The following is a 111,942-nucleotide window of genomic DNA, read 5'->3' as shown; positions in this document are numbered from 1 at the left end:
ATACCCATGATAGGCAGGACATAGATACCACATTGTGTAGTTTTGTATCTAACTCCAAACACACAAACAAAACCTTTATGAGTTGAAGATGACGTCACTATCGTGTTATCAGGAAGCCCTTAATTGTTTATTTTTTACTAAACGTATCCAGACGTTGCATTTACTTTTATGCTGTTGAAATTTATAGGCCTAAGTTTATACTTGAGGATCAAACTGGAATACCTTGTCATTTGTATCACAGCTAATTTAAAAATAAACTTACTTATATGCTATCACTGATCGAGATAGTTTGGAAATCTAAGCTGATTGTTTCAACTGCTGGCTATATTAGCTGAAACAGAACGCTGACTCAATGCTTCACTGATTCTTAAATTTATAGTCTACTCTCGACACTCGATATTCCCACGATTTACTAAAGTTCCGTGACGTCAATTGTAAAACCTTTCTAGGCCTGTTCTCACAAATGTATTTTATCTTAATATCATGCATATTCTGGTAACATCTAAGCTAAACATTAGAAATATAGCTTGTAACATTGCCTCTTGAATAGAACATAATAATAAAGAAAAACTAAATTGTCCATTTACCAAGTCTTATTTTATATATTTTATTCTTTTTCCCAGGCCATGGTCAAAAGAATTATTGGCCTCTTGTCCTTTGTCATCACTAGCTGTCCTATTGTTGAGGGAGTTCTTCCTTAGTAGGTGATCAAGTAACTACACAGGTGCTTCCATCCTTCGAGATCTTCTGGAAGTGGTCTCTACAGGATCCCCGTGCTTCTCAGTATATTAATTTTCTACTTACAAATTCTTCTCTGGAGTTACGCAGTTGGCTATTCTGTCACAAATATACTTCAAAATATTATCATGGCAATGACTGCCCCTCTGAATTCAGTAATTCAGTTGCCTACTATTGCGATAAAAACAGTTCAGCCAAATCAAGCCATCCTGATCAAGTCTTATCAGCATTAACATCACAATAACTTTTCATTTTGTCACAAGCTGATTTGAGCTTTTTTTCTGGTAAAATAGTGTATTTCATCGAGTTTTTTTATAGTCTATATAACTGATATATTTGCATTTGCTTAGAACTTTTGCCATAAATTTTTTGGTCAGATGCTACAGATACCATATCATCAAAAAGACTTTTGTCTGAGGAGTTCAGATTGCATACCGAGTTTTCATTAAGAATCATCTCAGCTGTTTTTTTTTTTTTTTTGCTTCGTCACTTTTCAATGTAAATGAGTACAACAGATTCAATCTTAATGTTACCACTAGTATATGCTACTTTCACTTTGCTTACCATGCCAGTAAACATCACAGAACACAGGTGGATAATAACATAACAAAACCAGGACTTCATCTCAAACTAATACTGTCTGCTTTTTGAACAGGAAACAGTATTTTATTTGCAGGATCTATAATTACATGGCACGAGATCATGAAACAATTTATGTACATTAGGTATCGTGGCTTTCTCTTCCACACACATTTGTGTAGTTCATGATATACACTACATCGCTAAAAGTATGTGGATACCAGACCATCACACCAATACGTGCTTGTTGAACATCTCATTCCAAAACCATGAACATTAATATGTAGTTGGTCACCCCCTTCGCTGCTACAACAGCCTCCACTTGTCTGGGAAGGCTTTTCATTAGATTTTGGAACATGGCTTCTGGGAGTTGCTCCTATTCAGCCACAAGAGCATTAGTGATGCCAGGCAAAAAGTACTGGCTCACAGTCATCGTTCCAATTCATCCCAAAGATGTTTGATGGGGTTGAGGTCAGGGCTCTATGCACGCCAGTCAAGTTCTTCCACACTAACCTCGGCAAAACACGTCTTTATGGACCTCGCTTTGTGCACAGGGACATTGTCATGCTGAAACAAAAAGGGCCTTCCTCAAACTGTTGCCACAAAGTTGGAAGCACACACTTCCCTAGAATGTCATTATATGTTGTAGCATTACAATCTCCCTTCACTGGAACTAAAAAGCCTAGCCCAAACTATGAAAAACAGCCCCATACATTATTTCTCCTCCAGAAATCTTTATAGTTGGCACTATTCATTCAGGCAAGTAACGTCCTTCGGCCATCCGCCAAATCAAGATTTGTCTATCAGACTATCTGATAGTGAATCATAATTCATCACTCCGGAGGACGCATTTTCCACTGCTCCAGAGTCAAATGGTGGTGTGCTTTACACCACTCCAGCTGACATTTGGCTTTGTGCATGGTGATCTTAGGCTTGTGTGCAGCTGTTCGGCCATGAACACCCATTTGATGAAGCTCCAGACGAACAGTTCTTGTGTTGTTTGTTTGTGAATTTCGCGCAAAGCTACACGAGGGCTATCTGCGCTAGCCATCCCTATTTTTGCAGTGTAAGACTAGAGGGAAAGCAGCTCGTCATCACCACCAACCGCCAACTCTTGGGCAACTCTTACCAACGAAAAGTGGGGCTGACCGTCACATTATAATGCCCCCACGGCTAAAAGGCCGAGCATGTTTGGTGCGACAGGTATTCAAACCCGCGACCCTCGGATTACGAGCCGAACCCCTTAACCCATCCTAGCTTCAAGAGGCAGTTTGGAACTCGACAGTAAGTTTCGCAACTGTGAACAGACGATTTTTGCGCACTTCAACACTTGGTGGCCCCATTTTGTGAGCTTGTGTGGCCTACCACTTCGTGGCTGAGCTGTTGTTGCTTCTAGACGTTTCCACTTTACAATAACAGCACTTACAGTTGACTGGGGCAGCTCTAACAGGGAAGAACTTTGACGAACTGACTTATTGGAAAGGTGGCATCCTCTGAGAGTCCCACGTTGAAAGTCACTGAGCTCTTGAGTACGACCCATTCTACTGCCAGTGTTTGTCTATGGAGGTTCCATGGCTGTATGCTTAATTTTATGTGCCTGTTAGCTGTTGTTGTTTTGAATTACGCACAAAGCTACACAATGGGCTATCTGTGCTCTGCCCACCACGGGTATCAAAATCCGGTTTTTAGAGTTGTAAGTCCACAGACATACCCCTGAGCCACTGGTGGGCGTACCTGTTAGCAATGGGTGTGGCTGAAATAGCCGAACCCACTAATTAGAAGGGGTGCCACATATTTTTGGATAACTAATGCAGAGCGTCAAGCCAACAGTTGTAAGTACAGTCAAATCTGACTCTACACATGTCCATCACAAACCTCGATTCTAACAATAGAATCCTTGCATGATATATCATGAAACCTACAAGTGTTCTAGTTGTTCTTGTGAGATAAAGGACCTCTTTCTCCCACCATTGTTTTTAACAAGCACATTCCAATATCTATTCCACTCTCAGAGAGCTGAAACAGTCATAATGTTATTGGTGCAAGATTTCAGAAACATCTCCGTAAGTTGGTCGCCAGACATTTTTGAGCTCCTTTACTTTACTAGCAGTATTCACCACCTGCTGATGGTCCACTTACACCGATTGCATTATCAGTCAAAAGATAATAGCATTATCTATCTTTATGCTTAGCAAGGTATGGGTACTTGACTTGAAAGTTATTCAAACTTAATAGGTTGTGGCGTAAGCGTTATAAAAGCTAGGATAAATCTGCCCATTAACTCCAGATAATCGTATGGTTGTAGTGTAGTTCTAGAGTGAGTGATTAAGTCTGTAGCTAGACTTGAACCTGCAGGACGTGGGTCTCTGACCTGTTACCATTTCAACATCATTATAGAAAATACTTAACTACGATTAAAAGATTTATTTTATCCAGATGGTGCTACATCATTTAGTTGAGTAGCTTACTATGCCACAAAATTATCAATGAATTTACTATTCGTTGGTAAAAGAGTTTATAGTGGGTGGTGTTCTCATAAACCTATCACTGCTAATTTAAGGATAGCTATCGCGGATAGCTCTCATATAGCTTTGCGCGAAATTCAAAACCAAATAAAAACAGTCATTTGATTTACAGTAACGACTTTAATGGCCAGGCGTGAGCTAGTGATTAGCCAACCCCTCGGTTATGTAGAAAGAAATATTCTATTCATGTTATATATCACGTTACGTAAGTTATGGAACAAAAAAAAACAAAATCAAGGAGATTTTTACCTGTTCGCACAAAAACAATTATGTAAGTCTTATTTATTTTTTAGTTATTAGTTGATGGTATTGACTCTTGTGAAGTTTATTTAAACTTCCTGAATGTGTTTATAACAATATGCCGATGTAGAGGTGAAATTGTGCTGACATAAAAATAAGCTTGTTCAAAATCATAAATGTGTGACATATGGTAATATCCAAGCATTCCTCTAAAGATTTTGAAATGTCTGTTAAATTTTTACTTATTCCTACTTTTTCATGGCTTTGATTTTGCGTTTTGCACGAAGTGGCAAAACGAAGAACCCTGTTGATGACGTCATTAATAAAAAATACGCGTTGACATACATTTAATTTAAGGCAAGCACTAATTGGTTCGGCTTAGTGTTTCTAGGCGATAAGTTAAATGTGTATGAAATAAAAGGATATTTGACTATCTCAGGTCTGAACTACAACCAGTTATAAGTTAGTCTTTGTTCTTTTTTAATTACATAGTAGCGTTTACTAATTTAAGATGGAGAGAGAGGGTGATACAAGCTCGAGTTCTGATAGTGAGACTGGTTATGATAATCAAGATAGTAACAGTAGTGCAAGTAATATAGCAGATAATGTAAATTACTGTTATTCTCGACCGAGAAATTTAAATATGTTTGCGAACGATGGAAGCTTTCTTGAAATGTTTAAAAAAATGCAAGAAGAATCACAAAATCAAAAACTTGAAAAAGGAGCTGAGGACCTAGGCCTAACTGGGAGCGAAGGGGAAAGTTCTCAAGATGGCGAAAAGAAAAAAACCAAAGAAAAGAAAGCAGGCCCTACATTTGTAAGAGATGTAAATACAAGCGTGAATACATTATCGGGAACGTATTTTATTTCTAGATATAAGTACTCTTAGGTCGTACTCGCTTAGATTGGTATATAAATTATAGTTTATAAGTACAGATTTCATGGGGTTTAAGAAAAGTACAGTGCTATTTATGTGTTAAAATTCCCAATTTTATATTATTAAATGTATCATTTTAATGATAAATACTTAAAAGTTAAACGACGTTTGTACGTAGTTCAAGTTTTTAGAGAATGAATTATCATCACACACGATTAATTTGGATACCAAGCAATAGATCTGTGCAATGTCGACATAAACATTTACTACTTGCAATTAAAAGTTATTTCAAGGGAACATAAAATTATGTAGTTCTCTTTATTTTTGATAGTAATTTGACCTTTAAAATTAATATTATTTGAGCAGTCTGTTTTCCAATACTATGAATATTAGAATACAAGAATATGGTATTACTATATAACAAAATAATTCTCGTTTTATAATACCCGATGAAGTGAGTTTGTCCGAGTTTTCTTGAAGATAAAAATATGTTCACAATGCTGTAAATGCTATGTTTTTTATTCTTTCCATTTTCCACCACAAATGTCTTAAACCTTATGCACTGTATTTCTTCAAAAAAAAAAGTAGTAGTTTAAACACACTTAGTGAAAAAGAGGTTTATCAGATCTCTACGTAATAAAGTTACTGACTAATCATGACATAATAAACTTAATTACTACACAAGTTTTTTGTAATACTAATTTAAAGAACGAAACTTGTATAATTGTTTTCAGCTGCTTATCTAAGTCATCATGTAATATTTTTTAATTGTTTTATATAGACTTTTAAGAAGTTTGCATGTTGTCAGCACAGCAATAATTAATGATAAACTAGTAGTTTATTTTATAATCAAAGCATACTCAAAATTTAGTTCATGATGATGAGGAACCCACTTGAAGTAGAGTGTCTTGGAGAATTATAGTTCTCAGCCACAGAAGAAGATTGAATTTGTAGTGGCAATTTTGAATACATAAATCTCGCATATAATAAAATACTAATTAGTTACATTAAACCACAAAAGGAAAATTTCTACAGCACTAATACATGCCAAATTAGCATGATTTATTTCAAGGCAAATGAACTCCCACTAGTTATAAATCAACATTAAAAATATTGTGAAGGTTGCTAAAACCATCTTCTGACATTTGTCAGTGATTAGCAAATGGATGTTGCAACCCAAACCAGGGTGTCGGTTTGGATTGGCTGAACCTATAAGAACGAGTGATGCATCAGATGATGGCTTTCTTCGTGCTCTACTTTGGTTTGGCTGGTTTCATTGAATCCAGAAGTATTTCCTATTCAAAAACACAGAAATAAGACTTAAAACCATTTAAAATTATTTTTCATTATTGCAGTGATAGAAACAGAGGTACACAGTAAACTTGGTGTTGCAAACTACATAATATAATGCATACACTAATGCATAGATATTCTTACACAAATCAAACTGACAGCAAAAATTTATAAATGGGGATTGTAAATTGCCTATATGTTACTTTATGTCGTATTATTGGTTATAAGTAGATTATGTCCTGTCAACAGTTTGCTATATTTTGTACTGTTGGAAGTTGCTACGAAGGATATATCAGTTACATCATGACATAATGTAGAATGGGTAGAGAAACACTGCAGTACGGGCTTCAATGATTTTTAAAGAAATATACACAACATTAGATCCACAATCTCAAATTAGTAAATTTAAACTGCAAGTATTATGTAGTTCATAATTAATGAAAAACAGTAAAAATCATTCTTGTCAATTGACCTTTCATTAGACACTCACCTTCTTATTGGAACAATGTCAATAAAATACCAAGTGATTTGTTGCCTTGTCTAGTAATTTGATACTGTGTGATACCCATTTTGAGACAATATAAAATGTCTCATTAACGTCTATCTATTTCTAGCTCATATATGTGTGTTTATATTATATGGATAAATGAAATTAAAATTGTCAGTAACCAACTGTTAATAACAAAGTATGAGTGTGTTTCTCTATACCTTTACACTTGAGATACCATGATTGACAAGTACCTATCAGTGTACATTCAACCCATTTTATGTTTCATGATGAAATTGATACATTGTTCTTATCCACACCCAACTATATGTTGTATATCAAACAGTTGTCATGATGATAGTCTGTTTATACCAGATAATAAGACATAAATCAGCCCAGTACCCAAGGTATGGGCTGTTTACAGTCCTCCATCATTTCTTGATTTGTTGGTTTGAATTGGGCAAATGTATCTGTGTATTGGTGTATGCATTATGTAGCCTGCAAAACAAAGTTTATAGTATGCCTGGTTTCTGAAACTTAAATGATTAATAAGAATTTTAAATGGGTTTAAAGTTTTGTGTTTTCAAAAAGTAAATGTCTCTGGATCAGTGAAATCATTCAGACCAGCATATGGCATGAAGAGCTATAATTTGATGTATTACTGACCCTTATTGGTTCAGTCAGTTTGAACTAACTCACTGGTTTCAATTTTAATGTGCTTGCTGCTCATTGAGAAACAGCAGGTTATGGATTTCACAATTAAAGCAGATTTATAACTAAAAGGAGCTTGGTTACCTTGAAATAAATCAAGGTGATTCAGTGTGTATTATTACTGTAAAACATTTTCATTGTTTGTTGGTATATAAGAATTAGTATTTATTTATGTGAGAGTTATATATCAGCGACTATAATTTCTCATAACTAATGAATCAACTTAAAAGTCATCACATTTGTGGACTTGCATTCAAAATTTTAATGAACTGCTGTTTTATAAATTGATATCGGTAAGTTTGGTATCAAACTGTAGGTTATAATTCAAACTTTAATATTATGTATAAGTTAATTTTTAATCTAAAAGTGAATATCAAAAGAACACAATATTGATTTTTGTGAGTTGCATGCTTTGTTGAATGCAGCACTGGATAAAATGAGATGTTTGTGATTATCAAAGTACTAAGTTCATAGTTTTGCACGAATAATTAGGAACTCAAATTATCAATATTGACAAGCTAGAATATAAAATAAGAACTTCATTGTTTTTTTTTTTATTTTGCTGAGATAGGTTATATACTGACTGAGTCAAACCCAGTGGCCATGTTCACCTCTTTCCATTTTTGGTAAGTTTCCATTATACAGGGTCTTTGGAAAGTCACTGTGCAGTTTTGTAATCATATTTTATTCAGTCTGTTTCAAGCCAGCAACTGATAGCAGTGTTTAGAAACAAAATAAGAAGGATCCAGGTCTGTATTGATGCCAATGGGGTCACTTTCAACATTGTTGAAAATTGTTATTCATATTTACCTCCTGTATTCTATATTGAAACATGACTGTTAATAAATATATAAGTGCACAGTGACTTTCCAAACACTCTGTAGATGCTTATTTCAATAAATGATATGTAAATAACCAATCACCAGCTTAGAATATCTTCTGGTGGTTTTCTCAGCCATTTTAATCTGTTAAAATGCTATACAACCTTTTGAACTAAGATTTCAAGGAGGTAGGTTGTATCTTTAGTCTACTGAAAGTGTCATTGTTTTTTAGACCTAAATATATCTTTACTTACTTGATAAATTACAGTGGAATTCTGTGGTACTGTTTAGTAATTTATGATTTTTTGGTATTCAACTGTATATATCAAACCTCAAAAAATATTTTATTTGGTGTCCTCCACATGTGATATTTTAAAAGGCATATGTCCAGTAGCAACAAAATTTAAAAGTCAAAGCTAGAATAGATAATTATTTGCTTCTTTATTTATTTTTCTGTATTTTAAGAAAAGTTTAGTAATTTGTTTCTAAATAGTATTAATCTATATACTGTATTTCTTCAAATTTAAGTTACCCTCAAATTTAAGAACCACCCAGTTTTAAAAAGGGATTTTCAGGAAAAAAATTGGATGATAATTAGAAAGGCATACATATGTGTTAAAGGTTTATTAATAAACCAAAAATGTGTGTGTGTGTGTATATATATGAAATTTTGAAGTTTTCATAACAATTTTTCTTCCTACTTTATTTACTTAATCAGAAAATCTACTCCATTGTATCTTCTGACTCACTGTTATATTCTGACGTTGAACCATTTTTATTGCTTGATGCACTATTGTCCAAAAGAATGTCATCATGTACTCCATCTTCAAAACCTGATGCCAATTTTTTACCAATTGTTGCCCTTCACTGTAATGATAAACCTTCTCTCTCCATAAATTTCTCGCACCAGCTGCAACGAGCTGTGAAATTTCTTGCATATTCTTTTGCTATTCACATTAAAACTTCTCTTGTTACAGAGTCTTTTATTTTAAAACTCTTTCAAATGCATTAAAATGGCAGCATCAGTTTCAGGATGTTTTCCTTTTCTTGGGCCAGAAAATGACTGTACTTTTCTTGCAAAAAAGCAGCTTGGTTTTCACATCATTCCAATGACATACATTTGCCTTACTCACTGTATACCTTTTACTGGCTGTTCATTTCCAAATCTGTTATGTGCACAAATTTTTTCTTTTAAGTTCTCCATCATACATAAAATGCTTTTCCATGGATAAAAAACACAATAAAATAGCATTTGAACAACAGGAAAGTCAGACAAAGACCGAGGACAATAATATCTATCTAGAGGCACTGACATTGGCAAATTTGATATTTTGTTGTTTTTTAGTCTTTCTTAGCAAAGTTCTTTTAAAAATATAGTCCAATCTGTTTTTATTGCATATTTTTTTCAAAAATCTTTGTTGTTTGAGGAAAATGATGTTTTCAAAACTTTCAAACAGTGTAGAGTAGTAAACTATCATCTCACATTTAAGATGCACCTTACTTTTCAATTTGGAAAAATGTGCAAACAAAATCAAGATAGTATGGTATATGTGTAGTGATTTGTCTGCACGAGCGTGCGTGCGCGCACACACACACACACACACACACACACACACACACACAGAGAGAGAGAGAGAGAGAGACAAGGTCACTTTGTAAAGTCTCTTAAGGTCAGTTCTGTATATAGGATAAGGTAATATGGGTGCACGTGTGCCACATCAATACATGGTATAATGTTAGCCAGACATGACTGGAAGGTCAGTATAACGAAAAATAAAATATAATTGTTGGTTTAATTGGTTGAGTTTATCATTGTGGTTGTCAGGTGAATATAATTTAGTGATTTTATTTATTTGGAGTTTTTATAGTGTTGAGTTTCTGTTGTATTTTATTGCCAAATTGTAGGGAGGGTACAGGCCAGTAGGAGTGATTTGTTTCTGTTTTTTGTTTTTGTATCTGTTCTTGAGATACTGAGATTCAGAAATGTTAGTTATTTTTTTTTGTATTAACTCTATATGCCAAAATATGTTAATCAGTAAATAGAAAATAACTAATATTTTTTAACCTCAATATTATAAGAGGGGATATACAGTTTATAACAAAAAACACTTGTACAGGAACGTACATTTCATGGGACTATGCACATTAAACAAACAAAATTCAACCTACTAAAAATGTAATACAATAGTCACAAAACTTTGTTCACTTGACAACCTGAGTGAGAAATTCAACCAAATAAAACATTTAATGAACATAAAAGCTGTGAAAAGAATTATACATTGAAACCAAAATCAATGACACAATCGACAGCCAAACATTTCAAATTCTATGGAACAACTAACAACAAAATGCTACACTATTACATACCTTATATCCAAGATATCAGTAACATCAAAGTAACTAACATTTTGAAAAAAAAAATTGTAACTAAACATAAAATTCTAGTAAACACTAAATTCATTCAAAAATCAGGTATTAAACTAAAATATATTCTATATAACAGCTACTGATAAATATAATACTAACATTGGTTAAAAATACAGTGCAAAATCTACCATGATTTCTGTATCGGAAAAACAAGCCAAAGAGAGGAAATTAGATTTGATGAGCAAAAAGAAAAACGTTTGTGAACACTGCAAATAAAACCTATATATCCTTAAACCCACATTGAAGCATCACCGGCAAACACTTCTATACTCAAATTTCTCAGCATGGGCTCAGTCCATGGACCAACCTTGTAACCATTTTGTGCTTGTTACAGTTTTTGTGATAGAACTGTTAAATTAGTGAGTGTATATTCATGAGATTTTGCAAATTATCAGTAACCATTTTAAGACTCTATGCAAGATATCAGATTTTTCTTTTAGTTTTAAGATTTTTTAAGTAATATTTTTCTCGTACCTTTTCTTTCTTGCCCTAAATCAAAGGTAATTTTGATTTTAAGATTAAAAATATTTTTATGCATCAGAAAAATTTCAGATTTCACAATCAAAATTTTTGTAACCATCAGATAATTATCAAACATTTTTTTTTAAAATGAGATACTGTTTTGTCTATTAATTTCATTATTGAATCACTACTGGGTCAGTTGATTTGACTGACTTAGTAACCACCATAGAAACTTAGAAAATAAATGTAAAGTGCTTTTTTAGTTCTAAGATGACTACATATTTTAACACAGATGTTTAGAGTAAATAGCTTAATTTAATAATAAAATTACACATTATATTTAGTATTTCTATTATACTAACCTATCAGCTGAGTTTGACTGACGTTATAGAAGTTGTAATGACAAGGACCATGTGCACTTACATTACCATATCTGATAATACACAACTAATGGACAAGTATTGTGTAAAGTAGTCAGATTTTGATTATAATAGATATGTATACATTACTACTACCTACAAATAAGTTCTTAAATTTTAGTTGTTTTTCTTGAAGCATAGAACACTAAATAAAGAAATATAGCAAACAATTATCTCTTCCAGTTATGAACTCTGTACTCATTTGCCTATTGCTGTAGGTTGTTCAGCCTTAAAAAACTTTACACATGGAAGGTGTGAAATGAAATGTATTTTTTTAGGTTTTATATATACATTTTGAAATAACCAAAAATTTTAAATTACTGTATCAGTACCACATAATTGAACTATAACTTGTCAAACTTGGTAACTATGCTGTATTTGAGTCTAAAAATATGAAATTTTGATCTCAGTGATTGATTTGAGCTCTTATCTTACCACTTGGATTCTAGCATGGAAAGAACAACTTTGTTCCTTAAATACTTATAAAAGGTGAGAAAGCCACTATGGGGATATTCTGAACATTTGGTTGGTGACGTGTGTGTATACAAGAATTTTCCAAAATTGAAGAGGTGAGCTGCACCATCTCGGGTGATTGAATAAATACATTAATATCTCAGAAAATAGAAAAGATAGGAGATTCGTATATTCCAGATTGTCAGTATTGGTAAGTTGAGTACAAACACCTACCATGAATCAATGCTGCATTTATTATACCATGCAACACACAAAAATTGATATTTATGTGATTTTACACATACTATGTTAAAATTATAATTTACAATTTGATACCAAACTTATTGACATACATTAAAGAAATAGTAGTTCAGTAAACTTTTGAATGTGAGTCAACTGACTAGTTGACGTGGCCTGTGACTTGTGTTAATAGGGTTATTTATTTCGTTTAATGGGTTTACAAATGGTATTAAACTGTTAACTATAATATATGATGTACAGCAATCCATACAATCTTATACATGTTATAACTGTTGCCAGCATGTGATCAATCAGTCACTTTTTCAAAAATAATTCTTATCCTGGTGGTGATTAAAATGTTTCTTGTTAAAACAAACAAACCAAAATAAAGAGGAAAATTACATGCCCACTTTCAAAACCCAGTCAACTGTTGATTTTATTTAGTAATTTAGACCAAAACATCCCCAACTGGAGCACAGGGGTACCTCATGTGACAGTTATTTGTTATCTTGGCATGGACATTAATGACTTTATATATATATACATTTCTTTACCACATAATAGTTAATGTTTTACCCAGATTTCAATCTTAATTTTATTTAGACACTGCAGGTTGTGATAAATCATTGCAGTTTAGGAATCTTATTTGTTATGTTCATTTGTGAGTTGTATCATTTTCTCATAACATTATACATCCAATATATGTTTTATTTTGTTGATCTTTCAGTCACATCTAACATTACAGAAGTTCAAAGATGCAACACGTGTACTCAATTTATTGTATCCAGTAGTATAAAACTGGCCTTTACAAGTATTTTGTAAAATAGTCACATTTCAATTAGACTACATGTGTGTATATATTACTACTATTTATAAATAAGTTAATAAATTTTAGTAATTTTTCTTAAAACATAGAACAGTAAATAAAGAAATATAAAAAACAATTCTCTCTGTTACTTATGATTGTAGAGAAGTTTGTACCTGCTTGCTACACATGGCATGCTAAGACTTGAAAAATTTCACATCTGTAGGATGTAACACAAAGTAACTTTTTAGGTTTGTGTTGGACATAAACAAATTCTACCAGTATCACAAATTTAACTTGTAATTTATAGTTTAGCTGCTAATATCAGTAATTTGAGTTTCTAATTAACAAGAAATTGTAGACTATTTGGATATCAGAAACATCGAATTTGAACCAAAGCTGCAATTAATGTCCCATAGTCCAGGGCAACAGAGCAGTGGCTTGCTGTTGATTCTGTGTTACCACAGGCTCATATTCTTGGTCACCATTGCAGTATACCACCTGGCTAAGAAATGCTTGCCAGTGTCCTATGATATACAGTTTTTACCATTCATACCCTTCTGTCTCACTCCCAGCAAGATAACTCCTATTGGTAGATGTCATCCATCAATGGCACTGCTGGTCTCTTTTCATCATTTCTGGATGGCTTTAACCAGAGCTGGGGTTAGGTTACTCTGGCTGTTGAAGTTCCAGAAGTTGTTTATAAACAGCCTTTTTTGGTCTTTGACTGCTATCAGTAACCCTCAAATTGTCCATGCCTTCTTTGCACAGAAATTGATTATCAAGAGAAGAGCATGAACAGCAAATTTTGGGACACAAGACAGTGGCTGCAAGGAGGTGGAAACTGTGGACCTTTACGGTATTAAGAAAATTTAAATGTTGAAGGAACTTCCCTACACATAACTTTCTCCCTCCATTTACTATAAGTTGAGTTGTAGAAAATGTATTTTCCTTTATAATAAAAACTGGTTGCAACTTAAACAATACTGAGGGTAAAGGACAATACAAACATCAGCAGTAAAACTGTCTACCAACTGTCATATTTTCAGGTAATGCTGATTTTGCTTTAAGTGATGGGATAGGTCCAGTGAATAACAAGACATTGATCAAATTGTTTTTAATATAATAGTTTGGAATTTGTTTATGAATAACTTAGTCTAAGAGAATGAAAATAAAGTAGGTCAATCTGTTACATACACAAATGGTGTGTGTACTTGCTTGTTTGAAAACCATCATCTTTACTCAATTAGAGATATGCCATCATCCATTAGACTGGTTAAACCTTTCATTTAGTAATTCAAAGTTAATATATTTACCCATAGTGACTTGTGCTACATATGTGACTATTCTCATTCAAAGTTTTAGCCAAAAGGCATGGAGGACATTGCTGCCAATATCTTTCCAAAATGTGCAGTGGTACTTAAAATCAGATCTTCCATGGTCAGCTGTTATATAAAAACTACACATATCTAGAATAACTAACACAAAACAAAATATATACAAGGTAGAAAACTTGTATACCCACATATACTTTCCACAGATTTATAACTGTTCAGGTCACACTAAAGAAATATTCCATACAATATTGGACTTTCCCAACTGTCATAAATTTAGATATTTTTAAATAGTTCTTTAACGAGCATTCAGAAAAAAACAAGACTATCACCTCCAACTGATGGCATTCTTCCAAAGACTAGAGTTATCATTTATGAACATTATGCCATTTCTACTCCTTTATAATAAAACTAGATTCAAGAAGATAGAAAATGTATCAGTGTGTATTGAGCAGGTTTATTTTGAGATGTAGGAAAATATTTCATAATTTAATAGCAAAACATTGTGGGTCACTTCATAGTTGGCTGTGGGGGTGATATAATGTGATGGTCATTCCCACTATTTGTTGGTAAAAGAGTAGCCCAAGAGTTGGTGATGTCTAGCTGCCTTCCCTCTAGTCTTACACTGCAAATTAGGGACGGCTAGTGCAGATAGCCCTCGAGCAATTTTGCGCCAAATTAAAAAAACAAACACTTCATATTTAAATGAGGATGCAACTGTGTACAGTACACTTTTAAAAACTTGTCTATAATTTGTACATCAAACTTACCCCAACCCCTAAAATAAACTAACAAATAAATAATGGATGAAGAGCAATTTCAGTACATTTTTTGTAAGTCTTCACTAAAAGAGCTAAACAGTGCTAGCATTCCAAAATCAGTTTTAGCAAATGGAAACTTTTTACTGAAATAAAAACATGGTATTCTTAATTTATTTTGATCTTAGTGTAAACCCGTTTAGGAAGAAACAACAGATTTTTAGTTCCACAAGTCTATGTATTATTATGTGAAGGTACTTTTATCTTAGGAGAAGAGTTTGACATGGAAGCTCTACATGTAGATAACTACAGCACCCTGCCCTTGGTGTGCACCACGTCTACTGATTAATATGGTTGATGTGTAATGGTGTAAGTACTTGTTTCTCTCCAGGTGAGTAAAAGACGGGGTGGAAAAGTCCTTAAGACTGGCATGGTCAAGAAACTGAAAGTTGAACCTGAGAAAGAGGTAAGGTTTTAAAAAGTACACTAAATTATGTTTTTGAAAATGACACTATTCAAATGAAGTATGTAGTTGATTAGCTGCTTTATGTAATGTTGTGAAGGTAAGAGTTTTGTGATTACAATAGTCTTTTAACAACTCTAATGTACACGTTCAACTTTTCTTGCATTTGTTTGTTTATTAAAGTATCTCATTTTATTATCCTATGAGCCTTTATTGCATCAACAAGATTGATGCAAGTACAAATGACACTGACTATTATAACTAGTTGTTAAGATGCTTGTGAAAGTAGTAGGAAACCTGTAGTGTTTAGTTCATGTGGTTTTGATATAGTTTCTTGATGTCAAAAATACACTAACACTCAAAATATGCAACTTGTTATTTATCATTTTTGCATATGTTATGGTGAAAATATGTATGGGTTTCTAAATCTATCATGTTTTAATGAACTTTGTAAACATTTAGGATCTATAGTCAGTTTTTATTTTAGATGCAACAACCTTTCTAAATATGAGACACAGAATCCAGTTAAAAGGAAAAATTGTCACACTGGAATTGACGTAGTAATTGCAGTGGGATAAGGGTCAGAATGTTAAGAGAAGAGTTAGGATCTATTTTTTTCGTGATTAAACAAATTGCATTTTGTGATAAACACATTGGTTAATTTGATCACAGCTAATAAAGAGAACAATAGTGTAAACCATAAGACCAATAATGTTCTGGTTAGTCTCACGTATTGGAGCAGGATCTAGTCTCTCATCCTTTAGCTAATTTTTATTTCAGGAGGAAAAGCCCACAGATGCATGGTCTCGTTACTTGGCAGAAGTGAAAAAATACAAGCAACATGCCTGTGAAGATGACAGCAAAACGAGGCCTTTAGTAAAATAGCGAAAAACAGTTGTAGTATGTAGAATATGGATTAACCATTCTAAATTATTAGTGACTCATTTCTTTCACAGCACATGTTGGTGAAGACTCCAATTTGTATCTGCTACTTTCATTTTAAGTATCTATCCAAATTTGAAGTTCTAGACATCTTAACATTCCCATCTTATCTCTTAACCATGAAGAGATAACATTAGTTTTTTGTAATTACACTAACCAATACAAAAATTATATAAAATATCTTTAAACATCAGATTTTAAGGTGTTTCAAGATAATGTAAATGTGAAATCTGTCAACTGTTTTTTTTTTTTTTACCAGAATATCTTTTTGTTGGGGATGTACATATTTTTACACCATTGTCTTTAGCCATCATGTATTAGATTTGTAATTTAAAATAAAACATTTTGATACACAAGGCTGTTTTATTTCAGATATTTACATTTTATAAACAAGAATAATTACTCTAAGATATATATATCTACTAATTCTCTCAATTTTGTTTTCCACCTGCAATGTCAAGCCCAACTTATATAATGTAATCAATGGACCACTTTTAAACAATTCAAAGATAACTTACTGCTGGTGGAAGTAAAGCATTAACTAATTACATAAAGAAATCTGTAAAATGAGCATGTTTCAGCCAGGACAAGTAGTGATGTGAGAGACTTATGGTTGTTATTTGACAGCATTAAAGGATTAGAGCTTTATACTACAATGATTTTTCTGTTTTATATATAATACCCAATTACAATCCATACTAGTTTCATAATCTTATGAAAGTGGTAACTGAAATTATAATTTTCAATTAGTAAAGACACTCAAAATGTTGGAATGTAACTGCTGGAAAAAATAACCTTTTAAAGAATTTTACACTAGCAACAACTGATGCAAAACACATTTTACACACACTTTGTAATAATAAGTGAAGCATAACTTGTATTAGTAACTATGAATCATTTTTGTACGTACTCTTTTCAAGACATTAGAAAGTGGTTTAAATGACACTTATCTCACGTGCTCAATAAACATTCTTATTTAATAAAACAATTGACTACTTGAGTGATAAATTATAGAAACACGATACTGTTAATTATTTTAAAGCGAGGGAAGGGTTCCAGTATTTCAGTCTAATAATCTTGTTTTGCTGAGGCAACAATTGAAAAGCACACTTAAACCAGATGTCTTCAATTCTGGTGGCTTTTGTTGTCTTAGTACAAGTTTTGTTACATAAAAAAAACCTTAGCTTCCTTCATTCACATGGAGAAACATTCTCAGGGGGATTAAGCAATATTTTCACTTCATCTAAGATGCTGGAGAGAAGTTGATTGTTGGTGCTCTTGGCATCTATTGTTAACTTAGAATTCTGAAAAATACACAAACAATAATAAAGCATTTTGGCTGTTGGGACTTCACTTTTATAAATTTTAGTTAAAAATAGCAACTTTAATCTTCAAAACTGGTCTGTGAAGGCATTTACGAGTGATATAGCTAATTCGCCAATTTATTTGTGTTTCAAATCTGTATTATGATAAACCAGGGTAAAGTATTTGACATTCACAGATTGTACATATAACAAAAACTACTCCAAAGAAATCAGGTGTTAATGATAATTTTGTTTGTTTGTTTAGAATTAAGCACAAAGCTACTCAATGGGCTATCTCTGCTCTGCCCACCACGGGTATCGAAACCCAGTTTTTAGTGTGTAAGTCCACAGACATACCTCTGTGCCACTGGGGGGCGTTAATGATAATAGCAACACAAACGTTGAACTGGAACAAAATTACTGAATTATAATCTAATTCACATTACATGTTTTATAAATGGTTAAAATAATAATATCAGCAATATTGTCAAATTTTCTTTCCATCTTTCTACACTTAAAGAAAAAAGAATAATTTGAAAATGTCAGAGTCAACATAAAAACTAGAAAGTTTTCTAACTCGCTAGTCTTTTTAACGTTTTAATATACTCTTTCAAGAAAATGCATAATTATACCATGTTTTAACATATAATTGGTTTTTGGCATTTTGTTTATCATGCATTAATAAACTTCCTGAGGAGTAATACTTTTAATCTCAATTAGGGTATGGTATCTGAATTTTAGTTTACACAAAATTGTAAAAGCTTTTTCATACAATTTTTCCAAAAACTCCTTTTACTTACCACTTGCTTGGCTAATAAGCAAATATGATCTCCTTGAATTGATCGACTGTATAAAGAGGCACTCATTCCAACCTGTTCTACAACTGCATACAAAATTTGGTATAAAGTTATTTAGAAAAACAACGTTCTATATAAATGACAAACTTTAGAATACTGTGTTTATGGAAAAACTACTAAGGCCATTAGCTGTTGACCCTAATTTTAAACTACTAATTAGAGGTAAAGCAGAAGGTATTAGCTTTTTACCAGCCACACTAGAGTGTAAAGATTAAATACACTGGATCTTCCATGATAGTTAAACTACTTCCTTCATTATCGTTTACAATGGTCATAGTAAAAAGCTTCCAAGTATTACTAGCCAATCATAAACAACAAATATTAAACTATGTAAAATCCTTTTACTGTATGGTGATGTTGATTTCCTGTATCATATTTAAATGTACAAGACATACAAGTTCACTGGAGCTGCACCAGGAAACTTCAGAGGTATTCAGTCAAACGAGATTTTTAGTATTCCAGACTCTTAATGCAAATCTATTGTTTGAAAACCACAACTGATTTCAGAAGATGCAACTTGAAGCCTGTGGATCTCTGTCAATTTTATCATCTTGCTAACAGTAACAGAAAATATATCCAGTTTCATCACAATGTAGTTTTGGGTTGGAGTGTTTTTTTTTTTGTTTTTTTTTTGTTTGTGTGTGTAGAATAACATATTGCTACAGATTAACTTGGAGCATTTTCCATTTCCCAAAAGATTAAAGTTTCCATATTTAGTAACCTTAAATACACCACAAATGTAAATTAACCCATTTTTCTTTCTAGAATGAGTATGGTGCAGATGGTAACAAAATTACAGTTTTCCTATACAGACTTGGAACAGTTTACATCTGTTTAAATTTTAGTGGGTTTTGAACTTTGTATAAATATGAAACATTTATACCTACATTTACAGAAAACATTGCACTGAACTACACAAATAACTCATTGTATAACTTAATTTACAACTGTTTTTCATTTAATTTTTTTTATTCTAACCTAATAAGTAAAAATATACATGAAAAAAGAAATTAATAATCTAGCATCTGTTTTTGCTCTCAGCCAACAACAAAACTTAAATCAGTGATATTTGTAAAAGTGGGACAGAGATGGAGAAAATTGAAAACCTGTATAACATCAAAACTTGATTTACAAACTGTTTTGATGCCAACTTTATTGATATATAAAGTCAATTAAATTTTGAAAGTAGCTGTGAAAGATTACAACCTATATTTTGATCCCTTTCTTGTCCACCTAGAGTTAAAAGTATGATTAATGTTTTGTATTTGATAACATGAGATAAAAATATTCATCAAGAACTAATAATATAATGATAAACTGTGAAATTATTGGATTCAAACTGGGAAGAAGTAAAATAAGTAGTAATAAAGAAGCCAAAATTACCTGTAAAATGACAATGGAAGCAGATTTTGGAGAGCATGTGGGAAAACTCATAATCTACTCTTTCCAGAATTAAAGTATTTTTTGCTGAAAGATCACCACTACCTAGTAATTCAGTGAAGGTATCCCTGAAATTGCAACAACAAAAAATTACATAGGTTATTAAAAACAATATGTATCTAAAAGAATAGTGAAAGTTACACCCTTATACATTCATAAGTTCTGAAACAGTTTAGTTATGTATCTTTTAAGGAAAAGCAACATCTTAGAAAAAAAAAAGTTTCCTCGTGGCTGTGTTACTTAAGAAAATATACTTTTAGGTATTAGTGAACAAAATAGAATTTTTTTCTCATAGAGGCAAGGTTTCATAGAATAGCTTTTTGAATTATTTTTTAATGAGCCAAATTTATTACTACTACAGCAGTTGCTGGGAATCCTATGTCCAGCAAGATGGATTTCCTGACTTAACACATTCAAAGGATTACACACACATACATAGTAATAGATTTTGTTAGTAGTTAATCATAGACACAATCAATGGGGTATCTGTGCTCTGCCCACTATGGTTACTGAAACCCAGTTTCTATCATTATAAATCCACAGACATACCATGTTAGAAGAGCCTGTAATTTGTCAACAGATAAGCCACATTGTTATATTTAGCCTCTGTATCATTCATGGGTTCTTTCTTTTCTTCACTAAAATTTCACAGTGAAAAAGAGCTATTTTCATAATTACTTTATGTATAAATAGTGACAATTTTTACACCAATATTCACACATGTATATACCTAGTGAATAAAATTACAACAAAATCTATATACTTTTACATGTGGTCTATCTGAAGTCCAGTTACCACAGAGTATATTTTGTAACTTATTTTGTAAAGCACTTGATTTAACATTTATCAACCATGTGCATGTGTGTGCACACATATATAGTATAGTTCAAAACACTACACTGTTTTAAAAATTATTTAAACGTGGTCAATTTCAGGTACTTGCTTTTAATTTCTGTTTCCTAAAGCTGACAAAATTTTAACTTTAGTTACATATCATGATACTTGTGTATAAATATCAAACTCAACATGATACATTGAATAATGTGGCTGTGATAAGTTACCACTATATACTGAATAAGTAACTTGCTAGTTTAAGGCTAACTAAAGAGATGCTAAGGTTAAGGACAATATGACATTAACCTTCTGTTCAAATTTTTAATTTATATATTCATCTTTTACTATCACGTAAAACACACAAGCCAACAAAGACACTTTTGTTCTGGAACAGAAAAAATAATGTAGGGATGTGTCATTTTGTTAGATCCAGTTTTGTTTTCAAGTGCCCTCACCTTTTATACATAGACCCAATAAAATAAGCTGAAACTGGAAGATGCAGCTTAAAGTCAAGTTTTTCATGGGTCGATCCCCCGTCAGTCTAAAAATAATAAAAAAAACAAACCATATGAAAGATTAGAAATTTCTAAAAGTGACTTATTAGTAGTTTCATTAAAATTGATTATTCCAACTTAAAAAAATCTACTCATACATATAATTTTTTAAAAATGAAAGACACCAAGGGTTTAATACAATATAAAAAAAAACTACACCATACTTCTTTCAACAGTTTAATTCATATTTTGTAAACCATTAGTTTAAAAGTCACCTGGAATATATTTTTTTTTGTCATGCATATTGTGAATTTGGAAAGTTGCCTAACTAACTTCAGAAAAAAATTAACAAGTGATAATTCAGTACTTTACTCACCACAATCATGTAGGTTAAGGTACCTCTTAACCTCTGTGGCATAACCACTTTATCAACATCAAAAGCAAACTGTCCTTCATTTGTAGTTCCTGGTGGCAGTTGAAATGGCACTTTGACACTGTTCTGGTTGTTTACATCAGTCTGAATAAAAAATTAACACATTGATTTTTAAGGTAATGTAAAAGCAATTACATAAGAAAAAAGAACATACTACAGATGAGTGACTTAATTTTTATGGTAATTTAACAGTAATTACATTCAAGAAAATAAGTTTTATAGATGAGCTTGATTTCTACTTAGCTAATCAAATCAATACCAACCAACTTTGAAAAGTCAGAGTAAAGATACCTACTGGTTAGAAGTTCACTTTGCTTTAACACTTTAAAACAGGTCTAAGCATATATGAGCCCAAATAAACAAGAATATCAGTTATTGTACCTAAAGATTTAAAACACTGAAAACTACTGATATACATTTTCTATTTTTCAAGTAAGCACTTAACAAAGAAATAGTGTGCTCCTTACAAGTGTTTGCCAATTTAAAAAAAAATTAAAACTTAATCCTCTTGGATATTCATGGGAGGAGTATACACAAAAATGGTTTTATTTTTGATAATTAGAATCCAGAGTACTCAGAATGCTTTAACTTTCATAAAACCTTTGGTTATATGTTTTTAATACTGGTGAACAGCTGATACAATTGAAACTGAAACACTCAACTCATTACTAAAACAGATTTGCTATCCAATAACTTATGTTTCTTACTGTGTGTAGGTGTGTGTGTTTTCTTAGAGAAAAGCCACTTTGGCTATCTGCTGTGCCCACTGAGAGGAATGAAGCCACTGATTTAAGTGTTGTAAATCTGTAGACTTATTGTTGTTCCAGTAGGGGACTTTTCTTATTGCAAAACCAATATTAAATATCAAATAACAAACGACTAGCATGTAAAACAAGTGTTAGTCCATAACTGTGTGAAGGTGAATGACACTAGAAAATATAATTTTAACATGGATGTAGCGCATATTATATTATTTGCAAAATTCAGATAACTAACAGACCTTTTACAAATAACAAAATATTTACAGAAAGATATGCAAGTTTTTTAACAGCTAGTAACTGCTGTATAATTTATATTGTAGGACAGGCATAAAACTCTTACAGGGTATTTTCATCTTTTCACTTTACTGTTCTATTCAGTAGTAATTGTGGTAATATTTCTTAAAATATTTAACTCAGAATAATAAACCCAAACAAATTGCACATCAAGCCTTTATTGTCTTTTTTACCACACACACAAGCAAACAGAACATAACTAAGTTTTGGAAATGTTAAATGCTCTGTTAATGCAATTTTAGAACTTTCTGGTAGCTATTTGTTCTCTGAATTATCCAAGAATAGTATGTTATCATACAGTGAGAAAAAACTGTATTAAATAACACTATCACCACAAATTAAATTCAGAACAGCAATACACGTTTAAGTTTCATCATGTTAGAACTTTACTCAAACTTAAGATTTATAAGAAATAACATTTGTCAAAATGGATAGAAGCTAGAAGCTGGCAAAAGGCCATAGAGTTCTAGCATTTAGCCAATTACCATCGAAAGGTATTAGCAATTTTTTTGTCAGCTGATAATTTCGACATGATTATGAACAATCAAACCAGTTGTAAAAAATAAAGAGTATAGCAAAAACAGAATTTCTTATGGCTTTTCATTTTCTTGGCAGAATTAACTTTTGCTATTTTACTTTTTTTCAGGTGAAGCAACAGTTATTCAAACCTTATTTCAAGCTTTTAAACAGAAAAATATTTTAGGCTTAATACTTTGCCATTTTTTTTTTTACATATATTTAATGTAATTCATGAAGTAAACAAATGTATTTGACAATTCTAAAACTGATAAGAAAATACCACTCTGACAATATACTTTTCATATATTTTCAAGCACTTCCCTTGTCTTTTTTGGCTTAATTTTGTACACGTGTTGGTTACCATCCTTTTGTTATAATGTTAAATAGTATTATCACTTTCAAATGAAACACAGATTTGGAAACAGTTGTAAAGAAAGTTTAAAAATAATTGGATAGAGCAAGAATTAGGCTTATGTAATAGTAGAATCAATACGGTGTATCAAGTACTAGTGTCAGGGGAATATTGTTAAGTGTGGAACACCTGTAACACTGAAGGTAAAGGCATTCACTGGGAAGTTCTGAAGACTTAGTTTTTTTGACAGCATCGAATAACTTCTAAATAATCAGTTTCCAGATATTCTCATTTTATAATGACTCTTTTTGTGCACTGTAGTTCATTAACCAAGTAGTTCATTGTGGTTTGCAATGAATGATAAAGGTCAGATTTGGTGGTAATATTAAATTGTTTGTTTAGTTAATTATTTGTTAGAAAAATAAGCAAATACTAGTGATGTGTGACAAAAATTGTTTGAGATATTATCATCATGTACTTGCTAAAATCACTTTACTTCATCAGTAATTTAACACATTGGTGGGAAGATAAAAAGGATTAGGTCACATATCTGACCATATTTAAAATGGCCAATTATAAAGTTTTTATTTGAAGGAGGAAGGAAAAAAAAACCCATAATATTCCAAGTCTACCCCATAAATAAATCATTTATAACACTAAATGACATTTTAGCTGCAATTAATAACTTTTACTAAATCAGAAAATTCCATGAAGGTAGTAACTACTGGGTGACTATGTGTTAATGCTTTACACCAGTTCTGTTTTGCTTCAAACATTCCATAAAATGAAAAGAAAAAAATCACAATAAATGTCAGTTTAGGTTATAAAATTAAGAACAACTAACAACAAAATGACTCAGCCTGATTACAACATTTCTCTTCATTTTTTTTTATGTAATAATAACAATTATTGTACACACCAATATATCATCCTCTGTTGATAAGAACAGAAATTTCTTGCTCTTTTTAGTGGCTATTTAGTTTTATAATACATAAAGTAACTTTTTATAAGTAGGTAAGGTCCAATGGGATCTATCAGTATTTTAAGTTTAAAAGGTACTTCACACTTATTGAATTACACCCAATAATAATAACTTAATATTTAAACATATTGGAATAAAAACAACTTCCAATGAGAACTGTTATTATTCTCATCACTGCAAAACTTTCTGAACATAAAGGTCATGGGCCTTGTACGTAAAAGGATTTTCTAGCCTAAAACAGCAGAGAGAAAATTCTACTTAAAAAAAAAACAAGCTACATTTTGTGATATAAAAAAAAAGAAGAGAAAATAGAACTCTTTAATATCTTTACTCACTCCTCTTGCAAGCCTGGTGTTCAATGTGTCAAGTATGTTAAACTCTAGTTCTTTGACATGAAAACCACACTGGTTGGTGAAAATTATGGACACAACAATCTGATTACTTGAGTTTGGAAGCACCCTAGTTTCATAGACCTGAAAATGGAAGTTTGATTCTGTTAAAAGAAATGGATCACTACACATTAAAGTAGCAGAACTTTTGAACTTTTAAAATAGTGAAATGAATGTGCAGTTTTCTAGTCTTTACTATTGACAACTGGTTAAAGTTTTTGGGAAAAACAATATCAACTGACAGAAAACATTTTTATTACTTCCACACAAGTTTATTCAACTTTATTTAATGGAAAAAAACCATAAATCTAAGATGACATGGAATGTACACACAGTACTTCCAAAACACATTAAACTAATGATTAGTTTAATAACAAAAAATATGAATATATTCAGTTTTAATAAATTTGATTTATGTGCATTTCAAATTCATTATCTACAGGTTACTGCAAGCTACAGAATACTCTAATAAACTGTCACATTTCACATAATTTTAATTTACGAGGATATTTGTTTTGAAAGTGAATAGTGACTTAACAATTCTGGTAAAGCTCTAAACAAACAACAAAAGTTATACCTTACTTTAATAATCAGTTGAACATACTTTTTGCTTCCAAAAATAGCAAATTTTTAACTGATTATACTTGTCCTTAAATGGTTAAAGTAGGACCCATGCCAAGTGTCACACCATAGAGCAAAATGAAAAGAGTCACACACAGTTTATTCCTGAAATGTCATATCTTACATGTAGAAATGATGAATTTCACTGGTGGACTACATAAACTCAGCCACCCAAATATAAATATTCTTGGCTTAGAAAATTACAGAACCCTAAACTTGTTGCAGTTAAGGTTGTTAAAAGAAAATTTAATTCTGGTATTTTTTTTCCCAAGTTAAAATATTTTACATTTTTCCTCAAAATTTTTTAGTACCTTAATGTGAATTTTGGGTTTAATGCTCTCACATCATGTACACATCATTTACAATTATTTGTATCTTGTACACAAATTTCATTCTGGGAAGCCTAATAAAAGATGACTGACTGATACATCACAGGAATAAAATGAAATTAGTCACATGTTAGTTCTGCCAGCATGTGATGTGTAATGATCAACCTTTGAATTTTTCAGCATATAGATTCAAAGTTGCTATCTTCAAGGTTCAACCAGATTAGCTAAGGCAATTATTCCAATGCAATCACAGCTTTGTAAACTGTCATGATCAATTTAAAACTTGCTAATTACATTTACTGCATTTTGCACAAAGTTACTGAGAGGTCATATGTGCTAAGGACACTTACACTTGAATTGACACACTACAGGTGAGGCAGTCAACATCACCCACCACCAACTGAACAATGAGATTTTGACTGTCACTCTTATAATACAACCAAAGCTCCAAAGTACAGAACACAATTTTGTTTTGGTTGTGATTGTGCAAGTACCACAGAATTTCAGATACACACTCCACTAAACTGTACTTGTCCCAACATGTAACTAGTTTGTTCTTAAAAAAGGGATTTTGTTATGACCTGCTAAACTTGTATATAAAAGTGCACATATCAAAATAGTATAATTTTTTAGATTTAAATTTTGACTTGGCTTTATAAAACACATACATTTGTACCTAAGTGCTGTAAGATATCTGTAAACTACAGTACAGTGCACAAGTGTTTGGAAAAAGTAAAAATTAATTTCAAGTAACATAAAATTTCATTAATCTCCATATTTAATACAACAGAAACTCAAAGTACTTGAGTTCAGCAAACTGTTAATATTTTGTGTGTCCCTTTTGCTTCAATAACTGCATACAGTCTTTGTGACATTGTTGCAACATATTTGATCAGTGTCCTTTGGGATTTTACTTCAATGTTTCCAATAAGCTTCCATAAACTTTTGATTTGTCAAGTTTTTGATCTATTAAATCCCAGATTTGCTCAATTTGGTTGAGACTGGGACTCTTGCGAGGGCTCATTACATCATCTGAATGACTCCAGCAGCTTCTTTCTTAGTTAACCCTTAAATGGTAGTCATCATCGACTGATGTTGCAACTTAAATCAATTCCTGCTGTTTAAGAGTTAAGTAATTTTAGACATAGGTGGGATGAGTTTTTGGGGTCATTATCTTCTTGGTAGTAGAATTCTTCACCAACAATACACAACCCACTGGGTATACCATGAGATATCAGTATCTCATGGTACTTGCACTGCTCCATTATTCTATCTATTCTTCAAATATTTTCTGTTGATTCAACAAAAAATCACACTACTCCCCCCATGTTTCATGGTAGGCACTATGCATTGAGGTGAGTATCTTTGACCTTTCATCCATCACATGAACACACTAAATATTTCAAAACTTGAATTGACCATGATATAATGGCATAGAGAAACGTAGCCCCATAAAATGGAAACAATGACAAAACATTCTCTTGTCCTAACACTCTTACAGAGTACTTTATATTTCACATGGACACATTCTTTATAGCATATATAATAAAGCTACGTAAAGTTATGTCACATGACTAACATATATACACAGTTAAAATGAAGTACATATTACACCCATAAGTATGCTTACAAGACTGGAACACCACCAGAAATAAAATTAGTTGTTTTTTTTACTGAAATCAAGAAAAATTTTACTGAAACTGTAAAAATGAGATATCAGTTGTTTTAACTGAAAACTACATACAGACAGAACATGGAAAAATTGCATAGGAGAACTGTTAATTATCTGGATAGTGTATTGAACAATTGTGAATAAACATAAGTGGTTTTTAAACACAGATACTCCATAATATGTACATAAAAGAGCAAGAGCAAGTTTTACTTTTCGAATAATGGTATGTGGGTTCCAGTTGTTGCTTACCAAGAGTTTCTAAGTCATTTCTTTTGAAATAATCAATTTATAGATTAATAATTTTCACGTAAATGGAACTATTTTGACACTAAAGGACAAAGTGTGTAGACAACATAATAGCAAAATACAAATAATGTTCCCTTAAAATCTCTGATGTAAATTATTTATAAGTACTTTTTTGAAACTTGCTATCTTAGCAAAATAATGGTCAAGTTTAATATTACATCATTTTATGCATGAGCAGGTCCTTAAAACATCATTTTATCAAAAAAGGATAATTTCTAGTGTTAATGATTAACAGCAGTCAGAACTGTTACCAGTGATCTGCTGCTTATCTTGTTATCTTGTAAACAAGAAAAAAATGTAATTGTTCTGAGTTTAGTTTATAGGTTTTCTTAAACCTTGTACTTTTTTGTTGCTGTTGTTGTAAGGAAGTATAGATTGTACCATAGTTATACAAGTAAAGTAAAAAGTATAACAAAAACAAATTTCCAATGAGTGACCTAAATGTCACAAGAAAATATTTCTTTCTGATTATTAAAGTTGGTAACTTACCAGTTTCATATTCTTATCTTCAGCTAACAGTTTGTATTTAGAAGCTGGCTGTAATATAATAAATATAACTATTTACAGAAATTTAAAAGTTTGCAAACACAGTTTAAAGAATCTTTGTGTACTTAAAATATTTTTTAATTTAAAGATGTTTAATACTTGCAATTACACTGACTTAGTATAACATTTTAATTACTAAAAGCATTTCAAAACTAGCTTATTGATATCATCGTGCTTCTTGTTTAATATCTAAAACTTGAAAAACGAAAATTATAATTAACATCAATATATGAACAATGAGTTGTCATCAATCATAAAGTTTTATTAATTTCAATTTTTATAAATAACTGTTAAATTTTGCTAAAAAAAGTATAGAACCATAAGTATATGTTTTAATTACTCTTAAGCCATAAGAAAAACACAAGACATTAGTAATAATTCATTAGCCCTCTGATGTGGCTAGGCTTAAGTGCATTTCATGACTTTTTAAGAGTTACTTTCAAAAGTTATTTAAACTACTTTATTAACAATGTATATCAACATATTTGGCATCAAAATTTTGTTATGAAATCAAATTGCAATACAAGCTTTGATTCTGTTTCTAAAGGGAATATTTAAATAAATTCCCAATTTTCATTGTTCTGTATCATGAAACACTTTGTTCACTTCAAACTGCACAATTTAAATAATCTTTTCACCCCTATTTTAGCTTCTGAGTTAAGGCAGATTACAGACATATATACTGCTAAGACAATCTAATTTTATAGTATTCACTGATTTATGTAGAGCACTAGCTCTTTTTCACAACAACCTTTGAATTTTTCTGCACAAAGATTCAAAGTTGCTATCTTCAACGTTCAACTAGACCAGCTAAGGTAATTATTCTAATGCACTCATAGCTAAGTAAACTGTCACGAGCCTGAGGCTGTGAAGGACAAATAGTAATTTATATTTCATATCTTTCATAATCTTCACAAGGCCAGTCAAATCAGGTTGAGCCTATATAGTGACAATGGTAGAAAAATATCACATCAGATAAACTTTAGTGAAATAAACTTGTGATAACATTTATTTAGGAGATTCTAGAAGTTATGTAATGAAATCTGAAAACTATAATATGCAAAAGGTATTTTCACTCTCAACATGAAAATCACCTTGCACTAAGACTAGTCAGAGTCACACCACCTCCACAAATTAAGAGGTAAATATTTAGTGAAAATACTATATATATATATATATATATATATATTTTAATGTACAATAAACATGTAAAGTTCACTACAAGCTTAGCAATTTTTTTGAAGGAACACATTCTACATTAGATATTACACTGCATTATTTTGTGGTGGCTGTAAGATTAAACAAAATGATGAAGTTTAAACTTAATTTTATTGTAGATATTCAAATGGCAAAATTAATTTTACTGGAAAAACAATTCATGACAATAACCTAAGTCTAAACTTGGTCCTACATTACAAAACCTAGTCACTATCAAAATAATACTACCAAGTACTGTATTGTATTGTGAGCAATAGTTTCAAAAGTCATTGCACAGAAATACTGGTATTAGCATTTCAGGTAAAAAATTACCAAGTCAAACATTTTGCAGAAAACTAATCTAAATAGATATCTTTGAGATAATTCATACAAACTCTTAGAAATAAATTATAAACTACATACAGGCATAGTGGGAGTCATTGGTGTTTGTGCCAGACTAGAACCTGGCTCTTTTGACGGAGTTGCAATACCCGGAGCTTCTTCGTATTCTGCCTTGTCTTTTGGACTATCTTCCTGGAGCAGAGAATCATGACGTTCTCGTGTTTTCTTTTTTTCCTTTTTGCCTTTCCTTTCCTTTTCTTTCTTCTTTTTCTTGCTTTTCTGAGGTCATAAAGAACAAAAAACTTACAAATCTCAATCAGATAATGGATACAAATTAGTTATATATTTAAAAATATGCACAATAGAAGACCTAGACCACCATACCAAAATGTATTTCATTAACCCTTTTACTACAGGTCATAGGTCAAAGGCCATGTTATCAAGTTTGTCGACTTGCATTCAAAATTTTACTGAACCATTATTTTATGAATTTATGTCAATAAATCTGGAATCAAATTTTACATAATTGAAATTAATATTATATATGAATTAATTTAAAAGTAAATATTAAGAGAACACACCCAAATATAGATTTTAGTGAATCAGAGTTGTTTTCTCAGCCATTTTAATCTTTGAAAAGATTACCATATTATTTCGATCCAAGATTTCAATGAGGTGGTTGTCTTTTGTCTACCGAAAGTTTCATATTTTTTAAAATCTAAATGCATCTCAGTTACTAAGCTTAATAAATTATAATGAATTCTATAGCATCAGTGCAGTTATTTATGATTTTTTGGTTATTCAACTGTATATATAAAAAATTCTGTTTGATATCCTCCATACACAAAATTGTAAAAGACTTAGCAATCTATGTCCAGCAGCAACTGAGTACAAAGCCTACAGAAAGAAAATATAATTCTTTATTTCCATTTTTTTATATATTTTAATAAAAATAAGTTTAATAATTTATTTCTAAATAAATAAATATATATATAATGCATAATAATTGAAATGTGACTATATTGCAAAATACTACTCCAATATAACACAGTAAAGACAGGGAAAACTAAAGGTCAGTTTTATATTACTGGATACACAAGAAGTGCATGTGCACCACATGAATGCAAGTTATTTTATGTCAGTTAGGCACGATTGTAAGGCCAACATAATAAATAATAATAATAAAAAATCAATTTATATGTAAATATATAGTGTTATGAGACCTAAGTTACTCAGACTAAACATTTATATTTTCATGTTATAATATGTAGTCATTCTAGCATGGAAAAAGCATAATCTATATTCCCTACCTTTTTTTAATGATCTTTATAAGGTTGATCAAATGACACACCCCACATAGAGTAATAAGAAACAAAATATAAAGTCTGACATATATTTAGGAGGTTTTTGGAATTATGTAAATAATATGAGATTTTTGGGATGAAACTTTTTAATCATGACATGAAATCACTTTGCACTCAGTCCAGTAACAAAACACTATCTTCACAAACAATCTTTAGTAAAAATATTTCACTGAAAAAACATGATTTTTTGGAGTTTCACGCCATAATTCTAGCCAATCCTGTTTATGTGTCTGGTTAGCTCTGTGATGTTTTTTCAGTCTAGTTGGTGCCAAAAACATGTTCACTCCTCTACATAAAAATTTTCTCAACCCAAACAAGCCATTTTTACTTGTATATTTTTCTCTACAAGTGGGTTTTCTCATCATCAATTAAGGGTCAGAATTTAGCTGGCCAATTGAAGAATTAATTGTGCATTTGAAAAATCAATGGGCTATGATAGACATGTACCATGAGAAACAAATCACTCTCAGAATGAATGGATGTAATAGTAAACAAGCTATTTCTCTTGCTGCCAATTTAAAAAGAACAACCTTAGCTACATTAAGAAACCTTCCAGCCAAAAGCCCATGAAAGCAATCAAACATTTGTAGCTGCTTCATCCAACAGGCTTGGGGTAGCATACTAGAAAGATATGTTTAGAGCACAAATCAAAGATCTAGAACAGAATACAGAGTGAAAAAGAAACGTTAGCTGGTCATAAAGAAGATTTGGAAAGGTTTGCCTGATTATCCTATCCAGATGGTCTAAACAAACATATATTTATTGACATATGACCAATTTATAGATGCTGTAAATGATGATATAAAAATCAGGATAAAGCAAAGTAGGTGTACACCTATGAAAGCTCTACACCTTACAAGGGAAGTTGAATGCATTAAAGTCATAGATAAGCAGCTGAAGACACCATATAGAAGTTACGGTATTGTCGCATCAAGTAGTATTGAAACATTAATTCTCCATAACAAGAGTCTAGAACTGAAAATATTAGTTTCACAACTAATCACTATGAATGGAGGAAATAAGCCATGAGATAGTAGATATTTAATGCATACTCTTCAAAAAAAGAAATGCAAAAGGGATATTTTTGTTATTTTAAAGAGAAATATATGTAATACCGTTACAAGCTCAGAGTATGTGATGTTACACGTGTTAAGGCACTGATTGTCAGACCAAAATGACAATAAAAGTTGTGCACTTTGAAAACGGAGGAAAACATAGGATTTTTCGCCAAAACGCATGCGTGTCCAATAAATTTGTTTGAGAGATCTGCATGTTCTGCAAGTGCAACATGTGCAAAATACCTATAAAAGTGACGGGTTCTTGGTTTCCATAGCTCAGTGTTAAGCCACCGACATGCAATACAGTCACGCCAAGACTGACTGAAGCACAACGCAACAACGCCATTGGTCGCTTGGAAGCAGGCGAATCTTGATCAGATGTTGCCAAAGCTGTGAATGTCCACCTAAGCACCATCACAAGGCTATGGAATCGTCACCAACAACATGGATCAACTCGTGACCGTCCACGATCTGGCAGACCTCGTGTGACCACGCCCGCACAAGATCGCTACATCCAGTTACGTCACCTTCGAGATAGAATCACCACTGCAACATCTACTGCCTCAACCATACCAGGGCTGCGTAGGATTTCTGATCAGACAGTATGCAACCGTCGACGAGATTCTTAGGCCCCATGTGCAACCCATCATGGGGAACGTCAACGATGTTTTTCAACATGACAACGCCCGTCCTCACCACTGTCTTCTTGAGACACCACAACATCAACGTTCTTCCCTGGCCCTCCAGATCACCAGATTTAAACCCCATCGAACATCTTGGACAAGTTGGACTGACGTCTGCGACGGCAACAACCTCAACCGCAGACTCTACCTCAGCTTGCAGTAGCTTTGCAGGCTGAGTGGACAGCCATTCCACAGGATGCGATTCGTCATCTCATCGCTTCCATGGGCAGGAGATGCTAAGCAGTTATTGATGCTCATGGGGGGCATACTCGTTATTGATGTTGAGTGACGTTAAACTTCACCTAGTGAGCGTGGACTTCGCCTTTGCAGACTTTGGATGTTCAGCAGTGAATGTGCAAATTTTCACACGTCATACAAAACTACCCGGAATAAACTTGTTAACAATTTGTCTCATATTTTGCCTTTCTTTTTTTGAAGACTATATAATTTCAAAGGATATACTGGCAGTAACTGCTGATAAAAAGCCTTTATGGAACAACAACCTCTCAAAAAGGTTGTCAATAAAAGGGAACTGCATGTTATAATTGTATGAAACTACAACTGGGAGGAATCAACAACTGTTAACATACCATTTCTTAACCTCAAAATTACAAGAACTGATACACAATTTAAAACAGAAACCCACTGAAAAACCACCCATACTGGACTATACATTCCTTGGAACTCAGCACATGAAACAAAACAAAAACTCAACAAATATTTTCTCAACCCAAACGAGCCATTTTTTGCATATAAAGGAACACCTTCATACCTATATTACAAATATATATTCAAACATCTAAGCATGCCCTCTACATTCTACACTCAGTTACACAACCCCCCTTCAAACAAGTGGTCAGCTATCGGTCAGTTACCTCTTTCTTTCTTTGTGAACCTGACAATGACTGAAGAAGGGTAAAACGTTGTTTGCTCCTCTAATTTGGTAGTGTTATGACTGCAGCAGTTCAGAAAGATCCTGCTGTCACAAACAACACAGTAGTAATAGGTGTAAACCAAATAGGTTCTTCTATCCCATACTTAATAGGATATTTTAGGTTGGACTGAAATTTTTGGGAAGATACAGAAACAGGTGTGGTATTGACCACACTTTTTCAATCTTGTTGTTGTAATTAACTTTGTAATAATTTGTCTTCAATCAGATTTATTCTAACTCTTAATTTTTCTTTAAATAGTGTTTTTCTTTGATCCTTTTTCTCTTATATTACTGCCATTTATCACTTGATCTTTTGTTTTTACATCTATTTACTTTTCTATAAATTTTATCTTTTAATTTATATTTTTGATTTTGGTTCATCGTCAGGTTCTAATCTTAAAATTTAGTCAAAGTTGTAGTTTATTTTCACAAAAATAATCCAACTTCTGATACAGTGGTGTTGTGACACGCTGTTTCATCTCGTTAGTTCTTTTGTATTATTTGGTACAAATAAAGGCAAATACTGCCTGGGTAACAAAGTAACTTATTTCTTCAATGATATTTGCTACAAACTACATTTACTTTGACACAAGTAAAGGCCTATATATGCAGAAAACATCTGAATATAAACTGCAAGATGTATGATTAACCTATAAAATGTACTCATAAAGCTAATCAATTGACAAACACTAACTCATTGAGTATCTTAACAGCAGAAAAGATGTGTGATAACTCATTTCTGTCACTAAACAGAATCACTCACTGAATACTTTGCTCTTATTGTACAATAGTTACTCATTCATTATTTTAAAATTGCACTCACTAGAAGAATTTGCTAGAATATGACATAATACATCTTCTAGCAAGCACTTAAACTATAAATAAAGCTTATAATAATTTGAAAAAAATTCCACTTTTAGAAAGTATATGTTTAACATAAGGTAAAATTTAGTTTAAAATTCCTTAATTTGATTTGACTTGCTTCTTGGAGCAACAAATTGTAATTTACTACAATTTCTGTAGAATAAATGTAAGAACAGGATGATTAATACCTCTGGTTTTGAGCTTGTTTTTTCTTCCTTTTCCTGTTTTACTCTTACTGAATCAAGATTTAAGTTTGAAGGAGGTACAGGAGAGCCAGAAATTTCACTACCTAATTCATTGTTTAGTTTCTGTGATGAGTCATTTGGAGAGAGCCAGAACTCTATATCATCCAGCTGTAAAGTAGTAAAAAAATACATATTTGTTACTAAATGGAAACTTCTCTTTACAGAGACTTCAATCAAGAGTAAAATTTCTTGAATTATTTACGAAGTTAAATTTCTCTTTCATACAACAGCAAATTTATATACCTGTCCTTTGGTGTTTTCAGCATTTTTCTGCTTCTCTGTCTGTTCATTTTTATCAGCAGATTCGGGTGATAACCCATTAGCAGCAGGCTCTTCTTTGGTTTTATCTTCAATGATTTGGGAAGAAACCACAGTAGTGTCTACTTCTTTTTGCTTCTTTTTTTTGTGTTTCTCCCTTGATTTATCCTTCATGAAAACAAAATTATATTACTTGGCATAAATTTTAAAGTTATTTCAATTATTTACATGTACATTTTGTATACGTTATTGATGGAAAAACAACAACAAAAGAAACTTGAAAACAAACTAACATGGAGCCATTAATATGTCTACAAATATATTCTCAAAAATAACAAAAGATTTCAGTGCTAAGTTAGGCATTACAGAAGTATTGGTAATAATACTTAAGTGTCCTAAAGCAAATGAAACCTGCAAAACATCAGAATACTGTAGAACAGCAAATAAAGTACCATCAGAAAGTAGAGAAATATCTTAAAACTCCAATATAATGATCCCTGGGTTATCTATATACCTTTTGAATTTCATGAATATTACACAGCTGTGATCCAGTAACGAACTTTACTACATTTGACCAATAAATTCAATAGGTTCAAACCTGTAGATGTTTATTTACACGCTTGGGATCTGTATTGTATTTTTATGTATAACTAAGCTAGTAAGGCTATCTCTCACCATCTATAATTCTGAAGTAGTGACCATCCATACTGAGGGATTGACTTTCACTCTTATAATACCCAAAGAACTTAAAGCATGGGGCATACTTTGTGGTATTGTCCTAACTTAAACCCAACTTTCCCATCCAAAAATGTAGAGCACTTCTATGGGACCAGCCCATAGTCAAACCTTGGAACATAAAAATGCACATGATAATACCAAATGACAAATCTATGACTTTTAACAAAGCAAGTAACACAAATAGCCTCAATACAAGATAAAAAAAACAACAGTATCTCTATCTTAATTCTTGAACCATTTGAAATGTTTATATCACCTTCTTCTCTCTTGCCTTTTCTTTATGCTCTTTTTCACTTCCACGTTTCTTCTTCTTTTCATCTTTCAAGTTTATTTTTCCAGATGCATTAGTACTTAATGGGGAAACTGGATGGCTTTGGACATTATCTTCATTACATAATGGTCTGAACAGAAAACAGTAGTATTTTTTTAAATATTGGTATAAATCTTTTATTTACAATTTCACATTTTTTAAAATTAAAACTTCTTTAATAAATAATTAAAACATGAGTTCTATTTGAAAGTAAAATACCTACATTTAATTTAAATCAATGTCTGTATTATAATTACTAAACAGCCCCTTATGAACCACATGGGTTAAACAGCTAGCTCAGTGCTCCTAAGGTTCAAGTCCAGCAAACCAAAATTTAGGAGTATGACAAAAGGGGATAACCAGTCAGTAAAACTTGATGTGTGCATGGCTATTCTTATGTTTTAAAAAAATTGTCTGATCTCTCTGTCAAATAACTTACAAAATAAAACGAACTTCAATGTTCAGATTTAGAATTTTTGTTTCAATATAGCATTTTTAATATCTGTCTTGGAAAAAAGTATTGATGAAAATATAAACTGCTCTTTATTATCTTTATCTTCCTCCTTCTCAAGTTCTAGTTTTCGTTTGACAAGTATAAATATTTAAACTTTCCATTTACGCCCGTAAAACTTGTCAATGTATGAAACAACTGGAAATGTATAGTCTTTGTGCATTTTCATTTCTGATTTCTAGCTCATATTGTTAGAAAACAAAGAATTTGTAAAACTGGTGCCAAAAACTGTAAAATTCTACCAACTTTTTATTTTGGAACTTCCAAATTGCTAAAATTCACAAAATCATAAATATATTGGGTATTCCCCTCTAAAAAAAAAAATTTTAATTTGGAGTTAAAAAGTACAAAATCTGGTGGTAACCTAATAATGAAATCATTTATCAAAAGACTAACGATAAAGTTTATGCACCCATAATTCCTTTTTACACATTCATCATAGGCTCACATTTACCAATGACAGCACGCATTTGGACTGCTAAACTATTCATCACTTCAAGAAACTTTTGTATTGAGATGTTCTAAGTATTATGGTGTGCTTTATCCTTAAACACATTAATAGCCTAAGGTTTGAGATAAACGTTAAATGTTTTAACTCCATGAAAAGAAATCTGAAGGTGACAATCAGGTGAATATGTAGGCCATTCTATGTCCTCAAAGAGAAATCAATTGGCCTGGAAAATTTTCACCAAGGTAAAACCTTGTTTTCCTGACTATATTAGTGCTCCATCACATCTGAATCACTGTGTTCTCATGTGAAAACCCACATTTATTTGCTGAGACTGTTTGTATAGTTCAGGAACCTAAGATTCCTCAATAATTTGACAACAGTTAACAATGACTGATTTCTCCCATTTACTTTGTTGAAAGCCATTTTGCAATAAATATTCTATTCACTATTTAAACTAATATAAAAGATGGTATTTATTTATTAATGTTACCTCTCTACTCTTTTTACAAACAATATACAGCTGGTTCATCCCCCACTAATCTCTAATCTCTTGCCGTTGCACCATCCACCATAAGCCTTTAAGTTTCAAATTACCAATGTGTTTTTGTAAAGTTAAGAGCATTATGCCAAAGTAACTACTTTCAATAAAATACTAGCAAGTAAACCACTAACCATAAATCATTGTCACTACATGGTACACAAGAAATATAGAACCATGGCAAAGCTGTATTATTTAACCCTTTTGTGATGGTCTTGGTATAATATACGAGTTTGTATGTACATTAAGTACTTAAAATAACTTTTGATGCAGCAGTTATATCATCACAAATTCAGTACATTTTAGTAAAATTGCAAGTTTTTGTTCACAAAAAAATTAATTTTTTTTAATGAAGTATGTTTACTAAAGATTTGTTTGTAAAAATAAAGACTGTTTTGTTACTAGTAAGAGAGCAATGTCAGATTATGATTAAAACACTATATTCATACCACAAAGCTCAACTATTATTTATGTAATCTCTAAATCCTCCTAAATACATTTTAAATGTATGTTTTCAGTAAGACTTTATATTTATCTGTTATTTTCTCTACTCTATGTGGGATCTGTCAAGTTGATAGAACTCAACCACCATAAAATATAATATTAGAAAATATAAATTATGCTTTTTTACATTCTAAAATGACTACAGATTATAACATGAAAATATAAATGTTTAGTTTAAATTGCTTAAATCTCATAATGTTGTATATTTATTATATTGGCCTTACAGTCATGACTGGCTAACATTACAAAACTTCTACTGATGTGGCACACATCCACTCATGTTATTGTATCCAATAATGCAATGTAGCAAATGTTTCTTTTTCTTGTTCCTGGGTAGAAGGTGTTATTTCCCAATTGCTAATGTCTAAAGTAAATGGATAAAACCTATTTTCAAACTTACCCATTTTCCAGGACATTCCAAGTAAATTCAGTGCTGAGTAGCTGATAGAGAATTTTCTCAAACTTACTAGAATTTACAAGAACTTTCTAGAATGTTGTAGAAAAGAAGGTAGATGTTGAAGATCCAGATTACAATTTCAGAGGTGCAACTGGTGAGATGAAACCATACCACTCCAACCATAGAGACCTCAATGACTTGATCATAGATCTTGGTCTAACAAAGTCAAATGCCAAGCTTTTGATATCTAGGCTCAAGGAGTGGAATTTGTTAGATGAAAGTGTGCAAGTTGCAAGTCAGAAGAAGAGTCACCAATATTTTTCAAGCTTCTTCACTTGATGGGCTCTGCTTCTGACACAACGTATCTGGTCTGTGTGAGGCAAATGAAATTGCCTGTAACCTGAATGAGTGACGCCTCTTCATTGATAGCTTATACAGGAGCCTCAAAGCTGTGCTGCTCCATAACGGGAATAAGTATCTGTCTCTTCCCCTAGCTCATTTGGTGCACCTCAAAGAGGAATACAACAGTATCAAGACCTTGCTAGAAGCCTTGAAGTATGATGAGTATGGCTGGAATGTTATTGGAGACTCCAAAATGGTGGCATTCCTGATGGGTCTCCAAGGAGGCTTTACTAAGCTTCCCTGTTATCTTTGCTTTTGGGATAGCAGGGACACTGCACTACAACAGGAAGCACTGACCATAATGGACCGAGTTCTCTGTGGGGAGGCACAATGTCAAGTGTAAGTCACTAGTGGACCTCCAGAAGGTGTTGTTACCACCATTGCACATAAAATTTGGTCTTATAAAACAATTTGTCACAGCTCTTGACAAGGAGTCTGCAACCTTCAAGTACCTTCGAGACTTCTTCCCTAAGCTGTCTAAGGCAAAGGTCAAAGCTGGTGTCTTTGTTGAACCACAAATAAAGAACATCCTGGAGTACACAGAATTCCCCAAGAAGCTCAGTAGGAAGGAAAAAAGCTTGGGGCAGCATTGTTACAGTGGTTTTGGAGCTTCATGGCCAATCACAAGGCTGAAAAATATGTGGAACTGATTGAGGCTCTGATGAAGAACTACAACAAAATGGGCTGCAGGATGTCCCTGAAAGTTCATGTCCTTGACACTCATCTTGATAAATTCAAGAACATGGGAGCATACTCAGAGGAGCAAGGTGAACACCTTCACTATGATATAGTGGACTTTGAACACTGCTACCAAGGAGTATATAACGAAAACATGACGAAAGACTATATTTGGGGGCTGATACCTGAAAGTGATTTACATTACAGTTGTAAATTTCAAAAAACTACTCACTTCTAAACATTTTTGTTCATTTAATTAAAGTAACTTTAATGTAAGTGCATGTAAATCTTGATTCATATGTTGTTTTATTCAGACCTTATGTGAATGAAAATGTGCAAATTTGCTCATTTTTACACAAAAATAAGTTAATTTCTAAATTTCATTATCCAAGTCACAAAAGCAAAGTTTGAAGGGAATAATTGCAATGTACTGTACTGTAACAACATAAGCAATTAAGAAATAACACATACTATCCAGGAACAATTTCTGTTACATAGAGTAATATAAAACTGACCTCGTGTCTTTACGAAAAGACCCTGTCATGGATGTGTTTTAGCAGATTAATATTTTGTAACATATAGTCACATTTCACTTATTATACATTATATACATATGTAGATTATTACTATTTAGAAATAAATTAAAGTTCTTCTTCTTAAAATATAGAACAGTAAATAAAGAAGTAAAGGAAATGGTTATCTGATAGTTAAAACCTTTAATCTTGGTTCCTTCTTTATGTAGGTTGCTAAGCCTTTTAAAATTTCTTGCATTGAAGATATCAATTTTTTATAGGTTTTATATACACAGCTGAATAACAGAAAATACCAAATTACTATACTGATACTATAGAATTCCATTATAATTTATCAAGTTTAGTAATCATGCTATATATAGATCTTAAAAAAATGAAATTTGGAGCAGACTAAAGACAACTCTCCTCCTTGAACTCTTAGTGTGAAAAAACAAAATGGCTGAGAAATCCATTAAAGGGACATTTTTAACAGTTGATTGGTTATTCACATCATATATATTGAAGTATGTATAAGCGAACATTTTCAAAAATGGAAAGAGGTAAAGAGAGCCACGGTGTTTGATTCAATACATAAGCCATATTTCAGCAAATTAAAAACTATGAGCTTTTTAAATTTTATATTCGACCTCATAATTTAAGTTCCTAATTTGTACAAAACTACAGAGTACTTTGACAGTACAAACATCTAATTTCAACTAGTGTTGTATTCAACATACCATGTGACTCACAACAATCTACAATTCAATACCAAACTTACTGACATAAATTCATAAAATACTAGTTCAAAAAAATTTTGAATGCAAGTCAACAAATGTGATGACATGGCCTGTTAAACCTGTTAAGAGTTATAAAAAGATGATGAAATTTAGAAATTTGAAATTCATGCTGAAAAGACTATGGCAAATAAATTGTGACAAATAAAATAATTCTAGCTTTTAGACTTTAGATAAAAATCATAATTAGAGGCAACATATTTCCAGCAAGCAATCCTGAGATTGTCAATTTTGACACCATGAATATTGTATCAAATCCCATGCAACTTAGATGATACACATGAATAGTTCACAAAAAAATTCCAAATTGTGCTTTACTCAAAAAAAGACAACAGGCAAATACCAAAACTGTCTAGATCTCTGTTTGTAGCCTATAAAAAAATTATTTTACCAGATCCAATGTAAACTGGTTGAAACATGGCAAAATACTTGTCAAAAAACTCTGCTTTTTGTGGCATCTTGACCCCTTATAATTACTAAAAATTGGCAAGTCCACCACTCTTGTTTGTCAATTTGAATATCTGAAAAAAAGTATCATTGTACCAAAGTCTAAATAAACTGCTTGAGATAAGGCTAAAGTAACAGATGGAATCCCTTAAAATTATGGTTTATTTTCAAAAGACCTGTAAAAAGTACCTTTGTACCAACTCCCTTATAAACAGTCTGATATATGGTGGAGTAACTGTGAAAAATACTAAAACTAGGCAAACCTACTATTTTGCTTTGTCGATGTCTAGGACCTGTAGGACAATATCTTATATCAAGTCAAATTGTAATTGATTAATTGACCAAAAAACTCCAATTACACTTTTAAAAGTGATTGCCGTAAATATGTCCACATAGATTGTTTTACCTACAAATCCTTCAACAGACCAAAACCCAAAGCCTGAAATTAGTGTTTGGGTAAATTGGACAAGTATGACCCTATCAAGTTTGAAGTCAGTCAGCCAAAAAGTGAAGAAACTGTGTTTAATTGAAATGTGTGAGGATGAAGAAGAAACAGAAAAGATCATGTCTCTCGGCAGATACATAATTACAAGAAGGCCCAAAATAACAAATATTCAGTGAAATATTTAAGAAATGTTAATGTGTATTTTGTATACTGTTTTTAACCACTAAACACAAAGTTAACCACACTAGAAATATTTTGTATTTCTGTCTTAACAGCTAAAAATAAAAAAGGCAAGGCTAGACTTGAACTGGCCAACTTACAATTTGAAAGCATGCAAAAACCCTGGATATCTTGTGATATGGGAACTTTGGCAACAAAAATTAATTTCTGTGTGACAATGTCCCCAAAATATGTAAAGTACTGTCTAGAATTGTAATGGCACAAAAATATTGAGAAAATCTGAGGGGTGTGGGGGGATACAACAACAACAAAAGAACTGATAATTGAGGCACCAGTGTGGCCCATTTACCTGCAGTGAAATTAGGCACAACTGAATCCTAGGTCTGAAAATATTTGTTGAGGCCTGACCAACAGTGTTTATAAAATCAATAAAAAATACTCTTGTAACGAAAACTATAAAGATGAAAGTTTAATGAATAGCATTAAACTAAGGTTTCATAGCACACACAGAACATCTGATGGGGAACTATCCAACAAATTCTAGAAACAGTTTGACTGTGCTTAGTACAGTTCCTGTCTTTAATCTTCATTTGCTCTTGCACAAATACCCAACTTAAACAAGTGTTATTATATATTAAGAAAAAAAATCACTACAAAAATACTGTGATTCAAGCTTAAAAATAGCTATAATATTGATTAGTGATACGATGAAATTGTCAGCATCCAATCATTGCATAAGTATAGAGAATATGTTCAGAGGGGAACGAGATGAAAAGAGACAGCTCTGATCATTCAGAGACCTCCAACAGTTAATCTAGGAAGCAAAAAATAATGTGGTTTTCATATGTTTCAACTTTTAAACACATGATTCACAGCTTCCACTTCAAATATAAGAGTTAAAACATCATTGAAAATATAAAATAAGTCCACCACAAATGATCAGGTCATCCCATAAATAATGTCTGAAAATTTAATACAGAAAGTGCATCATCATTTCTGTCTTTGTAGAAGGCTTTAATGACTAACATGTGTAGTAGGACGTGTATAAAAATGTTCAGACAAATAAAAGAAACTACCCCAACTCCACTTTTTTAGATCATTAATCAAATAAACCTTGTAAAGATGGATGCATCTGAGGAGCACACTTGGCATATAATGCTTTATGAGTATAAAAAAGGCAATAGTGCAGCAGAAACTACACGAAACATTCAAGGTGTTTACGGTGTAGAGTCTCTAGTTGAAAGAAAATGTCAAAGATGGTTTCAGAAGTTCAGATCAGGTGACTACACCTTAAGTAACGCACCATGTTCAGGTCATTCTGTTGAGTTTAATGACGACTTGCTGCTGGCTGCACTTGATAAAGATTGTGTTGTAACAGTTGAAGTAGCATAGAAGCTTAATTCAACCCATTCAACAGTTCACCAACAGCTGCAAGAGATTGAAAATGTGTCAAAACTTGGAAAATAGTTCCCCATGATTTGACACAAGCCAACAGTTAGAGTTCTTGAATGTTGCACTGAAAGAAAAAAGGCCTACTTTGATCAATCGTAAAGGTGTTGTGTTACACCAGGATAATGCACGGCCTCATACAGTAAGGATCACATCTGCAAAGATTGAAGAGCTAGACTGGGAAAAACTTCATCCTCCTTATTCTCCTAGACCTTGCTCCATCTGATTATCATCTATTCTGAAATTTGCAGAACTATCTTGTTGGAAAATAGCTTGAAACACATGAAGATGTTAAAGTGGCATTCAAAAGCTTGTGAATCATTGGCAGAAAGTAATTAATAATAACGGAACATACATTGTTGATTAAACAACATTAAAAGCACTTGAAATCCTTTCTTTTTCTGAACCTAAAATTATACATTACTTAAGGGATGACCTGATACTATTTAGCTGGTTATGTGCCACAATAAGAAATCATGCAGACAGTGAATCTAACCAAAATTAAGTTTATCATTTACTAAAACTAACCACTTTTTATACATTCTTACTTAACAATTTAACCACAGCTCAAACATTTAAAACATCCCTTTTTATTTTTCTACTGTTTATTTGTAGCTCACAATTTTTATTCTTCTGCTTCAGAGAATTGAAATCTATGGATTTTTTCTAGTCCAGGAAGGTAAAATTATATAATCTCATATTCATTTATCCATGGTTTGTGGTATTTAATTGAAGTCTCAATAATTAACACATGAACATTTGCTGACTGCTCTCTCCAGGCACAAGATATAATTTAATAATATATCTAACTCAGTCAGTAATTACAGTTTTGTTGTTAAAATGCAAGTTTAATTCTGTATATCAATTTGTAAGAATCCTAAATTTTAGTTCTACTTACAACTCTTCTAAATCAATATTCAATGCTTTGTGGGGATCATTTGAGTTTCTTTCATCATCATCATCATCGGAACTTTTTGCTCCCTCAGGCATTTCTCCCTCGGTTATGGCGACAACATGGACTGGTTGGACACTTTCTTCCTCACTTTCAGACTCCACAGCTTTGCCTTTCTTGCTCCTTTTTCGTTTTTTCTTTGTTTTTCGAGACTTTGAAGCATTGCCTGTCACTTGGAGGTACTTGTCGGAAGATATGAGACCTGAAATGATTTTAGAAGTATTTAACATTTCATGTTAGTCTCCAAGAAGATAAAACACTGGAAATCAAAAGCAACCAAATAACAAATGTTCTAATGTTCACTAAAAAATATGTTAAATAATTTAATTCAAAAGATGTCTAATTATATTAAAACTACCCAACAAGTCTAAATGTAATTTATTTAACTTAAATAACCTCACTTGTTGTGTTTTAAGAATATGAAAAATAGAGCTATACTGACTTACACAAACTAATTTGTATTAAAACTTCCCACTCCAAAGTTGTTTTTTGTTCTAGTTACAGCTTGCTTTGCATAGTAACATAGGACAAACTATGGTTTGATAATTTCTAGTACAAAGATTCACCTATGAAGTTATTATTAGTTGAAAGAAAACACACACACACACACACAGAAAGAAAATCTTAGGGCCTATGCTTATAAAGTTCAAATAACCTTTAAATTTTTGTGTTACTTGACATATTTCTAATATTTTTTTCCAAGTAGTCAATTTTAATCTAAAGTCTTTCAGACTTTGGAGTAATGTTAGGCATAACATTGACACATTAGTTACTTTAGCAAAAATATCAGTAGAAATGCCAAAAGCCAAGTCTTACAATGTTGCCAGGTCACAGTCACTGATGAATTAGCTACATACCTACTGCATAAGTATTCTCTTAAAGTAAATTAAACGTTTTAATCCATACATTAATAATTTGTTCATATAATCTTCACCACCAGTGAAGTCCACATATTGAGTTATAAGAATTGAACATTTCTGTTTTGCTCCAACACCATAAAAATTGACCAACTAAATGTTTGTAACATTATGAAGTCTTTTGTAAAATATATATAGACCCCTATTAAGTAATTTTGTGGTTAACGTTGAGCTAGTGTATAATGGTTTTGTAAATATTTTCGTAAATCTCATGAAGTTGAAGCATTCAGCTGATTTGCTATATAGTAGAAACAAGTGCAGTTAATAATCTTACCAGGTATGTGAAGGGGAACTGACAAATCAATTTCAGCAACTGGTATATCTTCCACTTTGTTGTTATCCTGTTGTATCTAATTGAAAATAAATATATTACAAAACTTACAAGGAAAATGCTAAATTACCACTGACTGATAAAAACATAATCCCAATACATAATAATGTATTAAACTTAAATAGGTAGTTGACCACACTGTCTTGTAGACAATGTGATCAACTACCTATGTAAGTTTAATATCAGAAAAAAGTAAAAGTGTTAAGTTATAGTAACCACAAAAAAAAGAAAGAAAAATGCTAAAAACCTGTTCTTAAGATGTATGATAGAACAGTCTAATAGAAATAACATACAATTTCAATTAAATATGGCAAAATCTATATGAGCACAATTTTCATATTTCTAGGTGTTACATGGTTCCTTAACAAAGAACTAAAAATTAAAGCTGTGACAGGTAAAGAGTTAGGAATGTAAATGAAAATAAAATTTCCTGACTTTGATGATTAGAAAGGACATTTAGTATCTTGAAAAATACCTATTATTTTTATTAATTATAAATACATTAAAATTGCCAGCATCTAAACATTGCATAAAAGTATACAGTATATGTTCAGATGGGAACAAACTCTGATAAGAGATCTCTAATGGTTTATCTAGGAAGCAAATGTGACGTAATGTAGGTATCGAGAACTAAAACTAATTAACTATTGCTGTCAGCCTCATAATTAAAATCCTTCAATGCCTCTGTCCTTTGCAAATGGATTTGAAAAGCCAGTTTTGATACAACAGCCATTATTCAAATACTTATGAACTCCAAGTAAAATTAAAATAAGTTCTGTCTACTGTAATTTCACTAAAAGCTTTATATATGTTAAATCACTTAGCTTTCTAGATGATTTTGTTTGAAGTTTTATCCAAAAATACTGATTCTAAAACTAAGACATGTAATAACCACAGAGTAATTGTATATTTATTTTAATATCTGTGTTCGTTTCAGTCATATGTATTCAGAAATGCATATAACTTGTATTGTTAAATGTGTATTGTGAAATTCTCCCCTATTCTCTAAATTTCTGGAATATTCGAGTGTAAGAATCAACAATGTGCTATGTCTGTACGTAAATTACAAGTGACTGCCAGTATTATTGCCAAACAAACTTATAAGAACCTCACTAAAGTTTATAAATCAAAAAGTACCAAAAGACGTATATTGTTGGATTACTACCATTAGTATACTATAAATCTTAGAAGCTATAACTGAGATTAATGCTTATTAACTAGAAAACTACAGATACTTGACCACAGTTTGACCACACTTGAAAGTTTTTAGATTTTAAACATTACAAACCATTTAACTTCTGTGAATTAACTTTGTATGTTAGTAATTCTCAAAGAAGATTAGATACTTTCATTGGAGAAAAGTCATTGTGTAAATGGCACGAAACCAGCAAAGAATAGAGAGCTAGTTAGCCATTAAGTGAACTGTACTAGTATCAATTTCAAACTAATTCTCTCATCATAAACCGGCAATAAAACATTCAGTTCCAGACCAGACAAAGGATTCAATATTATTTGTAAGTATGTAACACTTTTGTTTATAAATCCTTAGTATAAATTGTATTGTTTTTATATTAATATATACGTGTTAGAGAAAACTGTGTGTATCAACCTCATCAGCATGTTCCACAAGAATGTGAAAAGTATAAAACTAAAAAGTGTCTTACCTTTCTTGAAGTAGTAGTTTTCAGATAATGTGGATTATTAGCTTGTTCTTGTTTACGAGCTTTTCTTCTCTGAAAACATTAAATATTAAAATACAAGATTGACATAGTTTGAAATGAATTACAAACAGTTACTATTTCTGGCCCAGATATACATATCAATCATTACACAATATAAAGAAATATCAAAACTCCAATTATCACACAAAGATGCAACAAAAGATCTAACATTAATTCACTTTTGACATCATTAGTTATTTTAATAACTAATAATTACTTACAAATTCACATATTTACTGATGTGTGTGTGTCAAATGTTATAAGAACTTCTGATACAAAAGGTAACCCAGTCAGAATCACAAAACTGTATATAAGAGCTAATTTTTAACATGAAAACCAAATTTTGAAAATTAAGTCATTACAACAGCTAAAAACAAAGCACATATTCAAATTATGCTCTTATAAGAAGTACTAGGTTTTCCTTTTTAACACAATTTTTAAAAGCTATGGTTTAAAAACTGAAAGCCAATGCGCTGGTTGGAGACCAACATACCTATCTGAAAAATTGTTAGAAAATTCAAATTATCTGTAACTGTTTTATTTTTCAGATCTCATAATTTATTCTTTTTAATTCAAAAGCAAAGGTTCGGAAAAATAGTTCCAGAATGATCTTTTGTCTCCCAAAAGTCAGTGCCCAGAATGTTTTTCACTGGAAACAAGCACTCATCAATTGGACTGGAGATAATGATACAAAAGACTATATGAAATGCTATTTATATAAGCAGTATAATACTTAAAAAGTTAGTTCAAATGTTAAAGCTGGTGAGCTATTGGACACCAGCAGACTGGCTACGTTTTGGTACTGAATGAAAAGTTTCTTCATGTGTTGTGATAACATTAGAGATCCTTGATTCTGAATAATGAAAAACCCACTTGAAATAAAAATGCATCTCAGAACAGCTGGTATGGGTATTAACACTTATTAATAAAGCAGAGAACAAACGTTTCAAGTTTGTTTTTGAACTTTTTTAGTCTGAATACATCATGTGCAGTTTTGAATATTTGTATAAACAATTTACTGAAGATGACCTAGGAAAGTCAAAACATTGTTTTCTGCTTTATTAGTAAAAGTGTTAATACCCATACAAGCCATTCTGAGATACAAGGTTAAAGGGCTTTAAATATATAATATTTTAAAGCATAAAATATGGTTAATATTTTTTAAGTAATAAGAACTAATGTATTTTATACTGAAGATTATTAAACACTTAAAATATATAAAAATTATTCAAAATACCTTTTCTAGTTCTTCCTCTGTCAGTTCAGGCATTTTATGTGTATAATTCTGTTGAATCATTCTAGACATGAAATATAAAAAAATTATTCTTATAATACTAACAGTTTCCAATTCTGTTGCTTACATAATAAAACAATGCAAGTGTGTAAAATAACAAATCTACAATTTATGGAAAAATGTACGTACATAGCAATAACTTAGTAACGAAATATTTTGAAATTCAACTCTCTTGCTACAAGATCATTCAGTTTGACCGACTTTATAAGCATTCCTTATAGTTTTCATACTATAATTTTTAATACAGTATGTATCTTCACAAAGTTTGACAGCCTTTAGTAAACACTGCTAGTTCTTTGTACAGAAAAAAATTCAGATTTTTTTAATAAAGTATTTTTGCTAAAGATTTGGCCAGGAATATGTAGTCTTTTTTTATTATTCTGAGTGAAAAGTGATTTTCATGTTAAAATTAAAAATCATTTTTTCATCTTACAAAATCTATTAAATTTTGTACATTTTTTCAGTGAATTTTTATACTTATTTACTATTTTCTCTACCATAACTTTACACAAGGTTGGTCAGTTTAAATTACCTTATAATCACCAAAAAATCTAAATTATCTTTTGTAATTTCTAGATTGATTTCAAATTGTAATATAAAACTACATTTGCTTTTCCTAAATAATTTTAAACTTTTAACAGTATACATCTGTTTATATTAAATTTTGTTTCACTGCTCTTTAAGCCATGTAACCACTATTTGAACCATTATAAGTTGTTAATCACTTAGCAGACATGCAGACTACATTACATTTTTCATGAGCAGTTTGTGAACATACCTCAGGAAATTTGTTTAGTACATTATAAATTTTACATAAACTACTCTTAATTGATCTAAAAGTTGCCAATTTTTACGTCACTTTTATAAATAGTAAAGATTACACATGGAAAACAAAAAATAAAGTACCTTGGTCTTTTTTTGTTCTTGTTAATTGTCAATGAACTTAAAGCTCACTAACTTTTGAAACATGGCTATGTTTTTATGCTATATTTATCTGTATAACATGAAAAGAGTATTTTAATTAAATATTGAATGCGACTTGAAAAAACCTCATAAAATACACAGAAAAAGATGACCTTGGAGAGAGGGTTAAGTCCAGGTACTCTTTTTATACTGTTGTATATATAGCTATATCAAAATCTAACAAATGTTGGCTTTCACCTGTGATCACTTTTAACAAAGATGTCTCCCTTCACTTCTTCTTCTGAGGATGATTCTGAAGGAGGTTCATTGATCCATTGGTCTAAATCAAGGCTAAAAAAATGTTTTGTGAAACTTCACACCTCGGACCAAACAATAAAATACATAGTAAAAATATAATGTGATACACACCAGTGTTGAAAATGTTTTGAAGATATGATCAAATACACATGGCTGGTGGCAAACTATATTTTCAGCTGCCTTTGAATTTCATACACAGAACTAAAAATAATTGAATCAATACAAGAGAACAGAGAAATAAAATAATATTTCATTATTACATACATTGAAGAAGTAAAAAAAAAAAAAAAAAAATCTTAAACAGAGGATAACTAAACCATCTACACATAGATATCACCAACACCACTTATTTAGTAAAACACTAACCCTTCAGGAACAGGCACTTTCTTTTGGGCTTTGGGGGCTACAGGATTTAATTCTCCTGAAAAAAGGGCTTGCAACTCCTCTCCTATTGCTTCTCCTTTACTTTGAAGCTTAATGAGTTGCTTGATAAGTTGAAGAGCACCACAAGCCTAAATGTATTAACAATAATATAATCAAAAATATGCATTCAGAGAATGGTAGAAAACATGGGAAGTTAAATTGTACTAAATAACTATAATTACCTTGAACTAAAGATGGCATTTACTTAATACGTACAAAAAGTAACCAATAATGATATTAAAACATATTTCTTAATTTATATCCATGAGAATTATTACAGAAAAAAGTATTCAGGCATCTACAGTGAAAATTAGCTGAAACATAATAAAAGATAAAGAAGATTGGCAGTAAAATATATAGTGTGAGAATACATTTCTTTTTTGATCAAGTGTTAATTTCATTTTAGATTTATGTAACACTGTACGGTAATATAAACCCATACTGAAACTTATGTGGACAATAAAAATTTGATAAACTGTACGATTTTGCTGTCTTATGCCTTCAAGGTCAGAAGCAGGTTATGTGAAAATGATGTAACTAAAGATATTAAACAGTGGATTAGAAGCTGTTATTCTAAAAAACAATAACAACAAAAATACTCTACTCTAAGAGCTTTTCAAACTCAAGTTACCCTATCCTGAACTTCCAAGTTTGCATTCTGCACAAACATTGGCAGCTTTTCCACTAGAAGTTCACCCAGAGTTTCAGCTTCTTCCTTATTATCCTCAGCCTCAAGCTGTGCAACAACTCTAGAGTACAATTTTACTATGTTTTGTACATAAACACCTTGGATATGTGGAGGTAAAACTGTCACTTTTGGCTTTAACATGGCTTCGAGAGTTGCTCTTGGATCACTGAGCATCCTGAAACATGTATAATATATATACAGTTTGTGTACACATTGATGACACAAAGGTATTAGAAGAATCAGTATAACATTAAAATTATTACGTATACTTATAAATAAAGATAATATGAAACAAGATGAAGTAATCATATTTAAAGTAAACCAAATTTTATATAAAACTTTACATTTAAAATATGAAGCATTAAAATGTCAATGAACAAGGTACAAACTACATAAATTACAAGTATGGTTATGTGAAGGTTTAGTCATGTACAAAAAGCTACACAAATTCAGCCCTCCATAAAAGTTACATGTGGTCATACTGCTAAATATTTGATTTAAAGATAAAAACCAATGTTACTTTATTCCCACTTGTAAGCAAGTGCATCGAAAGGAAATCCATTGATGTTTTGGAGTATACATCCCACATTCACATAAAACACACACACAAAACAATTGATCCCCAGTTAGCAGTTAACCTTTTTATAAAATTTTATAGAAATCCAACAAATAACTAGTGTAAATGACAATAATTACAGTAATGATCATAATCTATATTACTCAATCCATCATACATCAAGCTTTTTTTTATTAACACCCACAAGTCTTGGTTTAGTTCTTTACAATAACTAATAAACAATTACTTCTCAGACTGATTTTTACCACACACCATAGATACATTACTTTCAAAATTAAGTATTAGTATACATAGACCATTTTGGGCAAATACCCTGTTTTAGTAATATAAGAATTTATGAAACACAACCTAGAATATAATGATAAGCCAGTGTGTACACAACAGTTAAAACATATTTCTTGTTATAACTGTTCTCAAGGTTTTACACAAAACAAGAACACTGTACACTCACTCTGCAAATTCTCCACAAATCCAAGCTGCTGCATAAAGGACCTCATAGATACTATTTCTTTGCGTGTTTCCCACTAACAAATGTGCATTATCCAACAGGACTGCCTGTGGTTAGCAAAGAAAATTTTTGTTGTTACTATAACAATGATTGAATATTACATCAGTTTACGATATCTTTGTCATCAATGAATGACTAAGTAAATTTTTTGAAATATATAGTTCCACTTCCTTTCTTCAGTAAACATGAAAGTACACATTACACAGAGGATCACATGAAAATTATAGTATTTTAATAATTATTACTTGCAATAATAAATAATTTTTCCATGTATAATGCTATTTTTCTTAGTTTAAAAATGGAAAAGATTATACCATTTGAGAGACAGCAAAGGATCGAATAGCTGGGACTCTGATAGCCACATCTAGCATTTGTGAGGCAATTAGAGCTCCATGTTTTGTTCCTTCTATCCTTGTGATTTCCACCAAAATGCTTACATACCTAGAGGATAAAGGAAATTCATATATACATTTAAAATAATTATAATTTTTACCATATACTTAATACAATTATACAAATCATGGTATACTGAAATGCCAAGAAATAAGGTTTACAAATGAAATAATAAAATAACCAACAAGGTAGGAGCAACCTTCAAATGTTTTTTTTTTTGCATTAATTAGAACTTTAAAAATAAATTGACTAATCTTCATACAAAGCCAAAAGTAGTAATATAAGAATATAATCAACACAATATTCCATTCACCAAAAACTTTGAAGATCTCATTTTCCAATTACAACAGAGCCCTTTTACAGTTTTAGTCCTTTTATGTTTGCCAGAAACAAGACAATCTGGTGAACAAGGCCTCTTTTTTCCATCTTGTGAATGATCGCATTGGTGTTTCTATGCCACTTAGAAAACGAGAAATACCCATCTACGTGAGCGCTGATTGGCTGACAAGCACTGATGACGTAACAATGGATTTCCCCACGTACCCAGTATGGAGAAGCACTGCACTCAAATTATTGGTAGATGTCGGAGATACAAATATTTTTTATTATTTGAAGCATAAATATGAATATTGCAAGTAGCCATTTGAACTGTCTTTTATTTAGTATGAAAATTTATTTGTATCACTAGAAATTTTCTTTTCACCCCTTTCAAGCCCTGGGGGAACAATTTATTTTATTTAACAGGCCTATATCATATATAATAATTTGGAAGTTGCAACAAATCGTAAAATTTGTCTGTATGAACGTATAGTCATAATGTATACACCAAAATTGTAATGATTGGCATCTCTGTTACAATACAGCTTTGTTTACACAATTTCACCAACAATCAAGTTCTGAGCGTTTGCTTTGAATTTCACGCAAAGCTACATGAGGTCTATCTGCACTAGCCGTCCCTAATTTAGCAGTGTAAGACTAGAGGGAAGGCAGCTAGTCATCACCACTTACTGCCAACTCTTGAGTTACTCTTTTACCAATGAATAGTGGGATAGACAGTCACATTATAACACCCCCACAGCTGAGAGGGTGGACATGTTTAGTGCAACCCTCAAATTACGAATAGAGTGCCTTAACCATCTGACCATGCCAGGCCAGTTCTGAGAAAGTGTATGTCAAAGGATACACTGTGTCTTATTATTTCTACACATCTGAACTGCTCATTTACATTAGTTAACTCTGATTTTAAATTGAGATCAAAGCTCTGAAATCACTAAAGAGACACATCCAAGTCTAATTTGGTAAACACATGGGTACACATACATAGATACAAAATAATGTTTCATTATAATATTTTGACAAAACATGTTTATTAAACAAGGTTTGTACAGACCTTACCATTATTAGATTACAAATTTAAGGTTATTATAACAATAGGTATTTTTTACATTTTTTTAACACTCAATATTCATATTTCTTGCTTAACAAAAGGTAAGGTACAAGCAGATTACTTTGATTTCATAAGATATGCTCTTGAATACTACAATATAAAATTAAAGGGTACAGACAGTAATTTCTAATTTCAATGCCTGTTAATAAACCTTACCACTCAAAGTTGGTGATGTACTGATAGTTGTTCTGAGAGCAAATATCAATGATCTTTGAGAGTAGTTCATCACGATAATTTGTACCTTCTGCTTTATCCATGTGCAACATCAATTTCTTTACAATTTCCATTAGATTTTTTTTAGACACCTGCAAAAGTATAAATAAATAAAAGCAATGTATCATTAGCCCAAAATAACCACTCTCAAAGACAAATACCATATTTTCTGCCTAAGCCGAATTTCTGGCCCTAAATTTTGGACCTGATTTTTGGGGGTCGGCTTATTGGCCGATCACTCCTTTCGGAAATTTCTTCTTAGGAAATGTTTTTTTTTATTAAATTACCATAGGCGGTAATTTTGTCCCATCAGCAAAGCACGTTAAGACTACAGTGAAACGTTGTTTCTGGAATTTCATTGGTTACCTAATTACAATGAGTGGAGCCAATAACGAATGACATATTGATTCCATCTCTGTCTCAATACGACACGTTCTGCTTTACTACAGAACGCCAATGATCACACACAACATGCATGCTGACGCTGAAACGAGATTAAGAAATCATTTTGAAGAAACTTTCCACTTCTTAAAAAATGGCTTCGGCTTATTGGGCGGTAATAAGCAAAAACCCTCATTTTCAGAGCTGAAAATTGGCCTCGGCTTATTCGGCGATTCGGCTTATTAACCGGAAAATACGGTATATCAAATATTTGATACTGTGTAAAAATTTCCAAATATTTATACTGGAGGTAAACCTTTAAAATCAAAACAAAGTGTATAAATTCATATACAGTAATAAAAAGGTTTGTAACAATGTAATTTATGTAGGTTTTTTAAATGAACAACAATGTACTGAAGATTTATCCAGTAGCATCCTAGTATTACTATTATTATGCACATAATGTGGTAACATATTACTTGTATATTTTTCAAAGATATAATCACATTTATGTTATCTGAAAATATAGAAATATTAAAAGGAAAATTAACTAAAATAAATGTTTGATTTTAGAACAAGTAGATCAAGCTGAGTTAACAGTGTAATGTTATTAGATATCAGCCTTTGAAACTCACCATTCCATAAAGCAAGTCTAAAGCACGGAGTCTGATTGACTCATCTTTATCGTCCAAACACTGCAGGACTAGATCTTTGTGGGCTTGGACACTTTTAGGATGGGTTTTCAGTATCTTAGACATAGCCAAGAGCCCTAAATATTTTACTATAAAGATACAATAAAATGAATTTATTACATATTCAAGCTCTGAAATAAAAGTGAATTCTGATGAAGAGAGAAACAACAACCTTGGATAAACCAATCTAGAAGGTGATACACCTCCATTATTGACTACCTAATTAAACATGTTTGCTAAAAGAAAGTTTTCCTATAATTATAAAATTGACTGAAGTTTAAGAACAGCATCAAATCAAATTCATTGTATTGATAAACAATATGTAACTGTTACATTAATTTTAAGCTTTCCAGAAAGAATCGAGTAACCAAAACAATATTCACATGTAGGAACACATTTAATTTTATATTGATAATTATAAAAACTTAGGAGTTCTAGAACATAGCCACTAAAGTAATGCTGCAATTATTACACTAGTCTCTGCTTGCTCCAGGTCCATTTACATGGCTACTATTAAAACTAATGTCATTCACACAATCATACCAAAGTTAGTCATACTAAAATTTAAGTTTCACTGGCAATATGCAAGTCTGGAATTTAGTGCTAACAATTTTCACAATACACCTTAATTTGTTCCAAACAGAATGCATTCAATTAGATACTTTGTGCCATTCTCTGTTTGAAAGGTACTTCTGCTTTCCTAAATTTCTGTTCATCTGCTTCTGTGTTTCTCTTAAAATATAAACAGTATCCATTTGGATAATTAAAAAAAATGTGGTAACACAGATTCATAACAAACACAGAAAAAATATTATTGAATCCACAGTGGTTCCAATGACATTGAGATTGATTCTATTACTCCTATTGCCATGGGTGTACTTTACTGCATGACACATCTTAAATTCAGAATTTTATTAAACTTCTCTTTGTTTATGTTGTACCAATTAGTATAGCATGAAAATTAACTAATAATCCATATTTTAATAGTATACAAGTTTTAAGTTCTTATTATACAAATCAATATATAAAAAAATCCTGAATTTCTGGTGTGACGTTTTCTCTAGGTATCTTTTCTTTAATTTTTATCCATCATCCTTCCAACAAGTATGAAATTAAATACAAGTTACTTATTATAAAATTTTTATTGCTCAGAGAAATGATAATTTTTATACCCTTCACTTTTGTTCAGTTACAGAGCTGTTTATAATTCTCTTACTTTCAATCATGTACTACTTATAACCAATAAAAAGCCAATGTTTTTATCTATCAAAAATAACAATGTGTGCTAAGCAAATAATCATCAGTTTCACTCAAGAGCACAAGCTTTGTTCTCATGAAAAAGTTAAAAACTAGTTCAGATGAACTTGTGACAGTTCATTAAATAGTAAATACAACCATTAGTATAAAGTAGGATTAAATATCCTTAACAAGAGACAGTAAGAAAAAAGAAAATTGGGGAAGCACTTTTCTTCTTGTTCATGTTTTTTATTATTATAAAAGTAACTAAAATTTAAAAATAAAGATCTTTTTAGGCTAGTTAAGATTAGATTAAGTGAAATAAAAGCAACAATAATATAATAAAATTATTTCATAAAGAGTGCACGTGAGCAGCTTGGGAGTAATGTAATTTGATAACATGAGATGTACATTCCCCAAGTGATTAACAACTTACAAGGGTGCAGATAGTTAAACATGGTTGAAGGAAGATCAAAAGAGGAATAAAATTTAATAGATGTATATTGTTACAAGCTTAAAACTAATTAGGACGTATAGTTTCATGTTACAACTTTAGCTCATTCTAGAAAGAAAAACACGGTAATTTAGATTTCAATTTTGTTTTGGTGGTTATTAGGTCAGTCGATCTACAGATCCCATAAAGTGATTGGGTAAAGAAAATATAGGTTAAAAGTGTCACTGAAAACAAACATTTGAAATATATTTAGGTTTCATTTATTACACAAAGAAAATTTCAGATTTTTGAGAAGAGAAAATAATTTTAATCTTAACATGAAAATCCACTTGTACACGGACCATTCAAAACAAATGCTCAACGTATTCACAGACAAATTGTTTAGTTTATTAAAAATACTTCACCAAGAAATATGAATTTCTGTATGTGAAAGATATAGTGTTGATTGAGAGTCTGCTAAATTTTGAGGATATCCACACTATACTGAAAGTTTGAAGTATTAAACCTACAGAAACTTTAAACACATGCAATGAAAGTTATGTGGTCTGTCAAATTGACCGAGCCTGTGTTGAGACTTAAAGAAACTTTTAGTACATTAGTTGTCAAACTGTCATGGAATATTAAGACATTATATCAAATATTGACAAATTCTAATTGTGATAAATGATGATTTCAGCACTGGGGTTGAACACTGGTACCAAACTCCATGTGAAAAGCATTTGGATATTTTAATTAAGATGTGCATTAATTCAAGTCTAATGAGTACCATTTTGTGTTTATTAATAAAGCAATTATCTCAGTTACATATAGTTTTATTATTATTGAAATATACCTATTACTATCATGATAATGAAATGCTTTTCTTTTACTACCTGAATTGAAAATCAACAAACTTTTGAAAAATAAACACACATTTCTATAGCTTTAGATCAAGAATGATTCTTGTTTTCAATGGCAATGTATTAGAGTCAGCAACTATCTGAACTATTCAGAGAACTGATGTCAAAACATTAATTTTATTATGTTTTCTAACACATTGTACAATTCACTTAAAAATAAATATCAAGTGTCATTACTATACATCCACATCACATTTACTGCATTGTTCTTTAAGATTTAAAATGAACAGCTTAGTTCTTTGTATTTGTATTTCACTAAAATATTGTGGAACAAAAAAACAATAACTTAATTTTAAATTTGTTAAACCTCGAAAAAGCATGTCCTCCTATAATGGTATGCTTTAGCACTTACCCAGGAGATTAAAAACTTTTGAAAATATTTTGTGAAATAGATGATCAAGAAATTTCCCAAATTTTTTGATGATTAATAGTTTCAAACTAACTTTAGATCAACAAATCTAAAGTAAACAATTAATAATTTTCTTCTAAATTGTATTGCAAATAGTAAATAAATACTAAAAGATAACAATCTATATTTTTACAAACCATAAAAAAATTGGATTGCTGAGTCCCGATATTTAATTTTGGATTATTTTGAAGATTTTTGGAATTAAAATATTTAAGAATGTGCAAAAGAATTAATAAAAATCACAAATAAATATCACACAGGGTATAAGCAATTTTATAAAAACCAGCCCACAAGAAAATGTTTTTTCTGTAGTGGCATACATTTGAAAAAAAATTCAGCATCTAACATAACTTAATACAAATTTAGAATAAACAAAGCATTTTACTCACAATTTTGATCTGAGTCTTCAATAAGTATCCTAAGTTTCTGGACACACAGCTGGAAAACAAAAACTCACATGTATGATTGAATAATAGTGAAATTGCAACAAAAGTCCACGAAATTCATAAAATATACCTTTATTGATAAAACAATAAAAAAATTATGTCACAGAAGATATCATAAAATAACAAAAATTAAAATTTCAATTATGCAATTAATGGTGTTAATCTGTGGAAGGATTCTACTGTATTCGTATACATTTAAATAGTTTTGGTTACATTCCACTCGACCATTTCCATGGTATACAACAAAAACTACTTAATCAAGCAATAAAACAAGCAGGAGTTGAACATTCTCAAATAACCAGAATAAAGCAGTGGTGTCACATATTAGTTCAGTTTATATGATCTACTTTTTCTATTATTTACTTTGTTTTTGATAAACAACAGTTACAGCCAAAAGTTACAACATTTTTTAATGTTTTGGTAAAAGCATAAATGTTTTGAATTACTTGACAACTCCTTTTCAGAAAAATTTCAAAAATGATTGAAATCATTCATATAATTTTTATCATCTAAGTAACATATAAAAGCCAAGCAGAAAAATAGTCTTTATGGTTTGTATGACAATATTTGTCTTGAATCATTTTCAAAAAGTTCTCACTGAATGACAACAAAGTTGCTTTCAGAGTTCTCAACTACTTAAATCAGTAACAGGTTTATGACTACTATGCTGAGAAAACTTCATTAAATTTAGGCAAACTTCTATATGTAGTTGTCAAACAAAAGGTTATTCTGATGAAACATGACTGGATTTCTATACTAGATTTTACATCAGATTTAGTTGAAAATTATACAGTTTTTTCCCCACGAGTGCCTTGTTATCACTCTTACAGAGAAAGGTACAACGTAAATTAGAGGCATCATTTACTTAAATGGTACAGTTTTGTTTTTTCAAAAAACCTTCATCCATATTACAGATTTCATATCCCAGCAGAAGGATTAGATTTGAAGCAATACATATTTCTACCTACTATGAAATAAGATTTCACTTTTACTTGGCACTCTGTATTTGTCTCTCTCTGTTGGTATAACATTGTAGTTTAACTGATTTAAGTGATATTTGCATTTAAACATCCATTTTTCTCTGTTAACACTTTATAATAAAAAATCTGTTAGTAGAGGAAAGTCAAGTGATTCGGAGTAATTTGATGGTAGTCAAAAATTTCTCAATCACCTCTAGATTTCAAGTCAACAATAATTTTATTAGCACCACTTTGTGAAATCAACTCAGTACAACAGATTTATGCTGTGAAATTAAATTTACTTTGACAGTTTAACAAGGCATACATTTTTCATAACTTCACATAAACTATTGTACTGGTGTAAAATTCTAAATATTTTAAGAAAATCACTGAAAAGCCAACTTCCTCCAGTTCAACTAAATTCTGAGAGTGCAAAATTCACCTAAACAGTTTCTACTACACTCTTAGAAAATATATTACAAAAAGATCACATATACAGGGTGAATGTAGCCTACTACCAGTGTTCTGGGTGTAAAATTGGTGAACAAGAAAAACACTGGGCTTCAGGTGTGTTGCACAGTTTCCACATCTGGCTTAACACAGTGGTTGAGGTAAAAAGAGAAGTATGCCTTTTGGAGTTCCCAGGATGTGTCACAAACCCAAAGATCATTTCACTGACTTTTTTGTTTTTTAAAATGACTAATGTTTCTGGATATTCAGACAAAATTACACAATGCATTAAGTATCCAGATATTGTATCTGCAATGAAACTAGTACCTCATGGGGATGGTCTTCCAGTACAACATCCACCAGCAGATTGAGTTTGGTTTGTTTTTGAATTTTGCACAAAGCTACATGAGGGCTATCTGCACTAGGTGTTACTAATTTAGCAGTGTAAGACTAGAGGAAAGGCAGCTAGTCAACACCACCTACTGCCAACTTTTGCACTGCTCTTTTACCAACAAATATTGGGATTGATCATCACATTATAATGCCTCCAATGCTGAAAGGACAAGCATGTTTGGTGTGATCAGAATTTGAACCAGCAACTTTTAGATTATGAATTGTGTATCCACCTGGCCAAGCTGGGCCCTCAGTCAACTGGGAAACAGAAGAGTTATCTTGCAAGGAGGACAATGAATTTCTTCATCAGGTACTTCTACTCCTGCACCACTTCAACACAAACTACCTCATCTGATCGTGGAAGAAGAGTTAAATGTTTTGTTTCACAACTTATTTTCATAATATAAGAACATGTCGAATAAATACATCATAACTTCAAAATTAGAGGTGGAATGTAATTTTCAACAATTTTTAGAAGCAGTATCAAATTATCCAGAAACTTTTGTATTTGTCCTAGTAGGAGAGAAAACTGTTGTTATTGTTGCCTGATACAATAAGCATTTTCAAAGAGGTTTTCTTTGCCTTTGTCAGGTGCAATGAAAATTATCTGAATTTTTAGTTCAGAATGTAAAGTACAAAAGCAAAAGAAATAGCTGCTGTGACTATTGCTTTAATAACATACAAATTTAAGGCTTCATAATACAGCCATCAGATGAACAGAACTGAGTACTATATCTGATGTTCTCCTGTAAATATCAAAGATTATTTTCAGTTTGCTAATAACAATTTAACTGGTAGTTTTTCATTTTGTTTATAAACTACTTTGAAAGAAGTCTTAATAAAATATCCCATTACATTCATAAATATCAATAAGAACTGGTACAATTACATGTCAATAAGCTGGTGAAATATGTTCAATTGGCTGCACAAAAAGTACTAATCAAAGCTGAATGAGCCACCAAATACATACATCTAAAAAATTATATATACATGTGCAAACACTTTAGAATTATACACTTTTAATTATGTGAAATGTTATTTTTGTGATTCATCTTAAAATGAATTACAAAAAGAAATTTTGAAAGATAATTTACAAAATTGACATCACTGCTTTACTCAACATATCAACCAGTTTTCACTTAATCAACATAAATTGGGAAACTAATTTAGATGTTGCATGCATTAACTAACAAACTATTTAAATTATCAAAACCAAAATTATTGAATTTAAACACTACTATAATTAAATGAAAACAAAATAAAATTATAAAATAAATACTGTTAACAAACAGACAGCAAGCAGAAAAGAACAGGAAAAATTTAACAAAGCATGCTGCTATTGGACATCAGAAGAGATGGCAGCTACAGCAGTAGAGAAACTGCATCATCACACCAGACTTGCAAAGACAGATAATCAACTGTGAGTAATCGATGAGTACCTGAATTGATGCACTGTGGTTGGGCATGCCTGAAGATATAGAAATTAAAACTGTAAGTATAGAGAAAAAGACATAATTTCAGAATGCTAGCCCTTGGACTCTGTGATCAAAGTAAAATTAACAAATTGTATATAAAATAGTAAAAAAAAAAGCTCTCATCGTAAACACTTTCTTTGAAATATTTACCATGTTATAACACAAAATTTAAATTCTTAACAAAGGAATGGCTTATTCTACAGTTGTAAATTTTATATTTAAGAAAACCACAACAAATTAAATGACAATGCATTACTGATATTTTTCAAGTTTGTTGATCTATCTTAAAAGATTAAATCTTAATACACTCAAAAATGTCTTGTTACCTGCATACCATACATAATAAAAGTAAAAGTCAATTGTTTTTGAATTAAAAAAAATTAAGTTATAAAATGAACATTCTGTAATTACTAAAGTGGATCATTTAACACCCTTTCTGCACATAAAATGAAACAGTTATTGTCTACATGAAAATACTGTCCAAAACATATTATCACCAACTTGTACAATAAAAGTTGCTGTTATTGTATTTTTTAGATTAATTGCTCAGTTAAATAGGTTCCTGACTAAACATAAATTAAGATCAATGTACTTGTTCATCACATTGATGAAAAAAAAATTGTGCCTTATGCTAATGTAATATAAATGCTAAATAGTTATGTTGTATACATGTTTCTAGTTGCTATTAATCATGAAAAGTGACATTACTTGTCAGATATGAACAGAGAAAAATAGACAAAAAAGGGAGTCAATTTTATATAACAATCCATATAAGCATAACTATTTGAAAATTAATAAATCCAAGCAAAACATTAAAATGTATTAATATAAATATTAAGCATATGGTGTTTATACACTTAAAATGTGATTCTTTAAACTATTTCACATAGAACTTTCAAAAATATTAGTCATATCAGGAAGCAATGAATATTTAAGCTTTAAATTTTAATATTATTAGTATAAGATGTAATGCACATGTAATTTCTATCTGCAACATTTAAAAGTTCTTGGAAGGTGTTCCTTGAGAAAAATTGACTTTATACAAACTTTCCATACTTAGAAATAGGTATTTCCCAAAATATGTTAAAGATATAGTAATCCTTAGTTTGCCAAAATAATATATTTTAAAATAATTACCATGCTAATAATCTTCAATCGTTATCAGGGGGGGAGGAATCTAGAATTAGGTGAACGAACTGCTATCTAACAAGACTTAGAAATTCCAAATTATAACTTGATTGTGTTTGACTGTTTGCCACACATAAACCTACAGGAGCAATGGTTTGTCACAGCTACTGAGAAATGTATCACTGAAGAAGAGTGGCATAACCATTTGCTTAGATATATGTCACTGAAAAACCAAAGAATTAACGAAGTCATTCTGAGCAAATTAAGAAAAATGGCACAACTCTGAGTTGGCATATAATACCAGGGATATAACAATGGAGCCAAAAAAAAGGCAAAAACAATGGCAAGAAATTAACTAGACCCAAAATTCAAAAGCTTTTGTTCTCCCATTCAATATACAGTTAATAAATTTTATGTTGAATGGTGCAGCTAACAGGTGCACAAAGGAAGTGATGCTACTTTTCTGCTTCCATTCCTTGCTGGGAAATAATACTAAGTTCTTCTCAGTTCTTCATTAAGTAGTCAATGAGCAGTATGCAAAATGAAATTAGAATTATTAACTTCTGTACAATCCAACATAAACTGTGAGAAATCTGAAACACTGGTGCTTCCACTGCAGGAGTTCAAAAGCAAGAACAGTCACTTCCAACATAGACTTTAAAATTCAACAAAACTGTCAGCACAATCACTGAATATGTGGAAAGATTTTATAACTGCATGAAAAAATCTCTTTGTGCTATTTCTTGTATTACATTAAAGATTTTATTAGTAACTAAAACCAATGCAACAGAACTGTGTGGTGAACTGTAGGCCATCTCAAGAAGAGTGACTAAATTACTCCAAAAAGTGCATGAGAATGTGCATGTCAGATCACATTAATATCATCATTTCCCAACACTATTGTTACACTTGCTAACTTTGCCCATCACCACTGCTAATAGTGAAAGTTTTTCCAAATTCAAAATGATTAAAACTTTTCTAAGATCAAGCATGGCAAAATAAGCCTAGTCAGACTGGCCAGAGTTTCTATTGAATATACAACTGCATAATCACACAAATCAAAGCGTGTGATTTTGCCTCAGATTTTTAACTGGCATGGTGGTCACATGTTAACTCTTATTGCAATATTTCCACAGACTTTAATAAATAAATCAATTTAACTGTTTTGTTGCACAACTGAAAATTAGAATTGGAAGGGATCAGCAGACTAAAACCTTGCTAAGACCAACAAAAATAGTGCTGGACCTATAATGATCTTTCTTGCCATTGTTCAGAATGAAAGCTTGAAACTTCTATCAACTTTTGTGCAATGTCAATTAATTGAGGGCTATCTGCACTAGCCATTCCTAGTTCACAAGTGCAAGACTAGAGGGAATGCAGTTAACCTTTAAATGGTAGCCATCATCAACTGATGCTGCTACCTACAACATTCCCACTATTTAAGGGCTAATTACACTTGGGTTACACTTGTCAAATCGTGGGACTGACCATTATTACACCTCCATAATTAAAAGGGTACATCAGGTAACAGGATTCAAACCCAAGACATGCAGATTTCAAACCAAGTGCCTTAACCACCAAGAGATACTAGGCCTTCCTGTATTGTATCTTTAGGATATGTAATATGCAAGATAGTGATGTCAATCATTATGGTATGAATACAAATGAAGATAAGTTCTGTAATGATGATTTTAAAGTCCTACTTTTTCTACAAAGATTTATATAATTAGGATTTCATACAAAAGTATAATGTTCACATCTTATAGAGTTAGGCTTGCTTTAGTGACACTCATAAAACACTGCATTACAAAACTATAAGGGACACTTACACCATTAGAATATACATTTACTGCCCAATAAACCTAATGCAGTATGTGTACTTTCACAAAATTTGGTGTACTTTTAATAAGCATTACAAGTCATTTTCTGTTGTTGTTTTTAAATTTTGTGTTATGAATATTTGTTTGTGAATATATTGAGTCTGTTTTGTTACTACTCTAAGTGCAATTTTAATGGTCTCATTAGAAAAAATTGTCTCAAAGTATCATCTGTGCAAACTTTACAACCTACTAAGTACATTTCAATGGTTTGTTTTCAGTAAAGTTTTATATTTTGTCTGTTAATTTCTTTACCCTAATTCTATACAGGGTCTGTGGTGTTGACTGACCTCTTAACCACCATAAAAATGTAGTTACATTTCAGTTTTAATACATTATATACTATTTACAAACAAGTTCTTAAATTTCCCACATTTTTCTTGAAACACAGAACAGTAAATAAAAAAATATAGCAAAATTATCTCTTCCAGTTATAAACTTCATATTTGTTTGCTGGAGGTTGCTAATCCTTATCAAATTTGCATGTGAAGGACATAAAATTAAATAATTTTTCAGGTTTTATATGTATAGACACACACATTTGAAATAACCAAAAACTATAAATCATTAAATCAATACCATAGAATTGCACTATAATTTATCAAACCTAGCAACTAAACTGTATTTAGGTCTAAAATGTATGAAATCTTGAGTCTACTAAAGTCTTACCAGTTGGAATTTCATATAAAAAAAGAAAGCTCAATATCTATATATTTGAAAAATGCTGAGAAAGCCAATAGGGGGACATTCTGAACTTCTGACTGGTTATTCACACATCAGAAACAGAAATATACATAAGCATTCCAAGCAATAGAAAGAGGTGGGAATGACCACTGTTTGAGTCAGTAAATGTTGCAATGTCTCAGCAAATAAAAAAGACAAGAGGTTCCCATTTTATATTCTAGCTTTCATATAGATAATTTGAGTTCCTAATTCATAAGATGCTATAGTCTTTATATTTGGACATCAGAACATCTAATTTGAACAAAATGTTGCATTAAACATACCATATGACAAAAAAATTCAGTATTTTAGTTGTTTTTCTTAATAATTACTTTAAGAAATTTACTTTCATCTGATACTAAAATCTTAATTATAATCCACAGTTTGATACCAAACTTATTGACATATATTTATAAAATAGTAGTTCTATAAAAATTTGAATGCATCTCAACAAATGTGGCTTTACACTTTAACCCATGACAATAAGGTTAATGCGATGATGACAAACATACTTTTAACTAATAATGAGTTTTTCTGACACACAAACTACCAAACACCACTCACTCAAACTCCTATTAGTTAAGATTATGGTTAGTCAATATTGTTTACTTAACATTTTTAAGAGAAAAGAATGCCTTAAATTATCTTTTTCAAGATGATCCATTACAAGAACTGATGTATTATCTTATCTATTTGTACTCAATATTTTTTACTTTTCCCAAATTATAAAAAATATTTGTTTCAATGAAAATATAAAACTATTTTGATACAATTAAACTTTAAGATTACACACGCAAAATTATATAGCCTGCGTCATTTGAAATACTGTCATGACCTTCTACAATTACTTTCGAAATAAACCTTTTATTTAAAATATGAGTTTACAAATGCTTACCTGCTATTACTGTATTGATGCATTCGTAAAGAAGAGACATGGCTGATGTGCTGAAAGATTGATAATTAATTTATTAAAACCAGAAGTTTAATGCCATACACTCTTGCTATAATAATTCCAACAAATGTATCTCGATACTCTTTCCTTATTAATGGTCAAACATTTTATCTATTTAAACCAACCTTTGTGCTTTTTTTTTTAAACAATCAGTTAAATGTCTGAAATAATAGTTTTTGATAAACAGAAAACTTTAACCAGTTGATAAAAGTACTTTTAAGATTTCACAATAAATTGGTTTAAAGCTACCACATCAGGCCAAAGATATATTTAAAACCAAAGCACTAACTCATTGTTTGGAATACATTTAAAAAAAAATAAAAAATACACATTATTAAAGTAAAATTTATTGGCTATTGGTAGCAATGTTATGCATTACTACTACTACTACTACTACACACACACATACATACATATATATATATATATATATATATATATATGTGTGTGTGTTGTGAAACATGTTCAGGTTAAAAATTAACAATGTGTTATAATTAAAAGGAGCAAATACAGAAATTCATTACAATGTACTGGATATTTATATCATACATACATCCAGTACTACTTCAACTACACATGTATTGCAACTTAAACACGTGAAAAATACCCAAATTAAGGTAATTTAACAAAAATTCAAAATAAGTGTCACAACATTGTTCCTCATCACATATTTTTATAAAAACATTACGTAAATTTTCACTGGTTACTTGTGGCAATATTATGCATTGAGTGCTACATGTTAATATGAGAAATATCTGAAACAAAACAAAGTAATTTTAGTGATAATGATGTTTTTGATTTAAATTAAAACAAACACACCTAAGTTCTATTAGAGCAAGATTTATAGACACCTAAAATAAAAAGACAGTTTGACTACTTTACAAATTTCACAGGTTAAAAATTTATAATGGTAACAACGTTTTTTTGTTATTTGAGGCTGTTTAAAATTTCCATATTGAAACAAATTATTTGATAATCTATCAACTGAAATTAAAAGTTATCACTAGAGTTTCTGTTGTAATGATATTAAAATGTTTACAGAATCATCTGTATGGTTAGCAAATGAACCACTTACCTCTAAACAACAAAAACTGCTGATGTAGGGATGACAATGCCAGAAAAACAAGAAACATGGTAGGTAACCATACCACAATCCCTACATTAGTAGCCACATCTTTCCAAGAAAAACCATACCACAATCCCTACATTAGTAGCCACATTTTTCCAAGAAAAACCATACCACAATCCCTACATTAGTAGCCACATCTTTCCAAGAAAAACCATATCACAATTCCTACATTAGTAGCCACATCTTTCCAAGAAAAACCATATCACAATTCCTACATTAGTAGCCACATCTTTCCAAGAAAAACCATACCACAATTCCTACATTAGCAGCCATATCTTTCCAAGAAAAACCATACCACAATTCCTACATTAGTAGCCACATCTTTCCAAGAACCTTTCATCTACAGCAAAATGTTGAATTACTTTCACTCACATGAATTCAAGTTTCAATGAAAGTATTTAATTTAAATAATGCTATAGTCTTGCAATGACTAATTCCCATAAACTTATAACATTGACTCAATGGCTACTTATGTAGGGACTTTTGTATGGTTTTGTGTATTCATCCCTAACTCATTTCTGTACTTTGTTGGCATTGAAATACCTACATTATCCTTAGAAAAAAAATTACATCTCCCCACCTCTTTTTTAAATAAATGGCAGTCACCATGGAGGCAGCAGTTGTGGCCTGGCATGATGAGTTGTTTTGATGGACATTATATCCTAAGTTATAGAAATACTATACTGCTTCCACACTCCTCCATGTTAAATAAAATGCAATATTTTGGTAAGCATATCATCTCAACAACTTCAAGCTGTGTTGAGGTAGCCTTTCTGATGTTGGAATCAGAATAATCAGCCAAACATTTTGGTTATTATGCTACTCTAATTTAGGGATGTTTTTTTGACTAAACTGAAGGTCTTAACTCAAACACCTGTGTTAGGTGTTTATAAAAATTTCTTAGGTTGTTACAAGGCTGTTATGAGCAATATGTATTATGCAGTAACCATTTTATTCCCTGGTCCATCTCCATGTACTAAGCTCAGTAATAAATATGAAGCCTAATCTATCATGTTTTAACACTTGACATGAAGTTGCACTGATTTTGGAGAATTCTACTCTTCAGTAGTAATTAAGAAAAAGAGCAAACAAAATCTTATATAGGTTTACAGCAGTGAGTTAAACACAACTAAAAACATCACACATAATATGAACTCCACCACTATACAATGCCTTGTCTTATTCACTGCAATTGCCCCTACCCAGCATTACTGAATTATTCAGCATGCATGGTAAATCAAGCAATAGTGCTTCTTAATTATTTTAAAAACCATGAATAATTCAGAATAAATTAGTGCCACATACTTATCCATTCCTTCTTAAATATGGATTCACTGTGATAACAAACATCTACTGAAACGCTATACATATAGCACATTTCAACTTCAAGCATCTTATTTGTCTCAACAGTTTCTCTAGATCCTGAACAAATCAGGCTTCAGCTGTGCTTGCTTTCAGCACACAAACTTAAGTTGGATCACACAGTTACTGGTTGACGTTCTGATGATGGCAATTATCCAGTCATGACTAGTTCACTAGTCCATGACTGTTATTGTATTCCATCTAGTTTTGACTTCACAATATTTTGTTTGGCCATCCAAGTTTAAAATAGAAGAATCAAATGGAATAAAAGAACAGAATTGAACACCAAATTTTAAAACCACCGACAATGAAATCCTATCAGTCATTCATGGTTGTGAAAAGCATTGTGTTTCAAGATATATTTCCATGTTACTGTGGGAAAAAGTAAAAAAAATTTCATTTACAAACAAAATTTCCCAATGAATGATGCATCTTCAACACACACCCATTGTTTCACATGTTGGGGACCTTATGTAAGGATATTTTTTGTTATTATTTGCTGATGAAATTTTGTGCCAGGCTATACAAGGGCAATATGTGCTAGCCATCCCTAGTTTAGTAACATAAGACAGCTAGTCATCATTACCCTCTGCCAACTCTTGGGTGACTTTCTTACCAATGAGTAATGAGATTGATCATGACATACGTTTAGTGTGACAGGGATTCGCACCCACAACCCTCAGATGAGTTAATCACCTTAACCACCTGACCATGCAAGGCCATTTCTCTTCATAACTGCTTTTAACTCACAATGTTCTTAAAGCTTGTTATTCATAATGTCAACTAATTTTGACTTTTAAATATCACCAACTGATAATATCAGAATTTTCTAAAGCTATACAAGGACTATTTCACTAGCTATCCCTAATTTTGAACTGATATACAAGTGGGAAGTAGTTAGGCAATGAGTGGAATTTACTAAATGGTTAATCGTACTCTTAAATTAATTGATGACTTTCAAATAATCAATTATTCTCATAAGACTTGGATGGTTGGAATAATACAAAACAGTATCATTCAAAAACACAAGTTCCAATTATTAGATTATTACCAAGTACTCATGAAGCATTTCACAAATTGAAGTATTAAAAAAAATCATAATAGCAGTATATCAGTCCTCAGGTAGTTGAAATAAAAAAAAACAGTAATAACCAGAAACACTAATTCTGATTAATTTACTATCTTCTTGACATCAGTAAATTTGATTGTAATTCCAAATGCCAAATTATTTTTGCAATATAGACAAATTTGATTATAATTCTGATTGTTGAATTTTCACGACATTATTCAAAGTAATCAATTAACAATCCAGCCCTGGAGTAAAAGCAACTAACCAACAATCTCCACCAACTCTCTGCTGGCTCTAATTGAATTATTTATTTGATCATTACTCCTAAGATTCAATCCAATCAGCCAATTATGAGAACATACTGGGCCCAAGCTTTTTTTCCTTTTCTGAATTCAAAATTAGTTGCATGTGCACTTGTGCAGATAAATATATATGCATAACTAAAAACACTGCAGAGGACAAAAATTTACTAAAAGGAATTTCTAAAGATTATTTTAAATGAAAAGTTAAACTTGAATACAACAAACTACTTTTACACTAAAATCGTATTTGCAAAGTTAAGAAAATGACATCATGAAGTTTCATTTTAATCCATATAGAGAAAAATATCTTCCACCAAGGATGTGTGTTTCTTAAAGCAAAGCCACACTGGGCTATCTGATGAGTCCACCAAGGGGAATCGAATCCCTGATTTTAGCATTGTAAATCTGAAGACTTACCACTGTCCCAGCAGGGGACACTTGGATAAAAAAACATCTTAATTCAATGAAGTACAGAATAAGTCAACAATCTATCTAAAATTTCACCATTTATTTATTTCTGGATTTAAGTATAGCAATGTCACAAGAGAGCTCATCTTCGTTTCTGCCACACTGCCAATTTTCATTCATATCTTTATAAATGAATGCAACGTTCCAAAAACATTGCAGGTTCACACCATGATGGACAAGTACATCATCTCAGTGAGATAAATAGTAATTTATATGTAGAGATCTGAAGACCAGTTTCCAAACTAACCATTCAAAAGCTACACATACCAGATCAAATCAGTAAATACACATTAGTTATGAAGTGGTTTGAAATACAAAAAAAAAAGTTTTAAACTATAATTTATATCTCCTAAATTGGAGAATGAGCCTGGACCTTCTTTTGGACACCAGGCAGTTAGTTTATGAACTGAGCTAAATGGTTAGCCCACTAATACTAAAAGTAAGGCACTTTTTAACAACTTGAACTAATATACAATAAAAACTCATTAACAAAAAAAACAATTAAGTACTCAGAAAAATCCCCAAAAAACAAACTTTTTCTTAATTTCTCAGTTTAACAAAATCTGATACAAATCAGCAAATAAAACATATAGCTGCTCAAACCTGTAAGGTAAAAATATGTTTGAAATATTTTCTCAAATATAAATGACACCAAGAAATCATGAAGAATTACAATTAGATAAATAATAAATAACAAAACAAGAAATCCTTTAATCCAAGTGGTTTTGAAAGTAGATCTTCCCCATTCAGGGAAAAAGGTCTACCTTCCAATGCTCAGATTAGTAGGTTTCCAAGTTTGTTCTCAGATATCTGTTACTCTAAAAACACAATTTATTGTAAAGTTTCATGTGAAACAAAGTACTTCAGAAACACTTTGACATGACAAAGAATTTTAGATCAAAAAATTTCAATGCCATAAATAATCATTTAATTGTCCTTGAGGTTCTAACACAGAATTGAGTATAGTCCTAACCCAAAAATCTGTACCTCTTTCATATTACTGTGGTAAAAGGGTTAAATCAGTACTGCTAAAATAAATAAATTATACTATGAAAGATTAAAAAAAATTATACTTGGTTTAATGTATACAAATTTACTTTTTCTTTCTATAAAACTTATTAAACCAGAAACAAACTATAAAACATGGAAAATATGGATGCAAAATCAAATAGGCTAATTCAAACACAAACAGTATTACCTGTGAATTAAATTAGTGAGGGGTTCTATCAACTTTTTACCCAGCCTAGGTTCTAGTGGGGTCAGAGCACCAAACTGAAAAATAAAGTGTTGTTCAAACGTGTGTCTATAGTATACAGAGAAACCTTCGTAGGTATTAAACCCTGTTTTTTCACCACAGTCTGCCTGTTTTGTAACACCAAAAATAGTATATAGAATATTACTAAAACAAAACAAATAATTTAATGTATACTAAAAATGTCTCATATTCAGCAGGTCCAGTTTCTCTGGTGAATTTGTTAACCTGAATAGCATACTAGCTTTTTACTTAAATAATTTATAATACTGACATTAATGAAATACATTCATATATAATCTGTTAAGTAGATGACAATATTTGCTAATAAAAATTCAGTTGCAAGCAGACTATGAGAGAAAAAAACAGGGGTATAAAGGATGAGAGCAGGGGATGGTATCTACACATTAAAAAATGACTGTCTTTCAGTCAGCATAACTATCCAAGTCTGGTATATGAAAACAAAAGTATTAAAACACAAAGAACTGCTTTTCCCTCAGAATGTAAGTATTCAATTCAAGATTCGAAGTGTTAATTACAAAAACCAAAAACCAAAATAATAATTTTCAAAATGATGCTCAACCAATCATGGGTACATTTAAGCTACAGCAACCAATAACAGTGTTTCTGATAAAATGTCTGTGTTTGTGTCTAAACTGCTTCTCTCAAAGATAGTTCATAAAGCAATACTTTTACTCCTTATGTTAACACTTTCACTCCCATGGTCATATTTCTTGAATTCTACTTTGGCCTAGCTTCATATTTTATAACAAATATGTAATTTTTTCTGCAAGATTTAAGATGATTAAGTATAAATATAGGTTTTGTTAATTTGAGAACTCAAATGACGTGGATCTATGAAAGTTCATTTACTTCCAGGACCATGCCTATTGGATTGTTTTTGTTCTAACAAGATATGTTTAGTTCTTCAATAAATAATGCAAATGAGAAAAAAGAAATTCTTGATAAGGATTTTAAATTCAAATGTTTGTTTTGTAGTACACACAATCATTTGTGTATACAAGTAAATGTTTTTTATTCCTAATGGTTACTTTATAAAACATAACAAAACCTCAAGGATGAGCCTTATGAATTAGTCTCAGTCCCTTACAAATTTAAAGTATTGTGAATCACTCGTACATGTAAAACCATGCCAATCATGCATTAGTGACCAGGGAGCAAATGTGTTAAGTGTCATGGCATGCATGATTGATTTACAAGTTGACATTATTGTTTACTGAAGTATGAAGATAAACTACTACTTTTTAATCCAATGTCTACTTACCTGTTCAAGTTTCATAACAAAGGTGATGTTTTAAAAATCACTGAATAATATCTACCAATCTACTATACAAGCATTTTAACAAACACCTGGGATTCATATTAAAGTACTAGCATGCAGGAGTAAAGATTACAGCATATGTACTTTATGCAGGAAGTATTGGACTTACAAAATTTCTGAAATAGGGCTGGAGAATAACAAGCAGAAAACTGATAACAAAAAACAAAGGGGATGTGACAAAAACCTCAAGCATTATTAACTGGAATCTTCTAAGATGCTGGTTAAAACAAAATGATTACCTGCGAATAATATTAATGAGTGGTTGACTCAACTTTCGACCCAACCTGGGTTCAACATGGGTCAGTACACCAAACTGGAAGCGACAGTAGAGTGGTTACAGAATAGGACAGATATCTCATAAGCACAAAAAAGACAAGAGTTATACAAGCTTCTCATGCACACCATCACAGATCGACTAAACAATACACTAGATACATGTTCTAGTACACCAAAAAGGATAAAAAAAAGAACAAGTTATGGAGTAAAATAAATAACTAATTAGGGTTTAACAGTAAATCTTAAAGGTAATCAAAAGTAGAAAGGCAATAAACAGTGTGCGATTTTAAAGATGGTCTCAACTCCAATCAGACCAGTTGCTGTTTTCCATAGCCTGATGTTCCAAAAGGTAAAATATAAACCATATTTTAATTAACTTGCTTACAACCTTTATTTCTTACTAAATAATCAAACCCAGGAAAACATCTGTAATCTACAGTATCTTACATAACACATTATTCACTTTAATTACTGTTACTCAGTCAAAATAGCACATTTATTCACATAAAAACAGATGATCTATTTGTAATACTATGGTAGGAAATGCAATATTTTTTGCTAGAGGCCAATTATTTTCATCTATAATAATATAAGAACCAATGTGTGCGAGACTGCCACAGCTTCAAGAAGAAACCTAGAGATCTGAAAATTTGCATGCACACTAAAGGAATCTGGAGTGTGTGCACTTAGCTATTATTTTTGGATTTGACTCAAACATTTTGGCCAATTTTTTGCCCCATAATTCTGCTTCTTGAAGTCTAAACAAAAATATCATTCTTTTTTTATCTGTCACTTATTGAATGAACAGTACGTGGAGGTTTTCTGCCAAATATTGTTTTTCTACACAAATGTGGGAAGAAAAAAATCAGAATTTTAAAAGTTGCACTGAACTAAGTATGGGAAATGGCAACAAATGACAAGAATTAAACTTTGAATTAGAGAATACTATACAATTAAAATAATTCAAATAAAATATCCAAGGAAGAAAAATGAATCTGAATTAAAAGCTAAAATAAAACTTTGCTTTTAAAAATATTTCAAATAAATTAAGCTTGGAAAATTGTAACTGACAAAACAAAAAATTGGTACATTGGGGTAGCTAAAGAAATAATTAATGCCCTCTGTGAATCATGGGGGGACCTTAGAATCTCACAGCAGAGTGTAGGTATTTTATGCTAGTTTGAAGTGAATGAATATGAGAATTGCTGCCTGGGATTTTGAAAAAAAAGGCTTGCCATAACTAAATACAAATAAAAGCTAGCTTAAATATAACTAGATTTTATGTTGTGTATATGCAATTTCTAAACAATTATTAGAACCATCATTACAGAATTCTGCCATGGTGTACTTGAAAAACTGGAATGCACATTGAAGTGACTTACTGCACAGTGCAACTGTACTGTCAAAATATTATTTGAAGCCTAGAAGTAACTAATTCCAAAATCATAACAAATGCAATGGGTAATCTATGCCTAAGCCTCTTTACAAATTCTATTAAGACAACATTTTGACCATTCAAGTGCAGCTGCCATTAGGCTTAGCTCTTTTAAACACCCAGTATTATCAGTTTGGTGCACCTGTTGTACAGTATTCTACTGCAATTCAAAACAGAAAAAAATTACTGAATGAAATTTTTTAAAGGTTTAGATCAACTTTTTACAGATCATTTAGTTTCTGCAAAATATTATCTTACATATATAAAGTTACAACTTTAAAAAGTCAAACTAGATTTTATTGTGATGTTTCATTTATGTAACATTCAAAATTTATTTACTCAGATGTAAATTTCAATCACTGACTCTTATGTCTTTAGAAATTTTCTAAAACTTCACAAAATTTTCATTTCAGGAAACAAAGCTTTCTTAGTTTTCCTTGGAAAAAAAACACTGCACACAGTTTTATTGTGTTTATGATTACTGGCATACAACAAAAATACTTATCCTTGCATATTTCACCAGGAGTTAATTTGATGTATGTCATATGCTTTAGACACATTTTATATATTTGTATATTTCTTTACCTGTTCAAGCCATTACTTAGGCTCATAAAGCCTAACAAAATATGGCACCAGCCTTGTTAGTGAAACAAAACTTTACTTGACTGAGAGTGAAATGATCTAACTAAACCTCCTCTTGTTCCATTAAATAGAAAAAGCAGCATTATGATTGTGGTAGAAGTTGTTCAAAAATATCTTTTTTGTTTTAAAGTTAAAAAAACAACTAAAATGGGAGAGAAAACATGTACCATTTAAAAACAATGTTGTGCCACTAACATAGCATCATCAGTTACTCAGCACAATTGTATATAATTAAATAAATCCAAATGGTAACACCAGAAACATAACCCTGAGCTTTGTATAAGCCTATTTGTGTTTCATTTAATCAGCTTTTTTTTTTTTTTGTTGAAATGACATTTATTTTATATTTATTCATATTAGGTTCTCAATAAATTTTTATTGTATTCTCACTACTATGCTTTGTTTCTTTAAAATGCTGGAAGACAAAAGATGGAGTATGCCCATGTTCTGTTACTCTGGGTACTTAAATTCCTACCAATCTCCTCTATTTAGATTATAACAGTCTGTACATTTTACATTATTTTTTAAAACCAGAAGTTGGTTTGATTCCATTTTTCAAAATTATATTCAACTTTTTATAAAAATAATTTATGTTATCTGAAAATGCACAGACCTTTTTTTCTTTTCAGTCTTATCATATCTAATAAGCTAGATATATAACGAATCAAACAACACACCAAATCATTCCAGTTAACTACACTAACAGGATAGCCATTCCTTTTTACCAATACTTTTCCAAATAATGTTTCCTTCTTTTGAACTGCAATTGGGTTTGCAATGGCCAATAAAGCCTTAGTTTTTGTGATGAGGTGGTAACCAATTCAAGTACAAACCAGTATGACTTTCTTTTCTTACCTTCATTTTAAACCATTATTAGCCCTACTAACCATAACAATGAGAAAAGATAACTCATTCTCACTGTTCAATTTAATATTGTGATGTAGTGAATTTAAAAATGCTAACTAAAAGCTTTTCAACCACTTGTCCAGAAATAAAACTAGTAAATGTATTAACATATCTGACAAATATAATATAATCTTAGATTAACCATACTTTTAACTTTATAATCAAGCATGTACCTAAATATTTTAGTAGAACAAATGATAATGGACTGCCCATACTTATTCCTTCAATGTGAATATAAAATTCCTCATTAGTTTCATATATAGTTTGTGCTGTTATTAAAATTAACATTTATTTTATAAATTCTGAAGAAAAGTTGTGTTCTTGGATTTTCATGTTGTATAACATACAGAGTACAATCAATTCGTACTTGCATAAATAATAAAACAACTAAAAAAAACAAGGAGTGAATGTACCTAATAACTTAGTAAAATGTTCTTTATTTTTTTTCAACAATACATTCCTCCTCTGTAATGCTTAAGGTCTCAACATCAAGTCTAAAATTTTACCCAAGTTATAAATAAATGCTCCACCAGTAAATACAATAGATTTATTGTTTAGGTATCTTAGGCAACCCATAAATGTAAACTGTTGTTGCAACACTAGATTAAGAAATTATAAAGAGAATAGTTTTATTTTTAAATAAAAAGTGATTCAGTTTCTTGTTTTAGTCAGATTGTTAATTAAAATCAGTTTCTTGTTTTAGTCAGATTGTTAATTAAAAGTTTTTTGTACTCTTCATCAATCAGTAATTAATTCATTTTACTAAATAATCACAATAATTCATAACTACAACAGCATTACCAAATTATTATTTTCCCATAATTGTTTAAGGGCTTTCAGTTAAACTTTTGTTATGTTTAATACAATTAGATTTAGTTACCAATCTTCTTATTTTGTTGAGACATCACAAAACTAATTTCTTATTATTTTATCAATTACATTATACCATGGCAACCAAGGTAGAGAAACAATAACTTTGTAAAAAAATTCATAAAACTACAGCTGTACTGAAGTTAGAATGTTCAAATTGTCACTACTTAATTCAAAACAATTTTATCTAGGAGCTAAGTAGGTATTGTTATGCCTGGAAAAATTTACAAAATTCACAAATACTAACATTTAATTTAGAGCATACTGAAATACTTCCAAAATCAAAACATTTATTAAATGAAAAAAACAAACAAAAACAAAACACACAAAATTATGAAAACTTTTTTTCTTTATGAAAGACTGATTACTACTTTACTTTCTGCAATACTGTCTTCAAAGTAAGATGGACCACAGCCAAGTAGGTCCCTAGAGGTAATATTTAAAAAATAGAAGAAAAAAGAAATTTCTTTATTTTCTTGTGTATGTTGTTTAATATGTACTGAATGTTTGAATATTTAACAACACCAATAACAAACAAGTCACCTACTGGAACATCCGACTTACTAACAAGAAAATCGCACACTGTGAAGATTCAAAAGTTTAAAATACTTAGGAAAACATTTAACATTTACAAGTTCAAAAAGTACAACATACTTCAAAGCACATATCACTAAGAAATAAGAAAAGATATTAAAAAGGTATTCAAGAATGATTTTAAAGAGGTAAAAATTTCATACATTCAAGTTTAAAGTCAAATCAGCAGTAGATGTAATTTTTGTACAAGAGTTCTCTAACAAAATGTATTTATATGATAATGTTTCATACAAACTATTTTACCCAACTATTTTAAGTATCCAAATAAACAATAAAAGCAATTTTTTTCCTTTAAAACTGTATTGTAAATTTATTTCTCAAGACTTTTAATCTAATTTGATAAATATATTTCAAACATTCAATTAAACATTTTAAGTGAAAAGTTTATAGGTTATTCTTGATAGTATTTAAGTAAAAAGATACAAGACTTTAATAGGCATAAAAACAAAGTAAAAAGTTGTTAACCTTATCAGTCCGGGTGTCTACACCAGTTGACCAAGGTAAATGCTTGTCAGTTTCCATTAAGTAATAAATATATTGACTTTAATAGGTGTTTAAAAAAACCAAAAAAAACCTATTGATAGTATTATCCAACTAAAATTTTTTGAATGCAATACTATAATCAACTCATAAAAAACAAATTTCTAAAATTTATTTCATTTTTATTATTCTGCAAAAACATAAATTTAAACATGTTTTATAAAGAATAAAATGAAACAAATTCTTGAAAATTCCAAAGATCTCATTCTTGCAACTTTTGTATGCAATGATTTGATGTTACAAAAATGTGAATGATAAGTAAGTATTGGACTTTGGTCAATTTTTATTATAACTTGTAAAATAAACTTGATTTTTTCCCAAGTTTAATTATGGTCCCTAAGCTTTAGATATTGTAATACTAGATCAAGTGTTACACTTTAATGATGAGTGTTTAAAGTTCATAGTCTTCAGAGAAGCAGAGATAGGATTTTCTTTTCAACCCTGACACAAAATATGTCACACTCTTCCTTACATATAGTTCTTCACATAATTTACCAGAATCATATATTCTCATCATTTGTAATGCCTTGAGCATTTTTTTGCCATTGCAACTGATTTATCACAACTTTCCTTCAAAGTTTTTCCAGACCAATAACAGGTTTCTAAATCTTCATGATGTATACTAATTTTTTAAGTGTTACACTTCCATAAAGACTTAGAATGTATAACTCAATGTTTTATTAACATAAGTGAGCACAATATAAACCTTGGTGAGAATGGCCAGTGGATAAACTATGCTTAGATAATAAGAAAATGGTGCATTATTTTAGTTCACCAAAACAAATTTGTCTCAATTACGTTGTAGCAATTAACTCTTCTAATAAGCATATTAAAAAAAATTATTAACATCAAATTAGTATGCTGATTCAGGGTCTAGGCCCATTAGAACCAGGAGGCACCTATACCTCTGTAACCAAGAATGGTCTGTATGATCTCTTACATATTAAGGCCATTTTGGAGCATTAAATATTTACACATAAGATGATCAGTACACATTGGACTCTTGCCACTTTAATTCATGTTCCACTGATCAAAATGTCAGACTAGTTAACAAATGAGTTGGTCATTTAATGAAATATTTCTACATATTACATACAGGTATTTATAACTATAAGACCATACCACTCAAGTACAAGTTGGTCATGTATTTAGTTGAAATCAGTTTATGCCACAGCAAATTAAGTTTGTTGTTCATGCATAAACCTTTACATATCCTACCAAACTATTTTCCATCACTATGTAACTGCAAACCAATGAACTAAATGTGATCACCTGCAAGATGAATGATGAAAAACATACAGCCTACCTAAACATTGATCCTTTGCACAATTGTACTTTAAGATGTTTGGATAATTTTGCCTTCAAAAGTCAATTGCAACTGATCAGACTGTTAGTCAGTTAGAAAAAGTCTCAGGTTTCAGTTCAGTAGAAGCACCAAAGGAGACAAGGCAATCTCAGATACAGCCTACTTGTGCTAGTATTATATTGTCTTCTGCTTCAATAACCCCAACCTGTTTGTACGTTTCTTAACCAATTTGAATAGTGGCTAATTATCATCACAATTTGGTCAATATTTCTCAAACTTTGTTAGTTTTAATGCTGCAAGATGTCAGTGACTTATATGCAAACACAAGAATCATGTGTGCTATTTTAATAAATTCATGCAAATATTTAACTTTATTGTGACAAAATTTGGTTTTATAGTTAGAAGATTCTAGAAATAGAAAGTTGAGATTTTTGTTGTTGTTGTTGATATAAAAACATTGTTTCAAAGAAGGCATTATAGGATTTCAAAAGCAAAAGTAACAGAGTTTAAACCAAAACTGCTAATATCCCCCCCCCCATCACAACTCTCTGGTAACTATTTTGAAAATGTGTCCTAAATTTAATTTTAAGAAACATTGTAAAGTTCATTCAAACTGACTCAACCAGGACTGATAGGGTTAAAAACAAAAACAAAGCACCATTTTAAATAACAAAAAATGAGAAACAGTTTGTACATACCAGTTTGATTATCTTAATAAGCATCCAATTATTTGTAGAACTTGTCATGAGCTTAAAGAAAACTGGTGCAAGTGACAAATAATTTTTTGGATTTTTTCGAGCTAGTTCGCAGATAACATTGACTGCAGCTGACTGAACACCTGTGAAATGTCAATTAACTTATGATAAAGTTTTATTAAACTATTTAACAGAAGAACACAGCTTTCATTATATCTTCAACAACATCTAAAAAAAACAGTGGAACATCAAAATTTTTACTTTTTAATTTTCTTTGTTATGTATTTTACAGTACTATAATCAGGCACAACACATCCATTACATCTATACAACAACTTTTATACATCTAAGCTATGATAACCAATCCTAAAATTAAGTTTCTCATTTTTAATTTAACTCTCATTAGACTATGGATGGGAAGACCTAAAATTTGAGTTGGGAACTACAAATATCCATATTCTACAACAGAATTCGACTACTTCTGTAGTTATCTCAACGGTGAATGAAGAGAGATGGAAGGTAGTTATTAAAAAAATCCTCTTAGAGTATCCATCTATTATACGTCTAGTGTCTTGCTTACTGGCAAACTGAAGAACTAACAGAATTTTAAACATGATCTCCTGGAATCTAGAAGAAGCAGGAACACAAGATTCAGGCTTACCAGCCCTGATAATCTATTCTTACACCTCCATGCTTGGGTGATCTTCAATGGATATTTTAGCCCTCCCCTCTTATTACTGGGGTTACACCATAAAGTACCTTATCAAGTGAGACCATGAAACTATGATTATGAAATAAACTCAAGATTAAAGTAAACCAAGATAAAGAAGGTGCTTTAAGTTACTTTTCACTGTTGGAAAACAATAATTTTGGAATTTGGAAATACACTCATTACTGTGGCTGTAAGGAGTTTACATTCATCATGCTCTGAAGAAACAATACACACACACACACACACACATATATATATATATATATATAAGCAGTATTTATTCCATACATTTTCATTTATGTGTTAGAATCCCATTAAATAACATTTCCCATAAGCAGTGAAGAAGTTCAAACCTGTATGAAAATTTTTTTTTATGCTCAGGATTTGTAGAGCAGATTTTTTATATCATTAGAAATATTAATTACACTGTTGTTCTAGGTACACTTACTAAAAAAAATTAATAATTTGTTAATATCATCATTAAATAGCAGAACAGTATGCAAACACATTTAATACCTGGATCAAGGTCTTCCAGTTTGTCCTTTAGTCGGGCAAAGGCTGGTCTTAAAGCATCAGGAAAACAGAGAAATATCTTATACATCAGAAGCACAGCTTTTTTCCTGAGATAAGGTTTTGTGGAACTTAACTAGTCATAAGATAAAAATTAATATCATTGTAATTTTTTACAATTAACACCAAAACAATACATGTTTATTATTAAAGTAATTTTGACGTGTTTACATCATCCACAGGTAGTTATCGAACAATACTAGTTGAACTGGTTGTTAAAACTTCAGACAATTCCATTAATAAATTTCAAATAATTATGAAATAAGAATTTTACTTTAAATGCTGATTTACTGAATTTTCAGAAAACTTTAAGTTTCTTAACTTATAAAAGGACTTGTTCTGCAAAGAACTACTTAAAAACTGACAGGTTTATACTTTGCTTGGCATTAACAGTTATCCAACTGCCTAGCACAAGTCCAACTGACAAAAAGGGCAAAATTCTATCATTGACTGGTTATGTAAAAATAAGTCTCCTACCTTATGTTTGTTTGCTAAGTATAATCAGTTATTTATATTGTTTGATATAATCAGCCAAAAATGTCTGGTACTCTGTGTTCATTTTACTCTGTTTGAACATTGCTTTTCACATCTTTTATTACATCTGACCACCTTTCCAAGAAAATGCATGCTTTCACTACAATGCCGATCTCATTTAATTCATTCACATAACTGCTTTATGCTTAAAAATCATTTTTCTAATAACTAAAATCTCAGTTCTGAATAAGTGTATCAAAGCAACTGACCAACCAAATTTTTGTCACCTTACTGAGAGAAACACTTTATATTTCTATGTTCAAGACAACTGCAATATATTTCTTAAACTTATAACTGTTCTGACATTGTCGGTGAAAGTCCATGAAACAAGTATATGCTAAAAATTAGCCAAGTGAAAAAACATCAGCTACTTGTCTTACAAAACAAATTAAGAAAATTAACATCAAGCCTTTATACTGCAACTGTATTTGTTGCACACAGCACTGATCAACCCCACTTGAAAAAAAGGGACAGTGGGACAATATTTTGACATAAACAGGTCTGAATTTATTATAGGAGATCTTTAAAAATTCTGTAGATCAGTGGTTCTTAATCTTGTTGGAGGTACTGAACCCCCGGAAGTTTCGTACTTGCATTCACTGAACCATTCGTAATTGGAAAAATAAAATATGATTTTTTCAAATTCGAAACATAAGTAGATATATTATTAGTGCACAAAATGACCCATGCATCAGTTGGACACAATATCACTGTGTTCAAAGAACAAAACCAACAAAACATGAATTTCACACAAAAACATAATGAATATTTACTGCAAATCAATGTGACTTTTGCTGTTGCCTTTCAGAGACAAGTTCAGAAATGCACAGCTTCACCTTGGTAAGTAACACTCTCATATCATTTTTGCAACAAAGTCTGTTCCTTTTCTTCGTTTTTGTGTCTACCATCCTTGAAAAGGATTGCTCGCAAAGATACATTGTAACAAACGGTTTGAGTATCTCAAGAGCTTTCTTAGCAATAAGAGGATACGCTACAATTTGGTGACACCAAAACACTGAGCATTACAGAAATGCTACAGAAATGTCTCTGATTTCAGACACATCTTCGTTCTTACTTGCACAGTCGTCCAGCAGGTGAAAGTTTGCGAAGCTATCATTCTCTGTTCGTTGTTTCCATAATGGTAGCTTTTTTTTAAAAGCCTTCAGGTTTTCTTCCGCTTTGATGATGTTGACTTTACCGTCTTGCATCTGTTGATTGAGAGCCTTGAAGATATCGGCCACGTATGCCAAAATGAGAATGAACTCAGATTTTTCGAAGCAATCTGCATGACAATGTTGATGCTCTCGCAAAAACAGGGCTAATTCCACACGCATGGCAAAAACACGATTCAGCACGTTTCCCCGGGATAACCACCGAACGTTAGAATGGTACAGAAGTACCTCAAATTCAGAGCCCAGTTTATTACACAGCTCTTTGAAGATGCAGTGCTTCAGGGCACTATTTCGCACAATGTTCACACATTCCACTACAATTTTTAATATTTTCTGCCAGTTTTGAAAGCAAAGCATGATATTCGCCATCTTCAATGCAGCTGGTTTTACGAGTGCTTCACCAATGATGTGTGGTTTGCCCTGCTTTGCGATCAAGTATGCAACTTTGTACGATGCTGTGAGGATCAGTTTTCCAATGGGTACAAAGCCGAGAACAGGCAAAGTAGCCTTTTCATTGAACTTGGCTCTCTTTACCTTGAATTCAGCAAGCGTTGTGTTGTTTTATTTCCTATCTCCATGCAGTTTTAGGGAGTGTTCTCTTAGTTTTGCCAGTGCTAGACTAGAATTGCTCAACTTGGCATTGCAAATCATGCACTGAGGACGCTGACTCCCATCATATTCCGTAATACACTTGAATCCATATTGTATGTATTCATCAGACCACTTTCTGTTTTTCCTCGACAGTTAGTGTAAAGGGATTGGAAGATTAGGAAAAAATTACAAATGACGCACGATTACTACAGTCACAAGTCAACTGCTAAGCGCACAAAGTTTCCTGCAGCACAGATATTAAGGCCAAGTGATGTGACATGATCAGCCACAGCCAATGATGGCCAAGTAGAGCATGACATCAAGAATCATACATGTGGGGTAAATGGAATGGGCACACATACAATGTGCGCGTCTTGACCTCTGCTGAACCCCTGAGACTGACTCACCAAACCCCTGGGGTTTAATTGAACCCAGGTTAAAAACCACTGCTGTAGATGAAAGATCTACTAGACCCAATTAGTTGTAGAGCACATTCTAAAAATGGAACCAAAGAGCTTCATGTCCAGCTATACCTTGGTAATAGTTAGCAATTACAAAAACTAGTCGACAAATGTTTCAGCAAACATTGTGTATTATGTTCCTTTTACCTGTATGGATGTGTCTCAGAAAAGAAGGTACTTAAATCAAAGAACAAAGTGAAACAATTCAGCTTATGATCAGCTAGTTCCACTCATGCAAGTTACCAAATGCAAGTATTTACAGCTACCGAAGCAACTGGAAGAATTGTAACTTAAAATCAAGATGAAATATTGCACATAAAAAAAACCCAAAATGTGAACTCAACTATTATGTAGGTTAAAACATCCTTATAAAGGACTTTTAATGTTTCATTAAAATTTGTTTTGGATGAAATAATGTTAAAAAAATTGAACTTTAGACTCCTTTCAAAATTCTTTAATATCAAGTAATGTAAACAAATTTCTCACCAGACAGACAACTTATTGCTAGCTGAAACAAAGTCAGAAATATAGAGATTTAGAACAAGTTTAGAGTTTACTTTTAATTAAGATAATTTAAACAAAAGTGAATTTAAGTTGATGTCAACAATTGTAAAATTCAGTTAGTTGCACATCATTTTACAACTTTTTTGCTTTAAAAATTGTCAAAATCAAATACATCTTTTAAAACTTTGGATTATTTTTTTACAATCTTTTTCTGTATAACTTACTTATGCAGAATGCAAATTTTCAAACTTTTCTTAAATCATCATGAGGCTTGTTACATGTTTGAAACAGTGCAATTCAGCATTTCATACATTTGTCATCCATGCCCTCCTTAATTAAATATGGTTTCTTATGCATCTCCCTACTTTTATAAATGGATTAGAGAAAGTTAAGTGACAAAATGTAATATAATACATGGATACCCATTAAAATGCTACATGTATTGTAGCAATTTATTTTCATTACTGAAAAATATATTAAAACTTAACTGCACAATTGACTTTAATTACTTGTGGCTCCTGAAGATATCACTTGCACCCCCACAGTTTAGAAAATGCTGATGTATGTTATTAATGGCTTTGTATTGTTTGTATGCTTCAAAAAAGTAATGAATTATTAACTTAATTGGTTTTGGAAGGGTTCCAATAATTTCTTGGGTAGATCAGTTTCTGCTTACAAAAACCACTTGCCTGTAAGTGGATACCTAACTCAGAGGCCTGGTATGGTCAGGTGGGTTAAGGCACTGGACTCGTCATCTTAGGGTCGAGGGATCGAATGCTCGTGACACCAAACATGCTCGCCCTTTCAGCCATGGGAGTGTTATAATGTTACGATCAATCCCACTATTCATTGGTAAAAGATCAGCCCAAAAGTTGGCAGTAGGTGGTGATGATATGCTGCCTTACCTCTAGCCTTACACTGCTAAATTAGGGACATCTAGCCCAGATAGCCCTCATGTAGCTTTGCATGAAATTCAAAATAAACCTAACCCAGAAGACATTTCTTGATACTTATGAAGTTCTCAAATAGGGAAATAGTAAAGACAGTAGGTTTGCACAACATGACCATAAAAAAACACCCAAATACTAAATAAAGAAACAAACATAAACAAATGCAAAATTAAAGAAGCCTTACTTAAACAACTCAAGCCCAAAATAAACCAATATAAAGAAACATTTTTATACCTATATTAATAAATATAATCCAACATCTAAGCACTCTTTACATTTCTACACTCAATTACACAACCCCCTTCAAACATGTGGACAGCTATCGGTTAATTACCTCTTTCCTTCTTTGTGAACCTGACGATGACCGAAAAAGGTCGAAACGTTTCTCTACCCATACCTGCCATTTTTACATATATATTTTGCTTTTCAAGTGGGATTTCTTGTCACCATGGAGTGTAATATAAATTACAAACAAATGCTGTTGCAATGTGATAATTTTGAAAATTATTAAATTTAAGTTCTAAAGGGTGGGAGAATTAAATGACTGTTGTTTTAGTCAAATGATTCTGATGGTCATTTGGACTGAAACACTGAAACAGGGTAAACCAAAAGTCTAAATTCTGGATATTTGTAACTTTTCAGATCGAAAGCCACATTTCTCAGAACAGAATGCATATTCAATATAACAATATACTCTTTTCAGTGACATCTAAAATAAAACATTCTTCCTACACAGAAGTCTTCATGTTTTAGTACCATGTTACGTTTCATACAAGCCTTTATAACAGTCTAGGTTAAGTATAATACATAGGAAAGTATATAAGAGCATCTGAACCTAAAATTATATATTTGAGTTGAATCACTGTGAAAAATAGCAAAACTCAAGCAAACAAAGAACATATATTCAGAAGAAAAGCTGAGCCAGTGGAACATTCAATTTTACGACAGTTAAATAAAGCATGCACAAACAAAATTCTAACTCACAAGAGTCATGACATCATTGGCAAGGTCACGTGCTAAGTCTGGTGTTACGAAACATGACAGCCCCGTCATTGCGGCACCAGCATCATATATATTTTGGCTGTTTAGGTCCTAGCATACAAAAACAATACATATACTTATACATTTGTAGCTTCACTATACACCTTAACAAAATAAAAAATACAACAATGATGAAAGTTTTTTTGATGTGAAAGTCTATTTGAAATAAAAAGATTTCCAATCTTTTCTATTAATAGTTTAACTTGGTTCATCTGTGGTATGAATCGTAGCAATAGAAAATATTTGAAAAACAGAAAAATCCTTGCAAAGATACAGAATATCTAAATAAAAAAACAGTGAAGCACACTTACTTCAGCAACTTCACAGTTTTGTTATTTAGATATTCTGTATCTTCCCAAGGATTTTTCTGTTTTTCAAATATTTTATATTGCTACGAATGATACCGCAGATGAACCAAGTTAAACTATTGATAAAAAAGATTGGAAAACTCATTTCAAATAAACTTTCACATAAAAAAATCCTTGCAAAGATACAGAATATCTAAATAACAAAACAGTGAAACATACTTACTTCAGCAACTTCTTTTGTTTTATCAACAGTGTTTTCACTCAAAGTATATTTTTAAGTTTCATACTGGTTTGCTGAAAACTAATACAAAGACACCATTCTCTTGCAGTTACCACTATCGGATAGTAAAGTTATATGTAGTAAAAACAATGAATTTTGGGATCTGTTTTGTTTTTTTTTTTTTATTACTTACTTCAGCAACTTCTTTTGTTTTATCAACAGTGTTTTCACTCAAAGTATATTTTTAAGTTTCATACTGGTTTGCTGAAAACTAATACAAAGACACCATTCTCTTGCAGTTACTATCGGATAGTAAAGTTATATGTAGTAAAAACAATGAATTTTGGGATCTGTTTTTTTTTTTTTTTTTATTTTATTTGGTTTGCTGGTTTGCTGAAAACTAATACAAAGACACCATTCTCTTGCAGTTACCACTATCGGATAGTAAAGTTATATGTAGTAAAAACAATGAATTTTGGGATCTGTTTTTTTTTTTTTTTGAGAATGATGCTTGATATACTTACTTCAGCAACTTCTTTTGTTTTATCAACAGTGTTTTCACTCAAAGTATATTTTTAAGTTTCATACTGGTTTGCTGAAAACTAATACAAAGACACTAATACTATCGGATAGTAAAGTTATATGTAGTAAAAACAATGAATTTTGGGATCTGTTTTTTTTTTTTTTTATTTTATTGTTCCACTTTGAAACTATTTCTATACAAGTATACTGGCAGGATATGTATAAAAAAAGCCATTTCAGATATGCCATAACACTCAAAATCTGTAGTTATTAGTCACTTATTATTTTGAAAGAGCAAGGTTTGAGCTTATTTGGTAAACTTGAATGTCAGTTTTCATTTATTTAAAATTTCTGATGGGAAGTGCAGCTCACTTTCTTGTTTGTAATTAAAAAAAGGGTTTTAGGAAATGAAAATGAGTTACAACCTGTGCTTCTGGTTATTTTATCATTTTTAAGGTTTAGTGGTGAGCTGTTGATATTTACCCTATTCTCTAGTATCTCACTGATGTACATTAATAATAGTCTGCTTTACTGCTCTGCTTAAGTTACTGAGAATGAATAAACAGGGCATGTATGTTTAGTTAGTTTTGCTGCTGGTTGAACTGGTTGGATAGAGTGCAAGTTGTAAATTAGGATATAACTAGCAAGCATGATGCTGCATTTAAATATTTTATTAAATTAGTGTATGAAAAAGTGAGGGGAAAAATGAGATTGATTTCATCTATTACCTACCTTGTTTATTATAATAGCTTGGAATAAACTCTTACAAAAATTAACAAAAAAAAAAACATTCTATTTTTCAAAATGATACAGTAAAACATAAGGTACATAAGGTGAAAAAACACTAAACTATCACTCCTGTTAATAAGACAGTATGTCCTGCAGTAGGTTGATTTGGCTGCATGACACACTATCATGTCTATCTCAACAATTATGCAGTTTGCTTAATCCATTAAAGGGCTGTACTTTCAAATTACATTAAAAATCTACAAATTTCATAAGCTTGGGCAATGTTTGAGTAATAAATACATTCTAGTGTAAACTATAACAAGATATCATGACCAAACATCATTAAAAAGATATACCACAAGAAACCTTGCCTAAACTTAAAAACTATAACTGCACAAAAAAATTAAATACTTAAATTACAAATCAACACTCACATTTTTCCAATTACATATTATCACATTTATCTTTTTCAAATTAATGTTACTGCACAACATATTTAATAAAATGTTATATAGCATTTATTTCTCCTCCAGTTTTGTCATGCACAAAAATCAAGAAAAAATTATACAACACACCTTCCTTATCATGTTTGTTGTTAACATCAAAACTTCAGTATCATTGTGGAAACTCTGAGATGCAGCCAAATAACCGGTACGCTAGAAATGAAGAAAAGTATGCTTAGACAAAATTCTATTCAGAATGGTATTTAATTAAATAAATTTTAATAATTAAAAAAAAAGGATTAGAAATAAAATTACTCATTATTTAAGTTTTTCTCTTCACTAAAAGAAAACCTTTTTGCTCTTTATTTCAGTTGCTGTCCATTCTACAAAGTTTTGTCATGAATACTCTCTCTAAACAATTTATCAAAGAATATTTTATAATTGTTTCAGTTGTTTACTATCTTAAAATGGGATTTAAACATATCTTTGCAACAATGTCACATTATTTTTTTAATGTAATTGAGCATTAAATGATATTACAATGAACGTGTATTAATTTTGGATATAAGTGTCACTGATGCTCTTTAAATGTATTGAAATTAATGTTTGTAATACTATATAATGTAATCACAAACCATTAAATATTCATAAATTGGCATATTATACTTGTTCACATTATTGAAGTCAAATGCTTATACAACTTTACCATTTACTAAACAATAACTCTTACCTTGAAAGTGAATTTTGTTGAGCTCATAACCTCAATTATGTTGAAAGCAGCCCAACTGATATCATAGCCCAACATTTGTAACTAGAAAAAAACAAAAAAATTTTTTATGGTAATTATAACAAATGAAAGTAGAGAATGAAACCTCTTATCACCTAGTCTGACCTCCACATACATATATATTAGTGAAAATGAATACATTTTAATGAACTTAAATAAGCAGAATCACAAGAAAGGACAGCAAACACAAACCTCTGACTAATTATATTAGTTTGTTATAACTTAAAAAACAAGCCTAACAAGAATAAATTAAACAAAAATGCTGCACCAATCAAAAAGATCCCTGGTTACAAGCTATAATGTGGGGTTATAAAATGTACCCTAGGTTTTGAAAGTGACCTAGGAAGTAGTACCCACATTGCAGTAGGGATACACCATCTATCAGTCTTAACCTCCATTTGCCAGTCTTACATAAAAGAAATAAAAGAGTAACAATAAAAATTAGGAGAGCAAGATGCGAGTGCTTAAGCCCACAACGTCCTGGATCTATATCACTCTTCATTGCCTACAGGTAGTTGTGAGAAGGAAGGTGACTGCTCTCCCAAGTAAAAAAAGAATAATCGAAATAAAACTTAGAAATTAAAATAAGGAAATATTAAAGTACTACAATTAGGGGATAAGTAGGTTGAAAACTTCTCTAAGTTAACATACTAGGCCCCAATATAGTAGAAAGGCACTAACTGACAGAACAGCAAATGAACTATACCAGTATGAAGCATCCCATCCACACATCCAAATAAACTAGTATTGCTCCCAACCACTACTCATTCACCAAGTCTGCTGTGATTATCATGTTCTAAACAAGACTTTATGGCATAAAGTATTGCCAAATTGTTAAATGATTTTATTCATAACTATAAATAATTATGAGAAATTAAGTAAAATTTCTCTAATTCTTATTTCTATATATATATTTAATAAATATATATAAAAATATATTTATATAAATGTGATGCACTTTGATAGTGTGGGATACCTATGAAAGATATCCCAAACAAGAGCAGTAACAGAGGGCCAGTTGGCTGGGTCAAGCTTCCACCTGAGCACATGGGTTGGGTGGTGTCAACCACAACCAATCTATCTCAAAATGACGGGAAAATATCACTACCCCATGGGTTACTGTCAACCCTCAATGAAAAGAGGGAAAATAAAGAAGTGGAGCAGACAGAGACATCAATAGCAGTAAAAGACTGACTAGGTGCATGAAAATAAGTGTAAAAATCAGTACTGAAAAGAGAAGGGTTGTAAACTGAGAGCATCCATTCTACAGAACAACACGTCCCATCAACATCAGCACCTGCCTGAAAAGGATCATGTCTATTAAAGTCCCCCAGGACTAAAATGGAGGTGGCAACTGTTCAACGAAAGCACCAAGGTCTGATTGATCATAGGTCTTTCCAGGAGACAGGTAGAGAAAACAAACAGTGATGGTAGGACCCAAGGAAACAAGGATGGTTACAGCCTCAAAGGGTGTGTTGAGTGGCAAAGACAGTGTGGACACATGCTGATCAACCAGCAGAGCCATCCCTCCATCACAAAATCTATCATTTCTTTGCAGAGAAAACTGCTGAAAGGTGACTGTATTGGCAGGTTTCAGAAATGTTTCCTGTAAGGAAAGACATACAGGATGGCAGGAAGCAATCAGTGCTCTGATGTCATCCAGATTAGAATGTAAACACTGACAGTTCCATTGTATCAAAGTAGCCATTTTTATTAATGTAGAGACAAATTGGGTGGAGAGCCCTTCTGTTTTTGACCACATTTTTTCTTTATTCGAAGGAGGTCTATTGACCTCCATGAATCCTGCTGTGGAATAATTAGGCAGGTCTCTGTAATGGGAAAAAGATTCCAGCAACTGAATGTAAACAAAGGATCATTCTGCATGTTTGGGCTGGACAAGAAGATGGACCCAAGGAAATGCCTGAAACCATGGTTTGAGAATGATTATTTCAGAGGAAAAGAAAGATCTGTCTGCACTCCCACTGTAGCAGTGGAACAAAGTGCAGTAGCATATGTCCAAGATGGAGTGGTGGACAGTAGTCTTTGAGCCCCGAGATACAAAATGTTTTAGTTATTTAATTACTAAATTCTACATTAGGAAAGATAATTTTGGACCACTGTGTATAGCAGGTTCTAATGATCCAACAAAAACAACTATCATAGTTTTTTTTTTCTTAGAAAATAAATGACAGTTCAATTCAACAACAAAGTTAATTGAATGAAAAAACAAAAAAAAAGGTTAAGTCAAATATGGCCACTTGTACACATCAGCACTGATTTCTTGCAAATGAAATATTTAAAATTGTTTTTGTTAAAAATTAGTCATTTCAAGTTAGATTTTACTTTATTCTAATTTAACTTAAATCTTCACAAGAATGTAATACTATTAACATTTCAGCAGTTATTCATAATACCTCATTCTGGTTCAAGGTAAAAATTATTTACAATTTTCACAAGTTTTGAGCCTAAAAACAAACACCACTGAAAACCTTTTGTCACAAAGCATAATGTACCAAATTCTTTGAACAATACATGAAACTTGACAAATAATGATTACAGTAGTTTGTTTCAGGTAAGAACTGAATATGATTTATTTATTGTGCATCCTTTTTAACTTGTATTTCTGACCTGATAAACATTCTGAAAATTATTGGATATCAATAAATGTGTTCCTTATTTTAGAACTGTTCAGGTGGCAACCCCACATTTAGTGAGACAATAGTTTCATGTTTTAAAAACCATTCAGATAGCAACCCTGTATTTAATATAATGGTTTCCTTTAGTATTAGTGATAATTTAATTAACAGTTGATAAAGATGGACTTAAAGGAAAGAGAAAACAAAGTCAAAACCTGATCAGAAATTTGTATAGTTTGCTAAAATGTGAACTAAATTTATAAAACTGCCAATACTTACATAACAAAGTTTTGCAACAGCATTAGCCTTGACAGCAATGTTACCATGGCGAAGTTCTTCTTTAATTTCTTCAATACACTGGCCAACATACTTGACCTATAAAAATATAATAATGCTAGAATAATTTCCTTACAAATTCTACATCTGCTACTTCTCTACAGTCTGCTTCCTTTCTAATAACATAACTTAAACATACATCATAGAGTACAATAATCACTTAACTAATACATGAATAATTAATATTTTTCTCAAAATTATGATTTTAATATTTCTTGTAAGTTTGCTATTGGTTAATATTACTTCCTATTAAAATGGATTCAAAATGGACCTTGTTTTGAAAGCATCACTGTAGAAATTACTTAAAATATTACCATCAATTAACTTAGAAAATTATATTTTATTAAATACAAAAGTTAGTTTTGAATAGTTTTTAGTAAGTAGCAGTGCTTGCATTAAGCATTTTGTTAAGTAACTGGCTATAACATTTCTTAATTTAGTGTGTTAAAATAAAAAAGCAACTTTAAATTTTAGAGAAATTTCACAAAATTCTTTCCCTGTTTACCTTTATAAATCTCCATGAATATTCTAAGTTATAAACTGTATTACTTTAAACAGAGAAATGTTTTTTTAATAGCTTTGTGGATTGTTTGTTTTATCTGAATATCCCAAATCTTCCATTTCAGAAGATTTAGAGGGGAATTTATTTAGGAGTTAAAGATTTTTAATAAAATAAATGGCAGATGGCTTCTAATTATAACAAATGCATGGTTATACATGTGGAATATCCCAATTTTAATTGAATATATTACAAAGAAAGAATTTGGTGTTCTGGTTGAAAAGTCTCAAGTTAGAGAAGCAATGTGCTGTTGTTAGTATTAGGGCAAATAAGATTTTAGGATGTATCTATAAAAATGACGAATATAAATATATCGAGATCATCATGTCATTGTACAGGTCAATGTTTAGGCCATACTTGGTCTTGTGTCTAGTACTGAGCTCCTTGCCTCAGAAAAAGACATTGAAATGTTCATAGAAAGGCAATTAAGATACCCAAGATGGAATTATCAAAAGAAGATATATTAAGATCTTTGAACTTTTTCATTTTTTTAAACAAAAACAAGAGTCAGAGCAGATCTGATTGAGGTGTTTCAGATTTAAGAGAATTGATAGTGTTGATACATTATCTTTTTCATATCTAATGTTGAAAATGGAAGATGAGAAGACAAATATTTTGACAGGGAAGAGGTCATCTTCAGTTAAGACATTTTTTCTAACAGTATGTCGGCCTATTTAATGAGTTGCCTTCAGATGCGATAGATACAGGTAATTGAAGGGAGTTTAAAGTATGATAAATATTTGAATGATAAGGGCTAACTTCAAGGGTTTTTTTTGCTTTTTTATATAGGGTTAAATCCAGTGGATAGGGTAAATTAGATGGGTCAAGATGTTCCTTATCCTCTAATCTTTCTGTTTTACTAATATTTAAATGGTAGGGATTATTTCTGAGTGTTTTGCATTTAAGTTTAGTTTAGTGAATGGAACAGAAACAAACAGGTATTAGAATGTGTATGAACAAACACACCTAGATGGATACCAAAACATCATTGCTGTCCTTCAAACAGAGAGGTGTTTTCTTATTTTACACACATCCATTATATAGTATTAAAGATATGCTGCAAAATGAATTGGTAAGCCTATTGGCTATTTTCACTCAAATGTTTATATCATGCTTAGAGAGAAAATTATAAACAATACACCAAACTTTCAAGAAACTGTAGTTATAAATATCTTGATGGCAATGCATCAATGGTAAATTTTAAAGCTGACAACTGCTGATAGTACTTTCAACTGTTGATGTCTTTCACAGTTTCTGTTTGTGATTATTTCCATTCTGCTTTATTTTAGACTGATGTTACAGCTATCTTACAAAATTCTCACCTCATCATTAGCATGTAATCAATTTTTACAAGTTATTGTGAATTCAAAGTGACTGTCTCTAGGCTATCTTATAAAAATTTCATCTCATCACTAGCATGTAATGAAGTATATATTTTTTTAATTCACAGTGACTGCCCCTTTATCTTATAAAATTTTCATCTCGTCATTAATATGTAATAAACTTCTTCAAGTTATTGTGAATTCATAGTGAGTTTCCCTTTTTATCACACAAATAACAAAGTCAATGTAAGAATGTAGTGAAATTTATTATATTAAACTTCAATATATACAATTATTAAAATACTAGACTAAACTATAGCTTAGGTGGATTCTTGCATTGAATGAAAGTAAAATAAAAATAATCACTACAATACTGAAAGGCCACTAGGTTGTTTTAGATCTAATCTGCAGAACACCATAAAACAATAATCAGACTTTTTGGTATTCCTAATCTAACTTCACCACTGTTTGTTCCAAGAAATGGGAGTTATATTTATTCACTTTCAAGACAATGAGTTCATGGTAATGACCACATCAACAACTATTTGATAGTGTTGCCTGAACTACCTGCCTTTGATCCCACCGAGTTTAAACACACACACACTCATTGGTTTAATTGAGGAGAAAACAAAATAGCACAGAATTTGTAAGATGTTGTGCAACCACACTGAAGAAAAACCATTAGTGAATCTACCATTAAAATCCCAGAAAAAAGTTTGATTTAGGCCATAAAGAACACAAAATTAGTTCAGGAACTGTTTTAGATTTGAATTCTATTTAGTATGTCCACATGCACAAATAAAATGGAAGAATATACCAGGCACCACAATGAAATTTTTAATCACCATGGTAACCTGACATCTAGAATTTGATAATGACTAGTCTAATCAAACCAAAAGAAACAAGAAAACCTACACAACATAACACAAACTCTACCAATCTCATGTGTAAAACACAATCGTATCAATGCCCAAACCACATGCAAAGACAGCAACTGCTCTCTGACTTGAGCAATTTACTGTATTTATTGTGCTAGCAGAAACAAAATTTATGCTGTATAAATGAAATGTATCTGATCTACATCATTAATTTAGAAATTTCTTCTCTAGGGCATGTCTCTTTCTCCTTTGTTTATAACACTGTTGACTTCTAGTTACATGATCATGAAACAACTTGCCTACATAATGGATATTCCACTGATAGTGTTTTTGTTTGATATAATGTAAAATTGAGTTCTTTAAATTAGGGCATCAAGTCCAGAACAAAATAATGCAGTAGTAAGTGTATTAATCAGAAAACATCACAGTAAAAACAGTGGTCCATTCTGAAGAGGTTTTTACCCATAAAGACACAAGTTGAATACAAGGCAAGCATTCTAACCATGATGAAAAAAGAAAAAACTTGTTTGGTTTTGTACTGTTAAATATTTTTTATGAGCTCATAAAAGAGAGACAGCTTTCCAAGTTAAACCTCGGGCATCAGCTTTGTTACATTTTGTCTTTATAATGTTAAATTCCCTTGACAATATAAAATCAAAATTAAGTCTGTACTGTTTAATAATAGTAAAATAGAGTGAAATATTCTTAATATTTGTTTTCAACACTGCTACTTTTCATTCCTTATATAATTACTCTTTTCTATTTACTCTCTATGAAGTAACATAAAAAAAATGTAAAAATATTTTAACTTTAAAGTAATAAACTTTACTGTCTGCTCAAATACCAAAATAGCCAATAATCGAAAATGCAATTTGATCATGCTATACACTAATGCATTTTAGCTTTGGTTAAGAACAAAGAAAATCCATATAGCCATACAAGTGCTTTTTATGAAGAAGTGATACATACAAGAAAAAAGTGGGAAGTAGAAATAATGATTTAAGCCTATGATTTTTACAGGTTTCATCTGAAATGCATACTAACAGTTGATTTTAATCTTGCATCAATACCTGGATTGAAATTAAAACAGTAATAAATACTTTTTGAGCAAAGGGTAATCAAATAACATTACAGCCATCAATACTAACTACTTGCAGCACAATTACATGCAATAGATATGTTACTTTGCATTTTACTGCCACATTCATATTTCCTACCTGGTTTCGTATCTGTTAGCATGAGTGGATGTCCAACAAAGTTAATTTCTATCTCTTCATATACATTGATATACAAATAGTTTTTAAAACAATCAGGATTCTCCCATGTATACAAAAGTTTAAAGATTTACAATGAGTTTCTCTTATTCTCAGTAAAATCAGAAAACATGTAAAACATTTTTTAACAGGACTAATCTAAACTGACCAATGATTAATTTTCATAAAAAAATAACAACAAAGATATATTTTATACATTGTATGTATACATGTACATATACATTGCAAACTGTAGCATCTGTGAGCATTCATCTGTCTCCCATTTGAAAAGCTACATATGTAGGCAAACAACAACATTCACTTTTGAAATTGTGGTAGAACAGGTTTGAATAATTTTGATGCCAAAATGTATTTTGCAAGCAGAATATTCTACACTGAATTGTTAAGTAACCACACTTACAATTCAAAATGTGACAAAGCTTAGAGAATAAAAATGTAGATTTACCATGTTGTTGTTGAGTGGCTTATAGCATGACCAAACTACTTAACTATGTTTTGTGATGGGTGGTATAAGTAGCTTGAAGTTTTGGCTCTGAGTGAAATCAAGAGTGCAACAACACAATTAACCTTTTCAAAATTCATGAAATAATTTAACCTGAGCACAAGTACTTTTGCCTGTACAGTATACAACATACTGCTGAGTTAACCTCGTACAAATACTGTTCACTAACTTTAGCTTACGTCTATCAGAGCTCAGATTAAATGTTTTAAGAATGTTAGAATGGGTATAAAAACAGAAGGGTTTATGGCTTAAGGTCATTTCTTCTCACCATCACAATCAACAGAACTTCAAAATCAAACAGATGTTTAAATAAATTTAAAGTACTAATCACACTATCAAGTAAATCAATTAAATTTTATAATTCTAGAAAAAAAAAATGTTGCCAAAGAATAAATTTAGACATAAGCTTATAAAATGTGAACTTACAATATTATCCTTAATATTCAAATGTGGATTTTTGCATTTACTGCTTCATCAATAAAGACCACCCATGACAATATTACTGAAGCCAATAAGAATTTTAAAACATCATAATGAAGTACACAACTAACCTTTAATTCACAAGTTAAATTCTTTCTTCTTAGTTCAGTAAGAATTTTCAAATGTCTGATATACATACTTATTTACTGTTTATTACCATCAGCATTGTTAACATAGAATCTGGAATTAACACTAACCTCATTTTTAAGCAAGCCAAACATTGCAGATATAATTGTGATAATGACTAAAAATATTTTTTTTTAACAGAAAAGGTACTCAACTGATGAATTAATGTACTCTAACAAGTTTTATTTTATGACCTTGCATATACCCAGTAAGAACAGTAATTTATCTATATCATCATGTTAACTTTTAGTCCTGATTTAAGTAGGTAGTTTACCTTGATCAGAAATTAATGACAATTATATTAATTCTTTCATGCTTTGGAGAAAACATGTCAAAAGTTACAAATCTCTTCTTGTGATAGATTTCTTAAACCAAGTACAGTATCATCTTAATGGCTCGTCTCCACACACTCAACAACATTAATATTCTTTTTGTGATAAAGGACTTAAAACATTAAATTAACCTTCTTATGTTGTGAGTCCTTACAAATAAAACCATGAAGCATTTGCTTTTTTGTTCCAAACTGAACAGAAGACAACATTTGAATACAACTTTCACCTAAATCCTTTATTATTCATACCACCATCATTACTTTGAAACAAGTATTTACCAAACTATTTCTGAAAAGTCTAAAATCTATTTTAATGTTACAAGTCTGATGAATAAACCAATAGTGCAATACCATAATTCTGATATGCTGTGATGTAAGTGATGAAAATATCACTAACTTAATCCCATTCATGTGGTAACAGTTGATGGCAAATCACTTGCTAATATAAATAATAATAATAACTATTTTGTCTCTTGTAGCTCAATCTCAGGAGTTCAGTGTTTGCTGTTTAAAATTGCAGATATAACATGGTTTATATATTACTATACACTTTTAACTCAGAAACTCTTATAAATGATTATAGTCTTCTGAATAGATGATATAGTTTCTTGACCTGTTCCAGCATTAAGACCAGCTTGATGGTTTACCACTCCCAAATAATGAAGAGGTTGTTTCAAATAAATAGCAAATAGTGTTAAAAAAATTTATACCTCAACATTGATATGTCAAGACAAAACAGATGAAATAAACTTAAGACAGTTCACAATGCAACAGTTTGATGTAAAAATTTAGCAGTACAAATAGCATCCCAGTCATTATCGTGTTCACCACATTCCAATCAGCTGAACACAACAGATAGAGGTTGACGTTTTATTATACCATCTTTTATTTTCACTCAAAAGTTCTTATTAATAATTCCTATACATCTTCCCTTAACTTTTTTCTATTAAAATGTTTGTTTCTGTAATAGGGAGAGTTTACAGGTGATTTAATAAGATTAGTCATGTGATGTGCCCAAATGTTCTTTGCATCACCTTTTTGAAACATTATTTTACTAAATTGTTTTATTGTAAAAACTACTGTACACTTATGTATGCTATAGTGTACATAAAATGAAAAGTATGTTTCAAAAATTGCTTTTAATTCATGATAGACATTTTCCTAAGTTAAAAATAACATAGATTATAAACCTAATTTTGTTACTAAGGGCATAAAGGAAAAGATCAGTGATAAATACCACAACTACAGGAAAGTTAACACTTGTTCGAAAAAAGAAAATAAATTAGAAAATCACAGAGGGCTTATATGAAACACATTGCTGGTAATATTAGAAACAAGCATTTTGGTACAAGTGTTAGAGCAAGGATTGGTAAGTGTTAGAGTGGGGATTGGTCCTTTGCTAAAGCAAGATTTCTGTTGCAGTCTTTGGAATAGCTATGCTTTTAACTATGATTCATGTTTATACAAGTATGTTAACAGTATTCCTGATATTAAGCATTCTGTAAGGGAAAATTGGAATTGATATGATTTGGAAAAATACCCAGTGTTCATGTTAATGTACAAATTTAACAATGGGGACAAAAAAAAATTTAATTATGTTGTGGGGATTATGTTCTTTCCATCTTATTTAACTGTATAGTTAATAAAATTAGAATATTTCTTGTATTTTGGTTTGTTTCAACCCTACACCATCCATACTGTCCCTTGCAGTTTTGTGGGTAGTAACATTCTCTTCTGTTTCATGGAAATCATGAAGTAGTAATTAGACTTGTATTCACTATCTTCAAAATTATGTATTACCAAATGAGAAGAGCCTTGTGGTGAAAAAAGAAAAATATAATAGGAAAACCAATGCAATACAGAGAATGTTCAAACAGTATTACAGTTACTAATTAATAAATTAGTAAATTAAAAAACTATGTTTTTGTACTTTAAGTAAAATACAACAGACAACAGAATCCAATTTTTTCTAACAAGTTGATCCTTAAACTAAAAAATTTCAAACATATAACAGAAACAGACATTAATCTGTCATTAGAGACTAAAAACACTGAAAAATTAAAACAAAGCCCAAGGACCAGACAATACTTTTCCTTCAGCTTTAAAGGAAATAACATATCAATATTTACATTAATTTTTTTATGGATAAGCATTGAGAAGTAGAGAATGTATGATGTTTCTCTCATTTTTTTAAATGGAGAAATACAAATTAATATTAAAATTATAGGCTGTAGGCCAGTTAACCTTACTATTAACAAAGAATTGATTCAATTATTTGTAATTTTCCTGTCAACCCCAAAACCTAAGTTTATATCTGATAAGAAGTTATTATAGTTATCATAGCTTGAAGATATAATTTGTGTCCTGTTTTTCAAGTGATTTTTGTTGATGGTTTTATTACTACAGCTTTGTTCCTACCTTTTTATGAACTCATAGCAATGAAACTGAATAATTACTTCAAAGAATAGCTTTGTAAACAGCAACAGGTAATTATAATAAATAATTGGTGTTAAATATAAATATGTTATTGATCCTTACATTCATTTTAATTTGTAAATGAATTGTATAAAAATATAATTCACTCATTGAATCCAGTTTACACTACAAAAGTTGTTGTTCATGCAACTTATAAGTTGCTATGCAACCACGTCAGTCTCAGTTGTATGTCAGTTGACCTGAATAACTCAATTAGGCAAAATACCTCATCAGTCCCAGATGTGTCAGAAATTATTACATGCTTATTTTGCATTCATATACAAGTTTTTGTAATTAAAATACAAATGAACAGAGCAGATATAGACTATTTATATCAATGTAGAGTATATATAGTTGTTTGAGTAGACATTTATTTTGTGGGTGACTAGCTAGAGCTCTTGTGCATAAATGGAAAAATCAGAAGACTTCAGTACAAACCACAGAAAATCTTTAATAACTTCTTCACATACTCCTCTTTTTGTTCTTCATAATCTTTGTGTTACACTAAACCAGTATGAAAACATACAGACATTTTCTTCTATGCCAAGACAATGTAAGCTTTGTTAGGTTTAGCACATATAACAGGCAACAGCAAGATTCTGTGCTGGCTCAAATCCTTATTTATAGAATATTATTTTCAAGTTTATCATGTTTAAACAACAAACACAAAGTATTTGTTGAAAAGAAATAATTTTCATATAAACTGATACTAATCAAGAAGACTGACAGTGAAAACCACTTTATAACAGTTATGGCCACACCACTTTAAAAAGTAGGTCGTTGGTCACAGACATTTTGCTTTTTTTTAATGGTTTATAGGTAGGACTACTACAAGTGGTGAAATCAAGTATCAAAAGAAACATGTTAATGAATATTAATTTAAAATTGCCTATATACACAAGATTGAACTTTCTGACAAGTATATCAATAAAAGCTTAGAAACAGTTATATTTATTTAAGGCTTAAGTAAATATTTAGAAAGTTTGTACCACATTTCATGCAATCTGATAAAATATTTTTTCTGTGTAGAAAAAAAGAAATTTAAGGTGCACCCCATGTGTCTGGAAAGGGTGGTTTGGTTAAACTGTATTTACCACAACAATTCTAAAATATTTAAATTCAAAATTGAATTAAACACCTATTACCAATGTCCACAAATACATTTGACATTACTTAATTTGAAAATGAAATATTTAAGTAAATTTTCTTACACTACTTCTCTGTATCACAACACTTATTCACTTTGAACTGCTCATTTTACATTTACTTTCCACCCAATATTATTTTCTAAATTTGCAAGGAATTACAGTTATATGGTAGATATCCCCTGCTTTTGTTTTTCATCCTGTGAAAATATAAGCCACTCACACCTGCTTGCTAAGCTTCTTCTATAGCATCCTGTCTTTTAATTGAAAAAGTTTCAAATTAATGATAAAATCAAAGCCAGTAACCATTAAGATAACCAGTTTTGAAGATTTTAATATCCTTTTCCTTGTTTACCAGTGATGGAACTGTGCTTGACCAATTTCTTAGTTAGAAAGCCATATAAATTATATTAGTTTTAGCCTTAGGATACATAATTTTATATTAGTGGCAATATCTTATATTCTAAGTTGCATATTTGAATTTAATAAAAAGGTATGAGACACCATCATTACAAACAATTTGGATTAGTGTTTGATGTGGCATTTATTTACAAGTACAAAAGCTTGATAAAAAAAGATTTCAAACATAAGTACTAAATTTGTTATTTATGTATAGTTTTCACACAAAAGTAATTAAAATGTAAAAAAAAATTAAAGACTTATTAGATTAGATACAAAAACTTAAAATACTTATGTAGCACAGGCTCAACACAAACATAGATAATTCAACAGGCATGTGCTGATAACTTGATTATTTGTTTATATAAAGACTGCACTCAGACTTGACTGAACTTAGAGTGTTCACCATAAATGGATATAACATAATTGAGAAAGTGCAACTATCATAACATAAAATTAAAAGAAAAATCTATTAGCTTTAGCTGTAAAAATAAATGTGTAATTTTATGTTACAATGTGCAATCATTCTAGAAAGAAAAAAGTAACTTATATCAATTTTATATTACTTGGAAGTTACATGGTTGATAACACAGTGTTAAGGTAGAGAAAATAGATAAAATAGTTTTGCTGAAAAACTTTTAATATTCATTGAGGAGATTCTAAAGGTTATGTACATAAAATCTGAAAACTGTAAGATGAAAATGTATTTTTATTCTTAACATTAAAATTGCCTTGCATTTGCACTAACTCAATAAAGGCTATGTAAATTCACAGAAAAAATATTTCATGGAATTGCTTTAACAAGTTTGATTTTTTGTGTTCAATGGCCCTGTAATGTTTATTAAAAGCTTGCCATGAAAAGTTACAGCTTGTATAATGAAACAATGACATGGTGGTTACAAGGTTGGTCAAAATGACTGAGCCCATGTACATAGATTTGACAGTTGGTGAAAGGTTGCACTTGAAAAAAAAAAAAAAAAAAAAAGATGATCAAAAGTGATGCATAAACTCTCCAATAAAACCTTGAAAATCCTCTAAGTTTAAGAGAGCTTACAAACCATATTTAGTTCAATCTCCCAATTTATTTCATGGGAAGTACTAGTTACAGTAACTTTTAAACAATGATGTAAAATGTTTGGCTAAATGATAGAATACAATTGTCAATTATGAAATTACACAATTTATATTAATTCGTGGTAGTTCCATTTTAAGGGAACAAATATAATTTAAAACAAACTTAAGGAAACTGTTTTAAAAAGTCAAAAGTTCACTTTCTTTCTTTAAGATAATGTGATAATACATTACCCATATTAAATACAAGGTATCACACTACTATAAATGAATATGCAATGACTGAGAACTGTTAAGCACAATTAAAATTTACAGTATATATGAGTATAGAAATATATCATACACATTTGTTGCTACTTTGACGTATCACTAAATAGATCTTTAAGTTTTTTTGTTTTTTTCTGCCACATAAAAACCTAAATTAATTCTCAAAAAATCTTTAGCCAGTGGCACTTTGGCCAGTCATTAATTAGAAATAAAAACTTCAAAATTTGTAGTCCTATTGAATTTACATTACTTACAGTGGACAAACAACAGGTAAACGTATTAAAATACAAAATAACCTGATGTGTGACTGACTTCGGTTATTTTAAAATGTAAAATATTTAGCTAATAACTAACAACAACAAAAATACTGAATAACAGTATTACAATTAAACTCTAACACTATGTAGTGTTGAACAACAACAATTCCTTGATAACTGTATTGACTATGCTTAAAATAAGTTTCACATACGGTATAAAACAAAATTATAAAACTTGAAAAACTAGCTACATTCACAATTACAGTCACTCACCTCATTTTCTTTATTATTTCTTATACCTCTTACCAAGTCCGTCAAATTCTTATCAAACATACGTTCAAAATTACCCTTAACTTTTTTAAGAGCCATGTTATTGTTAAAAGAAACCTAAATACCTTATTCGTAAATTATAATCTATATAAAGTGAAACCTGTTGAGGTTAATGTCTGCATTCCATCTTTACAAATTATTGCTAGCCTATTCCATAAAACTTCTTGCGTGGAAAAATGATGGCCGCCAACTAATAATCACGTGATTATCCAATCACAATAAACGCCATCTATTCTATTTAAAGTTGATTCTCTGCGAAGCTGTAAAGTTAAGGTGTTGACGGTCTAATAAAATAAGTTGTAAAATATTAGCCTTACGACACCAAATAAAATGTTGTTTTTTGAACACATAGGCAGGAAAAAAAAAGATATTTAATAACAATATTTCGAAAAACTGCTCTTTTCTCACAACGCTATTTTAAAACAAAATAACCGTTGTTTTTTTTCTGATCAAACACTTGATTACAAAGAAAACAATAGTTATTTAAGTAAGATTTCTATCACTTGCACTTTATAAAGCTAACAAGTCAATCTAACTATAACAAATAAGTTTTGAACAACATATTCACGAGCAAGTAGATTTGTTACTATGATATGATTAAATAAGGCGAGATAAAACTATATTAAAAAAATTACTATATGAATTCTACATGGACAAATTAATACAAGTATGAAATATATACATACAACTTTTGAAGATAAAATCCTTTCCCTTTTTATTAATACTATTTTGTGACAATTTGTTGCCGCTGTTTTAGCGTAGAGCAACAGAAAGAGATATTTGGACTCTATCGATCGCAGAAAATCAGATCCCTAATTTTGTGTTTTTCTTATAAAAAGCCACATCGAGCTATCTGCTGAGCTCACATGGAGGAATCGAACATCTGATTTTAGCGTTGTAAACCCGTCGACTTACCGCTGTACGAGCGGGGGGGGCTTTTACAACAAAGAAATAAATTTCTAGACTGAATGAGGAGTCATTAGTTTACTGTTCTGAAAATCTTGACGATTAGAAACTCTTACCAAGTTAAAAAAGTTTTGGTTTTTTAAATTAAATGTAAATTAAATTAATTAATAAAATTCCGTAAGACGTGAAAAAAGGATCTAATATATAAATAAATAAAGTTAGGATATGGCTTAAATTATTTTTATTTATTTATCAGAGTTTCGGACAGACGGCAAGCAGCCCTGAGAAGGACGTCCGCTTGAATGTTGCTAAATTTGTTTTGTTTGTTTGTTCTTGGTTTGGTTTGTTTTGAATTTCGCTCAAAGCTACTCGAGGGCTATCTGCGCTAGCCGTCCCTAATTTAGCAGTGTAAGACTAGAGGGAAAGCAACTAGTCATCGTCACTCACCGCCAACTCTTGGGCTACTCTTTTACCAATGAATAGTGGGATTGATTGCCACATTATAACGCCCCCACGGCTGAAAGGGCAAGGATGTTTGGTGTGACGAGATTCAAATCTGCGATTCTCATATTAAGAGTTGAACGCCCTAACCACTTGGCCATATTGCTACAAATAAGAAGTTTATTTTCACAAGTGCATAAAGTTTGTTTATTCATCTGAATCAAATACAGTTAATTATCTAAAAACATTAAATAAGTTGTAACAATCACATTGGTTAAGCTATACTAAATAAGAAAAAGCCATACTGTGCTAGTTGTTGTATCTATCACGGGGAATCGAGACACGGATTTAGTTCGTTTGCTAAGTGAAAATGGAGTAAGAAAATGAGTAATTCGGTGGAAAATATATATTAAAAAAACGGAAATCTGTTCTTTAATGCAATGATGTTTTTAGTTTCCTGAAGTCAAAAAATTAAATTGTGTTATACTCTTCTGTTATCCATATTGTTTGATGGTAGAAGTTCAAATGATAATAAATGGATTATAAATTTTGCCTATCAATTGTCATGGACCCAACGCAACTCGGTAGATACTGCATTACTGCCATTAAAGGTAAATAATGATATAAACGTCGCTCCATACTTTAGGGTTGTATGTATGCTATGGAATTTATAATTACATCCTTCTATTATATTAGAAAACGATAAGAGTTGAAACTTCTAAATTGGGAACAGTTATTGCACATAGCTCCCTCTAGCAGCTTTTTGTGTAATTCAACAAACAAAAGAACCATGTTAACTGACTACCCATAAAATTAACAAAATAAAAAGAGTTAAAATAATTTTAACTTCACAGGAAAGTGTATTTCCTTTAAAATTTTGTGAAATATTTTTATTACTTGTCTGATTTATATGTGACTATATGATATTATTTATAATAGCAGTGTATGCAGTAATTCAATATCCTCAATTTATTTATTAAGTAAATTTATAAGCATACAAGTATTTGAATATATAATACCTTCTAATAATTCATTGAGGTTTTATTTGGATATTATTTCTGTATGTACTTTTAAATAATAGTTTTTAGTCTATAACAAGCATATAAACCTCACAATAAGATATTTATGAGCTTAAGACAACATATTTTTATTACTATTTTTACTAACATTTTCCATTTCCTTTTTGGGTAACAGGCACTTAGACATAATCTTGTGTAAATAATTTATATTTAGATAGGTGTATGCAGATATGTGTCGTACGCGGATGGGTAAGTAGTAAGTTCATGGATTTACAACTTTCAAATCAAGGCCTCGATTCTCTGTGGCGAGAAGAGCTCAAATAACCCATTGTATAACACTTGTAAGATGAAAATATCAACATTAGGATATTCACAGAAATTGCTTTAAGAATAAATGTACGGTAGATTCGAATGAAGTTTATGCTCACATTGGTTTTAGATTATTAGTAATATGATTTAGCTCTTAGTCCTCAGAAAATTAATTCCTAGACAATAATCATTCGTGAACAGGCAAACGCTTACGCTTTTAGTCGTTGTGGCATTATAATGTCTCAGTTAATCTCACTACTCATTGTTGAAAGAGTTGCCCACAAATTAAAAGTTGTGTTGCTTGCTGTTGCTTTCTCTTTGGCCATCAGAGACAGCGACAAAAGCTTTGCCATAAACGTAAAAACAAAACTTTATCACTTTAATTATTGTGCAAGACTTAACCTCATCAAAGTTTGTGTCATGTATAAATTACATGAAAAATAGCTTCACATGACCACTTGTATCTAAGGGTGAAGTCTGTTAAAAAGAGTACACATCTTAATATAGAACAGTGCTGCATAATAATAATACATGTATTTAAAAAGGAAAAAACCTAATAAAATATCAACTGACGGTTAATAAATAAGATTTCTTGTTATAAAATTTGAGATTATCATAGCGTAAAACCAGGAATTTCGAGGTAGCTTTGTCCCTATCTTTTCCGTATATATTTTTAAAAATATATAACATTAGGGTGCGTCAAAAAACAAAAAGTTATGACACTCAGTCGCTCGCTTATAATTTGATTCCATTCAATGAAAAAAATATGCTAGCGTAAAATTCAATCCAATACATTAATATTTAGGGGTTGCGCAATGCGCACAAAATAACAACGTGCTTCCGGAACCAAACGAAAAGTTGGCATTAGTGAAAGGCTAGCTTCGGCTTTAGACAGAACCCAGATCAGTGACCGAAAAGCCGCGCAAATTTTGCTTCCTTTTGCAGCTCATATTGGACATAATATCGAGGATCTTGCCATTAGCCCAAGTTCCATAAGGAGGAAACGAATTACTAACCGTACTCTTCTAGCAGCTGAATTGAAGGAAAGTTTTTCTCCAAACGTTCCTTTGACATTACATTGGGATGGTAAGCTGATGCCTGACTTGGTTGGCAGAGAGAACATCGAACGTTTGGCAATTTTAGTTTCAGGTGAAGGTGTAGAGAAGATTCTTTCAGTGCCCAAGATGTGGGGATGCAAATTCCGTAGCTTCTGAGATTGGATCAGTTTTAGTTGAATGGAATGTAAAAGACAGAATTAAATCGCTTTGCTTTGACACCACGGCGACCAATACAGGATCCAAATCTGGCGTCTGTCTGAGGATTGAAATGTTACTTGAACGTGAGCTCTTGCACCTTGTCTGTAGACATCACATTTTGGAGATTCTTCTGAGCGCTGTATTCTCTACTCTCGTGATAGAGACATCAAAAAGTCCAGATATTACTTTGTTTTTAAACTTTAGAGATTGTTGGCCTAAAATTAATAAAACTAAGTACATAACAGCAGTAGAAGCAATGCCACTCCGAATACAGCCTTGGAAGGATTATATTCAATTTTGTCAAAATCTCCTTCAATCTCATCAACCACGGGACGATTATAAAGAGCTCTTGGAATTAGCTGTCATTTTTCTTGGATCTCTTCCACACGGACGTTCTTCAGTTTCTTTCCGTACTTCTGGTGCTGTACATCGTGCACGATGGATGGCTCGAGCAATATATTCTCTAGAAATTTGGATGTTCCAAGAGGTGTTTGGTAGACTGCAACCACGGCCTGCTTCATCTCGTGTTTCATTTGACGCACATTTCTTCAGCAAACTTGGCGATTTGTGTGTCTTTATAACTAAACATTACTTGCTCTCATGGTTTACAGCTAAGGATGCTTCCGTGGCAGCTCGAAGGGACCTTACACTACTCAAGGAACTTGCATTGCATGAAAATCATATGATTAAGGAAGTTGGTACAAAGACATGAATCAGCATTTATGGTATTTATCTGAGGTTGCAGTTGGGCTTGCGCTCTTTGATGACGGTGTAACGAATAGCGACAAACTCAAGATGGTCTCAAATATGAATACCGTGAAAGGATCTCCTAGGCCAACTCCACGTTTAACAGTTGATGCTGCAAGCAATGCTGTTTCCAGAAAACTTCCAGATTTTTTTACCTCGGCAACGAAGAAAATTTTCTACCATCTGGATATTAGTAGCGCATTTTTATCATTACCACCGAAAGAGTGGAGCGCCTCCGAAGAGTACAAACAAGGAAAGGACATAGTAAAGAAACCTTTTGTGACAAATAACGCAGCTGAAAGAGGAGTAGCTTTAATTCAACAGTTTACGGCAAAGGGCCGCACCAAGAACGAAGATCAATTTCAGTATATGATTCAGGTGGCAGAAGAACATCGGCGAACATAATGAGAAGGGGGCAGGCAAGATAAAACTTCAATGAAATAAATTTTTCTTTCAAGTTTTTATGTTTTTGCTAATTGTATAATCAATAAATATTAAATAATTTCTTTAAATAATTTAATTACCATTAACAATGTAATGTAGGGTAAATTTAAGGAAAATAGTGAACTTTGCAAGGGATGCGCGACCCCTAAATACTTCGTGATTGAAATGAAACTTTGTCTATGTTCTTTTCTCATGCAGTGGCACAACTGAGCAACTGAGCAAAAAAATTGGGACATTTTAATTTTTATCCTTTATCCGCTGACGCACCCTAATATAACATGCTTATTGACCTAACTTGTAATGTAGTATTGAAGACATTAATCAAAACATACAACTGAGATAACACAGTTGAATAACTTTTACAGTGACGTAGTGTTACATTTTGTAAAGCAGGAGTTGCGTCAAAATCTGTAAGATGTGTGACGTCACCATTAGACTACCTACTACTGATATTAGCTCCATATTAAATACACATATATTACCAAAAGAAAACATGCGACTCAACTTTCTTCAAATTAAGCATTAAGGGAAAACAACAGACACTGGAAGTACTTTCGCAGGGACCCCGAAACCGTTCTGTTTCAAGAATAAAAATAATCTAATCTATGTCACAGAAGTCCTCTTTTAACCCCAAATATGTACATATCGTAAGAACTTTCGTTAACAAATCCATATTAACAGGACAATGTCATTTTATTCGTATGTTCGTCACAGATGAGTCAGTGTCTCTTCTTGTGATCGATGGATTTGTGTGTGTGTGTTTCTTTAGCAAAGTCACATCGAGCTATCTGCTGAGCCCACCGATGGATTTATTTGTTTTGTTTTTGAATTTCGCACAAAGCTACTCGAGGGCTATCTGTGCTAGCCGTCCCTAATTTAGCAGTGTAAGACTAGAGAGAAGGCAGCTAATCATCACCACCTACCGCCAACTCTTGGGCTATTCCTTTACTAACGAATGGTGGGATTGACAGTCACATTATTCGCCCCCATGGCTGAAAGGGCGAGCATGTTTGGTGTGACGAGGATTTAAACCCACGACTCCCAGATTACGAGTCGAGCGTCTTATCCGTCTGGCCATGCAGGGCTGATTTGCGTATGAAGAGTTAATGATAACTGGTTTATATGCGTCGCAAAAATTGTTGAGGGTGACTATCTTTTTTGTGGTTTGGTTTTACTGTAGAGAAGCACCAACATTAATGGATGAACAGATATATGCGCTTACTGGTCTTTGGCATAATAACATAGTACTAGACCACATTTTGCAAAATTTCGTAAAGCTCATTTGGACTAGATTCTGTCATGGTATAAGATAGCGCCTAGTATCATGCTGCCAAGATTGTAATGGAGTTATGTGGACATACGAATGTAGTTTTTGTTGTTGCTAATGTTTTCGTGCAAAGTTACACAAAGGGCTATCTACGCCCTTCCCGCTACGGGATGTTTCATCCCACATTTTAACGTTGTAAGTTCGTAAAGCTGCTGCTGACCTATCGAGGGACGTATACCATTAAACGACTGAATGTCTCACACTGG

At 31.2% G+C, this 111,942-nt stretch overlaps 2 protein-coding genes across 4 annotated transcripts; one reads left to right on the top strand and one right to left on the bottom strand.

Annotated features, from left to right (window-relative positions):
• Positions 1-4,390: 4,390 nt before the first annotated feature.
• Positions 4,391-16,930, top strand: LOC143241377 (telomerase RNA component interacting RNase-like). Of its 2 annotated transcripts, none has more exons than XM_076484773.1 (3): positions 4,391-4,899; positions 15,561-15,635; positions 16,413-16,930. In XM_076484773.1, exons 1-3 carry the CDS (start codon positions 4,594-4,596, stop codon positions 16,515-16,517), a joined length of 486 nt encoding a protein of 161 aa, XP_076340888.1. In that variant the 5' UTR covers positions 4,391-4,593; the 3' UTR covers positions 16,518-16,930. The 2 variants fall into 2 exon arrangements, with proteins under 2 accessions (XP_076340888.1, XP_076340887.1); XM_076484772.1 differs by having other exon boundaries at positions 4,408-4,908.
• g (adaptor-related protein complex 3, delta 1 subunit-like garnet) lies at positions 16,918-105,516 on the bottom strand. 2 transcript variants are annotated; one of them, XM_076484769.1, is made up of 33 exons: positions 105,231-105,516; positions 93,815-93,910; positions 90,843-90,923; positions 90,245-90,325; positions 87,834-87,941; positions 82,584-82,713; positions 81,359-81,498; positions 72,696-72,769; positions 67,111-67,160; positions 62,452-62,501; positions 59,154-59,202; positions 55,710-55,855; positions 54,637-54,785; positions 52,955-53,081; positions 52,584-52,687; positions 51,499-51,730; positions 50,811-50,956; positions 50,385-50,477; positions 49,167-49,227; positions 47,873-47,941; positions 46,152-46,227; positions 44,907-45,162; positions 36,647-36,791; positions 35,638-35,820; positions 35,338-35,502; positions 30,328-30,525; positions 28,651-28,698; positions 25,180-25,317; positions 21,880-22,020; positions 21,465-21,550; positions 20,119-20,243; positions 18,679-18,761; positions 16,918-17,878 (listed from the first exon to the last, which is right to left on the bottom strand). In XM_076484769.1, the coding sequence occupies exons 1-33, from the start codon at positions 105,324-105,326 to the stop codon at positions 17,765-17,767; spliced, it is 3,840 nt and encodes a 1,279-aa protein (XP_076340884.1). In that variant the 5' UTR covers positions 105,327-105,516; the 3' UTR covers positions 16,918-17,764. The 2 variants fall into 2 exon arrangements, with proteins under 2 accessions (XP_076340884.1, XP_076340885.1); XM_076484770.1 differs by having other exon boundaries at positions 62,452-62,480; positions 105,231-105,504.
• Between the last annotated feature and the right edge of the window lie 6,426 nt (positions 105,517-111,942).

This window comes from Tachypleus tridentatus, chromosome 2 (assembly GCF_004210375.1).
Source record: "Tachypleus tridentatus isolate NWPU-2018 chromosome 2, ASM421037v1, whole genome shotgun sequence".
NCBI lineage: Eukaryota > Metazoa > Arthropoda > Merostomata > Xiphosura > Limulidae > Tachypleus > Tachypleus tridentatus.
The sequence above is the reverse complement of the archived record's forward strand: the minus strand, read 5'-3'. Positions and strand labels throughout refer to the sequence as shown.

Excerpts from the sequence above, each read along its gene's own strand:
- g (XM_076484769.1), bottom strand. The coding sequence starts at position 105,326 with ATGGCTCTTAAAAAAGTTAAGGGTAATTTTGAACGTATGTTTGATAAG. Across the intron at positions 87,942-90,244 it reads CAACAAACATGATAAGGAAG|GACCTAAACAGCCAAAATAT; the intron begins GTGTGTTGTATA and ends TTTGTATGCTAG. Across the intron at positions 49,228-50,384 it reads TTTGTTAAAAGTGATCACAG|AATGATTCAACAGAATTATA; the intron begins GTGAAAGCCAAC and ends TTTCATGTCTAG.
- LOC143241377 (XM_076484772.1), top strand. The coding sequence starts at position 4,594 with ATGGAGAGAGAGGGTGATACAAGCTCGAGTTCTGATAGTGAGACTGGT. Across the intron at positions 4,909-15,560 it reads GCCCTACATTTGTAAGAGAT|GTGAGTAAAAGACGGGGTGG; the intron begins GTAAATACAAGC and ends GTTTCTCTCCAG. Across the intron at positions 15,636-16,412 it reads AAGTTGAACCTGAGAAAGAG|GAGGAAAAGCCCACAGATGC; the intron begins GTAAGGTTTTAA and ends TTTTTATTTCAG.